Source organism: Eucalyptus grandis, chromosome 4, assembly GCF_016545825.1.
Source record: "Eucalyptus grandis isolate ANBG69807.140 chromosome 4, ASM1654582v1, whole genome shotgun sequence".
NCBI lineage: Eukaryota > Viridiplantae > Streptophyta > Magnoliopsida > Myrtales > Myrtaceae > Eucalyptus > Eucalyptus grandis.
The window spans coordinates 11,483,374-11,627,552 of NC_052615.1; the positions used below are offsets into that span (position 1 = coordinate 11,483,374).

Here is a 144,179-nt window from a genome sequence, read left to right on the forward strand (position 1 = left end):
TTGACTTGAGAAATTATTCCCTCCGACTTATCATTCATGAGGAAATGAAAGGCATGAGGAGAATCAGAAATGCAACGTGGTCATAGCAAAACCAATCGCATAATGACAAGTTAACAGGGAACATGCAAGAGCAATTTAGCATAAATATTGCGGTACTTTCAGCTAGTTTCGGGAAACGAAACACATTACAGAGAACATGAAGCATCCCAGAACGTCTCCTTCTCTTTTGTTCTCTACACTGCATAATTTGAATAATGATAATTTATGGCTTAATTATGAAAATTCCTGCACTTAGATAAATAAAAGTTGTTGCTACCAAATAGAATTAATCCGTCTTGTCGAGTTCTCCCAAGCGTGCATGGAGTGAAAGCCCCTTTTGTTTCTCTCTCTCTCTTTTCTCCGTTTCTTTCCTTCTTTTCTTTTCTTTTTTTTTGTTTTTCTTGGCCAGGCTCCATTTTCTCTCCTTTCTGCTCTTGTAATTTCCCTTGCAATGAAGCAAGACTAAAGAAAGGGCTAAAACGAACCACTTAGGCTTCGGCTTAGGCTTCGGCTTAGGCTTCGGCTTAATGTTTTGCTCTTATTTATTATTTTTTGCAAGCCCATTTCTTGCAACTTCATTCATGAAGATAAATATTTTAGGTTATTATGTACTGATGGATCCTATGCGAAGTGAGGATAAGGTCACTCGAAATTAAAGTTGGACATATCACTTTTTAAAGAAAAATCATAAATCTATTATATTTGCGTCAATTTGAATTAGTGTCAATTCAATCTTTTCGACTAATTTTGATTAGAAATTATTGATATGGACATTAGTTGTCCTACATGGCACATCTAGCCCTAATATGGATAAATTTTTTTATAGTAATTTAATTTAATTAATTTATTATTATTATTTTTCTTTGTTTCTTTATTCTTCCTTGGCCATTGCCGAGTGGGTTGGCCTCACCTAGGTGAGGGTCACCATTGCCCACCACAGGCTAGGCTAGGCCAAGCGAGAGTGATCCTAGGCAAGGCCGCCTTGGCTTGGGCGAGGCCTTACGAGTGTTAGCCTTGCCTAGGCCAGATTTGGTGAGGCCACCTCACTCAGCTATTGCCTATGATTAGCAAAAGGAGGAAGAAAGGAAAAGAAAAAAAAAATAGAGAAAATTAAAAATATATATTAATCAAAATATAAAAATATATATTATTATGAAAAGTTTTCCATGGCCGTCCATATCAATATCTAGTCAAAATTAATCAGAATGATTAAATTGATACAATTATAAGATTTAAAATTAGATTAATATAAATGCGATGGGCTTATGACTTTTTTTCTCTTGTCAAAATAACCGAATAAAAAATAAATCAGAAAGTTTAAGGCCTTCGTCCTCTCTATAGTGTGGTGAGGAGTGAGGCTAGGGACATCATTCGATATTTATTTTTTCATGGAAAGTGGCATGGACATCAATTTAATAATCTTTCTTTTGACATCAATCTAATACTCTTTATTTTTTAAGTCCATTCTAATCAAGGACATCCAAATGCCCTTTTTCCAAGTAAGTTCCCTTTTAAAAATTTTAAGGATGCAACAGGTATCTTCCTTTAAAAAATGTTAAAGATATCCTTAACATTTTTAAGGAAGTCATGATTCAGGGACATCCTTTTCCAACTTTAAATCTTTTCATCTTTGATGTTTACATTTTTTAAGGGAGTCATGATTTGGGGACATCCTTTTCCGATTTTAAATCTTTTCGATCGTCTGTGTTTACGACATGTCCCTTTTCCGATTTTATATCTTTTCGATCGTCTGTGTTTACGAAATCGAAAAGATTTAAAATCGGAAAAGGATGTCCCCAAATCATGACTCCCTTGCACGTAGATGGAAAGTATAAATAATGTCCCCGTCTTTGCCCCTCCTCACGGCGCCATGGATCTCCCCTCCATTGTCACTGTCCTGGTCAACTTCATCCAGGTGCAATACCAGGGGAAGTCAATTTCACCTTTTGAGACCCACCCCGTCGCCACCCGCGTCGCCATCTGCAGCCTCCTCCTGCATTTCTTTTTCGGGCGTGTAGCTAATCGGGCACCACCTTCTCGCGGCCGTGCTCCATCTTGCGATGGAGCAGCACGCCTCCTCTTCCACTTCACCGGTTTGACATCGGTGTTTTCGCTCGCGTGGTTGCTGCTCCACGACTCCTTCCACTCCCTCCTCTGGTTCGTGCTGTTCCTGTTACTTTCCGTGCGTCTGTTATGGGGCCTCATCCAAAAACTTTGGCCGTGGTTTTACCGCAAACTCGTTCTCATGATTATCCGTGCGGCGCGCTCCCGTGTATGGCATGGTGGAAGAGCGCAGCCACATTTGCCATGCTCAGTTGTGGATCTGCGTTTCATGCTGGAAGTCTGAGTGCCGTAGTTGTTCGACTGACTGCTCCCTGCTTGGAAGAAGTAATTTTAATTATGTGATCACTTCAAATCAAATGATTAGTACTTTAGGAAGCTAAGCAAGTTTTGTGTAAGAGGCACTTGGGGCTTTCTTCTCTTTATCTGAAGCCATAGCCATGAGGAATCCCCAAGCCTTCGGCGTCAAATTATCTCCCGATCATAATAAAGGAGAGCAGGGAACAAGTAAAAACCACCTATGTATCTTTCCTGTTCCTAGCCATGAATGGTGATGCACCTTGCAGTGACTAGAAATTGGGATCTGTTGTTATCGAAGAGATTGAAGATGACCTCAACAATTGTTACGACGAGTAGAATGGTCGTTTCTAGCAGCCATATAAGGGGTAGTAATTGTTCTTGAGGTTAAAGCTCCTGACCTCTTTGTTGAGTGTTGCAGATTTCCTTCTTTTTTCTCGTGACTCTCTTTGTAGCTTTCTGTTTGGCCAGTGGATTGGTATGTGTCATTTTACATTCTTTGCTCGTGTACTATGTTCTTGTTCATTTATCCATGGGATAAATTGATGCCTTGGTGACACGAGCACAGCTACAATTTCAAAAGCTTTGATCTAGCACTAACATCATTGAGTGATCCAAATCAAAATGAAAGATGTCAGCTTTTTCCATCTCTCTCGCATATACACCATTAATGCTTACTAGCTATTCCAATGATAATATAGTTGTAGTCTGTCATTGCAGAATGTGGGAGTCGTTACATCATGTAGTCTTCATTTTACCTCTGAGAGGCGACAGCTAGATCTTTGCTGTGGCAAATGCGTTAACTTGCAATCAAAGAATGCTGAGATGTTGATTTTTTTCTGTAGGCTTTAGTTCAAGGTTACTGAATTTTGGCAGACTGGAGATGTTAGAATCGAACTCTTCCCATCTTCATGTGCTGTAGAATTTACAGTTCATGTATGCAAAGCTAGATAGATAGTATGCAGATGCTCGAGAAAATTCTGTACAAACTACACTCATCTGATGTTCATATTTGTGGAAATAATTAGACCAGCTAGCTTCCTGACAAGTTGATTCATAATCAAATTAGGCATCCCAACGTTGATTCTTTGACAAATGACAGAGCACAAAAGCCTTGCACTTCAAAAATATGACATTTGTCTGTTTTTACTGCAGAGAACAACAATCTTGGATGTCGACTGTAGCAGTGAGTCCAATTGACTTGCATAAAAACGTAAGTTGAAACATCAAACAGAAGGGTGTTCTCGTGACTCTCGAATTCTTTCCGTCTTGGTAAGGGCATCCCCAACTCTGCAACTAAATGCACTTCGCTTGCGGCTTTCGGAGACCAGCATTACACGTCTTTTCTTGAGTACCTCCAATTATGTGCCCACTTTTTCCTGCAGAATTTCAACTTTTTCATCTTGTTCAGGCTGTTCAGCAAAAGCAGGTCTTCAGGTACTTGCACTATTCTAGCAACTTGTATTAAACACTGTTTGGTATTAGCGCATTTTCTGCTGATTATTACTTATTGTGGAGATGATTCTATATATCTATGATGTTAAAAAGGAGCATGGCTATTCACCACATCACATGGCAGCATCTTGCATTCATTTTGGCTAAAGGCTGTTAAGCAAGAGAGCACTACTGCGATACAAGCGCACCATGGTAAAATGCATTTGATATGAGTAATCAATGGGCAAGGGCATTCATCAGTCAAAAGCACCCAGATTTGTGTCCCTTATAATATTACAAAGGGCACAATAGTACTGCTCACTGGTATTATCTTCAATGAACAAAGCATAAAGTGTGAGTTGATGGAATTTAATGGCAATCTTTTGCTGTAGTGGAAGGCAATCTGTGATGATTAAGATTGCATTGCACACAACTGCAAAAGCCGAAGCTGCACAATTTACCACAGACACTTCATAGCAGCATGGTTAGGTAGATTTAAAATAAGAAAGAGTATATGCTTGCAGAGGTGATGTTTCGAAGTGGGCCTTTTTAAAGTGCATGGAGTGTTGAAGTTGTCACTTCCATGCAGTGAAAGACGGAGCATCCATGCTCTTCATGAAATATGTAAACAGTGCTCCTGATACGAGAAGAAAAAGGATATGCAGGGTGAGCAGGTCGTTGCATCTGAGGGCAATTCAGCACATAACTTATGGAGCAGAGAAGAGCATCTCTGCTCTGCATGGCAATAGGCTAAACATTTGACACATTCAACACAAGCCTTGCACGCACCATCCTTCATATGGCAGTTCCAGCGGCAGAGAATGATAGTGCAGTGGAGAAAGAAGAGGCAATCAAGACAACCATAGACCTCACCTATATGTTCCATTCACAAGCTTCACACCGGATTTTGCAGTCAAGCTGTGTGTTGAAGACCAGTGGATGCTGATGGTCGAAATGGTAAAAAAACCAAGTCCTTTGTGCCTCCAGAAGGACAACTAGCTATTCTGATGATAATATTGTTTGAGTTTGTCGTTGCAGAATGACAGATTGGTTACATCATATAGTCAGCACTTTACCTTCGAGAGGTGAGAACTAGATCTTTGTTCCGGCGAATGCATCAACTTGCTTCAGCAAATAAGATTTATAAAGACAGCGACTTCTTTTGTGATGTATCCTGTTTGTATCCAGAAGCTCTTGGATCTGAATAATGCAATCTAAGACTATGTTGTCTCATTGGTTGATTGGTTTTTGTCCAGGAGCTAGAATTGTTGCTTCAGTCAGAGATTCAAGTTGCCAGGGCCAAGGTGAGAAAAGAATGCTGAAATATAGATTTCTTTTTTGGGAGGCTTTAGTCCAATGTAACCGAATTTTGGTATACTGCAGATGTTAGAATGGAACTTTTCCCATCTTCATGTGCTGGAAAAGAATTTACAGTTCATGAATGCAAAGCCATATTGATAGTATGCTAAAGCTTGAGTCTAGTCTGTACAAACTACACCTGTCTGATATTCATTTTTCGAGGAAATAATAAGACCGGCAAGCTTCCTGACGAGTTGATTCATAATCAACTTATGCATCCCAATTTTAGTGCCTTAATTCATAACATGAAGCAAAAAAGTCACACTCAAAAATAGGATATTTATCTGCTTTTGATGCAGAGAATAACAATATGGGATGTCGAGTGTTAGCAGTGATTCTGATTGACTTGCTTGAGAACGTAAGTTGAACCATCAAACAGGAAGGTTGTCTCCTGCTGCCCCAATTCTTTTCTTCTGGATAAGTGCCCCCCCAATTCTGCAACTACATGCACTTTGCTTGCATCTTTTGAGACCAGCATTGCCCGTTTTTTTTTTTTTTTTTCAGTACCCTCAGTTGTGTGCTCACTCTCTGCTTTTCCTGCAGAATTGCAATTTTTTCATCTAGTTCAGCAATAGCAAGGTCTTCAGGTACTTCCATTCCTTTAAAAAACATTTGGTATTACCATATTTTCTGTTGATTATAACTTATTGTGGAGAATGAGTCTATAGATGATGTTAAAGAAAGAAAAAAGAACAGGGCTATTCACCACATCACAAGGCAGCATCTTGTATCTCTTTGTTGGCTAGTTGTCAGTTTAGTGAGAAAGCACTTCTGTGATGAAAGCATACCGTAATTAAAATGCATTCGATATGAGTAATCAATGCACGGGCATTCATCGCAGCTGGAAGCACCTAGATTCAGGTCTTTTTTCTCTCAAAGGTCACAATAGTACTCACCGGCATGATCTTTGATGGACGAAGTGTAAAGTGTGAGTTGATGGAGGTGATGGTGATCTTTTATTGTTGGTGGTAATTGTGGAAGGCAATCATGATTGACATTAAGACTGCACTGCACGAGAACGTGAAAGTTGAAAGTGCAAAATTTACCAGACAATGCATAGGAAGCGTGGGTCAGTAGATCTAATATAAGAAAGAGCATATGCTCTTGGAGGTGATGTTTCAAAGTGGGCCTATTAAAAGTGCGTGGAATGTTGAAGTCAAAGTTGCATTTTACGCAGAGAAGGACAGCGTCAATGCTCTTCACGACATGCGTTAGTGAGCGTTCCTTCCTGATATGGGAAGAAGTGGCTGTGCCAGGGCGAACGGGGTGTTGCATAACTGAGGGCAATTCAGCACATGATTTATGGAGCAGATGAGAGCAGAACTGCTCCATCGGCAGTGGATGATCGTGAATTGGAGAAAGAAGAGGCAATCCAGGCAACCATAGACGTCACCTAGTATGCTTTGCACTCGATTCTGGTTTCAAGCTTCACGTGGAGGGACGCCAGTAGATGCTGATGGGCGAAATGGCAAAAAAACTGCACCTTTCTTGCCCTCCAGGTCTTGTGAACCTAGACTATAGCCGCACAGTCCATGTCAAGGCTGAAATTGCACTCGCTGCAGTGGGAAACTATATGGCAGGCATTACATTGGAGGTCTACCAATTGACCGAAAGCAAGAGAGATGGTGATCATGGAGAGACGGGCATTGCATCTCTGGGGGGCGATTTGGCGCAGCTCTCATGGAGAAAGGATACGCACGTGTACCATCGAAAGACCTCCTCGCAGGCTTCGCATTTGATTCTACTTTTCGTCTCTGAGATGATGGGATGTGAGCAGATGCTAATGAGCAGAACGTTGGATGGTCGCATTCGCAGATTCCTCATCAGGCTTAGAGTTGTGACTAGGTAGACGAAGCAATATCGGCCGTGCAGCAACGCTTAACCATCCGAACAGCAAGAAGGAAGCCTGCTCACACGCATGGCAACTCCGACAATCCTCCGCATCATCGCCTACTGGGCGGTCAAGTCGGGGCAGCAGGTGAAACGGGAGTCCTAGGGCGGACAGCATGCCAAATTCAGTGCAACTGGTGAAAGAAAAATTGACACGATTCACGGCAGTGGGCTGAGCTGCTGAGTGAAGACCAGCGCGCGAGACATTCCAAGGAACTACAACTTCCACTTAGGTTCCGGAGACTCGATGCATGATCGTCAAGGCAAACTAGGAGATAAAAAAGCGTTTTGTATGGAGTTATTGAGTGATGTCAACACGAAGTAAATGAGGTGACATGAATTGTACCCTACTCTCGTATTATTTGATGTATTTCAGTGTTCATTTCTACATTTTTATTTTATTTTATTTATGCTTCAACGCAATAGTTAATAAAACTAAAGTGGCCCATGAAAAGTTTTATGTCTTGTTCATTTAAAGTAAGCTGCAATTATATGAGGTCTTAAAAGTGCATTCACCTTGGGCTAGTCTATACATTCATCAGAGTTCTTATCCAACTTACTCTAAAAGTAACTCACGTAAGACAATTTTGTGATAACAGTTTTGTCATAATTGTTTAAAAACCAAATTCACCTATTTTTAATTTTACGAGTTATTTTTTTTTAATTTATTAGTTGATTGCATTTTTTTTTTTTGGTCAATCTTACTATAATCCTATTCTAACACTCACTCTCAGACTTTTGCCCTGCCTCCTTGCAGGTGTGGGAGTCGAAACCCACTCTTAAAATGAAATTGTCCCCACCTCAATCATCTCCTAAGAAGGTGGGGATTTGAACCCCCACTTTCCCTTTTCAAGTAGGAAGGGTGGCGCGAACCCAGTCGTACCAGTAGTATGAGCCGAATTTACTTTTTTCTAGTTGTCAATTTCTCTATAAATGCACATGTTCTGCAACACCCTTGATCTGTAAAGTAATGTGTACATTTGCCATTAAATGCAATTCGTACAAGTAGTATGAGCCGAATCTACTTTTTTCCAGTTGTCAATTTCTTTATAAATGCACATGTTCTGCAACACCCTTGATCCATAAGCTATGTCGATATGGCTCATTGAAGCAGCAATTGTAATTAAACTTGTAATTTTATTTTAAATCTTTGAATAGAACTAGATTTTATTTTCAAAAACTAAATAATTATCTGCATTGGTTATTTTTTTTAAAAAAAAAAATAAAGATTGAAGTTGTTACAGACTCAGTTCACATATACAACCTACAACTTCAACTAATTAAACTGAATTTAGATCCACAAATAAAAAGTTGGCATTTTTATAAACTATGAAGACTAAGACCAAGGAGAACATTTCTAGAAAGAGCAAAACAAAATAGAGAGGTGCTCTTCCGAGTAATTACAAGTAAACCTATCCAAATTATAAAATGAACTACATTTGGATGAAATAAAGATTATGATATGATGCATGCACATTTTCATCTATGGTGATCATCTGCTGCTTTGGCTAAAACTTTGAATTTATTATACTAATCAAAGTAATGGTTGGTCCAACCTTGATTTTAAACCGGGTCACATCCTTTTTCTGAGGCACAAAAAGAAAGAAGACAAGATGCTCTCTTCTTTGTCATATTTGTTGTCTCCTACTGTGGTGTTTACGTTTTCAATCTGCTTTATTGACTCTCTCTCTCTCCTCTCTCAGAGAGTTACCAAACGGTCTTAGGGAAACCTTCGTTGTTCACATTGCAATGGTTGGACAATGCGGCGTTACATGATGATCGTGTGGCCGCTCATGGGTAGAAATGGGGCCTTCATGAAACTTGGGAACTTTTTTAAAACAAAAAACCAATTCGAGTAGAATTGTGATTAAAATTAAAATTTGAGATTTTTTTAGGAAATTAGCAAAATTCATACTTCCATCAACAATCCGAGGTGTCTTAAACCGAAGAAAATGCAATCTTTTGTAAGATAAAAACCTATTTTTGCAATATTTCACCAAGAAAAAATGCCCGCTGCTCCAAAAGTATTTTAGTAGGATTTTGCATATCCAACAATTATAGAATAAGTGAGTTCGTGCATAAAACATCGTGACAAGAGAATGCTCATGTTGTGATATATTATTTGCATAATAATTGGGTAATTATAGAAAGGGAGGAGTGGCCATTATTGGAGTATGGAATTGGTAAGATTATAATAATATAGAGAAACAATAATGATATATTGATACACGTTTTCATTTTGTTGACTTTCTGAATAAGATATGTCATCTATCTATTGTCACACCCCAACTCTATAGAATAAGGAAAACGACACTACCATGGTCTTGCCCAAAGGATGCGGCTTCAAATTATCAAAACATATATTCATCTATATACTTGATAAATAGTGAGTTTGTTACAAAATCAAAAGCTTTGAAATTCATTAAAAAGAAAAAGAAAAGTGTAAGCATATCTCGAAACTCAATTAAACCCCACAAATATCATCCCAAACATATACAAATATATAAACTCACATCCAAATCCAACTGTAAATTTTTTTTCGTTGATAATGCTCACATCCTACTTTAGCTGTCCTGAAAAAGATTTAGAATGAATAGTGTGAGTAACCATAGCTTAGTGACTAATCCAAATCTCTCCTAAGCAAATCAAGCATTTGCTATGATAAAGCAATAACAAAAATTCATTTATCCAAATCCAATATATTATGTACAATAGGATCAAAATATGAGTAATATCACTATAATGCAACTTTATACTAATCAATTATATTCATTCAAATTTCAAATACCAAAAGGGTAGTAAACGCACTATCCAATTTTATGTAACAAATATGTTTTAAACATTACTTTTTTCATTTAAAAAAAAATCATATTGTGCAAAGCTTTTAAGAACATATAATATATCAAATTCCAATCACTTTCAAGACATGAGCCTATAAATTTGTAGAGGATAACAACCACCCGGTTAGTGGAACTTTACGAGACACTTGGGCTTTAACGAGACACTTGGGCTTGGGTTTGGGCTTGGGCTTTGCTCTTATTTATTATTTTTTGCCAGCCCGGTTAGTGAAACTTTACTCGTGCACATGAATCTTACGTATTGATGTAACTATGCGGACACACCGCCGAGAAAAGCGGAAGGAGAATTCAATCAGCACCGAACAAAGTCTTTTTTTTTTTTCTAACACAAGAAAAAATAAATAGGAAAGTTCACAGGCCCTTCCTCCTCTCCAGTGGCGGGGTGAAGGCAGGGACATTGTTTTGGAGAGTGGCATTATTATTTTAAGGTGAAGGCAGGGCCTTCGTTCGTGGTTCTTTTATAGAACCTTCTAGTTTCATTCTAGTTTCATTACAATAACTTCCATAAAAGAACCATGAATGATGTCCGTATCTTCACCCCACCCGGCGCCATGAGTTTTACCTCCATCGTCTCTACCTGATCAACTTCATCTAAGTGAAATTCCAGGGGAAGTTGATTTCGCCCTTCGAAACTCACCCTGTTGCCACCGGTGTTGCCATCTGCAGCCTGCTCCTGCATTTCTTGTTGCTGCGTCTCGCCGATGGAGCATCGCACCTCCTCATCCACTTCACTGGTTCGATATCGGTGGCTTCGCTCGCGTGGTTACTGCTCCACGATTCCTCCCACTCCGTCCCCTTTTTGTTCGTGCTGCTCCTGTTGCTTTCCGTGAGTCTCTTGCGCAGCCTCATTCAAAAACTTTGTATGTGGCTTTACCGCAGACTCGTTCTCAGGATTATCCATGCGGCGCACACCCGTGTATGGCATGGTGGAAGAGTGCAGCCACATTCCCCACGCCCGGGCGTGGATCTGCCTTTATCGCTGGAGTTCCAAGCGCCCTAGTTGTTCGACTGACTGTTCCCTGCTTGGAAACTCTAATTTTAATCGTATGACTACTTTAAATCAAAAATGATTAGTACTTAAGGAACCTAAGCTGGTTTTTATAAGATGCACTTGGGGCTTTCTTCTCTTTATCTGAAGCCAAATCCATAAGGAATCCCCAAGCCTTCGGCGTCAAATTTTCTCCCGATCATAAGAAAGGAGAGTAGGAAACAAGTAAAAACCACCTATGTATCTTTCCTATTCCTAGCCATGAACGGTGATGGACCTTGTAGTGAGTAGATCTATTTAAGATAAGCTAAGTCCTCAAAAGAAATTGGGATCTAATGTTATCAAAGAGATTGAAGATGACCTCAACAATTGTTACGATGAGTAGAATGGTCTTGTAGGCATATGAGGTGTAGTAATTGTTCTTGAGGTTATAGCTTCTGACCTCTTTGAAAGCATTGCTGAATGTTGCAGATTTCCTTCTTTTTTTCTAGTGAATCTCTTTGTAGCTTTCTGTTTGGCCAGTGGATGGATTTGTGTCATTTTACATTCTTTGCTGGTGTGCTATGGTTTTGCTCATTTATCCATATGAACTGGGATAAATTGATGCCTTGGAGACACAAGCACAGCTAAAATTTCAAAAGCTTTGATCTAACACTAACATCATTGAGTGATCCAAATCAAAATGAAAGATGCCAGCTTTTTCCATCTCTCTCCCATATACACCATTACTGCTTACTAGCTATTCAGATGATAATATGATTGTAGTTTGTCATTGCAGAAAGTGGGAGTGGTTACATCATATAATCTTTATTTTATCTCTTGAGATGTGACAACTAGATCTTTGCTGCGGCAAATGCGTTAACTTGCAATTTAAGACTACGCCGTCTCGCTGGCTCATTGATATTCAAGTTGCTGGGACCAAGTTGAGAAAAGAATACTGAAATGTAGATTATTTTTCAGGAGGCTTTATTTCAAGATAATTGAATTTTGGTTGACAACAGATGTTAGAACCGAAATTTTCCCACCCTGCATGTGCTAAGAATTTACAGTTCATGTATGCAAAGCTAGATAGATAGTATGCAGATGCTTGAGACAAGTCTGTACAAATTACACACATCTGACGTTTGTATTTGAGGAAATTAGACCGCCAAGCTTCCTGACTAGTTGATTCATAATCAAATTATGCATCCCAATGTTAATACGTTGATATATGACAGACCACCCAAGTCTTGCACTTCAAAAATATGATATTTATCTGCTTTTTCTGCAGAGAACAATGATCTTGGATGTCGACTGTAGCAGTGAGTCCAATTGACTTGCATAAGAACGTGACTTGAAACATCAAACAGAAAGGTAGGTTCTCCTGACTCATGAATTTTTTTCTTCTTGGTAAGTGCCTCCCCAACACTACAGCTGCATGCACTTCACTTGCAGCTTTTAGAGACCAGCATTGCACATCTTTTCTTGAGTACCTCCAATTTTCAGCAATAGCAGGGTCTTCAGGTACTTCCACTATTCCAGCAATCTGTATTAAACACTGTTTGGTATAAGCGCATTTTCTGTTGATTATTACTTATTGTGGAGATGAGTCTATATATATATGATATTAAAAAGGAACGTGGCAATTCACCACATCACATGGCAGCATCTTGTATTCAATTTTGGCTAAAGTATGTTTAGCAAGAGAGCAGTACTGCAATACAAGCGCACCGTGATAAAATGCATTGGATATGAGTAATCAATGGGTGACGGCATTCATCGCAGTCATAAGCACCCACATTTGTGTCCCTTATCTTCTTGCAAAGGGCACAATAGTACCACTCACTGGTATCATCTTTGATGAACGAAACGTGAAGTGTGAATTGATGGAAGTTAATGACTATCTTTTACTGTAGTGGAAGGCAATCTGTGCACACAACTGCAATAGCCAAAGCTGCAAAATTTACCAGACATTGCATATTAGCATGGTTAGGTAGATTTAAAACAAGAAAGAGTATATGATTGTGAAGGTGATGTTTCAAAGTGGGCCTTTCAAAAGTGCATGGAGTGTTGAAGTCATTGTCACTTCCATGCAGTGAAAGACAGAGCGTCGACACTCTTCATGACATATGTCAACATTGCTCCTCCTGATACCAGAAGAAAAAGGATGTGCAGGGTGAGCAGATCAGAGATTCAAGTTGTTGCTAGAATTGTTGCTTCACTCAGAGATTAAAGTTGCTGGGGCCAAGGTGAGAAAAGAACACTGAAATATAGCTTCCCAATATAACCGAATTTGGTAAACTGCAGATGTTAGAACCGAACTTCTCCCATCTTTATGTGCTGGAAAAGATTTTACAGTTCATGAATGCAAAGTCATATATATAATATGCAAAAGCTTGAGACTAGTCTGTACAAACTACACACATCTGATTCATTTTTTGAGAAATAATAAGACCGGCAAGCTTCCTGGCAAGTTGATTCATAATCAAATTATGCATCCCTATGTTAGTAATCCAACTCATAACATAGGGTAAACAAGTCTTACATTCAAAGTTATGATATTTATCTGCTTTTGCTGCAGAAGATAACAATATCAGATGTCAAGTGTTAGCAGTGATTCCATTGACTTGCATAAGAGCATAAGTTGAAACATCAAACAGAAAGGTGGTCTCCTGCCTCCCCATTTCTTTTCTTCTGGATAAGTGTGCCTCCCCAAATCTGCAAGTACATGCACTTCGTTTGCAGCTTTTTGAGACCAGCACTGCATGTCTGTTTTTTTAGTATTGTTCAATTGTGGGCTCGCTCTGTCCTTTTTTTCCTGCAGAATTGCAATTTTTCCATCTAGTTCAGCAATAGCCGGGGGTATTCAGGTACTTCCATTACTTTAAAAAATTTTGGTATTACCATATTTTCTGTTAATTATAACTTATTGTGGAGGGAGTTTATATATGATGTTAAAAAAAGAAAAAGGAACCGGGCTATTCACCACATCACGTAGCTGCATTGTGTATCTGTTTGTTGGCTAAAGTCAGAGCACTTCTGTGATGAAAGCATACCGTGGGTAAAACACATTCAATATGAGTAATCAATGCACAAGGGCATTCATCACAGATGGAAGCACCCACATTCAGGTCTTTTTCTCTCAAAGGTTACAGTAGTACTTACCGTCATCGTCTTCAATGAACGTAGCGTAGAGTGTGAGTTGACAGAGGTGATGGCGATCTTTCATTGTTGGTGGTAACCGTGGAAAGCAATCATGATAGACATTAAGATTGCAGTGCACAAGAACGTGAAAGTCAAATGTGCAAAATTTGCCAGACACTGCATAGGAAGCACAGGTCAGTAGATTTTTGTGGAGGTGACGTTTCAAAGTGGGCCTTTCAGAAGTGCATGGGATGTTGGAGTCTAACTCACATTCTGCACAGCGAAAGAAAGCTTCAACGCTCTTCACGACATGCATCAGTGAGCTTTCCTTCCTGATATGGGGAGAAGTGGATGTGCAGGGTGAATGGGTTGTTGCATAACCGAGGGCAATTCAGCACATGATTTATGGAGCAGAAAAGAGCAGCACTGCTCGAGGCAGTAATGGGCTAAACCTATTGACATATTCATGACAAGCCTTGAGTGCACCATCCTTCCTATGACCCAGCTCCAGCGGCGGCAGATGATTGTGAATTGGAGAAAGAAAAGGCAATCCAGACAAGCATAGAACTCACCTAGCATGTTCCATCAAGCTTCGCACTAATTTCTGTTTCATCCTTCTTGTGGAAGGACACCAGTAAATGCTGATGGGCGAAATGGTAAAAAAAACAAGCCTTTCTCACCCTTCAGATCTTGTGAACGTGAGTTATAGCTGCGCAGTCCATGTCAAGGCTGAAATTGCATTAGCTTCAGCAGGAAACCATATCGCAGGCATTACATTGGAGGTCTACAGATTGATTGAAAGCAAGAGAGATGGTGATCATTGAAAGACAGGCATTGCTTATTTGGTGTAGATTTGGCACAGCTCTTGTGAATTAAGAATATGCACTGTGTAGCATCCATAGACCTCCTTGCAGGCTTTGCATTCGATTCTACTTTTCATCCCAAGATGCTAATGAGCAAAATGTTGGATGGTCACATACTCAGAATCTTCATCAGGCTTAGTTGTGACTAGGCAGACAGCAATATTGGACCGTGCTGTAATGCTCAACAATCCGAATGGCAAGAAGGAAAGCCTCGTCACATGCATGGCAACCATGACGATCCTCCTTCTCATCTGCCTACTAGGCATTCAAGCGGGGGCAGCAGGTGAAACGGGTGTTCTCGGGTGAAGAGCATGCTAAATTCAGCTTGACTAGTGAAAGAAGATTCGACACGATTCCCAGCAGTAGGGCTGAGCTGCGGATCGGAGACCAGCATGCGAGACATTCCAAGCAAGTGCAGCCTTCTTTGCGATTCAACAATACATGATCAGCAAGGCAATGGAGTTATAGTTGCTGAGTGACATCAACAAGAAGCAAATGGGGTGAAATGAATCGTAACCCAACCACCGTATTATTTGGTGTTGTATTTCAGTGCTAATTTGTACAATTTTTATTTTTATTTTTTATTTTTATTTTTATTAATCTATGCATTAATGCAATGGTTAATAAAACTAAGATGAAATCGCATCAAGAGCTTTGAGCAGATCTAGCCTTCGTTCTTGAGGAAGCTCCCAGGAAATTGTTGCATAACTGAGGGCAACTCAGTCAATAACTTTCGGTCAAAATTAGTCCGAAAGATTGAATTAGCACTAGGTCAAGAGTTTAAGATTAAATTGTTAGAATTATAAGGTTTAAGATTAGATCGACACAAATGTAATAAATTTAAAACTTTTATGACATTTTTCCCATTAAAAAAGTCCTTAATCTGGCCAACTGTTTTTGGGGTCATCCTGGGCACGTTTCTCATATGTTTTGATTGTGTTATTTGATAGTTCGAGTTACGCTATTAGGAATACATTTCTTTCGGTGAGCATTACATTTATCTCCTCTAATTGCTTGAAAGCAAGAGAGAGAGAGGGTGATCATGGAGAGATGGGCGTTGCATCTCTGTGGGGGATTCGGCGCAACTTTTGTGAAGAAAGAATATGCGAGCATGGTCTCCATGGAATTTGGTGTTGTTAAATTTTGGTATCGAGTTAATGACTTTATAAAACGTGTTACAACACGTGATTTATGGAGTCATCTAATCGTACTCAAAGTTTGTAAACACAAAGTCCCGGTGGCCGAAGAATGCAAACCCGATTAATGGGACGATTATCTTGAGAGACTCAATCGTGAGATTGCCCTTATGAATTGCACTTGATCCCCGGCGGGCTCTATACTCTCTCAAGTCGTAATCGGCTTTAAAGCGCTATTAGCCAGTAGAAGGGGGAGGAAGGCCTAGGCAACATCAAGTCGAGTGAGAGAATAATCTTATGAACTTTTTCCTCTTTTCGGTCGTCAAAAGGGCTTTTAATCTTCATTCAAACCATCAAGCCATGTCCTGTGAATCGAGCTACGCATTGTCAAAAGCCTAAAATCTGCTGCACTAATTTCTCTGTTGAAGACTGGAATCCATGGTAGCACCCCCTCCTTGGGAAGCTAATTCCAATCAGTGGTCATTAAATCCGGATCGAAGTGTCAAACGTCCAATCGGGTCCTCTCTTTTCCGCAGATCCTTCCCCGCGTGTGCGTGATCATGGTCGTCTGCTGGCTCTTCCCACCATGTCAAACAGCTTCTGTGTGGTGAGAAACAAGTGAACTTTCCTCGTTGTGGGAGCCTCTCTCTCTCTCTCTCTCTCCCTCTCTTCGTCTTCGGCTTCAAGGCATGGAAAGCGATCGGGTGTTAGAAGGTGGATTCCGTGTTGTTAAAAACTTGACTTCTCCGGCGGTTGAAACGAGTGAGCTTTTCTTTCTCGTTTTGTTCTTCTTGGCCAGACTGTGTTCTCTCTTTCTTTCTGCTCTTGTAATTTCCCTTGCAATGAAGCAAGACTAAAGAAAGGGCTAAAACGAGACAATCGGGCTTGGACTTGGACTTGGGCTTGGGCTTAATGTTTTGCTCTCATTTATTATTTTTTGCTAGCCCTTTTATTGCAACTTTAATCATGGAGATAAATCTTGTAGGCTATTGGTGCTGATGGATACTATGCGGATTGCGGAGCGAGGATAAGGTCGCGGGGAAAAAGTAGGACAAATCAAGGACTTTTTTAATGAGAAAAATGTTGGAAAATTCCTAAATCTATTATATTAGTGTCAATCTAATACTAAACATTTTAATTGTGTAAATTTAGTCTTAAACTTTTTTACCTAATACCAATTTAGTTATTTCAACTAATTTTGACTAGAAATTAACGATATGAATGTTGACTGTCTTACATGGCATTGTCAATGCCGACATGGCAATTTCTAATTATATTTTAATATTTTTCAATTTTATATTATTCTCTCTTTTTTTCTCCTTTCTTCTTCCTTTTACCGGTGATCGACCACCGGCCATAGCCAAATGAGCTAGCATATCCTAGGCAAGGGTTGCCATTTCCCGCCATGAGTGAGGCCTAACCTAGCCGGGCTAGGGAGGGCAAGCCCCAATGAGGCCTTGCAAGGGTCGGCCTAGGCCAAATTTGGGAGGCCAATCCACCTAGCCATCACCTATGGACGATAGTCGGTTATTGACAAAAGTAAGAAGAAAGGAAAAAAAGAGAAAAATGTTAGAAAAATAATAATAATAAATCAAAAATATTAAAATATTATTAAAAATTGTTAATAGCCATCCACATTAGTAATATCATGCCAAAACTAACTAAGAGGACTGAATTGATACAATTATAAAGTTCAAGACTAAATTAGCAATATTGTAATAAAAAATAAGCAATGAAAAAAATAAAATTTAGGAATTTACTTTTTTTCCTTTTATATATAACCAAATACAAAATGAATTGGACATTTCAAGGCTTTCGTCCACTCCATGGCGTGGTGAGGGGTGAAGGTAAGGACATCATTTGATATTTGTTTTTTCATGGAAAGTGGCACAAGACATCACTTTTTTTTTTCTTTTTTGGTTTCTTTGGGTTTGGGCACGGGACATCAATTTGAATACTTTTTCTTTTGGATGCTTTCGGATTCATAGTCATCAGATTTTCACTCATGACCTTCCCCGTTCCTTCCCCTTTACTCACCCTCATCCCCTGCTGTGCTTGCACGTGGCCTTCCCCCATTTCTCTCTCTTCTTTAAAAGTTTTCACAAATATTCCTTCCCTATACCTTGTTTCTTCTATTTTCTCAAAAAGATGATATTTACGATTTAATTTGGATGAAATAAAGATTATGATGCACACCTAATTTTTCATCTGCGATTTATCATCTTCATTCCATTAATTTGTACGTTTCTTTTGCTAAAATTTTGAATTTGGTAAAATTTTAAATTTATTATACAAATCAAAGTCCTATCCTAATTTGAACTGGTTCAAGTCCTTTTTTTCGAGGCAAAAGAATAAGAATTTCTCTTTTTATCATATTTATTCTCTTCTGCTATGCGTGTGCATGGACACATAAGCCACTCTTTAAAAACTTCCTGAGTCCCCATTATTGACTACACCTCTCTCTCTCTCATCAATCTCATTTATTGAATCAGACAAAGCCAAATACTCTCTCTCTCTCTCTCTCTCTCTCTCTCTCAGAGAGTTTCCCAAGGGTCTTAGGGGAGGCTTCAATGCGACCACAACAATGGTTGGACCATGTGGTATCAAAGGATCCTATGTCTAGGTGCGCGCGTATGAGATCTTAATTAAAGTTGCAAATCTTTTTAAAAGAAAATCAAGGCAGAATTATATTGAAATTAAAGTTGGGCATCTTTTCAGGAAATTAGCCCATAAAAAGTCATGCTTCCATCAACAATAGAGGGCGTCTTAAACCTATTTTCGCAATATTTCATCAAAAAGATATCCAGCTACTTCAAAAGTATTTTAGGAGGATTTAATATCTGCAACAATCATAGAAATAGATGATTTCGTGCTTAAAACATGGCAAGAAACAAATGTTCATGTCGCAATATATATTGCGAACTATGCTAGGGGTGAGGATAGGTCGAGGGGGGGATGTTGGCCAGATCAAGGCCTCTTTAATGAGGAAAATGTCGCAATATATATTATAAAAAATAATAATATAATAAAATATTATTAAAAATTTCAATGTCCATCCATATCATTAATATCATGCCAAAACTAATTAAGAGGACTAAATCGATATAATTATAAAGTTCATGACTAAATTAGCATCAATGTAATAAATAAAAAATAAATAAATAAAGTTTAGGACATTACTTTTTTTCCTTTTATATATAACCAAATTAAAAATAAATCAGATATTTCAAGGCTTTCGTCCACTCCATGGCGTGGTGAAGGGGTGAGGGTAAGGACATCATTTGATATTTGATTTTTCATGGAAAGTATCACAGGACATCAGTTTTTTTTTTTTTTTTTTCTTTGGGTTTGGGCACGGGACATCAATTTGAGTACTTTTTTTCTTTTGGATGCTTTCGGATTCAATCTGATTTGAGTACTCATCCTTTTCATTTTGAGTACTCACGTCTGCGTGGTGAGGAATGAAAAGACGGGGACTTCCATTTTATTCTCTTTCTTTTCGGGTCCGACCCTGCTCCAACCTCCCACCACCCAAAATGCAGATCCTCTTTCTTTTCGGGTCCAAACCTGCTTCAACCTCAGGGTCGGGTCCGACCCTGCTTCAACCTCGGACCACCCAAAATGTAGCGTATTCAAATTGACCCAAAAGAAAAGAGTATAAAATGACAGTCCCAGTCTTTCCATCCCTCTCCTCGCCATACGCCATGGATCTTACCTCCATCGTCTCTATCCTTGTCAGCTTCATCCAAGTGGATTACCAGGGGAAGTCGATTTCACCCTTTGCAACCCATCCTGTCGCCACCTGTGTTGCCATAGCCCCCTCCTGCATTTCTCTTTGGGGCATGTCGCTAGTCAGGCACCATCGCCTTGCGGGCGTGCTCCTCCTTGTGATGGAGCAACGCACCTCCTCTTCCACTTCACTGGTTTGACATCGGTGTTTTCGCTCGCATGGTTGCTCCTCCATGACTCCTTTCACTCCCTCCTCTGGTTCGTGCCGTTCCTGTTGCTTTCCGTGCGTTTGTTGCACGGCCCCATTCAAAAACTTTGGCTGTGGTTTTACCGCAAACTTGTTCTCATGATTATCCGTGCGGTGTGCTCCCGTTTCAGTAGAAACAAATCCCTCATTCTGTAGGCCAATTCAGTTTACTCGTCTGATCCTATAAATATGTCACAAAAATTCACAGCAAAATACATCACTTATGATGTTAGATTATGTAAAGGATACCATTGTAGAAACATTCTAGAAATACAATTTAGATTAATTGGAGAAAGCTCTACCAGATACAGGCCTGAGTTGAAAAATTGCTGGGAGCAGGTAGGAAGTTTTCAACTTAACAGAGCCATGTTCACTTTACAATCAATTGAGTTGGCTAAGCGAAATAAAAATTGTTCAACTTTATTTGCGGGAGTACCCGATACATTTTTAAAAACACCATATGACAATATTTACACGTTTTTTAAGGTTTTAAGAAATGAGTAAAGCAAAAAGGGGAGAGAATGTCACCCCAAACACGCCTAAGATTCACATAACGCAGGATGCCCCCAAAAGTCATTTATCTGACCCACAGAATGAAGTGAGAACTAAGTTAAAGCAAAGCTTACTGTGACATAAATTGGTAGATGACTAATGTAGGTATACCAAGAATGTGTCAAAATGGGTACACTAAATTATGTGACATGAATTAAATTGGTGATGACAGGAGTAGATTCAAATCACAAGATGGTGACTTATTCATATATCCAATGTTAACATCATTTAGTATGACGGTAATTGTATAACTTTAGTAATCTAGAATTATTCTTGACGACAATGGAACACCAGTAAATTTTCTAGAAAGGATCGGGCCCTATTTCCTTTCTACTGAAGTTAAGGTACACGATAAAAACAGATCATAGGAATTTAAAAGCTTGTCATAGCTTGTCTAGGCATATAAGAAGCACTGTCCAAAGTAAAGCGCTAAAAAAGTTCGATTCCTTTTACCAAACCCAAGCCGGAAGACATATTAATTGTAAGCGTGCACTGCAAATTCTTCATAGAACTCCATATAAAAAAAGCTTCAACAACAAATGAAATATATCATCTTGCATTGACATAGAAGTAGATTGAATTCGTGCAATCACCAGTTCCTTATACAGCATTATTGGAGTGTCAGCTTTCAGCTTCATGCAATTTTGAGTCAATTTTCCAACATGTATAAAATCAGGGTCCGTTTGCTCCCATGAAAACTTGTTAGTGAAAACTGGAAAGTACTACCAGCAAACACATCAGGTACCATGTTTTGGTTTTTCTTATTCCTAGAAGCTTGTCAATGCGACAGGAAACTGCATTACCTGAACATTACTGGGCTTAAGTATATGTCGTTATGTAATAAAACACTTGCAGCTTTCTTATATGGTACTATAGTTAAGATGGTTTTCAAACTTATCAATTGATGAAGTTGCGTAAAGAGGTGTGATCTGTAATAGCCAAGACAAATAATTTGTTCATACCGCAAGCGGAACAACGTTGATGTAATAGTCAACCAAGGTCGCTGCCATCCACCTGCAATGTAGCGGGCAAAAATTTATCAGTAATCCACGTTTTGCATAGGCATGTTCTAGTTAAGAAAGATTTTGCAAGATCAAGTGATCAATAATTCGAGCTGTGACCAAAATATGCAAGAACTAAATACTAGCCCAGACCAAACATCTAGAAGTCATTCTCTCAAGGATTAAAACCCAAAATATTTGTCTCTCAAGGACCACCTGGGTAGGATCATCTCAAACTACACAAATTCTGGGCAAGGCAAAAAAGGGGAATTTGATCATCTCAGACAATTTGTCAGCTGAAGAGTTTCACATGTTCATTTCTCTCTCCCACGCGCATCAAGGAGAGACGACAGAAAAATAAGGCTCTTCATTCAATATGCTTTTGGGTTTAGTAGAGGAGCAATACAGATGTATCTATAAACTTAAACATTAACATTGCACCGAATTCTACTAAGTGGAATCCAAAAAAAAAAAAAAAAAAACGAACCTTCGGACATACAGGAGTTGCCAATGGGGTGCCTATCAGTGGGGCTTGGGAAGGCGACGGCGAGAGGCGACGGCGTTGGTGGCGTCCGCGTTCAGGAGCAGGGGGCGCTTCGCAGAGGAAAGAGAGAGAGAGAGCGCGAGCAAAGCGACCTTCGTTCGCGGAGAGGGAGGCCAAAACGCGAGTATGGGTTCGTCGGCGTCGGGGTTGGCCAGCAATGGCGCTCCGCAAAGGAAAGAGGGAGAGAGTAGAGCAGAGGTCGCGAGAGGGAGGCGAAAGGGCGTCGGCGACGGCGTAGGGGCGTCGGGTTCGGCGTCGGCGTCAGAGTCAGGGGCGATGGAGGCAACCTGTGGAGGCAGAGGCGGAGGTGGAGGGGCGTCGGCAGCGTCGGCGTCAGGGTGGGGGGAGATGGAAGCAACTAGCTGAGGAGAGAGAGCAGAGGAGGGGAAGAGCAAATGGAAGCACACCTGCCTTTTTTGTTCTCCCCGCACTGGAACGGAGAACGGGGAGAGAGAAAGGAGAGAGAGGACGAATCGACAGGACAGCAGTTCGTGCAGAGGAGAGAGAGAGAGTCAAAGTGGTGGGCCCCAGGTCTACATGAGAGAGAGCAGAGGAGAGCGCGTGCAAATTTTGAACCTCTGACGCCATTTACACGTGGAGCTACGTGTCGACTTCTGAATAGTCTTACCCTTCACTTACGTGGAGTTGAATAGTCTTACCCTTCGCTTGGAGCATAAAACCCAGCCAATATTTTCTCTCCATATACCTTGTTTTTTTCTATTTTCTCGAAAATATGATATTTATGATTCAATTTGGATGAAATAAAGATTACGATGCACATGTATTTTTCATCTATGATTTATCATTTTTATTCCACTAATTTGTATGCTTTTTTTACCAAAATTTTGAATTTGCTAAAATTTTGAATTTATTATACTAATCAAGGACTTACCCTAATTTGAACTGGTTCAAGTCTTTTTTTCGAGGAAAACATATTTATTCTCTTCTACTAGGCTTTTCGTATGCATGGACACATAAACCACTCTTCAAAAACTTCCTGTGTCCCCATTATTGACTACACCCCGCCCCCCTCCTCTCTCTCTCTCTCTCTCTCACTATCTTTTCAATCTCATTTATTGAATTAGACAAAGCCACATAATCAAACTCTCTCTCTCTCTCTCTCTCTGAGAGTTTCCCAAGGGTCTTAGGGGAGGCTTCGATGCGATCGGCGACCGTAACAATGGTTGGACCATGTGACATCAAATGATGATCTTATCCAAGTGCGTGCGTATGAGATCTAAATTAAAGTTGCGAATTTTTTTAAAAGAAAATCAAGGCAGAATGAGATTAAAATTAAAGTTGGGCATCTTTTCCGGAAATTAGCCCATAAAAAAGTCATTCTTCCATTGACAATCCAAGGCATCTTAAACCTATTTTTGCAATATTTCATTGAAAAGATATCCAACGGCTTCGAAAGTATTTTAGGAGGATTTAATATATGCAACAATCATAGATATAGATGAGTTCATGCTTAAAACATGGCAACCAACAAATATCCATGTTGCAATATATATTGCGAACTATGCTAGGGGTGAGGATAGGTCATGGGAGAAAGATGTTGGCCATATCAAGGCCTCTTTAATGGGAAAAAATGTCGGAAATTTTTTAAATAAATTGCATTTGTGTTAATCTAATCTCAAACCTTTGAATAATAACAATTTGATCATAAATTTTTGCTTATTCAATCATTCAAACTAATTTTAACTAAAAATTACTGATATAAATACAGATTATTCAACGTAACTCGGCCGGGCAAGTTGGCCTCACTTGGGTGAGAATCATTGGCCCAACCAAGTGAGAGCGATTCTCGATGATGACGCCTTGGCCTGGGCGAGGAGAGCCCTCGCCCTTGCCTAGGCTTGAATGGCAAAAGGAAGAAGAAAAAAATTGTAAAAAATCAAAAAATTATTAAATTATCATTATAAACTTTTTTGTACAATTGTCCACATAAGCAATATTCAGATAAAATTAATTAGAATTACTAAATTGACACAATTATAAGGTTTAGGCTAAATTTGGATAAATGCAATAGGTTTATGATTTTTTTTTTACTTTTCTTCCTTTTGAATATAACCAAATAAAAAATAAATCGGACAGTTCAAGACCTTCGTTCACTTCACTTTTGGCGCCGTAAGGGGTGAGGGTACGGACATCATTTGATATTTGTTTTTTCATGAAAAGTGGCACAGGACATAATTTCGCAGGACATTGTTTTTATTTTGGGTGCTGCAGGGCGTGGTGAGGGTTGAAAAGACGGGGACTGTCATTTTATTTATACTCTATACTTTGGATGTTGCAAAACATTTATACTCTGATCGACCCAAAAGAAAAAGTAAAAAGTACATTGTTGAACTTTGGATGTTGCGAAACATTTTATACTCTAAATCACCCAAAAGAAAGAGTGGGTGATTTAGAGTATAAAATGTTTGAGAAAGAGATGTCTCTTTCTTTTGGGTGATTTAGATTATAAAATGTACGAGAAAGAGGTGTCTCTTTCTTTTGGCATCTCTTTCTTTTGGGTGATTTAGATTATAAAATGTACGAGAAAGAGATGTCTCTTTCTTTTGAGTGATTTAGAGTATAAAATGTTCGAGAAAGAGATGTCTCTTTCTTTTGGGTGATTTATATTATAAAATGTTTCGCAACATCCAGTATAAAATGACGTCCCCGTCTTTTCATCCCTCACGACGCCATGGACCTTAGCTCCATCGTCTCAATCCTGGTCAACATCATCCAAGTGGAATACCAGGGAGGTCGATTTCACCCTTGGAAACCCACCCCGTCGCCATCTGCAGCCTCCTCCTGCATTTCTCTTTGGGGCGTGTCGCTAATCGGACACCACCGCCTCGCGGCCCTGCTCTTTCTTTTGATGGAGCAGCGCGCCTCCTCTTCCACTTCACCGGTTTGACATCGGTGTTTTCGCTCGCGTGGTTGCTGCTCCACGACTCCTTCTACTCCGTCCTCTGGTTCATGCTGTTCCTGTTGCTTTCCGTGCGTCTGCTGCGGGGCCTCATTCAAAAACTTTGTCTGTGGTTTTACCGCAAACTCATTCTCATGATTATCCATGCGGCGTGGTCTCGTGTATGGCGTGGTGGAAGAGCGCGGCCACATTTTCTGCGCCCAGCCATGGGTCTGCATTTCAATCCGGAAGTCTGAGGGACGTAGTTGTTAGTCTGTTCCCTGCTTGGATTCAGTAAATTTAATTCTATCACCACTTTAAAACAAATTATTAGTACTCTAGGAAGCTAAGCTAGTTTTGTATAAGAGGCAACTCAAGGCTTTGTTCTCTTTATGGGAAGCCTTAAGGAGTCCCCAAGACTTCGGCATCAAATTATCTCCCGGACCATAAGAAAGGAGAGTAGGGGACAAGTAAAGATCACCTACGTATCGTTCCTATTCCTAGCCACGAACGGCGATGGACCTTGTAGCAGCTAGATCCAATTAAGATAGGCTAAGCCCTCAAAAGATATTGGGATCTATTGTTATCGAAGGGATGGAAGATACCTCAACAATTGTTACGAAGAGAAGAATGGCCGTATCTAGTAGCATATAAAGGGTAGATATTGTTCTTGAGGTTAAAGCTTCTGACCTCTTTGAAAACATCATTAGAGTGTTGCAGATTTCCTTCTTTTTTCTCGTGAATCTCTTTGTAGCTTTCTGTTTGGCCAGTGGGTGGATATGTGTCGTTTTACATTCTTTGCTGGTGTACTATGTTCTTGTTCATTTATCCATGGGATAAATTGATGCCTTGGTGACGCGAGCACAGCTACAATTTCAAAAGCTTTGATCTAACACTAACATAATTGAAAGATCCAAATCAAAATGAAAGATGTCAGCTTTTTCCATCTCTCTTGCATATACACCGTTACTGTTTACTAGCTATTCCGATGATAATATAGTTGTAGTTTGTCATTGCAGAACGTGAGAGTCGTTACATCATGTAGTCTTCATTTTACCTCTGAGAGGCGACAGCTAGAACTTTGCTGTGGCAAATGCGTTAACTTGCAATCAAAGACTATGTTGTCTCCCTAGCGATTAACATTCAAGCATTGAGGACAAGGTAAGAAAAGAATGCTGAAATGTCGATTTTTTTTATGTAGGCTTTAGTTCAAGATTACTAAATTTGCAGATCTGTAGATGTTAGAACCGAACTTTTCCCATCTTCATGTGCTGTAGAATTTACAGTTCATGTATGCAAAGCTAGATAGATAGTATGCAGATGCTCGAGACAATTCTGTACAAACTACACTCATCGATGTTCATATTTGCGGAAATAATTAGACCAGCTAGCTTCCTGACAAGTTGATTCATAATCAAATTAGGCATCCCAATGTTAACACTTTGATAAATGGCGGAGCACAAAAGCCTTGCACTTCAAAAATATGATATTTGTCTGTTTTTACTGCAGAGAACAACAATCTTGGATGTCGACTGTTGCATAAAAACGTAAGTTGAAACATCAAACAGAAGGGTGTTCTCCTGATTCCCGAATCCTTTTCATCTTGGTAAGGGCATCCCCAACTCTGCAACTAAATGAACTTTGATTGCGGCTTTCGGAGACCAGCATTACATGTCTTTTCTTGAGTATCTCCAATTATGTGCCCACTTTTTCCTGCAGAATTTCAACTTTTTCATCTAGTTCAGGCTGTTCAGCAATTACAGGGTCTTCAGGTACTTGCACTATTCTAGCAACTTGTATTAAACAATGTTGGTATTAGTGCATTTTCTGCTGATTATTACTTATTGTGGAGATGAGTCTATATATATGATGTTAAAGAGGAGTTCATCACATCACATGGCAGCATCTTGTATCCAGTTTTGGCTAAAGGCTGTTTAGCAAGAGAGCACTACTGTGATACAAGCGCACCACGGTAAAACGCATTTGATATGAGTAATCAATGGGCAAGGGCATTCATCAGTCATAAGTACCCAGATTTGTGTCCCTTATAATATTACAAAGGGCACAATAGTACTGCTCACTGGTATCATCTTCGATGAACAAAGCATAAGGTGTGAGTTGATGGAATTTAATGGCAATCTTTTACTGAAGGCAATCTGTGATGATTAAGATTGCATTGCACACGACTGCAAAAGCCGAAGCTGCACAATTTACCACAGACACTTCATAGTAGCATGGTTAGGTAGATTTAAAATAAGAAAGAGTATATGCTTGCAGAGGTGATGTTTCGAAGTGGGCCTTTTAAAAGTGCATGGAGTGTTGAAGTCGTCACTTCCGTGCAGTGAAAGACAGCACCCATGCTCTTCACGACATATGTCAACAGTGCTCCTGATACAAGAAGAAAAAGGATGTGCAGGGTGAGCAGGTCGTTGCATCTGAGGGCAATTCAGCACATAATTTATGGAGCAGAGAAGAGCATCTCTGCTCTGCATGGCATAGGCTAAACATTTGACACATTCAACACAAGCCTTGCACGCACCATCCTTCATATGCCAGTTCCAGCGGCAGAGAATGATAGTGCAGTGGAGAAAGAAGAGGCAATCAAGACAACCATAGACCTCACCTATATGTTCCATTCACAAGCTTCACACCGATTTTGCAGTCAAGCTGTGTGTGGAAGACCAGTGGATGCTGATGGTTGAAATGTAAAAAATCAAGTCCTTTGTAACTCCAGAAGGACAAGTAGCTATTCTGATGATAACATTGTTTGAGTTTGTCGTTGCAGAATGACAGATTGGTTACATCATATAGTCAGCACTTTACCTTTGAGAGGTGAGAACTAGATCTTTGTTCTGGCGAATGCATCAACTTGCTTCAGCAAATTGGATTTATAAAGACAGTGACTTCTTTTGTGATGTATCCTGTTTGTATCCAGAAGCTCTTGGATCTGAATAATGCAATCTAAGACTATGTTGTCTCACTGGCTGATTGGTTTTCGTCCAGGAGCTAGAATTGTTCCTTCAGTCAGAGATTCAAGTTGCCAGGGCCAAGGCGAGAAAAGAACGCTGAAATATAGATTTCTTTTTTGGGAGGCTTTAGTCCAATAAAACCGAATTTTGGTATACTGCAGATGTTAGAACGGAACTTTTCCCATCTTCATATGCTGGGAAAGAATTTACAGTTCATGAATGCAAAGCCATATTGCTAGTATGCAAAGGCTTGAGTCTAGTCTGTACAAATTACACCTGTCTAAAATTCATTTTTCGAGGAAATAATAAGACCAGCTAGCTTCCTGACGAGTTGATTCATAATCAACTTATGCAATCCAATTTTAGTGCATCAATTCGTAACATGAAGCAAACAAGTCTCACACTCAAAAATATGATATTTATTTGCTTTTGATGCAGAGAATAACAATATCGGATGTCAGTGTTAGCAGTGATTCTTACTGACTTGCTTGAGAACGTAAGTTGAACCATCAAACAGGAAGGCTGTCTCCTGCCTCCCCAGTTCTTTTCTTCTGGATAAGTGCCTCCCCAACTCTGCAACTACATGCACTTTACTTGCACCTTTTTGAGACCAGCATTGCCCGTTATTTTTTTTTTCAGTACCCTCAGTTGTGTGCTCACTCTCTCTGCTTTTCCTGCAGAATTGCAATTTTTTCATCTAGTTCAGAAATAGCAAGGTCTTCAGGTACTTCCATTACTTTAAAAAAACATTTGGTATTACCATATTTTCTGTTGATTATAACTTATTGTGGAGAATGAGTCTATATATGATGTTAAAGAAAGGAAAAAGAACAGGGCTATTCACCACATCACAAGGCAGCATCTTGTATCTCTTTGTTAGCTAATTGTCAGTTTTGTGAGAAAGCACTTCTGTGATGAAAGCATACCGTGGGTAAAACGCATTCGATATGAGTCATCAATGCACAGGGGCATTAATGGCAGCTGGGAGCACCTAGATTCAGGTCTTTTTTCTCTCGAAGGTCACAATAGTACTCACTGGCATGATCTTCCATGGACGAAGTGTAAAGTGTGAGTTGATGGAGGGGATGGTGATCCTTTATTGTTGGTGGTAATTGTGGAAGGCAATCGTGATTGACATTAAGACTGCACTGCACAAGAACGTGAAAGTTGAAAGTGCAAAATTTACCAGGCAATGCATAGGAAGTGCACATCAGTAGATCTAATATAAGAAAGAGCATATGCTCGTGGAGGTGATGTTTGAAAGTGGGCCTCTTAAAAGTGCATGGAATGTTGAAGTCCAAGCCGCATTTTGCACAGAGAAAGACAGCGTCTATGCTCTTCACGACATGCATCAGTGAGCAGTCCTTCCTGATACGGGAAGAAGTGGCTGTGCCAGGGTGAACGGGTTGTTGCATAACTGAGGGCAATTCAGCACATGATTTATGGAGCAGATGAGAGCAGCACTGCTCCAGCGGCAGTGGATGATCGTGAATTTGAGAAAGAAGAGGCAATCCACATAACCATAGACCTCACCTAGTATGCTTTGCACTCGATTCTGGTTTCAAGCTTCACGTTGTGGGACACCAGTAGATTCTGATGGGCGAAATGGCCAAAAAACTGAGCCCTTCTTGCCCTCCAGGTCTTGTTTCTTTAGACTAATAGCCGCACAGTCCATGTCAAGGCTGAAATTGCATTTGCTGCGGCGGGAAACTATATGGCAGGCATCGCATTGGAGGTCTACCAATTGATCGAAAGCAAGAGAGATGGTGATCATGGAGACGGGCATTACATCTCTGGGGAGAGATTTGGCGCAGCTCTCATGGAGAAAGAATACACACGTGTACCATCGATAGACCTCCTCGCAGGCTTCGCATTTGATTCTACTTTTCGTCTCTGAGATGATGGGATGTGAGCAGATGCTAATGAGCAAAATGTTGGATGGTCGCATTCTCAGATTCCTCATCAGGCTTAGAGTTGTGACTAGGTAGACGAAGCAATAGGAAGCCTGCTCACACGCATGGCAACTCCGACAATCCTCCGCATCATCGCCTACTGGGTGGTCAAGTCGGGGCAGCGGCTGAAACGGGGGTCCTAGGGCGGACAGCATGCCAAATTCAGTGCAACTGGTGAAATAAAAATTGACACAGATTCACGGCAGTGGGCTGAGCCGCGGAGCGAAGACCAGCACGCGAGACATTCCAAGCAACTACAACTTCCGCTTAGGTTCCGGAGACTCAATGCATGATCGCCAAGGCAAATTAGGAGATAAAAAAGCGTTTTGAATGGAGTTATAGTTGAGTGATGTCAACACGAAGTAAATGAGGTGACATGAGTTGTACCCTACTCCCGTATTATTTGATGTTGTATTTCAGTGTTCATCTGTACATTTTTATTATTTTATTTATGCTTCAACGCAATAGTTAATAAAACTAAAGTGGCCCATGAAAAGTTTTATATCTTGTTCATTTAAAGTCAGCTGCAATTATCTGAGGTCTTAAAAGTGCAGTCACCTTGGGCTAGTCTATACATTCATCAGAGAGTTCTTATCCAACTTACGCTAAAAGTAATTTACGTAAGACAATTTTGCAATAACAGTTTTGTCGTAATTGTTTAAAAAACCAAATTCACCTATTTTTAATTTTACGAGTTATTTTTTTAATTTATTAGTCAATTGCATTTACATGTAAAAGTAATGTTTACATTTGCCATTAAATACAATTCATACAAATAGTATGAGCCGAATCTACCTTTTTTTAGTTATCAATTTCTCTATAAATGCACATGTCCTGCAGCACCTTTGATTTGTAAGCTATGTCGATTTGGCTCATTAAAGCAGCAATTGTAATTAAACTTGTAATTTTCTTTTAAATCTTTGAATAGAACTTGATTTTATTTTCAAAAACTAAATAATTATCTGTATTGGTTATTTAAAAAAAAATACAGATTGAAGTTGTTACAAACCCAATTCACATAGACAACCTACAACTTCAACTAATTAAATTGAATTTAGATCCACGGATAAAAAGTTGGCATTTGTATAAACTATGAAGACTAAGACCAAGGAGAACATATCTAGAAAGAGCAAAACAAAATAGAGAGGTGCTCTTCCAAGTAATTATAAGTAAACCTATCCAAATGATAAAATGAACTACATTTTGATGAAATAAAGATTATGATGCATATACATTTTTCATCTACGGTGATCATCTGCTCCTTTTGCTAAAACTTTGAATTTATTACACTAATCAAAGTAACGGTTGGTCCTTTTTATGAGGCAAAAAAGAAAGAAGACAAGATGCTCTCTTTTTTGTCATATTTATTCTCTCCTACTAGGGTGTTTACGTGTATAAATAAACCTCTTTCCAATATCTTTTATTGACTCTTGCCACTTTTCAATCTCCTTTATTCTCTCTCTCTCTCTCTCTCTCTCTCTCTCTCTCTCATAGAGAGTTACCAAAGGGTCTTAGGGGAACCTTCAGTGTTCACATTGCAATGGTTGGATTATGCCGTGTTACATGATGATTGTATGGCCACACATGGGTAGAAATGGGGCCTTCATGAAACTTGGGAACTTTTTTCAAACAAAAAACCAGTTCGAGTAGAATCGTGATTAAAGTTAAAATTTGAGATTTTCTTAGGAAATTAGCAAAATTCATACTCCCATCAACAATCCAAGGTGTCTTGAACCGAAGAAAATGCAATCTTTTGTAAGATAAAAACCTATTTTTGCAATATTTCACCACAAAAAAGTCCTTGCTGCTTTAAAAGTATTTTAGTAGGATTTCATATATCCAACAATTATAGAAATAGGTGAGTTCGTGCATAAAACATGGCAACATGAGGATGCTCATGTGTGTAATTATAGAAAGGGAGGGGGCGCTATTATTTCAGTATAGAAAAAAAATAATGATATATTGATGTATGTTTTCTTTTTATTGACTTTGTGAATAAGATTTCCTTTATCTATTGTCACACCCCGATCTATAAAATAAGGAAAAACGACACCACCATGGTCTTGCCCAAATGATGCAACTTGATAAATAGTGAGTTGGTTACGAAATCAAGAGTTTTGAAATTTAATTTTTTTGGGAGAAGTATACTATCAGTGTCATAAGTTGTGTACGGCGCTCACTTTGGTGCCAAAAGTTTCCGTTAGATCACTTAAGTGCCAAATCGGAAGAAAAATGATCACTTTGGTGCCATCGGCAAAAGATTCTGGCCAAAATGATTACGTTGCTTTTTTTAAAAAAATAAAAATCTACAAGGCCTTTAAATGACGTTGTTTTCGGTCCTCCTTAAGAAAACGATGTCGTTTTGCTGTCCTACATGGAGGGCCTCACAAAACGACGTCGTTTAACTCATTTGGAGATTTTTTTTTATTATTTGGGATTGAAATTAGGGTTTTCCAACCTTGCTCGCTTGGCCGTCGTCGCTCAGCCTCCGCCGTCGCTGGGCCGTCGTCGCTCGCTCAGCTGCCATTGCTCTGTGCTGTTGGACGCCTTCAATGTCACACGAGGGAGCACCAGCCCCAGTCGCCGGAGCCTAGGTACTGGAAGACGCAGGCCAGGCACTCGTCGAGGAGATTGGAGATGGAGAGGGAGACATCAATGGGGCGCACTCGTCGGCGGCCTCCCGAGCATCGACTAGATCACGGCCTTCGACTTGGCCGCCGAGTGCCTGTCGTCGGGGTTAGGGTTGGGATCCAAGTTAGAGCCGCGGCTGCCAAGTGGCCATCGTCGGGGTCGGGGTCGAAGCCACGGCCGCCGAGTGGCCATCGTCAGGGTTGAGGTCAGGGTCGGAGATGCGGCCACCGAGTGGCCATTGTTGTGGTCGGGGTCGGAGTTGCGGCCGCCGAGTGGCCATCGTTGAGGTCGGGGTCGGGGTTGGAGCTGCGGCCGCCGAGCGCGAGGGCCATCGAGGACGGCGACTAGCTGGAGATTTAGGGTTTTTAATTGGGGGAGACACCAAACGGCGTCGTTTTGGTGTTGGATGCTGACTGTACTCTTCGGTGAGCCACATCAGCTTAAAAAATTAATAAAAAAGTGCCACGTCGGATTTCCGGCTAACTGGATTGGAGTTGGCACCAAAGTGAGCGTTTTTCAAATTTTTTGGCACTTAAGTGATCCGACAAAAACTTTTGGCATCAAAGTGAGCGTTGTACACAACTTATGGCACTAATAGTGTACTTATTCCATTTTTGTTTTTAAAAAAGTGTGAGTGTATCTCCAAACTCAATTAAACTCCACAAATATCATCCTAGACATATACGAGTATCTAAACTCACGTCCAAATCCAAATGCAAAAAATTTCTCGCCAATAATGCTCACGTCCTATTTTAGCTTACCTGAAAAAGATTTGGAATGAATAGTGTGAGTAACCACAGCTTAGTGACTAATCTAAATCTCTTCTAAGTAGATCAAGCATGTGCTGTGATAAAACAATAACAAAGATTCATCTATCCAAATACAATATATAATGTACAATAAAATAAAAATATGAGGAATATCACCTTAACGCAACTTTATACTAATCAATTATATTCATTCAAAATTCAAATACCAAAAGGGTGGTACAGGCTCCATTCGCTTTTATGCAACAAATATGTCTTAAACATTACTTTTTCATTTAAAAAAAATCATATGGTGCAATGCTTTTCACAACTTATAATATATCAATTCCCAATCACTTTCAAGACACGAGCTTACAAACTTGTAGAGGATAACAACCACCCCTAAATAAAATCCAAATTGAAATTTGTCCTGCTTAAAATGTTTCAAAGTCATATCAAAGATTAACTAAATGTCAAACTTATATGTGAGCTAACCTCAACTAAAACTTTAGTAGGCGATACCATATTCTTGAGTCAAATCGTCAAAAGATCTTCGAACAATTACTTTGCAAAGAGAGTCGACCTCATCTTAAAACTCCAATTCAAGCGAGCTTACTTTTAGTAGAAAATTCTTTTGAATTACTAGGAGACCATAAAGCCAAAAGATGATTGGAGAAGGGCAAAATCCATTGCCAATACAGTAATTCGAAAACTATTTTAGCAGCATGCAAAATTTTAAAAATTTATCCCAATCAAATCGCAAACCTAAATTGACTTTTCTGAAGTCCTAGTTTGCACTACCCTAAAATTTCTTTACAACATAATTTCATAGCTTTAAAACCTCTAAAATCAACCTAGCAACATAGAATCCATACCAAACCTAATTTATAGTTTAATTACGAAAGCTCCTTCAATTAGATAAATAAAAGTTTCAAATCCTTACCAATTGCTAAGAAACAGAATTAATCCGGTGCATAAAGCAAGAGCTCCCTTTGTCTCCTCTGTCTTTTCTCGGTTTCTCCAGACTCTGCTTTCCTTCTCTTTTTTTTTTTTTTCCTTCGTATTCTTCTTGGCTAGACTGTTTTGAATTTTTTTCTCTTTTTGCTCCAGTAATTCCCTTACCACCGCATCAACTGAAGCAAGACCAAAGAAAGGGCTTTAAGGAGACACTTGGGCTTGGGCTTCGTGTTTTGCTCTTGCTTATTATTTTTGCCAGCCCGGTTACTGGAACTTTATCCTTGCCCATGAATGATGAATCTTCCAGCTTATTACGTATTGATATCAGTATGCGGACACACCGCCGAGAAAAGAGAAAGGAGAATTCAATCAGCACCGAACAAAGTCTTTTTCTAACACAAGATAAAGTAAGGAAAAATGTCATAAATAGCCCTGAACTTTCATCTAATGTTCAATTTCATCCATGAGATTTCAATTTGCTCAATTTGGTTCCTAAACTTTCATCTAATGTTCAATTTCATCCATGCTTTCGATTTGCTTCATTTGGTTGTTGAACTTTCATCTAATGTTCTATCTATTCCCTAACTATTTGAAAATTGACCAATTTCTTTTTTAAATATTAAACTGTTTTTTTATAAATAAAAAAAATTTCCAAACTGGGTTTTTTTTTTGGTAAAAAAAAATACCACATTTATGCAAATTAATAAATGTCAATATTTCTTTCATTTCTCCATATTAAAAACAAATGGAAAAGGGGATAGTATTAATAAACAAGGTAAATCTTGCATTTGATTTTTTTTTTTGTATATGCAAATTACTTGAATAATGTACAAAAGCCCATCAATTGATTTTTCCCTTTTTAGTGAAGTCTAAAAAAAAATCGATTTGATGGGTTTTTGTACATTATTCAAGTAATTTGCATATACAAAAAAAAATCAAAATGCAAGATTCACCTTTGTTTATTATTACTATTCCGTTTTTCATTTGTTTTTAATATGGAGAAAGGAAAAAAATATTGACCTTTATTACTTTACATAAATGTGATATTTTTCAATAAAAAAAAAACCCAATTTGGTATTTTTTATTTATTAAAAAAATAATTTGGTATTAAAAAAAGGGAAATTGGTTAATTTTCAAATAATTAGAGACTAGATGGAACATTAGATGAGATTCGACCAAATGAAGCGAATCGAGTTCTCAATGATTTAAATTGAATATTAAATGAAAGTTCAGAATTTAATGAGCAAATCAAAACTCGAAATGAAATTGAACATTAGATGAAAGTTCAGAAATCATTTGTGACATTTTCCCATAAAGTAAATAGGAAAGTTCGAAATCCTTTGTTACCAAAAAATAATTTCGTTACCAAAAAAAGTTCGAAGTCCTCCAATCCAGTGGTGGGGGTGAAGGTGCGCAGGTGTAAGGGGACAATTGGAGAGGGGGTGAAGAGGGTGGGGACAAAGGACAAAGGTTTCGTCCCCTTTTTGCTTCACATTTTTTCCTTTGTCCTTCGTCCCCTTTTTGCTACAAATTTTTTCCTGGAAAAAATTTGTAGCAAAAGGAGACAACCTCGTCCCCTTTTTTGCTACACATTTTTTCCTGGAAAAAATTTGTAGCAAAAAGGAGACGAAACCTTTGTCCTTTGTCCCCACCCCTTCTCTTCCATCGCCTTACACCTGCGCATTGACCTTCATACTATAAAAGAGGCATGAAAGAACGGCGATGTCGCTACCTTCAGCTCACCGGTCGCCATGGATTTTTTCTCCATCATCTCTATCCTGATCAACTTCATCCAAGTGAAATTCCAGGGGAAGTTGATCTCGCCCTTCGAAACTCACTCCCTTGCCACCGGCGTTGCCATCTGCAGCCTGCTCCTGCATTTCTTGTTGCTGCGTCTCGCCGATGGAGCATCACACCTCCTCATCGACTTCACTGGTTTGATATCGGTGGCTTCACTTGCGTGGTTGCTGCTCCACGACTTCTTCCACTCTGTCTTGTTGGTGCTGCTCCTGTTGCTTTCCGTGACTTTGTTGCGCGACCTCTTTCAAAAACTTTGGCTGTGGCTTTACAGCGACCTCATTCAAAACCTTAGGCTGTGGCTATACGGCGAATTCGTCCTCATGATCAACTGTGCGGCGCGGTCTCCTGTATGGCGTGTTGGAAGAGTGCAGCCACATTCGCAGCCCCCTTTCCGGCCGCAAGTCTGAGTGCCATAGTTGTTCTGTTCCCTGCTTGGATAAAGTAATCTAACCACTTTAAAACGAATGAATAAGTACTTTAGGAAAGCTAGCTAGTTTTGTTTAGGAGGCACTTGGGGCAACTAAATCAGATTAAGATAGGCTAAGCCCTCAAAGGAAATTGTGATCTATTTTTATTGAAGAGATCGAAGACGACCTCAACAATTGTTACCAAGAGAAGAATAGTCGTTTCTATAGGCATATAAGGGGTAGTAATTGTTCTTGAGGTTAAAGCTCTGACCTCTTTCAAAGCATTGCTGAGTGTTGCAGATTTCCTTCTTTTTTTGGTGAATCTCTTTGTACCTTTCTGCTTGGCCAGTGGATCCATGTGTCATTTTACATTCTTTGCTGGTGTACTATGGTTTTGCTCATTTATCCATATGAACTGGGACAAATAGATGCCTTGGCAACGTGGGCACAGCTACAATTTCAAAAGCTTTGATCTAACACTAACATCATTGAGTGATCCAAACCAAAATGAAAGATGTCAGCTTATTCCTCTCTGTTCCATATACACCATTACTGCTTACTAGCTATTCCGATGATAATATAGTTGTAGTTTGTCATTGCAGAATGTGGGAATCGTTACATCATAGTCTCTATTTGACCTCCAAGAGGTGACAACTAGATCTTTGCTGTGGCAAATGCGTTAACTTGCAATCTAAGACTACGTTGTCTCGCTGGCAGATTGGTTTTTGGCCAGGAGCTTGAATTGTTGCTTCAGTTGGACATTCAAGTTTCTGGGGCCAAGGTGAGAAAAGAATGCTGAAATGTAGATTTTTTTTTTGGCTGGCTTTCGCTCAAGATTACTGAATTCTGGTTGACTGTAGATGTTAGAACCGAACTTTTCCCAATCTTCATGTGCTAAAGAATTTACACTTCATGTATGCAAAGCTAGATAGGTAGTATGCAGATGCACGAGACAAGTCTCGTATAAACTACACCCATCTGATGTTGGTATCTCGAGGAAATAATTAGACCGGCAAGCTTCCTGCCAAGTTGATTCACAATCAAATTATGCATTCCAGTGTCAACACTTCATTTCATTACATAGAGCACTCAAGTCCGGCACTTAAATAATATGATATTCGTCTGTTTTTACTGCAGAGAGCTACAACCTTGGATGTCGGCGTGGCAGTGAGTCCAATTGACTTGCATGGGAGCGTAAGTTGAAACGTCAAACAGAAAGGAAATTCTTTTTGTCTTGGTAAGTGCCTCCCAAACTCTGCAACTAAATGTACTTACATTTGCGGCTTTTGGAGACCAACATTGCTTGTCTTTTCTTGAGTACCTCCAATTGTGTGCTCATTCTTTCCACTTTTTCCTACAGAAATGCAATATTTTCATGGAGTTCAGAGTAGCAGGTCTTCAGGTACTTACACTATTCCAGCAACCTGTATTAAGAAAATGTTTGGTATTGGAGCATTTTCTCTTGATTAATTCTTATTGTGGAGGTTGAGTCTATATATATGATGTTAAAAGCGAACATGGCTATTCACCACCTCACATGGTATTGTATCCATTTGTTGCCTAAAGTCTGTTTAGTAAGATAGCACTTGTGATGAAAGACCAGTTAATGCTGATGGTCAAAATTGTAAAAAGCGAAGTCCTTCTTGCCCTCCAGGTATTCCGAATATGTTAAAGCTGTGCAGTCCATGTTGAGGCTGAATTTGCATTCATTGCAGTAGGAAACCATGGCAGACGTTACATTTAGCTCCTCCAATTGATCGAAAGCGAGAGGGTGATCATGGGGAGACGGGTGTTGCATCTCTGGGGGAGATTCAGTGCAGCTTTTGTGGAGAAAGAATATGCATGCATAGCATCCATAGACCTCACCCAAGATTGCTTGCTCGCAGGCTTTGCATTTGATTCTATTTTTCATCCCGAGATGATGGGATGTGAGCGGATGCTCATCAGCATTTGTTGGATGGCCACATTCTGAGAATCCTCATTGGGAGGACAAGCAATATTGGGCCGTGCAGTAAGAATTGACGGATCCGACTGGCAAGAGAAGGTTTTCATATATAAATGCAAAATATTGATTGAAATATATATATATATATATATATATCACTAGACTGGTGAGGTCACGTATTTCCTTGTGACCAAGTTTGTTAGGAATATGGACGAGCCTTGATAAGCCATTCCCTCTTGTGTCCATCCATCGATCACAACTTACTTCTACCATATTAGGCTTAGTGTTCCAGACAATGAGTGACTAAGTTTGTTAGGAAATAAAATGATAGTGCAGCTTCAAGATGAGTATCTGTAGATACCTTTTATTGATTTAGAGTGCATAAAATGAGCAATTTCTCAAGAACAGATCAGAGAAAGCATATAACCTTGGAGCATAATCATGTCATTACTTGACGAGCTAAACAGAAATGTGGGATGTGATTTGAGCACTAAACCGATGATTTAGATGCAGATGGTAATAAATTATTTTCTCTGGACTCTGAAGGTTAGCCATTTTGTATGAGATGTGCAGGATCGCAGTTATCATAAAGCAAATCAAATTATGTTGGCAAAAAATTTGGTACCATCATCTCCAATGAAAGCAAAATGTGTGATAAATGTTGTGGGCCATGGATAATGGAAAGAGCAATAGATGATTTATCTTCAGTGAAAGCATATGTCACAGACAATGGTATCTTTCTCTTCTCGGTTAACCATTCTTCCTTCTCAGGCAATTGTTTCTATCTACTTCATCAATTATGTATGCTACCCTTTAATCCATAGGAACTTCTCATCAGTTGCTTGGCTTCACCAAAACTCCTCTTCTCTAGAAGCCTGGCTGGCAAGGCGTCCCACTGGCAGTATGTTGCTCAACCTCGCCTTGCTTTTGTGACATGCTGTCTGGCCCCTCTGCATTACATAGTCAAGGGTGAGTTCCATGTGTCAGTTTGTGGATCGCGGTCTCACACACAAATCCCTACAGATTCCTGTAGGAGGTCCAAATTATATCTATTTTAATTTTCATGTGGGTTCATTCATCATTTGATTTGACCTTGGAAGTTGATTTTCTTCTTATTTATTTACAAGCCTAAATGCTTACTGTGAAAAGCGATTCCCAGGAGAGTATCATGATGCTAAGTCAAATAATGAAGCTAAGTAGGTGATCGACTGGATAACTTAAGATGGCAGGACTGTCGAATGCTTCTGCTAATTTGGTGGCAGATACTTAAAATTGTTACCTTCAATGAAAGGGCAAATGCTATTGAAAAGACCAAAAATACGTCAACAATTATTGCGATGAGAAGAATGGGGAGATGTTTCATCGTTTGTTTCAAGGTTACTTAAGATCCTGCTAGACCAAAAGATTTGGAAGTTTTTTCTTTACTGAAGAGAGAAAAAGAGGGATATTCATGAAAAATGGCACTTTTACTAGCATTTTCAGATACCAGCACCTTATTATCACATTGCCACATGTCAAACGTTGTCATATGGTCGTTACTAGTTGCCAAAATAAAGTCAAAATTGTTCTTGGGGTTAAAGCTTCTGAATTCTTTGAAAATATTGCGTGCGTCACAGTTTTGCTTTTTCTGGCAAATCTCTTGGTGACTTTCTGTTTGGCCAGTGGATCTATATGTGTTATTTTACAGACTCTTTGCTGTTATACAATGGTTTTGCTTATTTATCCATAAGAACTAGGATAAATAGATGCCTTGGAGATGGGAGCACCGCTGCAATACCAGAGCTTTCTTCTATCATCGTAGAGTTAGCAGAATCAAAATGAACAATGTCAGTTTTTTCATCTCTGTCTTGTATGCACAGGTAATGCTTACTAACTGTTCTGATGATAACAATTTTTAAGTACGTCATTGCAGAACGACACGGTGATTGCATCATATAGTCAGCATTTTACCTCCAAGAGGTGACAACTAGATCCTTCTCGCGGCAAATGCAACAACTTGCTTCAGCAAATAAGATTTATAAAGACAAACTTCTTCTGTGGTGTATCCTGCATGTATCCAGAAGCTCTTGGATCTGAATAATGCAATGACTATGTTCTCTCCCTGGCTAATTTGGTTTTCAGGCAGGAGCATGAATTGTTGCTTCAGTTGGAGATTCAAGTTGCTGGGGCCAAGGTGAGAAAAGAACGCTTGATTTCTTTTGTGGGAAGCTTTAGTTCAATATAACTGAATTTTGGTAGACTGCAGATGTTAGAACAGAACTTTTCCTATCTTCTTGTGCTAGAAAAGAATTTAAAGTTCATGAATGCAAAGTTAGATAGTATGCAAAAGCTCGAGGCTAGTGTGAACAAACTACACAATCCTGATATTCTTTTTCAAGGAATTAATAAGACCGGTAAGCTTCCTAACAAGTTTATTCATAATCAAATTATGCATCACAATGTTAATACTCCTATTCATAACACAGAGCACACAACTCTTACACTCAAAAATATGATATTTATCTGCTTTTGCTGCAGAAGATAACAATATCAGATGTCAAGTGTTGGCAGTGATTCCAATTGACTTGCATAAGAGCGTTAGTTGAAACATCAAACAAAAAGGTGGTCTCCTGCCTCCCTAATTCTTGCCTTCCCCAACTCTTTAACTTCATGCACTTCGCTTGCAGCTTTTGAGACTAGCATTGCAAGTGTTTTTTTGAGTACCTCCAATTGTGTGCTCGATCTATCGACCTTTTCCTGCAGAAATGCATCTAGTTCAGCAAAATCAGGGCTTCAGGTGCTTCCATTACTTTAATTTTTTTTTGTTATTGCCATATTTTCTGTTGATTATAACTTATTGTGGAGATTGAGTCTGTATATGATATAACAAAAGAAAAAAGAACAGGGTTATTCACCACATCACATGGCAGTATCTTGTGGCCGTTTGTTGGCTAAAGTCAGTTTAGTGAGAGAACATTTCTGTGATGAAAGCATACTGTGGGTAAGACGCATTTGATATGTGTAATCAATGGGCAAGGGCATTCATCACAGACGGAAGCACCCAGTTTCAGGTCCGTTTCTCTCAAAGGCTACAATAGTACTCACTGGCATCATCTTCAATTAACGTAGGTAGAGTGTGAGTTGATGGAGGTGATGGCGATCTTTATTGTTGGTGTTAACCGTGGAAGGCAATCATGGTTGACATAAAGATTGCACTACACAAGAACGTGAAAGTCGAATGTGCAAAATTTACCAGACACTGCATAGGAAGCACGGGTCGGCAGATCTAATATAAGAAAGAGTGTATGCTCAAGAAGCTGATGCTTCAAAGTGGGCCTTTCAAAAGTGCATGGAATGTTGAAGTCGAAGTCGCATTCTGCATAGTGAAAGACGGCATCAACGCTCTTCAGGACATGTGTCAGTGAGCCTCCCTTCCTGATACGGGAAGAAGTGGATGTGCCAGGGTGAACGGTGTGTTGCATAAATGAGGGCAATTCAGCACATGATTTACGGAGCAGAAAAGAGCACCTCTGCTCCAGGCAGGCATGGGCTAAACCTTTAACATACTAATCACGGGCCTTGCTCACACCATCCTTCATTCGACCCAGCTCCAGCGGCGGCGGATGATCGTGAATTGGAGATAGAAGAGGCAATCCCGAGAAGCATAGACCCCACCTAGTATGCTGCTCTATTCTCAGCTTTACACCCAGATTCTGGTTTCAAGCTTCACGTGGAAATACACCAGTAGATGCTGATGGACAAAATGAAAAAAAAAAAAAAAAAAAAAACTGAGCCTTTCTCGCCCTCCAGATCTTGTGAACATAGAGTTATAGCCAGGCAGTCCACGTCAAGGCTGAAATTGCATTCGCTGCAGGGGGAAACCAGAAGGCAGACATTACATTGGAGGTTTACCGATTGATCGAAAACAAGAAAAAGGGTTGATTATGGAGAGGGGTGTCGCTTCTCTGGGGTAGATTCGGTGCAGCTCTCATGAACTAAGAATATGCGCCGTGTAGCATCCATAGACCTCCTCGCAGGCTTTGCATTTGATTCTACTTTTCGTCCCAAATTGCAGGGATGTGAGCAGATGCTAATGAGCAAAATGCAGGATGGATTCTCAGAATCCTCATCAGGCTTAGCTGTGACTAAGCAGACGAAGCAATATCCGGCCGTGCACTAACACTCAATCGCGTCCGAATGGCAAGAAGGAAGCCTGCTCACACATGGCAACTCCGATGATCCTCATCGTTGGCAGCTAGGCAGTCGAGTCGGGGCAGCAGGTGAGACGGGTGTCCTAGTGCGGACAGCATGCTAAATTCGGCATGACTCGTAAAAGAAGAAACGACACGACACAGTGGTGAGCTGAGCTGCGGATTGGAGATCAGCACGCATGACATTCCAAGCAAGTACAGGCTTCTTCGCTCAGGTTTTGGAGATATCAATACATGATCACCAAGGCAAATTAGGAAATAAAAATGAGTTTTGTATGGAGTTATAGTTGTTAAGAGTGTTATCAACACGAAGTATATGTGGTGAAATTAATTTTACCCTACTCCCGCATCATTTGATGTTGCGTTTCAGTGCTAATTTGTACAATTCTTTTTTATTTTTTTATGCTATAATGCAATGGTTAATGAAACTAAAGTAGCCCATGAAAAAGTTTCATATCTTGTTCATTTAAAGTCAGCTGCAGTCCGACCAAAAAATAAAAATAAGCTGCAACTATAATTTAATTTTCCATAAATTAACCAATAAATAAAACTCCAAACATTGGTTAAGGTCATAAAGGTGCATCACCTTGGGCTAGTCCATACATATATTAGAAATTCTTATCCAACTTACTATGAATGCTACTTACTTAAGACAATAGTGCGATGACTTTTTATAAATTACTAAAGTAGAAGTACATAACTTAATAGCTTATAAAACTAAATTCACCTTATATGTAAAAGTAACGCTTACATTGCCTATTAAAATGCAATTCGTACAACTAGTATGAGCCATATCTACTCTTTTTTTTTTTTTTATAGTTACCAATTTATCTATAAATGCACATGTTCTGCACCAATCTTGAATTCCACATTATTAAAAAAAGAGTTACGTATACCATGATGCTTCGTCAGCAATGATGATAAGGTTCACCAAAGCAATAATTGTAATTAAACCTGTAATTTTCTGTTAAAATCTTTGAATAGAACTCAATTGTCCGCATTGGTTATCCTTGAAAAACAAAATATAGATTGAAGTGGTTACAAACCCATTTCATATTATACAACCTAGGACTTCAACTAGCTAAACTGAATTTAGATCCACACGGAAAAAGTTAGCCTTCGTATAAACTCTGAAAACCAAGACCCAGGAGAACAGTTCTAGAAAGAACAAACAAAAGAGAGAGGTACCATTCCAAGTAATTCTAAGTAAACCTGTCCAAACGGTAGTACTACATTTGCAAAAAGGAAAATCAGAGCTGTGTAGGGCTTATATCGATAGGTTCTTGGAAGCCGTTCTATTCCAACCTAACTAGAACATTTCTAGAAAGAACAAACAAAACAGAGGTACTCTTCCAAGTAATTATAAGTAAATCTGTCCAAATGGTCGAATGAATTATATTTGAAAAAGGAAAACCAGAGCTGTGTAGGGCTTATATCTTAGGTTCTTGGAAGCCGTTCTATTCTAACTTAACTTAAATAGGAACTAGAACGGTCAGATTGTGAACCAAATTCAACTAGTACTATTCGTTTTGCTGCAACTGTCGCCTAAGTCATCCAAAATGCACAACCATCTGAATAAGGTACAGCAACAAAGTAATTCTTCAGGTTGGTAACAACTGGAAAGCAGGCAAAATCAGACAACCGGAAAATATTCTAAGGTCTAAACCAACAACATAATTAAAGGGTTCAAATGAAATAGGTCACACAGTCTGTTGATCATGCAATCAGACTAGTCTGTATTCAAGCTTAAATCAAACAATGTCACTCTACAAGCGAGGCAAATGTCCCCCAAGTTACATGAGCACCCATCTACTTCGTTTGACTAATGGGAGGTGAATGTAGAACTGAAGGCTGCAGGTAGCTCAAACCAAACTATGTCGACTAGCTTTGAATAAATTACAATCAGTAATGTGCGTCCAGGTCAAAGCTACCAGCTAAATATTTTGGCGCACATCCAAAACTTTGTTCTCACCAGTAACAATTTCTCTTACTGACCTCATATCTAATACAAAGTTCCGCATCTGTCGCATCAGGCATGGCCGCAATCTATCGATAATTTCTTCCTCTTCCACGTCCACCCCAACCCCTTCCTCTTCCTCTCCCACCGCCACGCCCACCCTGGGACAAACCTTCAAATGCTCTATTAACAAGCTGGTTTTGCATACCGCCAGCTCCACGTCCCTTTTTTGATGCTGCATTACCAGAACCATTCACAGCACTAGCGGGTCGTTTTCCTCTGCATAAATGATGATATCAATAAGATGATATGCAAGAAGAGACCCCATTGATCATCACAACAGAAGATAAAGCTAAGATATGCAAGTCATTCTCAACAATCTTTCTGCTCCTCCTGGACTTGTCACCAATGCTGTTAGTTGGAACAATCAGTCAAATTTTGATAACAAAAATATGAAGACATCCACATCAATTTTCCATGAACAGATTTGACAGTGACCAACATAATTACAGTGATTTCCTAGTGTAGATGTAGACCTGTCACTAACGAGGGAAGGAGCTAAAGTATCAGCAACTAGAATCGATATATAACCCACCACAAACAAATCCAATAACAAACTCACTGAGGAATAAAAAAAACATAAGGATCAGTATTTCTCCTACCCAGTCCCCGTATTTGTTGCAGGTGCAGAAGCTTTGACTGCCTCTTTCCAGGAGAGGCTGATGCTCTTGTCTCCAATAAATGAAGGTGTCTTTGAATGCAATGGCTAAATCAATAAACCACAATGAGTTAGTCCTCACATGTTAGTCCTCACATGCCATGAAGACAAAAACAGTCAGTAATAAGTTGACTTATTCACCTTAGTCATGGCAAGGATATTATTGCAGGTTCGCAGTCCAGATGTAGTGTTCTGCTTCTGAGTTTTCTGCATAAAGTACGTGGTGTCAGTTGCATGGAGCAGAACCATTTAACAATAAAAGATGCAAGCATTATGATGACAAACGGACAATGGTATTCTTCTCCTCATCGGTCTTGGCAGCTGACATTGCTTTATTGTGCCCAGCCATTCCCTGAGTTAGCTTTTTCATGGTGGCCCTAGTTAACTCCTCAACAGTAGTTAATCTGCAGCAAAAAAGCAATGGAAAGATCAGGAGGCAAATTACACACTTCATAACACCAACTTACCCAAAACAAGTAAATTGCAATGAATATCAGAACTCCTGGATCAAATTATTCCCTCCGACTTATCATTCATGAGGAAATGAAAGGCAAGAGGAGAATCAAAAATGCCATGTGGCCATAGCAAAACTAATTGCAAGATAACAAGCTAACAAGGAACATGCAAGAGCAACTTGGCATAAATGTTGCAGTACTTTCAGCTAGTTTCAGGGAAAAGTCAATCCTTCAACTAATATAGAAGCTATCATAGAAGCTGTATAGCATCGCAATCTACCAAACATTGTTGAAAACATAAAATCAATTAACCATACCCAATGCATGCGTGACATCCATTGGACAGGAAAGGAAAAACAGCCTGTCATTAGAAGAAACCTAAAACTAAATTAAACTGGAGATGATAAGGAATCATTACCTCTCAGTGAAGTCTTTATAATGTTCTGAGAAGTCCTCCCCAAGCCTGTCAGATGGTTGGCCAGTCACTATCTTGTAACCACACAGACTATTGGTTGCATTTGGTGCCTATAATGCGACATTATCAGAATAAAACCTGCATATACTTTGGCTGTAAGTTGGCAAAGCAGGATGGGAAAGTCCAACTAACCTTGTGTGCCAAATGGTGAAATGCATACAACAAGCATTCCACATAAGTAAAATTCATTTCTTCTCCTGTCTTTCTTCGAGGCATGTACTTCTGAAAGAAAAACATGAAAAGTAAGATCCAAGATATACACATAAAACCTATGTTACAAACAAAATGCCAGTGTTCTGTCTAGTCTATATTGCATCAAGATAACTAACGTATCCAATGCATTTTCAACATAAACTGGAAATTACAAAGACGGGAAGAAATACATATTTCCACTGGAGCCTATGATGTTACATGTCTCTGATACCAAATGTCTGACACATCGTTCGAAGACCTAGGGAACGGGTGTTTAAATGAGAATTAATGATTAGACAGTGACTGGAGATGTTTTCTCTATTCAAGTAAGAGTTTAGTATTCATTTCCCCACAGTGACTGGTGTTAAGCTTAGGAATCTTTATTATATGAAGCCTAAAGAAAATATGATCGTTTGAAGACATTGTTCTCCATCAGTTCTCTTCAAGTTCTCAATCAAATTAGGCTCACTACTTTGAAACTCATCGACCTACATCAGTTTCTTAAAGCATAATATAAGTACCTTTAGAAGCTGAACAATTGAAGGAAGAGTTTGGCGTGAATCCTGTGGCATCGTGTAAGGTGAAATCTCAGCAAGAGCTTTGAGCAGATCTAGCTTTCGTTCCTCAGGAAGCTGCCAGGAAAAGCTCTGTCAAATGTTACCTTCCAAATGGTTCCTTATTGTTACAAAGAGAAAACTAGGTCCAAGAGGCCCACACTTATGGGGGCCAATGATGTACTGTGTGTTTGTTTGGAGAAGGCTCATGCCTATTAGTTAGAAACATTGTTTTTTTTTTCAGAAATATTAAACATTTGAATGACTTAGTCGATCATGAAATGCCAAGATTTCAAAAATTTGAGTTGTACAATATAAGAATCCACACTGAGCCATAGTCGATCATGAAATATATGACCTCCAAGCCAAAAAAACTAAGGCTGATGTTAAACATTTAGGAAAAAAAAAAAAAAAAACCAAAAGGTTAACAAAATAAGGATGTGAAATCAAGTGCAAAGGAAAAGAACAAAACATGTTACAAGACTAGGTACACAAGTAAATCATGTGCAGCCGATCATCTTTATTTTCAAAGCCATGCAGGCAAGATCAACCAGATGTTAGTTAACCAATACCTCATCAAAAAGAGGCAGGACCTCCTTATTAAGATAATTGAAGAACTTGCTACTTGACGCACCCCTCTGTCATTGAAGTTCATTATAAGTTGACATAATCTGATTAAATATGGACAGTACTCAAAAAAACAACCAAAAGTACAAAGCTTACCACAAAAAAAGGAATGGCCATGAACAAACATGATATCAATCTGTCTATGTGGTCTGTATCTGAGACCTGCATTTTGAACATTGTAGATCATGCCATGAAATCACAATAAGAACAAACAGAGCCTTATCCTACTAAGCAAGATAAGGTTGTTATAAAGCATTAAAATTTAATGCATGAGAATAAACAATTTTGTCAGAAATTCAAAAATGTTAGGGATGGGTAGATAGCCATCAGGGTAGAGAATGAATAACCTCTTAATTTAACCTAATTCCATTAGTCAGAAACTTCGGAGATCAGCCTTCAGCTATTTCTCATAATTAACACCCAAAAACAATATCTTTTACTTCCCTCAAATGAAATTTCATGAGTGCTCTCTTAGCCCACAACCAACTCCTCCAAGGGACGCTGGTGAGATGGACAAACCCCAATCTGCCACTCTTTTGCTGTACTATGATTTTTTCTATACACTCCAAATGGCTACTGATTCTCCAGTGTCTATAGAGAAGAAATTCTCTTTGAAGTGATTCGGCAACCTCTTCCACCCCAACCTTTCTCTACTCATCCATAAATATGAGAATGTTAGGACACAATCATTTCTGAACACCCCCCCCAAAAAAAAAAAAAAAAAAAAAAAAAAAGGACACAATCATGGACTTTACTAGTATAGTGAAAAATCTCGACTTTTTGTTCTTATTGAGGAATGGATATAGATCAAAATAAAAAGCAAAATGGGCTCTAAAATCCATGCAGTCAACACCACAGAGTAAGGGCTTAGTAGTTATCTTTGTCACCTCTCTTACCACGACTGCCATGGTCTTTTTTAGTTGTTATCTAGAACAAATACGCATGTCCTTAACAAGAGGTCACGTAGCTACTAGAAAATAAAAGAATGGAAAAGAACTATCTCATTAAATATTCAGAAACAGATAAATTCACGAAATAAAGGTCTTAGGAACACAGAAAACAGCCGGATTAGACTGCTACAGAAGGTTATACATTCTGTTTCTTTTCCATTAAAAAAATATCACCACATGGGTACTAGTCCTTTGCAGGCCCTTGTATCACCCCTAATATTTCCACTAGTGCACCCTTCCAACTAGCCACCCACCCCCCCTTTTTTTTCTTTCTTTTTTCTCCCAACCCTTTCTTCCCAATCCTTGGAAAAGGAGGGAAATTCCCTGGGTTTTTCTATTGATGTGAAATTGCATTATTCGGGCAGTTATTTATATCTATAAGCAATGTTTGAATGCTCAACCACATACACTTACTTTTTCGGCTCCTTAACAACTCAATATAATCTGACACTTAGACTTCATCAATTCTAAGAGGACAATAATAAGTCACCAATCTATTCAATGAATGCACATTCGGATTATTACTGATACCGATCTGAGATAGGGCACTTAGCAACATTTTACTTGATAGAAGTGACCTAAATAGTGGATACATGGTCACCAGCGAGAAGCCATATCTCTAACCAAGAGTTTAGCTCATAAGGCATATTATAATCCTCCCATACGCAGCCATAGGCCACTAAATTGTGTGCAAAGCATATCAGACTGATATGGCTAATCAGAATTTACTGATTGTAGCAGTTTTCATTCTGGAGTTTTTTCTCCCTTTTTAAGTCAATAGCAACCATCATAAGATGGATGAGTTGTTGCTCTCAAAGAAGGATTCAAGTACATGGAAAAACAACAAATGGAAAAACAAAAAAGCTATAATTGATGATAAAGAAGCAGACCATCTCCACTAAAGTTGCCAGTAACAGAACCATTAATAGAGAGTTATCTTTCTAACAAAGATACCACTCAAGAATTTGTTCGTAATCAGGCACATACCGTGAATTGTGCATCTAAATCTGCCTGTGCTTCGATAAGCCCCACAAGTTCTTTCATGCGCTCCGGAGGTGCTTTGTCCCCAAATATAGTTAGACTTTTCAGAAAGTCCATAAACATTCTAAATTCTGCTCCAGTTACATCTTCCAAACACTGAAATATGAGTCAGCCACATCAAATGAGACATGGCAATAAGAAAAGTCTGGGCTAATTCTATTAAGGCACATTCACTCAATTAAGAAATAAACATCAGTGAAGGGACTATAAAAATAAAAAAGAGCAGAAAAGCATACTTTTTTAATTAAATCCGTTATATGTCTTTCCATCTCCTCCTGAGGTTTCAAAAGTTCTGCCTTTATTGGGAACACCTGCAAATCCAGTCCATTAGTCCTAAATAACCTTTCGATAACACGAGAATGTCCCAATGTATGGTGGAAGTGGACATCAAAAACTGTCAAATTTTATCTTTTTCAACAAGCCTTCCAACCTTATCTTTCATGTAGTTTAATATCTTCTCCCGAATCAAGTCATCTGCACTTGGTTCATCGACATTCGCAATGCGGCCAAACAAGGCTGACAAGGAGGCTGCACCAAGCAAAAAGTTTGACAAAAAGCACTGCATGTCAAGCATTAGATTATCTCCGCTAATCAATCAGATTCAAAATGTTCTCAAATAAACAAGTCAAAACAGGTTCATGCTGCTCATCCTGCGAGAATGATCTTCATGAAAGAGAAAAGAAAACAAACAAGTACACGAGTTTAAAATATAGCATTTCCAATTGCTATCTATAAAAAAACACAAACATTTAATTCAATGTCAGAATGGCCCAAGTAAATTATAAGAAAACAGAAGCAAGGTCTATGCATATGATTACAAGCCTGACCACTAGTCTGAGATGCTACCGAAGATCTCAATTCTCATGCACCAAAATTTTGCACTTGAAACTGATAAGAATCAGCAGAAGACATGCAAGTACTGATTGAAACTATAAGGGAAAGGTAGATCAGAATTTGATCCATTTTGTTTGTTCTTCATAACATGAGATGCTCACTCCTATTCTTTCTTAAATGCAGGGTAGCAGGACACAAAATTATGGACTAACTATATACTTGGCTTGAGGTTCAAAAGGCACCTTCGTGTTTGCAAAATCGAGGTTGACATAATCTATGACCATTTTTATTTACATCCTGAAATGAAACATATGTTCAATATATATAATTCAAACTCCCACTGTCATTAACTTTGATTATACACTGTATAAAATTCCAAATGGATGAACACTTATCTTTTGGGAAAAGGAATATGCTAATTATGATATTCTATAGTTTCTCCTACTTTAATAATAATACACTCCTTGACAACTAAGCAACATTCCTATTAACATTAGATGGTTGAGTTTAACTAAAGTTCTCAAGTGACACACAACAATGATTCGAGCAAGAAAAGCATCCTAATAGACAACAACCATGCACAACTTAATCCTGGCAAATCATTATCCACTAAAAAACTAGCAAAATTTATATATAAGAAGTCAAACATCACTATGCCCTTCTAATACATTCATTAACCTCAGACAACACGTGAAACTATGGAAAAACACCAACATCCTGAGCTCAAGAGCATGAAATAGGAGACTTCAACATTGAGTTCAGGTATGTGGATTATCACCTTTCACATCCTGTCTCAACAATGACATGAGAGCCTTGTGCACCGCATCACGCTCGACAAAATCCTCTACAATATAAAACCAGAGACTTCAGCTTAGTTCGAGGTTTATCTATAAAAAACAGATCTATCGTAAACCATTGAGATCACTCAACATACAAATAAGCAAATCAGAAAGAAATCTAGATTTACCAGCGGCAAGGAGTTGCACAAGAAGGTAAACAATCTTAGGAATGTACTCGGGTGTATCCTTGCAAAAAAGTGGAAGCCCCCGAATGGCTTGCACTCGGACCTGCATAACATGCAGTCATCAAACCTCACATCATCCCCAATACAAGAAAGGGCAGTCAATGTCCACACTATACAACAGAATCATATTCCAGTCAGTTTAGCGCAAATGTAAAAGCACGACTTTGGCAACACAAAACTAGAAAATCGAAAAATTCGAGACTCCTCATAACAAAGCTGGACATTTATTTTCCGTCTGACTTAACTAACTGGAGGAAATAATCCCATTCGATACCAACATCTTCCTCGTTCTAACTCCCCTACACCCACCCCCACATCTAAGCAGCCGAATGCCGCTCCACAACAGACTTCAGCAAAACATAAGCACCTCAACAATCGAGTCAACGCTTAAGTAGTCAAACCACCCACCGCGAGATCTTCTTCCTCGAGCAAATCCACGAGGCACTCGACGGCCGCGTCCCGCAGGTCGGGGAAGAACTTGAAGAACCTCGGAATCAGCTGCGCCGCCAGCTGCTTCGCCTTGATGCTCGACTTCGCGGCGTCAATGATCCCCTGATAGTCCTCCACATTCTGCAAGAACCGACACACCCACACCAGACACCAAAAAAAAAAAAAAAAGCAAACCAGCTCAAACGACGCCGCAACACACATCAAACCGCCCACCTCAAAACCCCCAATCAAAGCGGCGACGGAATAAGAGGAATCGACCTGCGACTTGTCCTTGGACTCGTTGAGGCGCTCGCCGAACTCGTAGAGCTTCTCGATGCGCTTGGCGTCGTCGGCAGCGGGGTCGGACATGGCTGAGAGCGAAACCGAAAGAAAAACGAGAGCGTGAGTACTTCATCCCGACTTCAGATTGGAGAAGGAGGGAGCCGGTGGCGGGACGGGGGAGCCGTCTTCCCGTCTGCAGCTCAAAAAAATCGAACGCGATCGGAGCGTTAAGGAAGGAAGGAAGGAAGGGAGAAGAAGGTACGTACTTGCTAGGGTTTTGGGAGGGGATTGGGGGGCCGGAGGGAGGGAGGGAGGTCGGAGCGGCGGAGGAGCGGCGGCGGGCGGCCAGCGGCGGAGGAGGAGTGAGAGGGTTTTTGTAACGGAAATGTCCAGAAGGAAAAGGAGGAGGATTTTCCCGAGTCACTCGCCTCGAGCCGAATCGCGGAACGGGAGGAGCAGGTGGGGCGTCGAAACGACGAGGCGCGAGGGGCGAAACGACAGAGTAATCGCCGTGCTCCTCGGGTCGGATCTCTCGCGTTTTGCTTCTTTCCGTGCGATCGTCATTCGAGATTTAGGTTTTTCGCTTTTAACTTTTTCTGTGTTGCGGTTTGGAATGACTGTGCGGGGCCCACGTGATCGACGGTTGAGATGAATCCGATCAATAATTATATGAATGGATAATGGCATCATTCACTTTTTCACAGACAAAAATGTTTTGAGTGATGAATGCGTTATCCGTGTAGACTTATCCAATTCAAAATTTAAAGGTATGCAAAGTAGGTTTTGAGTTTCAAAATTAAAAACATATTTTAATGGATAAGTTCTAGATTCTAGAATAGTGAAAGCTGGAACTTGATCTTAGTATATATTTTCATATGATCCTATATTATTTCATAGCGTTCGATGATGAGTATATAATATAGAATCACTAATTTAAGTTTATAGTTTATGATTGGGACTTTTACTTTATTAAAAGTTATGGTCGGTTAATTATAATAACAAGAAGTGATCATTAAAGACAATAATTCATTGCAATCATTTAATTAATAATACAAGTGAAACATGGGTAAACTCTAGAATTTATAATAAGATAGGTTCTAGTTTTAAAAAATGAAGAATATGTTCCAACAAATAAGACTTCATGTGAAATTTGCAGGAGTCTTAAAATCACTCACCCCTACTAACAGGAAATGTCCTACACATAGGTACTACACAAAAGTCAATTATGCCCCATCATGGCCATCACCTAGTTTATCCATCCTATAAATAACTTTTTCATATTTCAAACTCTAAAAAGATTATGATTCTGATCATTAGTATTTTTTTTTTTTTATGCAAAAGGAAAGAAGAGTTGCTACATGGAAGAGCTCAAACACCTAGTTAGAGATTCCTCTGTATTACATGTCTACTCAAAACTCAACAATAGTGGTCGTCAATTGGACAGCCTTAACTCGAGAACCCAATCGACGACTTCTGAAGTCACTTCGGAGCTCTTGTGCTTTGATTGACACACGATTACAACCAACAAAGAAGTGCAAGAACTCGAAATAAATTACAAGAAAGTAAATTGATCGAAAGCAAAGGAAGTAATAAATCTTGTGCCTTGCTACGTTCTATGTGTCCTCTCCCTCTTCTATGTGCTCCTAATAGGTCCATGTATGGCTAGCCTCTCCCAATAACGATTCCCACTCATTTGTAATCAAAATTCGACTCCAGATTTGATGGTAATAACTGTTTCTGCCTAAGGAGCTCAACTGCCATAACTTCTTCATTGGACTACACAAACGTTCGACTAGAATAACCATTACAACGGTTAGTCGACATCTTTAGCGAACAGTCCTGAGACTTTCGCTCCATTAATTTCTCCAGCCCTTTTATCCTTCCCATCGATCTGATTTCGGTCAAATTTCATGAGCCGATTCTAATGCTTCTCGACTGATATTCATACGACCCATCCATCCATCACTTGGAGACAAAAATCGTTGCCATATGACCTTGACTTGATTCTATTGGCCTTTTAATTGATGCTTGACCGTCGAGGTAGCATTTACTCCTTTCCTAATTGACATGCGACATGTTGCATTACGCAGTCAATACTCAGGGTTGGCCTTAACTTTGCTCTGTCACTAGGGCCCGCTTTAAGAGACTTCGCTTTGCCTCTATTGTAAAGCTAATGCGGAAATTTACAAGGTCTTGCCATCCAAATCAATGCAAAATCATCAATGAAATAATAAAAGACACATGATATTTACATGATTCGATATGAATGTCAATATCTAAACCACGAGAAGAACCAACGATTATTATAAATAAATGAGACAAGTACAGCAAGAGTGGCCATACCTCGATGCCCACTTGTATGTCATAACACTTTTTCACTTACTTAAGTATCATAAATTTGAAAAATCGATTGCTTAAGTACCATTGATGATTTGCCTCGTTGGAAAAATTGATGTGAACACCAATCATCCTACGTGGTACCACTTAAGCGCCATCAATAATTTGCCTCATCAAAAAATCCCGTCAACCTTGCTTAGATCTAGCAAGGGCTTTCATGGCCCCACCGGCCGCGGGCGAGACAGCCTTGCCTAGCTCTAGCCAAGGCCTTAGCACCCTCACAAGCGACCTCATCACAAAGGCCCTCACTCGTAGCCAGCGAAGGCCTCACCCTCCCTAAGGCCTTTGCAGATTATGGCTGGTTCATAGAAAAAAAAACAAAAACAAAAGGAAAATAAAAGATAAAAACTAAAAAAAAATAATAAAAATAATAAAAATGCAAAAATTTCAAGTGGGATAATTTATCGAAAGTGGCACTCAAACGATCGATTTTACTCTAATATGATATTTGAGTGACAAAAAAATGTTATGATCTTCAAACGAGAGCCGTACAAAAATTATCGCTCTTATATTATACTTATCCCTAAATAAACAATTTAATTGGATTTAAAATTCACTGACAAAAAATCCCTGTGTTCAGAGCTCCTGTTGGGCGACTTGAAAAGGAGTAACGACACTCACGGTAATCCTCCGCCCAGCAACAAGAAGCTTCCAAGACACTTTGAAAACAGAAAATAAAAATGCTCACCTTTTTTCGAGCTCTTATTGACCACGACAAAGAAAGGAACGCCCACAATAAGGTGTCCCAAGTCTTTGTCAAACACTGCATGATTACCAAAAAAATCAACCACCCAAAAGAAATTCACCTACAGATTGATGAAAAGAGGGCACAAGTCTTTTGGATTTTATTTCCTAAAAGGTTCAGTATTGATGTAGTCAAAGCCCTATCATCAATGTGCTATCATTGTGTATATTCTTTCATAATAAGTCTCGTCTTATACCTCAACGCCTTAAGACCAAAATGCCCTTCTTTTGTTTGTTGATCCATTTGTTTTCAATAGTCTTTTGGCAATGAGGAGGGAGGTTGGAGCAGAGACTGGAGGCGTTGGGTGACTTGAAAGGGGCCAACAGAAGAAAAAAGGGCTTTTCCTGGTGGCCTCAGCTGAATCATAGAGCAATGGGGGCTCGTAGGACAAACATCGAAATGTCAAAGTAATGACACCCATGCTCCTTGGGTCGAATCTTGCTTTTTTTTTTCTTTTCGTATGATCATTATCGAGGACTAGATTTTTCTTTTTTACCTTTTATATACTACAATTTGAAATAACTATGCAAGGCTCGCATAATCGACGGTTGAGGTGAGTTTGATATATTATTATTGTCGAATATAAACAGATAATGGTATTATTCTCCTTTTCACGAGGAAATATTTTAATTGGCGAATTCATTTATCCAAAAGTAGTGGGTTGTATCTTACACGTGTAAGACACAGATGACGCTTTGGATGAGACTCTTAGCAATGCTGTCAACCTGTCAATAATGTGGTCAATTATGCAATGTCGTCATTATCATCTAGTTTTTTCTTTTTTTTTCTTTTTTTAAGATGAGCCGTCATCTAGTTTAATCGTCCGACAAGATGCTTTTTCATGAACCACACTCTAAGACGTTCGTGGTGTTCTAATCATTAGTTGCTTTCATCCTAAAGGAAGAGTTACTACATTGAAAAGCTTGATCGCTCGTTAGAGGTCCCCTCATGTCCTATGTTTGCTCAAGATTCATCAACAGCGATTGCCAATCCAACAGCATTAACTCGTGAAACCAATTGACGACTTTTGAAGTCACATCGCAGCCTTTCACACTTTGGTTGACAAATGATTATAACTGAGAAAAGAGCAAGAACTAGATTTACGATTTAAGTTACAGGAAAGTAAATTTATCGAAAGTGAAAGGAGGAGTCAATCAAAAAAAAAAAAAAAAAAATCTTGTGCTTTGCGGCGTTCGTGTGTCCCCTTCTTCTTCGATGTGCTCCTGATGCGTCCATGGATGGCTAGCCTCTTTCAATAACCACTTCAACTCATTTGTAATCAAATTTGGACTCCATATTTGATGTTAATGATTGTTCCTGCCATAGGAGCTCGACTGCGAGGACTTTTTCATTGGACCATTATAATGTTTGAATAGAACAACCAGTTACAGCGGTCAATCGACATTTTTAGTGAGTGTTCCCTTGTGAGAGTTTCACTCCATTAAGTGCTCGTGCTCCTTTGTTCTTTCCACTAATTTGACTGGGGATAAGTATTTTGAAAGTTCTAAAACTTATTAATAAAGTGTAATTTAGTCATGAATTTCAAAAATGTAATTAAGTCTAAAACTTGTTATAGAAGTGTAATCAAGTCATAAAACATTTTGATCAAATTTTTAAAACTTATCAGATTGATCAAATTAAGTTTTTCCATTAATAATACATTTTGAAAGTTTTAAAACTCGATTGCACTTTCATTATAAATTTTAAGATTTAATTACATTTTTTTAAAGTTTTAAGACTCGATTACACTTTCGTGACAAATTTAAAACTTAATTACACATTTTGAAAGTTTTAAATTTAATTGCACTTTTGCGACAAGTTCTAAGACTTCTAATGCACTTATCTCATTTGATTTTAGTAAATTTTCACGAGCCGATTCCAATGCTTCTCAACTTGACCGGCATTGACTCGACCCATTGCCTCGCCAACACTCAGAGACAAATGCTTTCGCCATCCGACCTTGACTTAATTCTAGTTACTTTTTAACTAATGTTTAACCATCAATGTAGCATTTATTCTTTCCCTTGTTGACTAAGTCAATACTCAATCAACCTCAACTTTGTTTAGTCGATAACTTTGCTTTGTCATTAGGGTCTGCTTTAAGAGATTTCGTTTTGCCTCTATTGTAAAATTAATGCGGATACTGAGAGGATCCTGTAATTTAAATCAATATAAAATCATCATGAAAATAAACGAAGAATAATAAAGGACATCTAAAATTTATATAATTCGATTTAAACATTGGTACTTACTCCAATTGTGCAACTTGAAAAGGAGTGACAGAACACACGATAATCCTCTGCCCACGACAAGAAGCGTCCCCACCTCCATACCGTGCGGCCAAATATTCTTTTATACAACACGTCCACTTTAGGGTTTTATTGAAGAAGTCCCAAATTTGCACTCTCCTATTGAGTACCGACCACGTTAAGGAGTCCAAGTCTTGGTCAAACACTGGATGATTACGAAAAGATGACCGCCCAGAAGAAATCCACCTGTAGATTGAAAATACGAAGGGCACACTCTTTTGGAATTTTGTTTCTCAAAAGATTCGGTATCTATGTAGTCAATGCCCTCTCTTTGTATATATCCTTTCATAATAAGTTTCATCTTACACCTCGTTAATGTTAAGTTAACGCTGGAATGCCCTCCTTTTGTTTTTAGATACTCAAGAATCAACTCTCATATCTAGTTCCAAATGGAGTGGTTCCATCTCTTGCTTGTAACCCCTAGCCACTATGAGGATTTGGAGCTAGCCATCAACTTTGAGTAAGATAGAGGCTCACTAGTTTCCACCTCATTACTGGTGGTTTAATTCATATATTGTACTACTGGTGGTTTGATTCACTTTCTCTGTATGCTTGTGGTTGTAGTATCGACTTTGCTAGTTGTTCAATATCATTGACTTCAAGAATTGCCGCCTCCTCTACAATTTTAATCTCTATTATCTCTAAAGTCTTCTGAGTTTCCACTTAAAGCTGCATCTCACTACCAACACCATGATCTATCTACTATGCTAGTTGTTTCTTAAGAATCATTATCAAAGCATAATAGTCTTGTCGAAATTCACATCTCTACTTTTTAGAAAATTGGGTGATTTGTGATTGGTGCACCACAATGGATAGCCTTTCACCCATATGTATAACTTAGAAAGATGCATTTCTTAGCGCTTAACTCAGGCTTATCATTACTCACATGAGTATTGCACTAATTCTAAATATTGGTAATTCGGAGCAATTAACAGGTTTCTGACAATACTTCCTCAAAAGTCTTCCATTCTTTCGCAAATGATGGATCGATTAAACAAGTAGTATGCAATGTTTATTGCTTCAACATAAAATTTCCCACCCAACCCTACATGAGAAAGCATGCATTGAGCTCACTCAAATAAAGTTTTACACTTACATTTTGCAATGCCATTTTGCTGTGGTGTTTCGAGCACTATGTGGCATCTCACAATCCATTCTTTCTCACAACGATTGTTGAAATATTTACCACATAACTCTATGTTGTTATTGATTCTCAAACGCTCGATTTATTTGCTTGACTTTTTCTCAATCAATGCCTTAAGCTTCTTGAACCAATCAAATAGTATCAAATTTGATGGTTGATTGGTAGCCTGCTCCCATACAAATCAATATTTGATAAATATCTCAATCACGGGATTTCGTGACCAATGTGGTTTTAGGCAACCTTTATAGCTTGATATGGAGAAAGAGACCCGAGGTGAAAGTTCGCGTTGTAGTGCAACAACACCTTCCTGATAGCAACCCTGAAGTTTTGATATGGCGAAAGAGATATGGAGGTAAAGATGGCCATTAATGGAGATTCAAGTTGAGATATGTTGGTGAAAAAGAAAAAATTAAATTAAGACAAAATTGACCCAATGCTAAGCTCAAATGTAAATAGGAGAATGTTAAAATACACATGAGTTGTGTTAAAAAAAGTCTCAAGTTGGAGAATTTGTGTGATGTAAAGTAGTTAATATATATTTTAATCGACTCATAACTTATTGGTTTAAGCTTTTGAAGATAAATGTGGTTGAATATGTTGATAGGCTTAGAAGTTAAAGAGCTCAAACTTGATAAAGACGCCAATGCCCAAGCAAAGCTCAATCTTCACCAAAGGAACGGGCTTAATCATCATATCTACTTGAGTCCTCCACCATCGCGATCTTCTTCACTATAGCCTCACTCTTTCCTAAGACATACCAAAATCTTCTCAGTATATTTCTTGTCGGTTTAATACCTTCGTATGGGTAGATCGTCGTACCAAAACAGAGCTGAATCCAAAACTGTCAACATATTCAATTAAATTCACCTTCACTCAAAAACTTAAGTTAATATTTATAAATCAACTAAGATAAAATACACTAACAACTCCACACCATACAAATTCTTTGACGTGGGACTTTTCTAATTTGCATGGCTGATTGTCTTCCCTCACAGATTTCAAATTATCAAAAGGCAAAGATAAATTCCACTCCCCATAATCTTGTGTGAGACAGAGAGAGATACCAAGACCACTTATAGATTAGCGATACAAATTATTAAGAAGAACAAGCCCCGCCATTCCAAAAGACCAGAAAATTCATGAGGAGAAAATTTGCATCTACTCTCCATTAATCAGTATGGCATTCGTTGGTGTCAGCGACCCAGCTCCACTCTTATTTCCCTGTTAGTAACTCGTCCGGAAAGAATGAGAGATTACAGAATGGGCATGTCCAATGCTTGTAAAACATCCTTGAATTCAAAATCCCGCGTCTGTTTGTTGAACCGCTCGACCAGCTTGTACCTTGTATCGTTCAAATAGAAGGACTGGGTTGTCTCCAGAAGCCATTTTGCCTCTGCATCGCTCAGCTTGCTGGTGAACACAACATCTCCACGAATAAGAACCAAGTCCTTGCTTTCTGCGAACTCCGTGTAGAAAGTTACGGTCATATAAGGAGATGCTTGAGTTCCGCTTGCCTTGTAATCTTCAAGACCGGTCAAAAGCATGTGCGGCATTTGTACTGTAAAATAAAAATGTTGAAACAAAGTCTAGATTAGTAATTTAGAAGAGATAGTTCTGTCTTCTGAGCTTTCTAGAGGTCTTCAAATATCAGAGAAAAATCAAACATGAACACTGATTTCAAAATGACAGCCATTCACAGCATCCATAATACTTAACATATTTCCTTACTACTTTTTTCAGCTAGGGCTGGCTAAGTAAATGATTGCATCATGACCGTTCCATCTTTAACACAAAACGTTTTAATCTGAAGCCAGTGCCACTTATCAGAAAGATGGCTAACAATCATTTGAAGTCAGAGTCCTTTAAGATAGTCTTCCAACAAACGCATTGAAGCAGAACAAGCACAGCAAGATGCTTCCCTAAGCACTAGTAATTTTACATTTTTGGACATATTGTAAACTCACACAAGGCCATGACAAGCAAATTCCAAAGAAGTGTTGATGCTTCTTCATCAGCAACTGTCGTGTAGGCAATATAATCAGAAAGATAATAATGGAAAATTAGCAGTGGTAGTTCTATTAAAACAGAGGATGACCTAGTGGACAGGATTTCAACAGCTGAAGCTCATATTAAGGGGTTATGATACAGAAGAAGTTGGAAATATTGTAAATTCTAGTTCCATGATTCTCAAGATTTTTTACTCCAATCATTGTACAAAACTGGTTGCTGAGAAATGAAAGACATCCTATCTTCAAAAGTATAGAAGCGCCAAAGTTATTAGGTGGACACGAGATTCATAGAGGCTTGAAGGTCCAATTTAGTGATTGACGCCAGACCAAATACCATTCCATCACTCTACTTATTTGTAAACAGTAGTTTGTATGATCAGTTATTTGAAAAGGAAGCAAATTACTTGTAAGAACAACAAATTAAATAAGCAGCTATGCTGCTGAAATAATAGCATCCCAGGGGAAAAAGAAGCGAGCTTTAACAGAGAATAGCATAGGTGCTCTTGATGCTCAGATATTCATATCATGCTTAAGACTAAATAACCTACCCTAAGTCGTTCATCTGGATGAGAATTATAATCATGCATTCTATGCAAGTAAAAGCAATTGATGTACTGGTATATATGCTCGGTGATTAAAGAGAGTACCTTGAGCAAACATTGTTACATAGCCACTTCCTCTCCATAAAGGAATGACAAAATATCGGCTGTACATAAACAGAAGAATCACATATCTGACATGTCTAGGGAAAGAGAACATAATTTAGATAGACAGTGAAAGCATTACCAATCAACTGATCTTTGCTCAAGCAGATGATAAAGTTTTGCCTTCATAGAGGTGCCAACATGACCTCGCCCAAGGTGATACTGAGAAAGTACAACCAATTACAAATTCAAATTCACAGAGCCAAACTTCACCGAAAACTTGATTTTAACTAAAGTTTACTGAAATATCACAACGGTATAAGCAAAGCCTAAAGTGAATTAAACAGACAACATTGAACTCCGAAAGAATTCCCACAATGATTCACCAATACAACGGCATGATATTGAGGACAAGAGGTACTCAAAGCACAAGAACAGCTTTAAGACAATAAGTGCCATGAGATATCATAATGAACTCATGCAACGTTCACTATATTATTCTGGCGCCTTCCATAAAACATACTTTTTGGCCAGTCAATTATTTAATACAAGATGTGGCCAGCTAGGAACATAGTGTCAACCTTTTTTGAAAGCCAAAACTATGAGAAAGACGAATATGGAGAATACAACTACAAGCAACACATCAACCTTCAGTCAATTTCATGTCTTATATTCATGAAATGCCAAACTTCATCATGCCTTAATTTTCCTGATGACACAAAAGTTTCAGGTTTAGGATGTCACAAGATTCTTACCACAATAGAAAAACATTGAGAAACATTTCAGTTTCACCAGTCACCAAAATTTCCTTAAGACCTTCTTCGCCCCTGGATGAACCCAGAAAATAAAAATATTTCCTTGAGAACCAAAAGTAAAATTTTAAGCATTGTGCTTTATAAAGCTTTGTTTGAGGCCCAGAAGAATTTTACTCCCAACATTTGATTTTTATCATGTAATTAGAGAAAGAGGGAAATTTTAATCAGTAGTAATACACAGGATTTGGCAACCATTACTCATCTGCTCAGGCCTTCTGAGCCAACATATTTTTCTCAAAATATTATCTAACAAAATTTTACAAGTTCACTTGTAGCATAATTCCATATATTTGGTGTTTTTAGTATATTCACCCACAGAAAATAACACGATAAATTGAAAGCAGTATTAATGCATACAACTTATATTGAATAAAAAAATGTCTAATCCACACCAAAGGATTGTCAACATGAAGCAAGCCCTTAAATGCCGCTAATGGCTGCCACTGCAGGAGAGGAAGTGCATGAATAGCTTCTGGATTGATAACTTCATTAGCCATTTTGGTCTTTTAACAGCGGCAAACATGAGATTTTATTAGAATGTGAGGGCAGGAAACCTAGAATTGTCACTGCTTGTTCCGCATTGCTCCATATCCAACAACAAGCCATGTAATATCACAGCATATGACTACCAATTTACAAAAGTTTGCAACGATTTACTGGTACTAGAATTGATTTTTTGAACAACCAAAAGAATCAATCACAATTCATAAGCAGAAGGGCCAACACCTGAAACCATACAACTAAGATTGATGAGCAACTTATGCAAGGACAAGTATTTTTAGTGCAATGGCACCTACATCTCCACCACTTTACGCAGAGCTACACTATATCATTTGCCGCTAGACTGCAAACATTCTTGGCATACAAAACTAAGGCACCCCAGTACTAACCTAGTGCCTATACTTAACTGGGGAATATCATCAAACAGATAGGCGTCCATCTAACGAGCTTCCAAATTAACTTGTTCTAGCAATTCCTAGCCCCCCAGAACAAATACAATATCTATAATGCATCATAAAAATTACGAAAGCACGCATTTTGGACACATCAACAACAACAGTACAGAAGCAATGGACTTGAAATGCTAACATCATCCCAAGCCGAGGCTATCTCCTCGGCCGAACGATCCTTCACTCTCCCCACGTCCATGATCGAATCCAACGGCTTGCGCTCCAGCGGCGCGAACCCAGTGGCGAATCTCGACGTTCGGCAGCAACCGAGCGAAACCCATCTCGAGAAATCGCCCGGGATCGCTCGCTGCCGCGTCTTTCGGAGGTTTAGAGCCGACACAGCGAAGCCGCATCTGGGCACGAAAGAAGAAGGAGAAGAAGGGGAAGCGGGAGATGTGGGTGACGGCGCACGGCGGAGGAGCTTCAGCGAAGAACCAATGTTTCGCGATGTCCGCGACGACAAGCGCTGCATTGCAAAGTGCTGGACCGGGGCGAGGAAGGCGCTTGTAATTTGTACGAATGCCGTCGTTCGTGTTTGGACCGAACGTTGTTCGGACCAAGTGTCGCTCTGATATCGAGCTATCAAGGCGAGGTGTCGGGCGATCAGCTCGTCGAGGTAGTCCCAGGGAATTTCGTCGAACGGGTTTGCACGGTCTAGGCGAGCAAGTACCAGGTAGCAAGCACTGTAGGGGTGTTAAACGGGTCGGGCCGGGCCGGGTCTTCATGATGTTAGACCCGACCCGATACCATATAGGGACGCGATTGACCCGATCCAACCAACCCAAGGTCAGAATATCATGTGATATAAGAGAACGGGACGGTAATATCATGAAATTGTTCCAGGGGTAAAATTGAAAATTCGTTTGAAGCTATTCTATATAAAAGTGTCAGAAAAGCTCATGCCAACCCGACTCGACTCGACTCCAGTCCATTAATATCGATATCTAAAAATTCTTATCCGAAGAAGACTAAGGCCCGTCCTTGAAATAGCTGATATTTTCGGGCTGGGCTGAGTTGGTTTGGGCACTTTTTTGACACCCCTAGGCAATAGCGTAGTTGATATTGGGGTAAATTCGTGATTTTACAAAAAGAAGGCCCAAAAATGGGATTTTAGGAGAAATTTGGGTACAAGACGTACTTTTTTTTTTTTCAAGATCTGCAATTCTAGAGGCTTTGAAATTAACTAATATAAAGACAATTGTAAAAGGTAAAGTACGAAGAATGTCGTCGAAGGTTTGGGACATGCCCTGCGTGTCCGATGTTCTGAACAATCCTATGTGTTTTGGGAAAATGGTATAAATAATTCTTGAAATTTAGTCTAATATGCATATGATCTATCAACTTTTAATTTATTCAAAGTGATCCGTAAACTTTTAGTATATGCCCAACCTAGCTCAATGGGTAACGTAGTCTTTTAAGTTTTTTAATTGTTCAATATAGTCCATAGGCCAAAGTTCATAAACAACATTGAATAAATTAAAAATTCATGAATATATACATTTTCATATAATTAAGAAAATATGTTGAACATGTATCAAAAGTCTAAATAACACATTAAACAAATTAAAAATTCATTAATTATATTTCAGATTGAGCTAAAATTCATAGACAAACAAATTAAAATTCAAGAACCACAGTACATATTTGGCCAAAATTCAAAGACCACTTGTGTCTTTATCATATGTGTTTTTGAACGTATTCATATTCGTTCAGACACATGCCATTTCAATCAAGATAAAAGTGTTGGTAAGAATAGCCCTTCCTCTAAAATGTAATAATTACCATAATTTTCGAAGTCACACGTCAAAATGGAGAGAATGTATAAAGTAATTCATAAATAAAGCTTACCCTCAAGTGATAACCACTTTAAATATTTTTTATGAGACTCAATCCATGTAGATCAGCAATTGTTACAATTTTATCACGACAAACCCCCCTTAGCAGATATACAATTCAACATGTACCAAGCCTACTGGACTCTCAGTCAATTTAACAAGGATAGTGATCATGTGACAAGACAGATCAAACAAGACATAGGTTTCGGTGGGCACATTAAATCTTAACTAAATAACACAATAGATTGTGGGGGAGTATCATTGGACGATGCTATCTCAACTTCAGACCCTGCAACTGATACGAAGTTCCTATGGAGTAAAGGGAAGTGTGTACGTTGTCACACTCCCTGCCTTCCAAAGGTGCCTAGAGGACGGGCCAAACGCTGCAGAGCGATGACCCGGGAGCAAATTCCCCACCGGCAAGGGGACAGGAGACGGCCATCTCGAGGCACATCACGACCTACGGGCAAGACCATTAATGCACTAAACTAGGGGAAATCCTGTGATACCCGGGTCAAGTACTGAAAGGTATAGACAATGAGAGACTATTCATAAATAAGACCCACTCCAAAACGGTCATGGATGCCCTCTGTGTTCTACACATAGGGAAGTGTATATTGTCTTCTGTTTTATTCACTTAGCTTCTTCGTGAATAGTATCGGTCTTGGTGTTCTCAATTATTGAGAACGCCCCCTTCAATTTCAGCATCGAGTAATGACCTTTTTTGCACGTGATTGACGAGACAGATGAGGTGAGCAGTGGGGTTCGGATGATTGAATTGGGAGAGTGTTTATTGTACAAGATCAGTTGATTTTTACTTATTTAGGTGGTTGGTGGTTGTGGCTCTTCAATGTGGAACTCCATTTTCGGTGCTTAATCCGTCTTCTCACCACATTTAGCAAGATCGTATCTGTGAGTTGACATCTTGGTCCGGGTAAATTTGCTACGGAAAATCTATTCATTATTAATAACAATTAACGCTAAACATTTTCGTTGATAAGAAAAAAAGTTCGTAACCCATTTGCTGTGTAGTATGCATGATCAAAATTAGATAATTTTTATCCAATTTATTAATTTTAGAGAGCATTTCTTCCACTATTAAAAGCAATCTTTCTAATTTGAAGGTTGCTGTACTTATGTTTTTTTTTTCCTCCCAGGTGCTTCTAATAGAAACCTCAAATGTGATCACAAATAGTCCGATATCTTTTTCCTTTATTTTTTTGTCTTGCTCTTTGGGAGATAATCCTAAAAAAACAGGTTTAGAAACCATAATTGTAAAGCACGATCAAATTTATAGAAGTATTGGATTATACATTCCTCTTATCTCAACTCTAGGGATAATTTTTTTTGCTATATTTTTTCAAAAACCACCTAAAATTCCAACTAAAAAGGTGTAATGATTTTTTATTATATTAATTGAATTGAAGTTATAAGCCACCCAAAGTTGGGAGACTCATTAATTCAACTAGTCCCCATGTTCTTCAAATGGATTTCTTAATTGTTGGGAGGATTGTCCAAAAATAATATATAAAGCATACCCAATAAAACTTACAAATAAACCATTAAGGGTATATGACTATGCAAACCATTGAGGTAATCTAGATCTGGCCCAAGACGAACTATTGTGGGGGATTTATTGAAACCATCGAATTTACATGTATAAATCAATGCTGCCATAAATACGATCATGCTTTACAAGTATAGCTTCCATACTTATTATGTTTATTTGGGATTATCACCCAAAGAGCAAGACCCAAAAAATAGGGGAAAAATATATGGGATGGAACTCCAGATTTTGGAATGCTCTAAATTCCAGTCAAGCGTCCAAATTCGGGTCAATACTAGCAATCACATCTTTGAACAAGGTTTTAGTACCATGTTAAATGTGTCCAAAAAAGAATAGAGTAAACGAAGCATGTCCAATAGTAAACTAACTCCCTTGGACTACTACGAAAAACACCATCGGATTTAAAAGTTATGCCTATTTGTTCAAATCGATACTTCAATTCTACCCTTCAAAAAGGAACATCAGCTTCAACAATTTTGTCTCCATCTACCAAAACAACCGTACAAAAGGTTCACACCCTTCTTTATCTTGAAAGATAGGATGTCCTAACCACTCAACAATTATTCCATCCCCGTTGTCCATTGAACCTGCTTTGAAAAACCCCCCTTTGTCAAATTATTACCGATATAATCATAAAAAGCTACTTTTTTAGGAATTTTTTACCAAGCTTCTAATAAACTTTGACGGGTATCCTAGCACCAACTCTTCGATATATTTCTTGCTGGAGGTATCCCTTGTCCCATTAATAACGAGTGGGGCCGAATAATTCAATAGGGGTAGTTGCTAAACCTTACCACGTAGTTCTAGCAACAATAAAACCTGCAAAAAAGACAGCAACAGTACTATGGGAAAGGACGGTTTCAATATTGCCCATAACCAATCCTTTATATAGAGGGACCCGAAGGAAGTTTATTCTTTTTCATTTTTCATTTTTTGTTTTCTCCATTTTCACTTTTTAAAAGCAATTTGAAAGAGATATCCCAGTGAAAGTACCATAGAGATGGAGCGTCAGGCTGTGAGCGCACGCATGTCCATGGTTGCTTATCCATTGAAGGGAAGCTTTGCAGTATTTCTGAAAATTGATTACATTACCTCCAACATTAGCCAAGTTTAATGAGAAGAGAGCCAATGTCATATAGCATTTTGACACTTAGCGAAAGCGAATCACGAGATTCTTTTAATCATCAGAAAATGCCTTAATGCTGAATAATGAACCAAAGATGAACCTTGAACTCATGGACGTGATCAACACTGATTCGAGTCATATACATCGACGTGATAAACGGTGAAGATGACAATGAGAAGCAAGAAAGAAGTATGGATGTGAAAATTGCTACCTCGAATTTTTCCTAACTTTTCATCTGACAACTCTTGAATATTCTCGTCCGCCATCTCTCTTGACATATGTGAACGCGGCCCTTCTGGGTTTGCAATATCCTAGGTGCTCCAACTCGTCTGTCCCCACTCCATGTTAATAATCAACCTGCTTGTGTGCCCATCATTATTATATATACTGTGCATTACACCTACCTGTGGATCATCTCATCAAAGATGCATACATTGTCAAAAGGGTAGGTCAGAAAATTCAATTCCTCGAACAGAAAACTCTACTCTTCTAGCTAGTTCCAATTGGGCAGCTGCTCTGGATAGGAGAATTATTGTAATCAATCCAAATTTCAGGGGACAGCTCAATTTTGGCATAGAAAAAAGCACAGAAAATGTAAAAAAATTAGATGGTCTTGTATACCTAAAGGGAAAGAAGGAAAAAAAATAGCATGCACATGGTGGTTTCAAGAAAAAATTTACACGTCGTTATATTTATCATTGATTTGAGCGTTTTAATCACTGACTCTCTTTCTAGTCATCAAATAAAACTACTCGTGAATGTCATAATTACCAAAAAAAAATGAAGAGAGACTTAGATTTTATTGCCATTTGCATGTGGAATTTATATACGCGTCGAAAGGAAATTCTACTCAGCAAAAGAGTTAGCTGGCCGACTTGTGGCGCCGCAATAAATGCTACCGACAGATGAAAAGGCCAACTCAGTCGATCCAACTAATGACTAATTCTGGCTATCCCGAACGGTGAGAGCACAAAACAGAAGTAGCTGTTGGGGCCTTTGTCCAACGATATAAAGCTCCTCTCTTGCTAATGTGGTTTGCAGGGTGGAAACAGCTAAAAATTGATTAGGCGCATGCCATTTTCCATTGCCTTCTCTTGCGGCATAAAGATATGCAGATATCGTATCTATTTCATCTTTCTCAATCCAAAAATTTGAATTGGACAGGCAATGATTTGAAGAGTTATTGGTACAGCAAAACGTATCCACATAATGAGGATGCTCAGGCTATGTTGGGCGTTGGCTCGTTTTCCTTATTCAATGCACGCCCAGATCGCAGCATTACGCCCAGATCGCAGCATTGGCATTAATTCTTTTCCTTGGAGCAACTGTTATCATCAATGACACAATTTCAGTCCAACGATCACGCAGCTGTGTATCAAAACAGATGGATTGCATCTCACCCTCGTGAGGATTAGTTTGGTACTTGAACACTGATAGATCGATATTAATATTTAATTTCGGATGAAGAGAAGAAAAGGTCTAATTGCTCTTTTTGTTCATGTAATTCTAATTTTAAAAAAAATGGAAGTCAAAGTTTAGTGATTTTTTTCGACTTCCTTCACCCTTCTTCACGACGCAATTTTATAGCTCATAATGATCAGTGTTATCTTCCTAACAATGCTCAATAAAGCAGTTTACTTATGAGAGAATAATTATAAAAAAAAATCATAAACTTATTGCATGAATGTCAATTAAATCATAAACTTTTTAATTTGACTAATTTAATTTTAAAACTTCAAAGATTTGCCAACATTATCCTTTTGGCCAATTTTGGCCAAAAATCTTTGATGTGAACGTCAGTGGTCTTACAAAAAATGGCCGATACTAACACGAACAAAAAACGTTATGAATTTTAATTTTTTTTTCCTTTTCCTTTTTATTCTCATTTTTAAACTGAAGCCTGACAAGGGCTCTAGAGGAGGATTATGACCCTCATTCATGGTTGGCAAGGACACTCACCACATCTAGGTGAAGGATGCAACCCTTGCTCACAGTCGATACACTAGCCCACACTAAAAAAAAGGGAAGAAAAGAAATTAAGAAATTTATAGAGAAAAATTCAGAAAATTCAAAAATGCATAAATTGTTTATGTCAATGCCGGCTGTGACCATGTTGCGTTGGACAACCAGTCTCCACGTTAGTAATTACCAATCAAAATCGGCTAAATGATTATATATTAACAAATTGTTAAAAAGTTTAAATCTAAATTGGTTATATTAAAAATTGTAGGATTAAATTAACATTCAATAATAGGTTTAGAATTTTTTTTTTTTTGTAAGTTTTCCTATTTTTGAGCAATGAGTACGATACTCTCAACTTTCCAGAAATGGTTTTTAGGTGGAAGTTTCACTGCAGGCGTATAAAATAAAATCTTCTCACTCAAACGCGAATTGTCCCAATCAAAGACAATAATGGCCAACCTCGTAAAATCTTTCCTTAACATTAAAAAAAGAAAAATCCAAACTTGTCCTAAGTCAATCACAATCAAGAAACCGGTGGGGATCTGACGTGCCAGTTATTATGGGGCTTTGGTTCGAAAAATAACTTGTAAAAATCGTAAGAGGGTGCTTGAATCATTGCGTATTTCCATGAGCTGGTCCTATACAGACATTTAAAAAGAATCTGCCGCATTAATTCGAATTTTAGTAAATCATCTTTTGAATTTAACATACAGAGACCAACTTCACATAAGGGTTCCCCGACAACCCAACCCAAGCGCAGAAATCTCCTGTTGACACATGTTAAATGCCCAACCAACATCACCGATATCACCTACATCCCTATTTATTAGCAAGAGGGAGTGCATCTGACTCTGCCCGCCCATTACTCCCAAACGCACAGGCACCCTCCTCCCTCCCTGTCCACAGCCACCCGCTGTCTCTCAAGCTCCTCAGCGTTTTTCGCTCGAGTGGCGGTCGCAGCAATGGCCGCGAAGATGAGGTCAGCAGGGGCGGGGACGGCGGCGGCGGCAGTTGCGGTTGCGGCACTGTTGGCATTGATGCCACTGCTTGCACAGGCCATTGCCATAGAGAAAGTGAGGCAATTGGCAGCTAAAAACAATGTGACCTGCGTACTGGTCTTTGGGGACTCGAGTGTTGACCCTGGGAACAACAATGTGCTTCAGACCACCTTTAAGGGCAACTTCCCTCCTTATGGAAGAGACTTCTTCAAAGGCCGCCCAACCGGAAGGTTCTGCAATGGCAGGCTTGCCACTGATTTCATTGGTAAAAATCAATTTATGCCCCTTTTCTCTGCTACTTACCCTTCATGATTCTTCTTTTCATGCGACAGAATTGGACCAAAGTGCCCTCTCTCTACTAGCTTTTGCATAGATACCTCTAGGACAACCATTCTAAGTTGCCCAACATGATTTCTTGGAATATTTAGATTAAATGCAAACGATGATGTTTTTGCGTGGTGCATTCCTCCGAGAGCCAAAGTACACCTCAGAACCCAATGAAAAGGATAGGAGACTTAGAAAAGGTATGGGGCCCTGATTGGTACACTGAACTTAGAAAAAGTATTTTCTTGAATCTGTTTGATGTTATGCCAAAAATGGTGAAAGTGATGGTCTTGATAAAGGTGCCAATTGTAATGTTACCTGTAGAGGTGATCAATTTCAAAATGAGTAATTCCAAACAGAAAGCCATAGAGCTTATCTCGTTAGAATTAGTTAAATCGGAAAGGAACCAGTTTCAGGGTTGACTTGGAAATAGGACCTATCTTATTTTTCTTTTTTCTTTTTTTTTTTGACATTTTAGACAAATTTTTAATAAGTAATATAACTATTATTTTAGAGAGAAAAAATACCATGCGAACAATATGTGGGAAGGTAGTTAAGGCATTGATGGATTTCCATACCTTCTCATTTTTGAATCCATCTCTAATATATCTTTTTCACGCACCCAATTCTTAGTACAAAATTGGGACTTGAATAGGTCTAGTAAGGCTGATTTGGTTCAATTCCCATATTCAATCGACTCGATTGCTCATCCCTAATTACTGAAATAGATCCTTGGATTATTTTAGCATATAGGAAGAAGCTAACCCTTTTTCCATATAATGCTGGATGGAAAATGGGGAATTCCTCCATGTATTTAAGCAACAGGAGAGGAGCAATGACTTTTCTCGTTTTTCTGCCCTAGTATGAAAAACAGTAAGTGCAGACACTGAAGAAGTTAAGGAAGCAACTTTCATTTTTACTTTTGAATCCGCACTGTCATTTACTTACGCCTTTCTGGGAATTAGTAAAAAGTTCATGAGAGTTTGAGAACATGCACGAGCAATTTTGGCCTCCGCACTTTATGACATTTCAAAAAACCAAGTCACCTCTGTGACAAATGGGACAAGGAGAGAAGTTGATGTATCAAGAGATGCAGAGAAAACCGCATAAGTTTCAGTTCTCTCTCTCTCTCTCTCTCTCTCTCTCTCTCTCTCTCTCTTTGTATCTCTTTTTTTTGTAGGAAAAGAAATTTCAGAAATTTATGCTAAGTTAAAGATTTTCTCAGCCAATCAATGGGAAAGGACAGCAATGCCCATCTTGAGTGCTGAAGATTTCAGTGGACCAGACTGCAGCTTTAACCATATCTTATTTTACATGCTTGAATTTTCTTCTAACTTCCATTTAAGAACAAACTAAATTACTAAGCCACGAAATATCTCACTAATCTTTTATATGTAAAGTAATGCACAAGTCAACACTAAGGTAATGTCCCTGCGCGAAGCCAGGAAGAGAGAGTTTATGTGAAAACCCCAACTTTGACACGACATGAACATGGTTAACTCAAACAGCCAGCCTCCGTCTTTTATTTGATTTACACATAAGCCATCGCTTTCTAGGTTGTGCATACGGTATTAGTTCTTCAAATGGTCCATCACTATATTTAAAGTACAAATTTAAAGTCAACTATGTCCAGATCTATTTTGTTTCACATTAAAAGTTGGTAATTGAGTCTATTTCTCCCTTGTTATTTCAGCCGAGGCGCTTGGGTATACCAAGGCAATCCCAGCATTTCTTGACCCGAAGCTGACCAAATCAGATCTGCTTTACGGGGTCAGTTTTGCATCCGCTGCTTCCGGGTATGACGATCTCACTGCCAATATGTCGGTAAGCCTTGTAAATTTAATTTCTTTTATACAACTTATAGGACGTTCTTAATTATTTCTTAATTATTTATTGATGAATTGGTTTGATTTGTGGATAGAGTGTGCTCTCGGTGTCGCAGCAGCTGGAGTATTTTCTGCATTACAAGATCCACCTAAGGAAGTTAGTGGGCGTAAAGAAGGCAGAAGAAATCATCAACAATGCTGTGTTCGTCATGAGCATGGGAACTAATGACTTCCTCCAGAATTTCTTCCTGGACCCAACTCGCCCCAGGCAGTACTCCTTGCGAGCCTACATAAACTTCTTGATCTCTTGCATGTCTCGTGACGTTCAGGTTCCTCTCTCTCTCTCTCTCTCTCTCTCTCTCTCTCTCTCTCTACACGAGTAACGTCAAATTCTTGTCTAGACTGAGTCCATGTAAACTGGATGAATCGCAACCGATTGTTATGGACTCGTGTTATGATCAATGACCGAGCTTCACCCGATCCAGCACTGATCAGATCTGGTTAATTACTTTGCCCATACGTGTGCTTGTGCACACATGTATGGGACATTAACACTTTAGTACATTATGCATAACAAAACTAACTAAATATCAGAATATGTGAGACTTAATAATAATGAGACTATCTAAAAAACACATCTTCGTACCCTTTTGTTTAGTACATCTATATTGTCAATAAATGGACAACAAGCAAGCACAAAGAGAATCAGCATTCTTTTGAGTCGCAAGATCTACGGACCGCTAACTTAGACAAGTTGGCGCAAGGTCATTTGATAGTAATGCTGGTCCTATTTTACGGGCCATGGGAAAGCTAAAAGGGTTCCATGGATGACCATGATCTTCTCCCCCGCTCCCTGTGTGTTGTACGAGAGAAGGCAGTGAGCAGACAGAAGCATAAAGGCTGCAGTCAATGGGAGACCCGTAAAATGTAATGTATATATGAGGATGATTTGTTTTTTGTCCATCTCGTGTTGCAGGAAATGCACAGAATGGGGGCTAGGAGAGTGGTTGTTGTTGGAATCCCGCCTTTGGGATGCATGCCGCTTGTCAAAACCCTAAAGGACACAACCACCTGCTACCAAGCCTTCAACAACTTAAGCTTCTCGTTCAATTCTCTGATCAGGAGAAAACTGCACTCTCTGGGGAAAAGCCTGGGACTGAAGACTGCCTTCGTGGACGTTTATGCCATCGTGCTCGATGCTATCAAACGCCCCCACAGATACGGTCAGTGTGCGCCATACATCAAGGGCCGTGATCCCAACCTAGATATTCAATCTGTTCATGTCAAGCATACAAAGAGACTAAGTTTGTCGTGAAATATAACAGGTTTGACGGAGACGAGCAAAGGGTGTTGCGGGACAGGAACGATAGAGTACGGGGACACATGCAGAGGGCTGACCACATGTTCTGAGCCGGAGAAGTACGTCTTCTGGGACGCTGTTCATCCTACTGAGAAGATGTACAAGATCGTTGCTCTTGAGGCCCTTGCATTGATCGGTGAAAACGTTCTTTCCTAGAACAGCTCTCCCATGTCTTTTGTGATTTTCGATTTGCATCTTTGAATTTGTCTTCCTCCTAGGACGTGATTCTACACTAGGTGGGCATGTGATTTCAGTGTTCTAGCCAGTATGTTTGATGTATATTATCCCCACCGAATAATATATATCGCCGGAAGTTCACTTCTAGGATCGTAGGACGATCAGTCGTTCCTCAATGATTCGGTTCAGTTGCCAATGAGAATAGTCTATCTGTTCCCAACTTTTTATCCATCGACTACTGACCGATTCAAATAAAATTCTTACATTCAGAAACGCGAATTTCAGAAATTGCGCTAGGGTTTCACGTATTAGATCCATCTTTTTGTGGATTTCGGGCCCACCAAATTTTGAAATTGGCAACTTGACCACGTTGATACTTAGAAGGCCCGAATGAGAACGAAAAAAGCCCAAGATCTAGAAATCTCATTCAATTAAAAAAACAAAAAACTAATAATAAGTTGACAAAATTTAACGCTTGCATTTTTATAGCATTTTCTGGGCACGCTTAACACTAGAAGCACAAAAAATGCTTTCGAACTAGCACAGGCTATGTAATATTAAAAAACTAGAATCAAAGTGTGAAAGGAAATTTTTTTTAAAAAAAGAAAAGAGATGTTAACCCTAAACTTTCAAAAATAACCTTTGTGAAAGCATGGGTTCACTAGACATTAAGGGTAATTGGCCCCATGGTGGATTGGTTATGAGATCCGAACTTGGAATCTATCCTATAGGCTTTGATTCTCAAAAATTGAAACTTATAATCGAACCGATTATACTCGGCATAGATTAGGTATATAGGGTGCATTTGGGAGAAGCTTTTAGGAAAAGCCTTTAAGGAAATGCAAAGGCCTTTAGTCCGAATGCCTTTGGTGAAATGTAAAAACTGTTTGGTAAACTATAATTGAAAAGCGCATTGGGAAGCAACTTTGGGGAAATACTGTTTGGTAAACACATATTTGGGAAGTCCTTTAGCGCGATTAATTTAAGATTTTATTTTTTTATTTTTTAAAATTGAAAACAAAAATAATGATTTTTTTAATATATTTTTGCACTAAGATGTATATATAAAAGAGATATATTAACAAATTCAATGACTATTTTTTATATATATATTTTTGCACTGAGATGTATATATAAAATAGATATATTAACAAATTCAATGACTTTTTTTTTTTAATATATTTGCACTGAGATGTATATATAAAATAAATATATTAACAAATTCAATGACTTTTTTTTTAAAATATATTTTTGCACTGAGATGTATATATAAAAGAGATATATTAACAAAAAGAAAGAGTAATTTCATTATAATAAACATGATTACATATGCATCAAAGAAAGAAATAGGTTTTCATTGAAAATTACAAACATCCTCCTCAAGTATTTACTAAACTCATTGCTATTTAATCATATAAATACGTCATGTCAAAAAATAAATTGTCATTTGAAGTACTTGCCCCCTCGTTCATATTATGAAGGTCAACTGAATATCCATAATTGGGATCCAAATCTGCTCTTGCAAAATGTCTATCATTGGTGGTATTTTGTCGTATGTAATTATGCAAAGTCATTGCTGCTATAACAATTTTTACTTGCTTTTCAAAGGGGAAATTTGGCATATGCTTTAAGATCTTCCACTTCTTCTTCAACACACCAAAAGCTCACTCAATTTCCGATCGCAGTGAGGAAAGAGCACGATTGAATACCTCTTGATAGCCTGTAGGGATGGGACCTTGTTGAAATTCTAGCAAATGATATCTAACTTCTTTGTATGGTTTTAAATAACTCGTCGAATTTGGATATTCAGCATCTACTAAATAATATTTACTTGCATAAATATAATATAAATTTGATCAACATATACCATATTTATACATATTAATGTACAAAAACCATTAATTAACAAACCTGGAAGAGGATAAGGAAATTGCATATCATGTCTCCCTAAAGCTTTATAGAAAATATGAGTATCATGGGCTTGGCCCTCCCAACTAGCCTAAACATAAGTGAATTCCATATTGAAATTACACACCGCTAAGACATTTTGAGTTGGTGTACATTTTCGACCAATAAAACGAATCTAATCTTTTACAGGTATCACCGCTAAGATATGAGTGCCATCAATAGCTCCAATTCAATCCTAAAACAAAAACGCAAATATTATTATATAATCAAAATTTGCATTTAGTTCTTTCTTTCTATTGAATAATCAAAACATACCTTAAAATATAGATAAAATCTTCGATTATTTTTTATCTTCTCCGGAAAATCCTTAAATTGCCAATCAGCTGGTTTAATCAAATCTTTTCTCATTTTACATACTTTGTCTAATACTAAGCTAAAGTACCTGCTTATAGTTTCCCTAAAGTGTTGAAAACGCTCTTGTGTTAACCTGTTACTTATACCTGTCCTAAAATATGAAGAAATATTCCAAGCATTTTTCTAATATCAATATTCCTAGTTCCTTCAAGACCATAGCATGTTACTAAATCATGCATTAAATTATTAAACACAATATTATCCATCCTAAACATTTGATAATACCTTATCGGATTAGCATCTTCGCCCATCAACTCTTCTAACCATGCATATTCTGTATATGATGATATCCTACAAGGTTTTTTCTGACTATATATTGCTTGATAAGCGATTGTGCCTTGAGTAATTTCCACAAGTTAATTGAATTCTTCATCCTCTTTCTCATGGATTTCTCTTTTAGGAGAATCGTTCATATCTGTTTAAAGGAATAAAACAGTAAGACAAGTGATGAATAATCATCCATCAATGGAACAATTATTTTCCATAATATATATGCAAATTCCACCAAATCGAAATAACATAAACTGAAAACACATATCTCACATTAAAACATAATCAGAAGAAGAGTTCACAAGTAGTACAAATTAGCAACCGAAAATAAATCTCTCATTACAACATAGATTAATATGAAAGAGCTTAAAGAAGTAACTATTATCCTAATGGCGACTATCATGCTCTTCTAACTTATACTTCAGCCACTCAACTTTTTCTTCATCTTCATCCAAGTTCATAAAAATCTGTCTATTGTCTTTCTTTTCAACAAAATGAGAGAATGCAAAAAAGAACAATTATTTTGTATTGCTTAATCTTAGGTATGACTTTCAATGTTTGCACAATTTCTTTGTAAGGATCAAACTCTCCTGTAACCGATGTTGCATTGCTCCTACTCTCAACTGTTAAACAAAGTATGTCGATTTGTGATGCTAACTTATCAAGTCCGGTCAATTTTTTTCCTCTTTTTCCTCGAGCTTGCTTCGTTGAACTTTCTACCGTCCTTTTATTGCTCTTACTTTGACTTGGTCGGGCATTTGTTTCACCTACATCACCCTCTAAAGTATCATCAGTAAATTCTGCACAATCAGCAATATCAGCTTATGTGGTCTCAACATTCTTATTATTGCATAAACCTTGTGCAAGATTCCAGGTAACATTTCTAGTAGCAACTGTACCTTGGAACATTTTTTTTTTTTTGGTAAAATACTGTACCCTGGAACATTTGATCCATCAAAGCTTCAATATCTGGATGTATGCCTTTCATTCGAAAATGCTCTAAGCTTAGGATTGGCCTGTTATAATAAAATATTTTTAGGAATTATATTATAAAAGATGAATTTACAAAACAAAAGGTAACAAAAGATTAGATAAACATCTGAATTTTTCTCTCCCACCATTTGTCACTCGCGTCAATGGTTTTCTTCCTTGGATCCCATCCTAGTCATGTTTCCTTTTGAACCAATTGCTTCCATTTTTTCCATTTTTCCTTTAAATTATCCCACTTACTCTTCATTTTATTTTTATCATACTTTTTTCCCCTCAGCTCCTCAAACTTGTTAATTATATCATTTTGTTGCTCGCAAGACGATTGCCTTTTTCAATTTGTTCAATACATAATTGACAAAAAGTTTCTATATCTTTAAGGCTCCAATATGTTTTTTCCTTTGATGAACTTGCCATCTTTCAATAAAGTGAATACAAACATATTTGAAAAATAAAAAGAGATGATGTTAATTATGAACACAAAACAAGGGACACTACAAATAAATTAAAATATAATTCATATGAACCCATGAAAAAGCACACCAAGCTGGATATGTAAGTGGGGAAAAAGAACAAAAACATAAGAAATAGAAATGAAAGAACCTCGGTTCGAAGTGGGACAATCGACACCTTTTGAGCGAAGAGAGAAGGGAGCACTTTGGTGAAAGAATATGAACTAGGAGTATATATCCTATTGTGGAAAGTGAAGCGCACAAAAACAATTAGAATAAAACGTGTTTCTAACTCAGTAGCTGAAACAGTTAACATCAATCATGTTCACCCATTTCACTAAAATAAACCCGGCCCATACTAAAACCCCTTTTCTTTCAAAACTGTTCCTAGCCCAGCTTAGAAAATACCTAAAATAAATCAAACCTAGCTCAACTTCAACACTCAAGCCTACTTGCATTAAACCTACGGTTTATTAAGCCCATAACTCACCACTCTAGCTATCTCAACATGGTCTTTCACACCCCAACGCACGCCCGCAGCCTCCTTCCCCGATAAACTGAGAACCTCCAGAAACTTGCACACTTAACACATTCAAGCTTCAAATTAAAAGTAACCCGTGCATAACCACAAGCTATATGCGGCCACCATGCACCACCATCCATAGACAATGCCATGAACCATCTCTTCCGAGCACCGCTATGAGCCATCAAACATTTTTTTTTTAAACAAAAACCAGGCAGAACAAATACACACAAGAGCTACAAAAACCGGAATGCTCCTTGGTTGAGACATTTGATTAAACAGTTTAACTGCAAGCCCTTGGTTCAGGGCATTGTTTCCAAAATGCCACAACAATCGACAATAAAGAGTAACGGAGATGCAAATTGAAGGTTCTAAGTGCCAAGATTGTTTCCTCCACCTAAACATCAAAGTAGATGAACAAGGTCTCTTAAGTTCCAATGCTACAGAGCAAAGGTTCATAAATGAGATCCATCAGTCCTGTCATGCGAAAACCTTACAAAGAGTTTATGTCGGAAGAAAAATGACACATCGAAGTAGGACTCACTCGACCAATTTGAACCTCGAAAACCCAAAGAAACTCAAAGAAAAATGACACATCGAAGTAGGACTCACAACCCAAAAAAACCTAAAGAAAACTCCTCCGCAAAACAAGTGAAACGAAACCCTTAGGGAAAGATCCGGTCAAAACTTACACTAGCGCAGCTCATCAGCTCCCGTCCCACCAAAAACAGCTCGTTCGCACATCAAATCGCACACAAATCTAATCATGAGCACCGAACACGCACACAACACTTCGAAGAAAGAAGAAAGAAAATGGGTAATCCTTCAACTGCAACGTGAAGAAATCGAAGGAATGGCCCAAAACGCAAAACAATCAAGGACCCGACGGCTCTGTCCAATCGAGCGAGGAATTGATTGCTCCTAGATCGAAAGGCAGAGGGGGAAGTAACAAAGAAACAGAGCGAGAATCGCGAAAGGAGGGAGATGCCTACCATTCTCTCAGACTCGCTGCGACAACGGAGGAGGAGTAGGATGGCGGCGGCGGCGGTGAAATGGAACGCTCAAAGAAATCTCTCCGCCACTCTCTCTTGCACTCGGAGAATGACACGAGAAAAGTAAGACTGTAGAGGCAAGCAACAACGACAATCAAGGTTTTCAAAAGGGTCAAAATTGGAATTTAATAAATTTGTGAGGGCAACAAAGGCAAAATAAAATTGTCCTTTAAATGACCCCCAGCATGCCGAAAATGCTAAAAAACCCAAGGCAGCCCCCAACCTGCCTTGGGCTTTTAGCCTTAGAAATGCTAGCTTTGCCATTAAGCCATTTCCAAAGTTTTTTCCCAAACACCTTTATTTTTGCCTAAAGATCCTTAGCCCCCCAAAATCCCTTGGAAAGCAGTTCCCAAACACACCCATAATGGGTTTGTTTCCGTAGAAATCATAACTATATATAACTCATGATTAGTAAAGTCTTGTTGGTTGAATATACTTGTGTATGGAATGGGTTTGTTTTCTTATTATGAGTTTCATTCTCCCTGGTTGCATCTCATATTTTCTTAATGCAAATATGATGTATAAGATCGACTCATCCTAAAATTGGCCTGCTTGGTTGGTTTCCGATTGGAACGAACCCGCACTAATTCTTTTTTGAACGGATCAAGGTAAAAGGCCAGTTTGGTCTAGTTCATGAATTGGATCGGCCCAATTGATTTGCCTTACTAAATATTGTGAGCTACTACTCACCACAACACTGGTCTAATGTAGGACTTTTTCGCCACACTCTCACACATGTACCTCATTATCCTCAAAATCTACGGGGAGAAAAAAAGAAAAGAACATATCCATACTGAACTTCTATTTGTGCAATGAATCCTTACGATACATAGCTCATCATGTACGTTATACGAATATACTCTTCTCCAAGGAGCGCTTAACATCCAGAGAATTAGCACATTCTTCGCAGCGAGCCAACAAAGATTTGTGGGAAAAACAATGTAGTGATAATGAGTCGAGGTCGAAGATTGAGCTAGTCTTGAATGAGAGCATTAACGATGGGGCGAAGCAACTGAAAGATCAGGTAATAAGCCTTCTCTGTGGGGTGTATTGAATCCCAGAACACGTATTTGGATGCATCTGGGCACACATACGAATTGGGGTTGCATAGGAACGCTGCTTCCAGCAGCCCAGTCCCGCAGCATCCGCTCAGAGCTTCATCGAATCCTGCATGGTTTTGGATCCGGAGTTCAGAAAAAGGGAGATCTGATCAAATGAGAAAGAGGGTAAGATCGAGGGACTCGCCATAACTTGGGAACCTCAGAATCATGTCGCTTATGGGCTTGTATATATCTGCATAATAGATTCTGGAGCCTTGATTTGCCAAGCTGCTTTGCATGGAAGCCAACTCCGTCTGGAGGAGCGCGTTGTAGTCTCTTGCCACCGATGAGTACTGGTCCATGCAACCTCTCTGCAGGACGGCGCTGTTTGAGTTGAGTGAGATCATTATTGGCAAGCAACCCATTGGGGGCAGTCCCGCCACTGCAATCCTTCTCGCTCCTTCCTCCCATAAACCCTGAATTAAGGAAATTAAAAAGCGGGAAAAGGAAAAAAAAATAGAGGCAAGTCGAAAATAATTGCACTAATCGACCTTCAAAACTAGAACTATCTAAACTAAATCGATCATGTCTGAAACCTTTAGATCGGTACAATCTATATAAATCCTTTAAACTTTTTTTAAAAATTGCAATTATGCTCTTTACGTTTTGTACATGACAGTCTTAGTAGTTGCACTTTCAATATCGGTTTGGGACTTCGAGCTGCACTTCTTGGTGAAGGTTTAGGACTTCACTTACATTATTTGAAATTTTTATAACGTAATTACCATTTTTTTGTGACTTAAGATTTCATTGCACCGATTGAAAAGGTTTATGACTTAACATGTCTTTTAAGTTAGGTTTAGGACGTTCTTTCTGTGGATTAGTAAATTCTTAGGCTGATGGGACCGAGATCTCGTTGACTAGTGACGACTAGTCTCAACTGTACTACCAATTTGAGACCCACCATTCAATTGCGGATAATCTTTCCCAACCACCTCCTCCGCAACCACAAATTGAAGATGGAGAGTTCAGATGTACTTTCTATGAGAAAGCCAACAATTTAGGCCTTCAAATTCCAAAATATTCGAGTTCGCTTTCGATCCCATCATTCGGATGATTGACCAATCACAATCTCGATCGCCAGCTTATGTGGATGCGAAAAAAGGCTGCGGTAGACCCAAGGGTGACTTTGGTACGGATTTAACATAGGTCCCTCAATTTCAGATTACTTTCATTTTATGGTCACTTAACTTTTAATTACTTACTTGCCTGTTCAATATAGGTCACTTAACCTTAAGTTTTGCTTTCAAGCATTATCTACATGTTGTCGTATATGAAATGGAAGGGGGGTAATTTGATGTCGCATTGTTGGGGACAAAGCAGGGTATATACCTTAATGAGGTCTTTCACGTGCTGTAACAAGAATTGCTGGTACGTGGCGATGGTGAAGCTCCGCTGCCGGATGGGGATGGTGAAGTAATTGACAACGAAATCGTTAGTGCCGGCGCTCACAAGGAAGACAGCCTTGTTGATGTGTTGGATCGTGCTTTGGTTCCCCATAGTCGACATGAGCCGCTTCTTGTACTCTTTGAAATACTCCAGTTGCTGTGGCAATGACACCACATTCTGCAAATTGTTCAAACACAGACGTAATACATAATTGCAATAATGAAAAGAAAAAACTTTAGGAGCGCATTTTGCAGTATATGGCTCGTGCATTTTTTGGTGCATGGGCGCCGGTGACAGCTATTCTTCTCATCTACGAGCCACTCAGCGGCGGAGGGTTGGCCTAGTGCCGACACCAGCAGCAACCTTGCGGAATAATGCCATAGCTGAAGCCAACTCCGGTTGATGCCTCGACAGCGACATTTATTGCTTATGATTAAGGATTTTGTTCTCTATGCATAAGTTTAAGGATCTTGTTCTCTATGGCAAAAAAAGAAGGAAACTTAGAGAGAGAGAGAGAGAGAGAGAGAGAGAGAGAGATACGCTAAGCGTTGGTGTCATAGGGTCGTATCCAGAACCAGCAGAAGCAAAGCTCACACCACTCTTCATATCCTCGAAGCTAAGACTCGGTTCCAAATACGCTGGCACATAGTCTTTAATCCCGATATACGATACTGCATAAATTCAGAAAATCATTACGATGAATACAGCGCTCTTTTAAAGATTCATGCTGCTTAGCTATATGTGCTTCCTGATATCTTGCAGTTTGCGTGCGTGAGATAATTATAGATACACGGTCAACACCATCATTCACCTAAAAAAAAAAAAACTCTTTTAGCTCACCAATGTAATCGGTGGCAAGCCGGCCGTTCGTGAACCTCCCGGTTGGCACCCGGTTGGCGAAATCCCTGCCATATGGCAGGAAATCGCTCTTGAACATCGTCCTCAAGTTGTTGTTGTTCCCGGGATCAACCGTGGAGTCCCCAAAGACGATAAAAGCCGAGACTGTGTTGTTCAAGGCCCGGGCGCTCTTCGAGGAGAGAGCTTGATGGGCAGGTAGGGATAGAAAGAGAACGAGGGCTCTCCAGAAGAAGCGTTGGGCATTGCATGAACGATCCATCTTCATCTTTGGTCGTGGGAGTGATCGAGAGAACAAGGGGTGCCGCGAGCGGGGACTCCATCTTTATAGCTGCATTCGGAGGGTGAGCTCCTGCATGAGTTTGGACACGACGTGGCAAGGATTGAAGAAGTGGGTCAGCTTACAAGAGGAAACTTGTGGTGACTCAGGCATTATTGGTTGTCTCTTTCTCTGCGTTGTGGTGGGTCGGTAATGGTTTGGAAATTATTCGTCTCCATTCTGCCTTGTCGAGTCTTTATGTCTCTCTCAACTACCTGAGTACTAGAGCGAAGGCATATTCATCGCTAGGTAAAGAAGATGTGCTGTTTCAAGAAGCATAAGTTCTTCAAGTTATCGTAGCTAGGGTTTATCGTTTGACATTTCTTGTCTTGCAGAGCATGTCTTCGTAAAATGAGTGTGGAAGTAGCATATTAAAAAATAGAAGACACTTAGATTAATCGAATTTGATTTTGCCGAGCTTTAATATATATAATATCTACTAAAGAAAGTTTAAGCTAATCGATGATAATAGTGGATGCATGTACTCGGACATGTGTACACCAAGTTCGCTTTAAATTTCTCACATTGTAGCCAAGACCCTCAATTTCTATCCCCAAACACCTCCAAGAAATTTCTTTAACTCAAGCATATCATCGATAACATTTATTGATTTGAATCACCAATCCAACACACAAGAATGCAAGCATCGCAGTGCATGAATTTAAATGTTTGCACCTTGTATACCTAAGGCGCTTCAATCATTCCGCGACTTAGCCATTGATTCACTTATATCAACCATTGGATTGACTTTGTTATAGAATTGACCACTCGATGATATCGTCGACGGTATCATAGGAATTCCAGATACACCTAATCCAAGTCTTTGCACGCTCGTTCATTCCTCCGTTTCGGATCATCACAAGTCTCTCTAAATGTCTTCTTCGGACAAATCGCAATTCCCAACATTTCTTTGGACTCTTTCTTCTCTCGTGAATAGAGCCTCTCGTCTTCTTCGCCTGTCTGCGGTTAACCTTCTGTTTCCACGTACCCCCCCCGCCGAAACTCTTTGCAGCTTGCATGAACGATCCATCATCTTCATCTTTGATCACAGACTTGACTTAGCAGAAAGAAGCAGCCAACTCTCTCTTTTGTCTCCAGCCTTCTACGCCTCCAATTCAGCATCATACACATAACGTTAACCCTACCTCTGAAGAAGAAGGTCAGATTCCACATTGCTTGTCGTATCAACTCGCCTCCAAAGTCCTCCGTCACAGCTTCACATGTAGACGTTAATTCACATTCATCCGACAATTGTAGGTCAGAATGGCTTCGCTAGACTACATTCTACAGATAGTTAATTTAATTTTGTATTTTATAGTTTGGTTTAATTCCATGTGAGAATTTATATGCATATAAAATATGATCCTGACAAGCTGCAACTTGCAGTTCAAACCTACTAAAATTCATATATAATTGAGTTTTGCTGCTCTAAATTTTTAAAAACCTATCATTCAAGTTTTACCTGACACATGTATGACACCAGCTCACTAAATACAAATTAAAAAACGGGTCTTTGATCCATTTTGACACCTCTAAAGCAAGCATACATGCAGTTTGTGTTTCCAATGACGTAATTACGGACTCCTAAATACATCTATCCCATTGGATTGGTAGCTCCAATGGGAGATTTAACCAGGTTTAAACATATAATTTACCAAATTTAGTAGTTCAAATAGATCTAGAGCACATGGAACTGGTCGACGTGATTGCTTTTCGTGCACATAACCCCTGAGATTTCATCTTTTGAAATTGATGCGTGAAGCTACGCGTGATGCCTTCTTAAGGGTATGATTGTAAGAATTGAGGAGGATTGAATGAAATTGCGATTTCGGTCTCTTTTTTTCTTGTCTTGTTTGGCTATAGTACGGCGACAAATACGGCATCTACTTTGATTTATTGCCTTTGGCAGACCCAATTTTGAATGGACATGTAGGACGGATCATTAATTGTCATCGTCCTCAAAGTTTCAGGAAAAAATAAATGCTGTGAATCTTCTAAACTTTTTACACGTTTAAATGGTAGGGGTAGCCCTAGCGACCAACCTCCCCACATGAAAGTCGGGAGGTAGGGAGTTCGATTTCCCACCTTTTAAGAGAATGGAGATGTTTAGTTACAAATGTTGGGTTCGACTCTCATGCTTTGTAAAGAGACAAGGCAAAAAGTTTGAAATTGAGTTAAGAGTTAGAATAAAACAAAAAAAAAAAATCCTAATAATTTCATTTCATAAAAGGTATCATCAATGTAAAATATTATCAACACAAGCAATTATAAGAATGAAAACATCATATTATATAGCAATCAATAGTACAAACTTAGTCCTAAACATTTTGATGATTTGTTGCCATCATACTCAACTTTTGTTTGTGCGATGAATCTTAACGGTACACAGCTCATCATGTACAATATATGAATATACTACAAGAGTTTTCTTAATGTTGGTTAAATTAATTGATATTGTAATTTACTATTATACGGGATTGATATAATAAGGTAAGATATAAAGATTCTTAATAGGTCTAATATGGGACTAGTTAATATGGGCTAAACAAAGCCTAGTTTGTGACGAGAGGGTTCATGGCTGAAAGCTCTATAAATATTATTCAAATCTCTCCTCCAAACCAAAAGGTACACAAAACCTTACTTAAGGAGAGAGTAAAGGGTAGTCTCATTGAAGTTAGGTTTAAGTGGGGCAATAAAAGAGAAGGCTTGAGACTAAAGTGGACCTTCGCTATTTCGCTTAAAAATGATCAAAACAGGTGTGCTAATCACTTCTTTACCGTTAATATGTTCTAAAATCCTGGCTATGGTGATTTTAGGGTGCCGATTTCGAGGCTTACATGTGGTATTAGAACTGCCACAGTCTAGGGCTAGAACATATTGTTTTTGTTTGTTCTCAAAATTTTTATTCGATGAATTTTGATTAAATAAACTGAAAGGACTCATTAAGACAAGCATTTTGACTGGTGGCATGTCTCTGAGGGATGCTTCACGCATTGCTATGGTAGCCCATGCGCAAGGTCCCCATGCATGGATTAGGGCAATCCATTAACCGACCCGACCAAAAGTCCAACCCATGGATCACCGTTGGCCGGACCAAATCAATCGGTTGGGATGTTAACCAGTCGGACCGGTCAAACCCAGTTGGATCGGCTATGCACTCTAACGACCCATGAGAGCGCATCCGAACTCCATTTGGGGCATTCTTGGTACCGACGTGCTCATGTCAAGATGCTCTACACTATGATGTATTTATTTTACATGTTTTATGCTTTTAAAGATGTGAAAGTACATACAAAACCCTATATACATGTATTTTTAGGGTATATATGCATATTTTCTTGCATTTTTCTATGGTTTCAAAAACACAGATGCAAGATCACATGTAAATCATCACATACATAATGTGTAGATGTAATCCGTTGATAACATTTATAAGGTTTAATATGTATCAATGAATGAAACAATATAATCATCATGGATGTTATTTTAGAAATAAATTGGCCATGTCATTGAGTCTAAATTACATGTATATTGTGAATGTGAAACCTAAAGTTTATATCCCTAATATAAGGGAGTTACAAGGATTTAATTGGTTGTGACTGCCAAAGTGGCACACTTAATTGAGTTTAAGAAAATCGATCTCATATTGTGGTGGAATTTCTCATGTTCTAATATGTGACTATACTCTTAAATGAGGTAATTGTGTATTTATTTATGGAGGGTCACGTGTACAGCATATGAGAAGTGACCGATCCTATTAGTTTTTTTTTTTTTTGTGACCCAGGGGAACCCCGCACAGCCGACAGCTGGGAGTAAACCCCTGGGGAGGCACGTAGGAAACCACCACCCACACACCCCGGGTAAGTCGCCAAGTGTCTCCACCTGCCTCCCTGCAACTTGCGTCGCAGGGGCTTCGAACTCCGGCCTCCAGTGTGGAAGTCCTGGAGCATACCAGCGGAGCCACCCTCGTGGGTAGTTGACCGATCCTATTAGTTTATATACTTAAATATGATAAATTCACGAAGACTTTAGCATATTCTCATGATCGCTATCATGTAGAAACTATACAACTGCATGTCATGTATTCTACCTAAATGTGATTATATAATGATGTTTATAACTCTCATGATGTGTACTTATACAGTTTTAAGTTTCAGGTACTCACATAACACTGACTACATACATTGTTTATTGTCCAATCACCTTCTCTATAAATAACAACTCCATTACAATTGGGATTTTCACTAGTTCAAACTTTAAGAATTGGTAAAAGGATTTTTACGAAATAAAGCCGGCAGATGATCATATTACTCTTATTGAGGATAAGTTAAGAGATTTTACTAACACCAGCTTGGAAACCCAAATAGAACACTTTTCCACCTAGGAAAAGAGCAATAGGATTTGCTTGTTGATTATGAAATGATCCATTTTGGAGCACTTGAAAAGCGGCTTGTTAGCTGACTGCACTATTAAGCAAATGATGAAAGCCTTGTTGGCTAGAAATCGTGTAAGGACCTTAACTCCAGCTCCAAGGTCACAAGCGATGAGGGTTATTTTTCACAACATTCTAGGCATGTCGCCAACCCATATTTCTTTCTTTTATGGATCTTCGAGTTATATACATGCAGAAGCAATCAACATCCAATCACAAAACGTCACAACAAGTCAGTAGGAAAACACACTCATAGCCATATATTTACACATACATGGCAATTACTGGTAATTTTATATACATGCTTTATTTATCTTACAAACACATTTACTTGAGCCAGGTTTCATACTAACTAATACATATATGCCATCTTCGGGGTATCCTAATTGCCTCTAATGAGATTCTACCAAAATTGGTATCCCTAAAGACCGATTACCAAAGTACTCTTCTAAAGTACCATCGGGTAGAGTATCACTCTCAGGCCTTGGTGGTCAAAGCCTCGAAGAGGACCAATAAAACCACCTTCGACCCACTCATACTAGGCACGGTATTTGTGAGGGACGAATTCGTCCAATCATTCATCTACCCAAATCGTTGTAATACTGGATCTTATTAATACTCGCAAAATAAATAGCAATTTATGACATTGTCCTAATCACAGGAACGTTGAACCTTTCAGGAGGTACAGTCATCCTACAAGTCTGAAGAAAACAACGAGTAAGTATAACTCAGTAAGTACACCTACTAAAATCCGGGTAAGATGATGCCTCACCCTTCAACAAGTAAATAACTTTATCCAAGTAATGGTAGATTAATAGCTAAAATAAAAGCTATGACTTAGTAAAAATAAGAGAGATCTCAAAACAACTAAATGTGAGCATACATCAAGGATCCATTACACATATGAGGAACTCATACACACAACATTCATTTATTAATAATTGAAATCCATCAACTCCTCTAGAATCCACCGAGCATTCAAAATCCATCAAGCATCCGAAATCCATTGGGTATTGTCGCCAAAATCCATCGGTCAACAGCATACTTTAGTTCCTCGTGTGTCCAGGTATCAAGTGTCACAAGCCATTTTTTATCTTTATTTTTAGTTTAAAACTCAAAGGCGTGCCACGCATAAGTGTGTGGAATGTCTTGTTGGTTTCAAATCATTAAATATGCCAAGCTCAAATGGAGGTTTGTGGCTTGGTCTGATCCACACAATACACCGATTTAGTACCAAACTTGGCTTGAGAAAACGATACACCTTAATATAGCCCCAAAACCAAGAAATGACCAATATGTCGTGATCTTATGTTCATCCAAGGCCAATAAAGCCTCTATTTGAAACTCGGGACGTGAATTCACACTTTCAAAAGTGGACTAAAATAGTTCATAGAACAACATCAAGTTTTTTTTTTTTTTTTAAATATTTTTTCAAAACTGTTGGAATCAAAGTAAAATGAGGGCAACCCACCCGTACGCAGCGCAGTTGGTTAAGTTCAATCCTTCCAATGCATGGATGTTGAGGGTTTGAAACCCTGCGTTGCTAGTGATTTAAGTGGTGGGCTTTGGTGGTGGGTTGCTAGGTTAGCTCTCCCCGAGGTATAGGCGTTGTAGGTCCTCTTCTGCGGGGGCCGTGAGACCTTGAATCAGCGTAAGCCGACAAAGGCATGCTCCAGCGAATCCTTGGTCACAAAAAAAAAAAAAAAAGTAAGTAAAATGTGGGCATGATAAAACAGGCATGGAACCTAACTACTTCAAAGTTTAAGCTAAAACACAACAATCAAGCATCCAAACTAGGTCACTTCAATTTCAAAGGTCAAATGTCAAACTAAGGCCCAACACCAATCCAAAACCAACTCAAGCAAGCATACATAAGCCATAATAAAAAAAACAACAAATCAAACATGGACTTGTTACAAGCTTGAACTAGCGTAACACAATGTCCTAACCAAACGATAGTAAGTCTACTTACTACTTTCTAAGCCGATGGTTTTGAATTAATGACAACAAGAAAGGTGGCAAGGGCGATGGCAAGAAGAGAGGGCTGAACTATGAGAGGAAGATAAAGTGATGGTCGGTGATAGAGAGAAAGAGAGGAGGATGGCTTTGGTGAAATGTGTGGTGGGGTGAATGGGTTCTACATCTATTTATAGAAATCTTTCCTCAAGAATAGTCCAAATAATCATAAATGAAGGTGGCTTAGTTGGAAAGTGAGTGATTGATGTGGCTACTTTCCAATTGGTCCACCTAGTCTCGTAATTAATAAACTGTCACACTTGTTTATCGTCCCCTTAATAGGTGTTGTAGGTCTCCCATAGACTTGCATTACTATCCTCAAACAAACCAATCAAGAGGCAATTTATAAGGAGTATTACTTAGTCATTAAGCCTTGAGATACGTAGGACTATAGCTTGGTAAGTTGAGACACCTCAAGGAGGAAATTAAGGCTTAGAATCCAAGTTGGGTGTGATTCACATCTCCTAAGCAAGAAAAATAATTTTGACTGGTTTTCGAAGTTAATGTCATTGCCTTACCAAATGAAATCGAAATGTATGAAATTTTAGTATGTTATAGAGAAGATCTTAGTTAATATTTTTCATGAAAGAAGCTAAGTCCAATTCATGTTGTAGAAAGACCAACAAATCACTAAATATTCCCCGAAAACCTATCCATCCGGCAGATCCAATATCCGCAAAGCAAAACCCATTTCGAAATCCAATTCTTTTCAAAACTATTTGAAATTTTTATATGTTATAGACATATATGCCATTTTAAACTTTCATGAAGGAAGCATATTCAAATTTGAAATAAATTTTTTTATAAAATTTGAGAAAGTAATTTGATCATCGTTTTAACCATACGGAGCAAGTTCTAGACAGTGAATGATTGGACCTTCATCCCTATCATTTCACCTTAAAAAAATATGAAATGATATTTGGAACAACTTGCATGAAAGAAGTTTTTTCAAATTTTTACCAAAAAAAGTTCTGTAAAATTAGCAAACAACAAAGGTTTAGAAATTTTGAAAATCGAAGGTGGTAAATTATGGTAAGAAAGATGAAGTTTATTCAAATTCTTAATACGAAAGACTCTGTAAAATTGGCAAATAACAAAGGTCTAGAGATTTTGAAAATCAAAAGTGGTAAATTCTATTTAGAAAGAGGAGTGCTCCCACTTGGTCTTGAGTCAAGGGTCATCAATGGCTGTACAATCTTATCTCTCAAGATTCTAATTAGGCCCTAAACCAGCTTGGATACCTCATCTCAATTATTAATTAGCTAAAGTCCAAAAGAGATAAGATAGACTTATCCAAAGTTGGACTGGTCCTGGTTTTCCCCCCTCTCTCTCTAGGCATGTAGCACCTTTCTTGTGGATTCCAAAGTGCACCTTCCACACTTAGGTTCTAGTATAGTAAGAGGCCTAGGCTCTAGAGTCTTCCTTTTTCCACAATTCTCTTAAGGTGTTCACACTTGTTCACACTAATTCTTCCGAGAAACTTTGATTAGCCAAGACTTAAGTGTTGTTTTCCTTAATTATTTCAAGTCCAAGTCTAGATCCTTTACAGTAAAGCTTCCTTGCACCAAGTGTCCGTGCCTCTTAATTTACTCCGTGACACATGTTTTAAATGTAACTTTGAAAAATATCTAAGTTTATGAAAGCCTTGTCATTGGTTGGGATCCAATCAAGTTCAATCGTGATCAACTACGTTATTTAGCCCGAGGTTTGTGCCTAAGCCATGCTCTTATGAAGCCTAATGCAATTTGGTTCAATCAGCCAAACCAAGTTCAAGCTCCCCTTTATAGAGAAAAAAAAGGGGCTCACGATTGGGTCTTAGGGCCATACCTTGGCCCAGTTGATCAGTCCTCTAACCGATTCATGGGCCAGTCCTCTTGGCCATGCTTGTGGCTAATCCTTGGGCCAATCAACCGGTTCTATGGCTTGTCTTATGGCCAATCCAAGTCCCACATCACAAGTCACAGTCAATCTGACATTGAACACTATTGAGTTCGTCCGATCCATGGTTGATTATCAATCGTCATATGATCACGTCAAATCGATAGATTAGTCCCAGCTCACGATCGCCTGGAATCAACTCATGGTCATCCATGGTCTGTACAACAGCCGAGCGGGATCACCTGCAGCTAGTGCATTAACCTGGTGGAATCGATCCATGATGGTATGTGATCATCCCACAATCAATCCTTAAGGCCGAATAATCATTCCATAGTCGAATACTCTATAACTGGACCTTGAGTTATCAATCCCTAAATGACCACTTGACTTATGACCAACCCTCAAGCCAACTCATGGCCAAGTCTCGCCATTGGCATACTGGACTTTTGGCCTAGTGGTCAGGCTAAAATGGGGGTTGAAATTGGGGACAGTACAAACCGTATCTCATCTAATGTTAAGATTGAGACAATTCTACAAAGACTCTTCAATATGAGGTATGATAACTTTGATAGGGTTAAAGATTACGTGCTTAGAATGGTAGCCCTACAGACAAAACTCCAAACCCTTCGAGTCACAATTCTTGATACTCGCATTGTCCATCAAGTCTCAAACACCCTTCCACCTAATTTTGGTATTATCATGACCAATTACAACTCCAAAGATGAGAACTAGTCAATTAATGATCTGATATTTAGGGTGGTGGCAGAGGAATAGAATTCGAAGAAAGAAAGAGGGCACCTTGCCCTTCATGCCTTTAATTCTAGCAATAAGAGGAGTAAGGGGTTTAAAAATCGTACTCATAAGGGAATTTCTCAAACCACCGGTCATTTTGACAATTTAAGTCCTTGAAAAACATCCTTCAAGAAGGATATCTGACAACTGCTTCTTTTGTAAGAAGAAAAATCACATGAAGAAAAACGATAACAAAAACAAAACTTGGTTGTCTAAGCTTAAGCATACAAGTTATGATTCTTTGATATTTATTTGTGAATCCAATATATCAAAGCCCCATCCAGTCATGGTAGATAGATAGTGGTACAACTAATCATGTTGCATTTACGAAACAGTGATTCATAAATCAAAGGAATCCAAATTAAGATGAATCAAAGCTCATTGTAGGAAACAACAACAAAATTAATGTTGAGTTCATAGGAGATGTTAATTTAATTCTAGATTTTGGTTTTAATTTGATGTTGAGAAATACTTTTTTATATACCTTCATTTAGATGGAACTTAGTTTCCGTATTGTGCCTGGATATATGTGGCTACTCTTTTGAAATAAATAATAATGTAGTTTCTATGTTCTTTTAATTTGAAGAAGATTGGTTGCTGCAATATATCTAATGGATTGCTCAAATTGTGTTTAACTCCCAATGATATATATGTTACTTACATAGCTAAAATAGTTATTTCCAAGAAACCTCTACCCAAGAAAGAGTCTTATGCATTGTGACATAAACATGACTTGGTCACATATTTAAGGAAATAGTGGAAAGGCTGACATCCTACTTGCTCTTATAAGTGACGTAGAGATTTGCATAAACTATTATAAGGGTAAAATGACTAAAATAAAATTAAAAAAAACTACAGTGTGCAATTTTGATCTCCACATAGATATTAGTGGACCCTATACAATAACCTTGTGTAGAAATTTTTATTTCATCACATTTATTAATGATTACTCTCAATATAGTTATTTGTTCTTGATTAAGGAGAAGTTTGAATCTCTTAATAAGTTCAAGATTTTTTGGATTGAAGTATGGAAACAATTGGGAAATGTCATATAGGTTATCAAATCTGACCACAATGATAAGTATTTTAATAGATATGGCGATGTTGGACAACTTGAAGGGACATTTATCAAATACTTAGAGGATTCTTAAATAATAACTTAGTTTACTATATCTAGGAGTTCTAAACAAAATGATGTGGCCGAAAGGTGCAACCGCACTCTTATAGAAATCATGAGGAGTATGATGGTAGGACCAACTTACTTGTTTTTTATAGGGTGAACCTTTGAAAATAGTTCTCTATATACTAAAACAGGTTCCTATTAAAGTTGTTTCATCAACTTCTTTTAAGTTATGAACTGTACCTACAGAAATAAGGTCATATAATACAACATTAAGTAAGATAGACTCCAAAATCAATCGATGTTACTTCATATCTTGCCCAAATCATTCGAAAAAAATATTAATTTTACAATCCTAATGGAGGCACAAAAATTGCGAAATCACAAACAGCAAAATTTTTGGAATTTGATGAGGCTAAATAAGGTAGCTGCTTAAAAACTATTGCGGATAATAGTATGGCCAGGACTATTGTGTCTTTTTCTCTACCTATGCATACAGTTATGGAGCCTCATATGCCATAGACTGAACCTATTGAGATCCAAGATCCTATTGTTGAAGCAACTCCTCATAAAATTCCTCAAGTCTCTCACATGTAGGACAAGGCTATGGCATCAATCCATCAAGGAGAGATGACCAACTATACCACCAAAATATATAGCCAATTTGGAAGAACGTGACTACGATATCGACTATATGGTTGATCCAATGACTTATCAAGATGCTAGTTCTTGTTCTTGGTTGCATTTGTGGTTGGATGTGATGAAAGACGAGATACAATCTATGAAACATAATGATGTTTGGGAGCTTATTAAATTGCCCAAATGTCACAAGCCCATTGACTATAAATGAGTGTATAAAACTAAAAGGGACTCCAAATGAAAGATTGAGAAGTTTGAAGCCAGACTAATAGTCAAAGATTTCATTTAGAGAGAGAAAGCAGACTATGAAGCAACTTTTTCCTTAGTCTCTTCTAAAAATTCTTTTAGAGTGATCATGATATTGATAGCTTATTTTGATATGGATTTACACTAGATAGATGTTAAAACTACCATTCTAAGTGGAAACCTTGATGAAGAGGTCTATACGGTGCAACCTAAAGAGTTTGCAATAGATCATTCAAGTAAACTTATGTCTTGACTGAAAATCAAATTATGGCCTCAAACAACCTTATAGACAATGGCAATTAAAGTTTCATAGTATTGTCACTTCATTCGATTTTGTTAAGAACACAATTGATCAATGTATATACTATAAGGTCAATAGGCGGAAATGTATTTTTCTCATACTCTATGTAGTTGATATCTTACTTATGAGAAGTGATCATGGGTTACTACATGAGACAAAGCAAATGTCGTCAAAGAATTTTGACATGAAAGACTTTAGTGAAGCATATCCATATGAATCAATCTCAAAGTACATACGTTGATAATTTCTTAAAAAGATTTAGCATGCAGTATTACAAGCTAAGAATTGTTCCTGTTGTCAAGGGTGACAAACTAAGCCTGTTATGGTATCCTCATTCTGATATTGACAAAGCCCAAATGAAGAATATGCCTTATGCTAGTGTACTTCGAAGCATCATATACGCTCAAGTTTACATTAGAACGAACATCGCTTTTGCAATAGGATTTCTAGGCAAATATCAATCAAATCTAAGACACGATCACTAGGTTGCAACCAAAAAGATTTTGAGGTACTTAAAGAGAACAAGAGACCATATGTCGATTTACATATATGTTCAAGTTCTGTAGCTAGTAAGATATTCAAATACAAACTTTGCCGACTCTCAAGATGACAAGAAGTCGACGACGAGATACATTTTTATATTAGCATGAAGTGCATTATCATGGAAACGCAAGAAACAGAATTCTATATCATCGTAATTGGAGTTTGTAGCATACTTTACGACCCCTTACTCAAGCTATTTGGCTTCGAAATCTCATTAAAGAGTTAGGTGTATTTGATTTTGTAGATGGACTTGTACAATTGTGTTGTGACAAGAACTCTGTAGTGTTGACAATAGATATCTCAAATAGTCTAAGCATATGGAGGTCAAGTTTTTTACTATAAAGAAAACAATTTAAATTGTTGAGATTGTAGGATAACATAATTTCATAGATTATATTATTACAATTCACTAACTAAAAGCCATCGTCCTTATGTATTTGAGCATGAGCCTAAGAGCATCATTAGATGTTGTTGTTTAGTGGAAACTATTTCGCTTTTGCTCTAATGAAGTTTACATTTGTGTTTTGTTATGTATCAACTCTTTTACATTCAATAAAGTGTTTATGAATGTATTGTTGCCGTGTTAAGTACATATATCTAATGAAAATCTAAAGTTATTTTGTAAACATTAAGCAAAAGCTAGAGGCATTCAGTTATTAGCCTTAAGGATATGTCCTGTTATACACTTAAAAAAAAGGTTAACCATAAAGATAAGACATATATAAGTTCATTGAAACCATAAAGATATTATTTAGTGACACATCAGATTTTGTGACACTTGAGGAAAGAGAACGTTGATTAACAAACGGGATAATACAAAATGTATTACTCTCAATGAGATGTTATATTTACCACATTACCATATTGAATCCATATCAGTAAGTTAAAAACAATCGTGATCATGGAAGATTCTATATATATACATACAGTTGCCATCATGATTCGATATTTGAAATTTTATAAGATCGAATTGACTATTAAGAATAATCTTTAGATCAACATAAAGGTGCGCACACACAATAGAGTATCAATAATTATAGCCCAAATGAGAGAATGTACGAGTTTTTCTAATGTGAGATAAATTAATTGATATTATAATTTATCATCATACGAGGTTGATCTAATAAGGTAAGATATAAAGATTCTTAATAAGTCTAATTTTGGACTAGTTTACTTGGCTAGTGATGAGATGATCCATGACTGAAAACTCTATAAATAGTGTTCAAGTGTCTTCTTTAACATAAATGGCACACACAACCTAGCATAAGGAGAGAGTGAGGGTAGTCTCATTGAAGCTAGTGTTAAGGGGGGCAATAGAGGAGAAGGCTTGAGACTAGAGAGGACCATAGGTGCGCAAATCACTTCATCTCCTTTATTATGCTCTAAAATCGTAGCCATGGTTGGGTTTTGATATCAAGGCTTACATATACTCTTCTCTAAGGAGCGCTTTACATCCAGAGAATTAGCACATTCTTCGCAGAGAGCCACCAAAGATTTGTGGGAAAAACAATAAATAATAACGAGGCGAGGTCGAAGATTGAGCTAGTCTTGAATGAGAGCATCAAGGACAGGGCGAAGCGACTGAAAGGCCAGATAATAAGTCTTCTCTGTGGGGTGTATTGAATCCCAGAACACGTATTTGGATGCATCTGGGCACACATACGAATCGGGGTTGCACAGGAACGATGTTTCCAGTAGCCCACTCCCACAGCATCCTTTGTGAGCTTCATCATATCCTGCATGGTTTTAAATCCAAAATTCAAGAAAAGAGAGATCTGATCAAATGAGAAAGAGGGTAAGATCAAGGGACTCACCATAAATCGGGAATCTCTGAATCATGTCGTTCGGAAGGTTATATGTATCTGCATAATAGATTCTGGAACCTTGACTTGCCAAGCTGCTTTGCATGGAGGCCAACTCCATCTGGAGGAGTACGTTGTAGTCTCTTGCCACCGATGAGAATCGGTCCATGCAACCTCTCTGCAGGAGGGCGTTGTTCGAGTTGAGGGTGATCATGATTGGCAAGCAACCCATTGGAGCCAATCCCGCCACTAATATCCTTCTCGCTCCTTCCTCCCACAAACCCTGAATTAAGGAAATTAAAAAGCTATAAAAAGCAAAAAAAAAAAAAAAAATAGAGGCACGTCAAAAATAATTGCACAATCGACCTTCAAAACTTGAACTATCTAAACTAAATCGATTATGGCTGAAACCTTTCGGCTGGTACAATCGATTTAAATCCTGAACTTTTTTTCATAAAATGCAATTAAGCTCTGTCCATTATGTACATGACGGCCTTAGTAGTTGCGCTTTCAATATGGATTTGGGACTTCTAGCTGCTCTTCTGGTAAAGGTTGAGGACTTCGCTTACACTATTTGAAACACTTTAGAATATAATTATCATTGTTTTGTGACTTAAGATTACATTGCACGCGATTGAAAAGGTCTATGAGTTTAACAACATTTCTTTTAAGTTAGGTTTAGGACCTTCCCTCTGTGGGTCAGTGAATTCTTAGGCTGATGGGACCCAGAGCACGTTGACTAGTGACGACTAGTCTCAACCATACTACCAACTAATAGACGCACCTATCCAATTGCGGATAATCTTTCCCAACCACCTCCCTTCAGTGCCCCAACCACAAATTGAAGATGGAGAGTTTACATGAGCTTTCTAAGAGAAAACCAACAATTTATACCATCAAATTCCAAAATATTCGAATAGGCTTTCAATCCAGTCATTTTGATGTCTGGCCAATCCCAATCTCAATCGCCAGCTTATGTGGACACTAAAAAACATTGTGGTAGACATAAGGGCGACTGTGGTACATATTTAATATAGATCACTCAATTTCAAATAACTTTAATTTCTGGTCACTTAACATTTAATACTTACTCACCTATTCAATATAAGTCACTTAACTTTAAGTTTTGCTTTCAAGCATTATCTATATTATGTCATATAGGATCGTCTTTGACTGACTGAAATTAATGAAGTTGAAATGGAAGCAGGGTAATTAGATGCAGGTTCAAAGAGAACGATATACCTTAATGAGGTCTTTCAAATGTTGCAACACGAATTGCTGGTACGCGGCGATGGTGAAGCTCCGCCGCCGGATGGGGAGGGTGAAGTAATTGACGACGAAATCGTTGGTGCCAGCGCTCAAGAGGAAGACGGCATTGTTGATGTGGTCCGTTGTGCTTTGCTTCCCCATCCTCGACATGAGCCGCTTCTTGTACTCCTTAAAATACTCCAGTTGCTTTGGTAATGACAACACATTCTGCAAATTTTTCAAACAAAAACGTAGTCTTTAATACACAATTGCGCTAATGAAATATGAAAAGAAAAAAATTTAGGTGCCCATTTGCAGTCTATGGCTCGTGCATTTTCTGATGCGCACGAGCCAGGGACAGCTTTTCTTCTCATTTACAAGCCACTCGCCAGGGGAGGGTCGGCCTCGTGCCGACACCGACAACCTTGCGCAATAAAGTCATCGTTGAAACCAACTATGGTCGATGCCTCGACAGCGACATTTATTGCTTATGATTGAGAATTTTGCTCTCTATGGATATGTTTAAAGATCTTGTTCTCTTAAGGCAAAAATAGAAGGAAACTTAGAGAGACAGAGAGAGATACACTAATCTTCGGTGTCAGAGGGTCGTATCCAGAACCAGCAGAGGCAAAGCTCACACCAGTCTTCAAATCCTCAAAGCTAAGGTTTGGTGCAAAATACGCTGGCACGTCGTCCTTAACTCCGACATACGATGCTGCATAAATTCAGAAAATCATTACAATGAATAAAGCGCTCTTTTAAAGATTCATGCAGCTTAGCTAAATGTGATTCCTGATATCTTGCAGTTTGCGTGCGTGAGAGAGGCAGAGCGACATGGGCAACACCATCATTCGCACAAAAGAAAAAAAAAAAAAATCTATTGCTCACCCATGAAATCGCTCACAAGCCGGCCGTTCGAGAATCTCCCAGTCGGCACCCGGTTGGTAAAATCCCTGCCATAAGGCGGGAAATTGCTCTTGAACACCGTATTCAAGTGATTGTTGTTCCCCGGGTCGACCGTGGAGTCCCCGAAGACAAGAAAAGCCGAGGCCCTGTTGTTCAAGGCCTGAGTGCTCTTCGAGGAGAGAGCTTGATGGGCAGGTAGGGATAGAAAGAGAACGAGGGCTCTCCAGAAGAAGCGTTGGGCATTGCATGAACGATCCATCTTCATCTTTGGTCGTGGAAGTAATCGAGAGAACAAGGGGTTGCCGCGAGCTGGGACTCCGTCTTTATAGCTGCACTCGGGAGGGTGGGTTCCTGCATGAGTTTGGACACGACGTGGCAAGGATTGAAGAAGTGGGTCAGCTTACAAGAGGAAATTTGCGGTGACTGGTGAGCTCACAAAAGGAAATTTGCGGTGACTTAGGCATGGTTGGTTGTCTCTTTCTTTGCGTTGTGGTGGGTTCGCTATGGTTTGGAAATTACTACGTTTCTATTTTTGCCTTGTTAAGTCTTTATATGTCTCCCAACTACCTTAGTACTGTAGCGGAGGCATACTCATCGCTAGGTAAAGAAGATGTGCTGTTTCAAGAAGCATGAGTTGTGCTAGTTATTGGAGCAAGGGTTTGCCGTTTTAACATTTCTCGTCTCACGCGCGGAGAATGTCTTCGTAAAATGAGTGTGGTAGTCGTATATTAAAGATTCAAAATAGAAGACATTAAATAAATAGAATTTGATTTAGCTGGGCTTTGATATAAAGAATTTCTACTAAAGAAAGCTCAAGCTAATCGATGATGATAGTAGGTGCATGGACATTAGACCCTTATAAACTCCATGTTTAAGTTTATCTAAATGATACCTGCATGTGTACACTTAGTTTGGTTTCAACTAAATTTCTCATACTCTAGCCAAGACCCTCGATTTTTATCTCTAAACGCCTTCAAGAAAGTTGTTTAACTCAAGCAGATCTTTGGTAAAATTTGTCGAATTGGGGTCACCAATACAACGCACGAGAATGCAAGCTTCACAGTCAACAATGTGGGTGAATTTAAATGTTCGCACCTTGTATACCTAAGGAGCTTCCATCATTTCGCAACTTAACCATTCATTCTTTTACATCAACCAATTGTATCTAGCCTCGTTATAAAAACGACGACTCAATGATATTGCGGATGGTATCATAGATATTCCATGTATACCTGATCCTAGTCCTTGCACACACATTCATTCCTCCGTTTCGGATCATCACAGGTCTCTCTAAATGTTCTTCTTCGGACAAATCGCAATTCCCAACATTTCTTTGGACTGTTTCCTTCTCTCGTGAAAAGAGCCTCTCGTCTTCTTCGCCCGTCTGCGTGTTTACCTTCTATTTCCACGTAACCCCTGAAACTCTTGGCAGCTTGCATGAACGGTCCATCGTCTTCATCTTTGATTACAGACTGGACTTACCAGAAAGAAGAAGCCAACTCTCTCTGTCTCCAGCCTTCTACGCCTCCAATTCAGCATCGTATAATATAACGTTAACTCTACCTCTGAAGAAGAAGGTCCAATTTCATATTCCCTGTCGTATCAACTCGCCTCCAGAATCCCTACGTCGCAGCTTCACACGTAGATGTAAGTTCACATTCATCCGACACGTGAACGTCAGAATGGCTTCCCTAGACTACAGATAGTTAATTTAATTTTGTATTTTATACTTTGGTTTTATTCCATGTGAGAATATATACGTGTATAATATATGGTCCTTACAAACTGCGACTGGCAGGTGAGCGTAGTCCAAACCTGTTAAAATTCATATTTAGGTGCGTCTTGCTACTCTAAATCAATAATAACCCATTATTCCAACTTTACCTAAAATATGTACAACCTAACCCACTAAATGTGAATTAAAAAACGGGTCTTTGACCCCTTTTGACACCTCTTAGGCAAGCATACATGCAGTCTGTATTTACAATGATATAATTATGGACACCTAAATGCATCCCATTGAATTGGTAGCTCTAACATGAGATTTAACCAAGTTTTAACATATAATTTACCAAATTTTCAATTAGATCTAGAGCACATGGAACCAGCCAATGTGATTGCTTTTCGTGCACATAACCCCCGAGATTTCATCTTGTGAATTTGATACGTGAAGCAATGCGCGATGCCTTCTTAAGGTTACGTTTGTAAGAATTGAGGAGGCTTGAATGAGATTGCGATTTCGGTCTCTTTGTTCATGTCTTGTTTGGCAACAGTACGGTGGCAAAAACGAATCCCCTCCCAGATACTGCCTTCGGGGGACCCAATATTGAATGGACATGTAGGGACAATCATTAATTGTCATCCTCCTCCAAGTTTTGGGAAAAAATAAATACATTGAATTTCCTAAACCTTTTACATGATTAAATCCTAGTAATTTCATTCTATAGAAGTACAATCGATGTAAAATATTTTTCATACAAGCAATCATAAAAATCGAAAACATCTATATATATTATAAAGTCTTGTTAAGGTGGCAGTCGCCATCATTCCTGTTGGCGACAACACTACTGTAAACATTAATTTTGGGGGAAGTACAAAAAAAAATCATAAACCTATTGCACTTCTACCACTTCAGTTTTAAACTTTACAATTATATTAATTGAGTCATAAATATTTTGATAATGTGACAATTCAGTTTTAAACATTTTTTTTCAATTTAATTCTTTCAACTAGTTTTGGTAGGAAATTGTTGAAATGAATGTTGACTATCCGACATGACACAACTAACGTTGACATAAATAATTTTATTAATAATTTTTCTTTTCTTTTTTTTATTTTTCCTTTTTCCTCCAACAATTGCTGAGGTCAAAGGACTGGCCATAAGTGAAGGCCCACCTCGCTGACTTCGAGCAAGGCTCACCCTTGTTGGGATCTAGCGAGGTGAAGCCTCACTAGCCTCAACTTGGAGCAAGGCTCATTCTTGCCGAACTTGGCAAGATGGAGCCTTGCTTGAGGCCAGCAAAGTCATCCTCATCAACCCTCTCCCATGGCCTATTGTTAAAGCATGCCAACAAGGAAGAAGAAAATATAAAAGAAAAAAATTATATATAAATATTTAAACATTGATTTTTTTTATTAAAAAAAATTGTCTATGCCAATGTTAGTGGTATCATATAGAATAACCGATGTCCATATAAATAATTTCAAGTCTAAATTGGCTAAAATGACTAAATTGGTGAATTATCAAAAGGCTTAAAACTTAATTGGCATAGTTATAAGGTTTAAGATCAAATTGACATAAGTGTAATGGGTTTAAAACTTTTTTAATAATTTTCCCCTAATTTTGCTGTAGCTTCTTGATAAGTGATTTTCATTTTTCCCTGGAGCACAATTGTTATTCTTGACAATAAAGTAGAAAACCCTATACTCAAAGAAAGCACTTTTCTGAGTTATTAATCTATCAAAATCGGTTTATAGAAAGAAAAAAAAAATCCTTAGGCTTGGCCAATGAGAGTTTAGTAAGTTACTGTTTGTTGAATAGATCCCGTGAATGTCAACTCGAATAGTCATTGAATTAATTGTCGTAAAATTATAGTTTTAACAATGAAAAGAGGCGTCTACGAAAAGAGGAGAAAAAACCATTTATATAACATTTAACATAATGATAGATTTTTTTCTTTCACGTGAAAGAAAAACAAGATAAGAAAGGGATGAAAGACATGTGGGTGCCTTTCGGATGGCATTGTCATTATCATTTTGCTGGAAACCATGTGTGCCTTTTGGGATGGCATTGTCACTATCATTTTGCTATAAATAGTTGCAGACAGGGTACGGATTCTTTAATTTTGATGCATATTTCAATGGCAAATTTTGGTAAATATATTTGACGATAAAAGTCGTTTTCTTTTCTGCATACAAGATATAGGGGTAAGGGTCGTCTTGTCTCGCTTATAAAGGACTTGAATTTTGATTGACATATATATAAGTTGGAGTGTGCATGAAGAGAGATCTTCTATGTGTTGTGATCTCAAAGGATGCAATTTTTGGGATATCAAACAATGTAATAAATCATGAAGGGCAGAATTGGAAGAAGAAAAGTTCGGAAACACTCCCTTGAGATTCAAGAAAATTACCAAAAAAGGTCATAAGCATATTACACTTGTACCAATCTAATCATAAACTCTTCAATTTGGACAATTTATCTTGATAATTTGCCAATTTAATCTATCCGATCAATTTTGGCCAAAAATTGATGATGTAAACGTTAGTCATCATACGTGATACAACCGGTGCTAACATAAAAAAAAAAATTATTTTTTGAATTTTTCTAAGTATTTCATTACTTTTTTCCTTTTTTTTTCCTATTTTTTATTGTGAAGAGCCGGCAAGAAACTAGCACCACTAGAAGATGCCCAACAACCCCACAAAGTGAGGGTATCCGAGGCCTTACTAGCAGCGTGCGAGGGTAACAAGCCCTCATCGATCATTGGATGAGAACAATGACCCTCACTATGGCTAGCGACAACTCACAACGCTCACATGTGGGTAAGGGCCACCCTCGCCCAGTTTGAGGGTCACAACCCTTGCCTAGTTCTAAATGAGGACCACAACCCCTCACTCAATGGTTAGTGGGGGTCACTAGGCCTTGGCCAATGGCCTACGGCCCTTACCAACCCTTAATAATGAAAAGAAAAGAGAAATTCCAAAAAATCAAAATTTAAAAATTTAAAAATTTTCATGTCATCACAACCATGCCACATAGGATTTTTAGCATTCACATCACCAATTCCCGCCTAAAATTGGTCAAATGGAATAAATTAGTAATTTATTAAAAGATTTAAAACTAAATTTGCCAATTTTAAAGTTTGAAAACTTATCGGTGCATATGCAATAAATTTTTAAAAAAATTATACTTTGTTTCAATAGAATGTCGCGATGAATTGGATGCTAAGCCTCATCATATGTCACTTAACAGTTTGGCCAAATAATAATTACAAAACTGCCACATTAATTGAAGATTCATTATAGTGCTTCGAGACTGAAAATTTAGGCTTCGTTTATTTTGTAAAAGATCAATTATTTGAAAAATATTTTCTTTAGATAATTGCTTATATCGCTTAAAATAATTAGATAATAAAGATATATTCATTCTCGACAACAATTTAAACCTAAATATTTTTATGGACGGTGAAATTATATTTTGGTCATTCATTTTTGTAAGTAATATAAGTAATTATTTTTTAAAAATTAAAGATCAAATTTCCTCAAATTCATTTGTTTAATGAAAAATGAACTATTTGGAAATTTTCCTTAAAAGATGATTAATTATATCATTTGAAATAATAAGCCAACAAAAAATGTTATATTATCAACAGCAATTTATATTTAAACATTTTTCAAATAATGAAATCATTTTTTATTCATTTATTTTTTAAATGATTTAAATAATTTTTTTAGGAAAATATTTTTCAATACATAAATTTTCTGTAAAATAAATGAATCCTTAATATTAAAATATATATTTGTGTGTTCTCTCACACTATGACTGACAGAATCTATAAAAGGTCATTCATGAGCAAACTCTAGAGTGCCACCTCCTTCAAAAAAAAAAGGAAAGAACCATCACACAAAATAAGGATGAGGCCATTATACCTAAGGGTGAGTTGTTCCAAGTTCCACTTGGAACCTGGAACCGGCCCTCATATACAAATTTCTCATTTTTTAAAATTTAAAATCTATCTGTCGAAATCTAGAACCTAAAATCTGCCCCGTCACACAAGTTCCAAGGTTGATTCCAAGGTCAAATAGATTCTTTTTTTTTTTCCTTTTTTTTTTTTTTTTTGTTTCACTTTTAGTTAAACAAAACAAAAATGAATGCAACAATAATGAACATGCTTAGACATGTTTGGCTTCTTAAAAATGATGGAAAAGCAGCAAAAGAACTTAAAAGAAACATAGAGAAACCCTATTGACTGTCAACTTCAAATTTTTCTAGCATTTGGATAATTATTCATCTATGAGTTCTCCATTATTATTCCATTCATCCCACATTCTTTTAAGAGAAACCATAAGTAGGCTACAGCCACAATCATTAAAAAAATAAAAATAAATAAAAAATAAAGCAAAGGAAAGAGAGCAAAGATGAATCTAGGTCCTTGTAGACGATCCAAATATCTTATTTAGAAAATACTTGTTCGGGGAAGAATGATAAAGAAACGGGAAGACAAAACAAATTTTACTCCTTAACCCAACGGGTATCTCACTAAATTACATAACAAATTATGGGAAATGAACTTGAATTCATATATTATTTGTTTTTGCAAAGAGCTCACTAAATTGACCCACAAATGTGCATGATTCAATTAAACAAATGGATGGAGTCCATTAGTGTTATGTTCCATGAATTCGATGATGGAAATCCCATAAGAACGCATTGGCAAAAAGGCAAAAGAAAAGGAAAAGGCAAAAACAAAAGCAAAAGGCATAAACAATTTTAGGCTTAGGAATCTCGGTTTGATTCCGATCTGGTTCCGGTTCTAGTTCTCGATTTCGATTCTAATTTCTACAGGAACCAAGAACCGCCGGTTCCAAAAAAAGGAGGAAACGGGAACCAGAACCTTTCTCCCTAGAACTAAGAACTGTGTTCACCCCTAAATTATACCATTTAAAAAGGAAATAAAATAAATATTAAAAAAATCTGTGCTGGCTTGTTTTACCAGACTGAAAATGGAAGAGGTTGCTCTATAAGCAACCCTAATCTAAGTGAAAATTGAGTCAATGCTATTTTGTCCAGACTATAATAGAAGAGACCTAATCGAAGAAAAAATTGAGTCGTTCATGTATTTAGGATCACATTACAACTTGCCAAAATGCAAAGATACTTAACATTCTTTAAGTGAATCATACCATGTAAATTATCTTCGGATTGGGCTCGAGAGAATACACAACTACAGTGATTCTAGTCTTGAGCGAGGAAATGACTGTATATTTATCCACTAAGCAACCTGGTGTTTGCATTAACGTTGTTTATATGTTCACGTATCGAACCCAAATGAATAATAATTTAGTTTTCCCGAATCTTGTGACACGAAATTGATCATGCATCTATTTTCGCGCTAGTGAAGTTAATCACATCTTCTTTTTTTCCAGAAGAGTCAGCTTTTCATCATCCCTAGTTAAAAGGAAATTTCCTCCTACCATTCATCTAATAGGTGAGTTACATATATAAACATCACCAACATTTATAATTAATTAAATTTGTATATACAAATTAAAGATCTGGTTTGTCCATTGGTAACCACGGTTCTCGACAAACGAAACTAGGGGTGAGTTAGTACTATAGAGTAACGATGATGTGCCAGCATTAGGGTGAAGGAGGGCCCGTCTTGGCATGCGACGGACCTTCTTCTCTATACGAAATGAGCTACTAATCTTCCTCATCATCAAGTAAGGTAGAGATGATCGACCGACTCGCGTCCCCCCATCGACAACCCTTATGAGCATGGATAGACCCCAAGGTCCCGAGGGATGCCAGCGGCGGTCGCCCCGACCCCAGCCACATGATCCTCGATACAAGTCTTGCCAATCATATATTCGCAATTTCCAAAAGGAAACGGCATTGCCCTAATTTCAGTTTCTTCGTCTGCCAACTGTTATAGGAAACAATAAATGTCCACAAGAAAGGACAGCTTTATGTTCACAATAGACGGATCATGTATGACCACGTCGACCGTACAATATGTGGCCTACTGTAAGGTTACCTGTCATGTTATTTTTGGGGCCACTTTTATAAGGTTCTCTGTGTGACAGCCTACGGAATGGGCCATCGTATCATTACTCTTACTGGTCCTCCCAACCGACAAAAATTATTGCTCGATTTTATATCTGTTGTGTGAATACCAATTCAATTTTGAATTTTACCAATTTAATTGTAAGTTTTTACGTAAATTCCAATATAGTACTGCTGGTCAATTTTTATCGAAGATCGTTTATGCAATTTTACATAAAATAGCAAGCTAAGAAGCACCGATACTCTTCGGAAACTTTCATATCGTGTTGGACATTTCGATATGTATCCAACACTCTCCAACACTCTCAAACACTTTCTGATGCTCGATCAACACGTGTCGGAAAATCGACATTTAGTCAATTTTTCGACACTCAAGTCAGAATTCCGATCTACGAGTTTTCGATATATAATTCCGATATACGATGTCAATTTTAAAAAATTTCAATAAATGAAGTATCAAAATATATATGTTAAAAAAAATCAATAAAGCCTAATATTTTCTTCTTTTCTCTTTTGACTCTCACTTTCCATGATACATAATCTACTCTCAAGTTTTTTTTTTCTTTCAACACGTCAGACACACAAGTTTAGAATGTGAATTACCTTTTTTTCTTTCCAAGTTTTATGGATTTATTGAAATGGAGTTAAATTTATCAAATTGAAAAAATGAAGGATATTAATAAATGATGAATTAATATTTTTAATGTAAATTTATTATAGGATTTTTTATTATTTATTTATTTGTGAATTTGAATAAAATTGATTTGATTGAACTAATCATAAAAATAATAGGGTTAATACCTTGAAAAACCCCAAACCTGGGTATACACCGTGACAAATTTACCCTGCAGACTATTTTTTTGACAATAAAAAACCTCAAACTAGTATACATTTGACAAATTTACCCTAAACCGGTACGCTTATGACAAATTTACCCTCTGTTAATTTTAGTTAAATTTTCTTGTTAAATTATAAAGTTAAATAACACGTGACAATTGACCGGTATATCAATTTGGGATTTTACACACTGTTTGTCATAGTTTATAATTTTTGTGATTTTTTGTGGTATTAATCTAATTTTTCGAATGGTATATTAGTCACAAATTTACTAGTTTGGGGTTTTTTGTGGTCGAATAAATTAATTTGGGGTAAATTTGTCATAAATGTACCGGTTTAAGGTTTTTTATAATTAGTCGGGGTAAATTTGTCATAGGTGTATCAGTTTGGGGTTTTTCATGGTCAAAAAAAATAATTTTGGGTAAATTTGTCACAAGTATACCAGTTTAGGGTTTTTTAAGGTATTAACCCAAAATAAAAAATTTTAACTTATCCCAATATGTCGAAATTTTCTATTTTTTTAGAAACGATGTGTCTCCGTGTCGTGTCGTGTCGTATCGCTTGTTAAGTGTCAGTGTCGATGTTAGTGCTACTTAGACAGCAAGTGATAACTAAATTGTTATGTCAGTGACTTCTAACTAAAATTAAACATCAAAACTCAATTATTGACAGGTGAGTTATTGGGCATGCTCAAATGATTTAATAACGTAGTTATGTCGTTCACCAATTCTATGTAGTGGACCTTTCAGGTCATTTAATTACAGGATCACGATAGACCGTAGTGTCAGCGTGCTTTCTGCAGAAGGGCTGTAGTTATTGAATTTAATTCGAAGCATGTAAAAAAAATTTCTAGAGAAGAGCTGTCTTCGGAAGTTCAATCCCCAGCAACGACAAATCGACAGCGGAAAGAATTTAATTTGAAGAATGTAAAGATTATTTTTGTCGCCAAATGTGTCAAATCATGCAAACAAAGACGTAGAGATATTTTTTATGATGTGATGGGGGGACCGAGACGTATCAAATTGAAGTCTGTTCACCATAGGTCTTACCTAAAGAGATGACAAGTCAAGGTCGTTGAGTAAAGAGGAACAGTTGTTTACTTGTTGATAACCTACTAATTAACTTATAACTCGATCTAGGACTCAATCCCTGAAAGGTCTCTTTCCTATATCATCTTGTATTTTCACTAAATTTTTGTAAAATCATCTCAAGCCATCCATGCCCAGCCACCACCGTCACCATAGCAAGTTGCCCCTCCACATAGAAAAGGTGGAGGGGCAACTCCCCATTCTACATGAAAAGAAGAGACGTTGATTAAAGATGGGACTATTCCTACCGTATTTTGACTAGCACACTCTTTATTTTGAAAAAAAAATTAAAAAAATTCTAAACTTATTACATTGATACCAATACAATCATAAACTTTTTAATTAGACTAATTTAATTCTAAATCTTTTTGTATTTATATCAATTCAGTTCATTTGACCAATTTATACTAAAAATTGTTGAAATGGACATTGGTTGTTTTACATGACACGGCAAACATTGACATGAACAAATTTTAATAATTATTTAATAATTTTTTTTGGTATTTTTTATTTTTCAATAAAATTTTCTTTTAGTTTATCTTATTCCTTTTTTTGTTTTCCTTTAACCTGTGGCTAGTCACCAATATGGCTAAGTACCGACTACAGGCCAAAGGAAAGAGAATGAAAAAAAAAAAAAGGAAAAAGAGAAAATTAATTTAAAAATCCGAAAATTTTATTAAAAAATTTACGTTAACACCAGCCACGCCATGTAAGACAAGTCAGCGTTCACCTCAACAATTTCCAACGTAAATTGATCGGATAGACTCAATTGGTACCAATATAAATATATTTATGACTAAAAATAAATTAATTTAGTCAAAAGCTGTAGGACTGAATTTGTTTTAAAACTTTTTGGTACTTTTCGGTACTCTTCCAATAGCCATAATAGACCAATCTGTTTGATATTATTTCTTTTGGGGGAAAATTGCACCAAGAGTTATAAATGTTGGGTGCAAATGCGAGTTGTGACTCTCGAAGGGAAATATTTAGGTGCCTTTACTTCAAGGTGGTTAACAGATTATCAAGAAGACAAGGACCGTCAACCTCCGAAAGTAGCACCCCTGGGCCCTCCAGCACCGTTGTTGGCACCTTAACTTTCGCCAACAATCTTTTTCAAAATTCATTGATTTGATTCCTTTTTTAGGGCATTCAATTCAAGGACTATAATAATGCAAGATTTCAAGCCAATTTCAGAATTTTGAGCTCAATGAGTCGGCCAACATTCGAACTCGAATTTAGGGCTACAGTAAAATTTTCTCAATATAGTCAATGGACACATCCAAAATCTCATTAAGCCAAATGAATTCAATTTCAACATCAATTTGGGCACAAATTAAATTAATGAGTTGCACGCGGACCGTATCTGGCCAGTTTTTTTTCCACAGGCGAGGAGCGTATGTGGCTCATTAATACGCATTTATCAAGTACAAGGGGGTCCTTCGACCCAAAAAAAAAGTACAAGGGGGTCATTTCACATAAAGTAATGTGCACGGGAGTGTTTCCCGATAATAAATTTTCCTTGCAACAAATAAAACCTTAGTGAGTTGAATTACTGATCGTTCCAGCTCGATGTGTGGGAGAAAATTTCACGATGGTGCATCTCCTGCCTTAAAATCATCCCCATAGGAACTATATTGTCTTAATACTCGTCATTTCTGCAACTCTACAACGAAGAAAACCCTTTCGACCACCTTTACCATTACGAACCGGTTCGATTGATACAATCCTCCCCGCCAACCTCTGTTAGTTTCAAGTTTTGCTGATTCGATAAATTAGGCTAGAAGTAGAATAGCAAGATGTTCCCTTTTTCTTTTCCCTTTGAGCTTATCTATCGTTAATGTGGAGATATGATATTAAAGATAAGCACGTCTAAAGCTTGACCATGATCCTTTCAAAATTATTTTGATCATGCGTTTTTCTCTTTAGAGGAAAAATACGAGTTTACCTTTTACCATACAAAGAAGAAGCGGAAATAGAAATGTTCGCTCATAAATTAGGAATGAGAGGAAAATAGTATATTCTTGTCAAACATGATGTTACAAGGGTGTATTAGTCAATTACCTCAAAAAGGTTTTTTTTTTTTTAATCAAAAGGGTGTGGAAATAGCACCGTCCTTTAAATGACATTTTTCAAATTAAATGCTTACCTAAAAATCGTTACTTCCTACATCGAAAGAATACAAGTATTTAAAAGATTTTGTACAACGGAATGGTCGTCTTCACTGTTCGCTTCTTTCGTTGCTGGGTCTTCGTACTTTGAGCGTAGCAAAAGGTGAGACAAGTAGCAGTCACTATCACCAGTCGCCACCGTGGCCCGAATCAGTCTACTATTCATTTCGAAGAGCTTTGTTCGAACGTCATTTCTGGAGTCTCTCTGTAGTTTTGCTTAATCAGGTTCTGTTCTGGGAGTGGCTTCCTTTTCATGAACTGGGCGTTCGCTTCCATTGTTGCCTAATGGCTGCTAGGCCCTTGTAGGGGATTTGAATTTCGTGTTGTATAGGGAGTGCAACAAGGATGACGCTCATAATCGACATCGTCGGGAGCTTATGGCCGATCCTGTAGGAGCCATATTTGGGCGAAACTGATGTGCGCCTCGTTCATCATACTTTGTCTGGCTGTATGGAGCCCGGCTATGATGAATTGATTATGCAAGAAAAACACTTCACAATTAGGTGGTAAATACCTTGGCCAGATTGATGTGAGTTGGATCGGCTTCTCGCGGTAGCCAGTTCCAGAAGTTGGCTACGTATTGCATCAAGTTAATATGGGTGTTCCTTTCCTTCATACAAGATAGTTACGCGCTATCGGGGCACTGATGGGGTTAGGGTAAATTAAATGATTGTAGCTCAAAAGGATTATTTCAAGGCAAGTGTGGAGCTTCCGAAAGTATTTAGGGATAGTGCAGAACGCCTGTCTCAAGTCTTCTCACTTACCGAAAAGAAAATTTGTCTAACTCCAGTTATTACTTGCAACTTGAAAGTTACTAAGGGTGTGTTTGTTTTGCGAAAAACAATTTCCGGAAAACATTTTCCTCATTTTCCAACATTTGGTTCATTTAGGAAAATGAGTCAATGAAAAATGTTTCCTTCCAAAACTTAAATTTAGGAAAACAATTTCCTTTGAAAAAATCGGAAAATGTTTTTCAAAATGTTTTAAGGTCCTTGCTTAATGAAAAATTATTATTAAAAAATATCTAATTAAAAATGTTGAATTTGTTATTATTATATATTTTCTTTTCTTTCTTCTTTTTTTTTTTTTTCTTTGTTTTCTCTTTTTTTCTTTGCCTATGAACGTAAACCCTAACTCTCCTCCCCTCTCTCCTTCTCCTTTGCCCCTTCCCTTCCGTCACTGCCGCCTCCTCCAACCTTAGCCCCTCTTGCACTCCCATTGACTTCACTCCCTCCTCTTCCTGTTGGTTGGCATCTTCTACACCTTCAATCATTTTTCAAATGCAATCTAAACATCATAAAATATTTTCAGTCATGTATCACCAAACAAAGGAAAACTTCCTAGAAAATGGTTTCCCGGAAAACATTTTCCAAAAACTTTATGTTTTTCATGAAACAAACACACCTTAAAAGTCCATTAGAAAGTTACCGTCGGTTTTTATAATGAGAATAATGTAAGAGAAGTTGTTTATCATGATGAAGTAGTTACTTGATATGAGTATGAACACAGTCATTGTTATTTACTCGTTATGAAGAATTTTGGACCATCAACGTAGTAGTTACATGGAGTACTCATAGAAGTACGAGGGATGGTCGTCACTCTTGAGCTATTTTCGGCATGACATAAGTGGCAAAAAAAAAAAAAATTATTTAAAATAGTTAAGTAATTGTCGATATCTTGTTGATGAAATCCACAATGAATTTCATTGCAACCCAAGCAAACTAAGCAGCACATTAGTGCGCTCGAGGTCGAAAGAGGTTTAGGCATGCCTTCTCTTGTTTTTCGGCTGACTACCAACTTGCTTTCGCTTCTAAAATAGATTAGAATGCATGAAAATAGTTCAACACGCTCCCGCACTAGTACCATTATGCAGACATCGACGATTTTAGAAGCGACGCCTCTCAACAGTTGACTACGGCAATCTCCATCCGATCATCTAAAGGCTCAGATGCATGATACAAGTGGGATTCCATAAAATTTCTGTCCTTTCCCGCCCCACCACGCAACACACATTTCTATAATCAAAACCGAAAGTTCTCTTGTAATGTTCAACATAATCATAACAATTCTCTAGAAAAATTTACAATTCAAAGATAATTATGATAATTCTATTGTTTTGAATTGCTCAAGATTGCGCATATATCTCTAGACTCATTTGATTGTACATATCTCGGTTGATATATTATCCTAAATAGTCATCTTCAATATCATACATGAAATATACGAAAAATTCCATCTATCTTCTTTGGACATATTATTATTCTTAACTTAAGAAACCTCCAATCAGCCATGGGAGGCAACCGCTCTTCCTCCTACTAGGTCAACTCTTGGTCAAAGTTTTGAGGAGGCGTCATTAAAAGAGTCAAGAATCTCGAATAGACCGTGCTTGTCGAATTCGCTGGAGGTGTTGCGTCCTCATGACAACGCTATCTCTGTAGGCAGCGGCTGCAATACGTTCAACAATCTAGTCATGCAAATCATGAATCACCTCCCAAATTGTTAGCATCGGGAATACTCATGAGGCAGACATATTAGGATTAATAGGCTCCTAGTTCATTGGCGAGAACGAGCTCCTCAATGTCAAGACCTCGAGGCCTTTAGGAGAGTCATGAATGAGGACGTGCAGGTCCAACCGGCACACTTTTTGGATCGTGTGGTGGAGACCAAGGGATTGAGAGGATCGTGGCTGATGCGCTACTCCTCATGGAATTGGGCTACGATGGTCCATTTATGGCCCCAAAGATCTTTGATAGAAACGGGAACTAATCACATCGGGAAAAAGGATCGCGAAAATGAGTTGCATAACATGACCTAATAGCAAATCTTAGTGCTAATAAAGATGAAAAGTTTCTGTAGGAAATGAATTGGGACCTAATAGCAAATCTTGGTGCTAGTAAAGATGAAAAGTTTCTGTAGGAAATGAATTTGGTCCTCATTCTTGAACGCCAAAAATCACTAAGTTGTTTAGAATCCATTTGATTCAACATTTTTTTTATTAGGGCTCGTTCTCAGGAATTTCTTCCTAAGTCATAGTTTTTAAAAGAAGCTTTGGATTTCTATTAGTTATAGGTTATGCAAACAAAGAGAGGACTCTATATATAGAGTACTCTTTTGATTATAAGAGAACATAGCCGTACATCTCTCCTAATCTACCGTGGAGGTTCTATCTCCCATCTACCAATTACCGCATTAATCACAAGGGCACTCTAGAATAGTATAGAATTCTCATATTGTCCCTAGAGTTATTCTAGATTACATAAGAAAAAAGGGATTTTGGCCCATGAACAGAGCTTAACTAAATATTGAGCAAACCATTCCTAATCAAATTTTTAGAGGTAGGATTGAATTTTAGCTGAACTTGAATGAGTTTCGGTCTTGATGGAAGTAATGGCATGAAAAGTGTAGGAATATTTAAATTTCAAATCAAACACATCATGTAACATTTTAAATGTTTAGAACAGTTAATTATAATCTCATCAAATTTCATGTCTATATTACAACATCAATTATTGAGTTCAAATCTTCCCAAACTCATTATTTGCATCCCTATGTATATATATGTTTATATTTAAGTCTCAGACCAAAATTCAACATAGGCTCAAGAAAGAGCATAAGGATTTTTCTATATAAAATGACGCATTCATTTAACAATGAAGTCCTTCTTTTCAAGCTTCGTTTTGTGTTTATTCTTTTTTTATTACTCCTTGTTATCCATTTTTTTTCTATACCTATTTAGTTGTTTGATTGATTTGGCTACATCAAAATTTCTATACAAGAAAAAAATTAGAGAAAATTTCAAATAAAGACTTGAAGCATATTCATTTTCTCAAATAAAGACCTAGAGTAAACCTTATTTCAAACAATAGCCTGAAATGTCATTGTTTTCTCAAATAAGAGCCAGAAGTGGATTTTGTTTTAGACAAGGGTCTGAGTAACTATATCTGTTTCAAATAATGATTTGACTTTCGACTGGTCAAAGGCATTTTAGTCATTTAACTTCTTTTTTTAAATTCCTTTTTTCTTTCTTTTTTTTCCTTTTTCTAGTTTTTCTTCTTCATCGCTGTCAGTGGCCTGTCGACCATCGATGATGTCAAAATGGCTGGGTGAGGGTCGCCCTCACTTGATCTAGTAAGGGCCACCCTCGCCAACTACTAGTAAGTGTTGGCAAAGGCCTACTAGCCCTTGCCAGCCTTGGGCGAGGCCACCCTTGCCAGATCTGACGAGAGTCAACCTTGCTTGGGACCAACAAGGGCTTAGTGACCCTCATCGGCCATTGCCAAGCCCTCATCAGCTGCTAGCAAGGGATGGCCTCACTTGGACAAGGGTCGTCTTGCCTTAAGGGAGGCCACCTCGCAGCCATTACCAAGGTCGGCCCTCACAAGATATGGGCGAGGATCACCTTGCCAGTGGTCGAAAAGGATCATCGAGCCCTTGTCAACCCCAGTCGAGGCCAACCCTCACCAAATCTAGCAAGGGAGGCCTTGCCTACGACCGATGAGAGTGGTCAAGCACTCACCAACAACCATTGGTCCTTGCAAAAAAAAAAAGGAAAGAAAAGAAAAAATAAAAATAATTTAAAATTTAAATTGCAATTTGATGAAAATGCCCTTCACTAATCAAAATGTTTAGCTAGCCAGCCGAACCGACGAGATTAGGGCTCTATATGAAACAACCATGGTCATTTCAAGTCATTATTTAACATAAGGCTCACTTTAAACCCTTATTTTAGAAAATGAAGGCATTTTGGGATCTTATTTAGAATTTTCCTAAAAAATTGGGCTGCTTTCTCACATTAGCCAAATCCAATAGAATAAATTTTCTTAGGAAAAAGTATGATACCACGCAATATTTCTAGGCAAATCATGAGGCTGAATTTTTTTTTCTTTTTCGCTATTTTTTTAGCCTCCTTAGATTTAGGCCATCGATGTACTTGCTCGAGTATGAATGCAATCTTTATTTAGCTAGGAATATTGTGCTTGTGGAGACAAAACTCCGTAGACAATTATTAAAAGTAAAATACTCGTACTTTTACGTTTAATCCACAAAAGCACGCGATCTACAATAAATTAAGCGTATGTTGAAAAAAGAAGTTGATTTATTTGTGTGGCAATACTAAACACATGATTATACTCATTCATAAGTAATTTATTTTCTAATTTTAAACCATTAAGCTGCATATATAATCATACCATAGATGCATTTGGATTTATATATTAAAAATGAGATGGTGTCACGTTAAATTCTTAGGATAATACTTTCAAATAACCTTATACTCGTAACTACTCTTGATCTCTAATTAGCTAGCAAAAGTAATAACCAATTTCTAGATACCAAAATTTATGACAATTTTGGTTAACTTATAAGGACTTGATTTAACATGTGCATTTTTTTCCCTCAATTCAAACTCACTTGACATAAACTCATAAGGGAACATCATTTTTAGAACTCATCACGGGTAACACATTTTTTTTCATAGAATTTTTTTTTTTTTTTTTTTGAATTAGAGATCACGTGATATCCGGCCAAGTTTCATGCAACTCAACTAATCAATCACTCTTTGTGAGATCTTAAGAGCACATTCCCCACATCGACCTATTACATTCAGGTATTACTCCAAAAGTAATGCCGACAAAACCTAAACCTAATGATAAAGATCCGTCCGTATAAATTGGTAGTACTATTTTTGTCCCCTAGATGAGATATGTATGATTTAAAGCTTAGCATTTGGCACAATGTCCTTATCTAATGGTGTCGAGTGCTGGGCTCAAAAGGGTATACCTGGGCCCCATCCCAAATTTGGGCTCGAAACAGGCTGGGCCTGTTTTAGGTAGTTTAAGATTTCGACTCTGGCCTTTTGGCTTTTCTCTGGCTTTCGTTAAGCTAAGTAATCACTATATTTGGAAACATCCATATTTTGCTTTAAAAAATGCTAAAAAAAAAAAGTTTTGAGCATTTTCAAATTGTTCCTCATTGCTTACATAATTACCTTTTACTCTTTCTAAAAAAATTATCACTAGATATGACCAAAGTTAGACAGACGCTTTAGCGTATAATTAGATACTCTACTCTTGTTCCATGTGGGCAATGTTGTATTTTACCGTGTAAAACTAAATTCCTAATAATGCTTATCGGTATCGAGAGAAATAGTGCTATAAAATATTCATAGAATTGAATGCAAGGTGAAAATGTAAAACCTAAAATAGCAAAAGTAAATTTCTAACAAAATTTCTTTTGTATGTAGTATCTGACTAAGGTAAGATTCAAACTATATGACCTGAACCATATGGCTGGCTTTAGTTTTTCCTAAATAAACTGTAACCTATATCATTTGTGAATAAATATATCTGAATTTATATATGAAAAATATAACTAAATATATCTCACCAGAGATCTATAAACTTTCACTTGATCCACCATTTAAAGATAAAACTAGAGATAATATTAAAGACATCATCATCTTCTTCTTCTTCTTCTTCTTCTTTTAATATTTAGACTCAAGACATAATAGAATCGTGGGATGGCAGATAAATAATCATTATACTCATTGGGTCATGTGGCGAGCAAAGAGGCACGGTGTAGTGCCACGTGAAGAGCACAAAAGCAAATATCATCCCAACGCAGGCTTTAACTATGTATGATAGAACGAAATAAGCCTAAGAATTAGGCATCAAAGTGAACATTTCTTTATCGTGATATGTAGTTTACATTGTATGTCATGTAGTCCTTGAATCGACCCACGAGCCAACTGTTCGACGGCCTTTCCTCCCAAAGTCCCTACACCAAGGATTCTTTTAAGATCGAGGCATCGATAGGAGCAGCTATAACTCAAGTCAAATATTCTCCAGTAGGTGTGGAACTCCTATGTTACCACTTAAAAACAGTTCTTCTGACCGTTTACCTCTTCCTACATGACGTCATATGTCGTGTGGTTGGGACATGCATGTGCATTCGTAAAATACAACATAAATACTACATAATTTTATTTGTGACTAATCCGATTACTTTGGATGTAAGGTAAGGCATTTTAATCTGTCTTATATTATGTATGCTCTTATTGCTTTTACCTACCTTTAAACTAGAGGTGCCAATTTCTGAGCAAACATGATATACTTCGCAAAATCCGCATGAGACGGAACATGAGCATATGACTAACTTGAAACTAACGAGATTGACAACATTCTATTCCTTTTATTAAAATGAATATGACATCGTTGTCTCAAAGTATCCTATCTTATAGATTACATGAAATGACATGGATACGAATTGTCATCCATATTCAAACAGGTCCAATTAACAAGGCTAGTGACAATTAAGAATCACCAATTTTCCCCCGTCATCTTCGCGATAAGTTCATAACTATAAGTTCTGTAATGAGGATTCAGTCAAAGAGTCTTATTAATTTTCATGCAACCAAATAAATAAATATGAATTTTATTGTTTTGATTTTCTCATGACATGATGCTTTCCGTGTCAAACTTTTACTAATCAAATGTGCCTGTTAATTTCTCTACTTCAAACATCAATTTCATCGCTTATCTTGGTGATACCCTCATTTCTCAAATTGGAAGTACACTTAAATCGGTCAATATTTTTCATTATTTTAAAGAGTGAAATGCATGTGCAGATTGGCTAGCAAATTGGTTATCCAACCCAACAATACAAGTGATAATGCTGTAATAGATGGGCCACCAATAGGTTTGCTTTCTTTGTTGCTAGTAGATCAAATTGGATCGTGTTTTATTAGGAGAGTAACAATGTAATTTTCGAGTCGTACCCATTTTCTTACCCGAAAAAAATATGCCTATTAACATGAGTATAATTCATCATCAAAGTGTTTAGTCTAGTTGATTAGGTCTTATAGCCAAGACGTCTTCTCTTCTTCGGCATTCACAATTATGCACCTGCTTATAATAGTATTGTCCCTAATTCAATCTCCTTGCGCAAAAGCCTCACAGGATTAGAATTTCAGTGGTGCTACGATGATAGGCTTCTCCATCCGGCAACTTAGCCTCGGCTCACCTCGGTTTACTATCATCATCTAGGGCTCAAACAGATCATGTGGAATATTATACAAAAGTCTCAGCTGGTTGCCGATCGCTCCTTCTAACTTTCGCCCTATTATTTATCAAAGACAAACGAGACATGATTCCGCAATATTTGACTGACATTTCACTAATCACTGCAAACGTCTAGCTCTCGAAGGACTTCTGATATTTCCCCGATTACCTCAAAATCATAAAATCCAATATGACAGTCCTCGATGCAAGAACTTCTCTTTGAGTCTAATTAATCGGCTCTTCCCATTTGACAAATGGTCAACAATTTCACTTTATAAAAAGCTGAAAAACAATAGTCAACTCCATTCACTAGGTAATCCAATATCCAACGACCAGAATTAATTTGCCTTTTCCTTTTCTTTTTCAGTTTATTGACTTTAAAACAAGCTGCAATTCCCGAGGAGTATGTATCCGTGGATCACGGGACTAACATTTAAACCATTGTAGTGGTGCTGTCTCCAACTATCCAAACATCAAAATTGAATTGCGAAATTAATATCATCTCATCGTGCCACGTTAAGCTCATAACCTAAATTTGTTTTATTATGACTATTTTTGGAGTCTTCTAAGTGATCCAACGCTTCCTTCGAATCCCCAAGTCGTGATCCATTTATGATCGTTAGTTCTCAGTGAAGGGGAAAACGGTTCAAAGCAAAAATTTGGACATGATTACACAAGTAGAAAAATTCGTCAAATCAATCATAAAATTTTCAATTATGCAAAAAAGTCCTAAATTTACGTAAAATTTCAATATAATTGCTTTACTCAATCATCACCGGAAATCGCCAATGTGGCAATGTGCCACATAAAATGGCCAACTATGACTGGATCATAATATTGTTGATTTTGAGCAATAATCAATTAGAAGAATTCACACTAGAATTTCACGCAAAAGTTTAAGACTAAACTAATATAATTAGAAAGTTTAAAATTGAATTGACATATGTATAATTAAACTGATTAGGTAATTTTCGCTTACACAATCAATCGATTTAATTCAAGTTGTTCATGTCACACCATAGGAAAATTGAGTTTGAAACTTGTAATGGATGTTTTCTTTAACAAAATCATTGATGGCCAATCCGAATCTAAAATACTAATCTTGCTCTTCTCCTGTAAAATTTCAAAGAGATTTCAGCAAATTGTCCGCCTATTTTACTCTGGTGCTATATCTTGTTTTATGAAAAAAATCTCAAGTAAATGCCCAAAATGGGGTTGTTTTCTTAAAAAGAATTTTCATAATGAATCTTATCTCAAATAAAACTTTCAAATGAATAAGATCTTAAACTCGTCATTCAGTCGAATCTTGGCTGACCGGCTTGCACGTACTAACTCCAGCGTTCGAGTTCCTTCAAACCGGATAAAAATTGGAACATTTGGAACGGAATTGCCTCTGATGTTGGGGGGTTTGGGTTTTAATTATGTAGGTAGGACTGGAGGTGGAGAGACCTATGAAGTGAAAGCTGACAAGAGAAGACACAGTCGCAAGAACTGCCACTAGTTCTTTCCTTCTGTCCGTATGTGGCCGACGCCGGAAGAGAAAGAACAAGAACCGCAGATTTCTCTCTCCCCCCACCTTCTTGATTTCACCATTGACTTACACGCTCGACATATCTCGTTAATGTTTTTTTCTTTTTCTCCTCCTTATCCTCCTCATCATCATCATCCATCATTCATGCGTGCAAAACGTCTGAGCAAAGGCCAGACCAACAACGTCGCCATCGCTCCACTGTTTGCAGACCTAATTCCTCCGCCCCTCTCCCCCTCGTGGTCGGGAGAGGGCTAGTGATAATACGCAAAAGCGCTCGCCCGCAAATTGCCGTTAGCCACGTGTCTCCCCCGTGTCAGATGAAAGCCATTTTGACCTTCGAAGGAAGTCATCTTTGATGGGGGAGGTGCCATCGTCACTCATCTTGATGATTCTTGATTCTGATGATGGCGATGGCGATGTTACGAGAGAGATATGCCTAATTTCTTTTGAATTGATCGACGGGGAGCGGTTCCTTCGAATTCCAACATTTCCCTATAAATGTCCAAATTCAAAAGGTTCAATGTCCGCAAGAGTTAAAGTTAATCTAATGGATACATTGAAATTAGACAACATAACACGAGTCATTCAAATAATAATTCAAAACACTAATTGAATTTATTGTCTAATGGAAAAACGATCGCCCTTCTCCCCAATATTGGGCCAATTATCTCATTGATCTTTCAAAATATTTTAGTTACATTATCGTACCTTATTGAATACTTGATATTAGTGTATATCTTTTTATTATTCATCTTATATTATGTATTTTTCTCTTCTTCTTTTTTTCGAAACCTCCGAAGCAGGGTTAGCTGTCCGTTATATCTCAATCACTCAATCAGACTCAAGACTGTTGGAACCAGTTCGCACGTAAAAAATCTGCACCAGTCCCACACAACAACGATCGTCAACCAACCACTCCCGTCTCTTCTATTTTTCCGCCGAACCCTTTTTGCACAGTGCTACTGATTTCCCCATACTCAAGCTCATTATACAACACAGATGCCGAAACTTTCAGACAGAGAGAGAGAGACAGAGAGACAGAGAGAAATTAATACTTCTTTTTGCGTTTGACGGTCAGACCCTTCAAAAACGTGCAAGGAAGATAAGGATTGGAAAAAAGGGCAGTTCGAAAGCGGACTGCTTTCAGGGATTCAATCAGTCTTTTTTATCACTCCAACGTGTGCTGAGATTGGCCAATCTCAGTCTCTGTGGCCCCTTTTCCCTCGTTCTGACTCCAGCTACTGTGTAATACCGGTGGTACTCTATCGTGTGCACTCGTCTTACTGGAGTTCTATGTATACCAGGAAGACAGAAGGTTCATTGATTCTCTCTCGCGGTCCTCGATTGAAATGCATTTCGGCACATTTTGCATAACCGGATCCATGAGATTGATCAGATGCATCAATGACTTTTCAGTAACTAAGGGTGACAACTCAAATGAAGTTATTCGGTTTTACGTTGACATGAGAACATATTTCATGGTTCTATCGTCATGTTAGGTTGACAATGGATTGATCTGGCGTGCCACGAATAATGTTATTTCATTCTCGATGTGATGGAACACGTTCAAGACAGGTTCGTGCAACGTGCAATGAGCAGTGCGTAGCCGATTACATGCGGTGCGACGATTATTTAATTGTTTGTCACAAATAGCAAAGATGCCTCACTATTTTTCTTGACCTTTCTTTATGATGAATGCGGAATTTCTTTGTGAAAAGCATATAGAATACTTCCTTTATCATATGATTAATCTGATAGAACTTCTCCTTACTTTGGTTTTCCTTGCGCGCGCCCCCGCAAAGTGCATCGGCTAGGTAAACATCCCCAGAAAAACTAGAGTTCGAGATCCAACTCCGCCTCCCACATGCCTCTCCCTAGCTAGCCCATGACCAGTAGCCTAATTACATTTATCAGTTTAATTGCGTAAACAAGTGATCTGGAAATTACATGCATTAATAAGGAATAGAATCTTAATTTTTTAGATCATTGCACTCCAGATTCGTCAACAATCTAATCAGTGCCGAAATTCATGTCGGCTACTTCATTCCCACTTCTCTGTCACTGATTAGCTTTGCTTACTCGAATGGGTTTTGAAAAAAAAAATTAGCAAGAAAAATTAGGAGATGCCAAGTTAAGAAACATTTCCATGAGCATACATATATATAATCACTCCTGCTCGACTTCTGGGCAATAAATGGCATAGCCATGTAACATTGCTATCACACGATGATCGCCTAGGGTTTCTGACGTTCATCACAATTACAAGATTCGACAAAGCAAGCGCGCTTTGTGGACTAAAAGAAAATGAGAAAAAAGGAGAAAAAAAATGGGATACCAAAGACAGACGCAAAGGAGCATTTAACCATTTTGATCTTAATGAGGTACTACATAGTTCGTCAAACTTCAAGTTTTCCAAGACCAACCACAAACCCGATTCATACGGAAACTTAACTTGGACTCACGGCAATGTAAACCGTAATAGATAAAGATAGAGAGAGAGAGAGAGAGAGAGAGATGTGAAGGCAGCACAGTGACCACAGCTAAGACAGCTTCTGCTTTACCTCCTTAGCCTCCACGCGTGCTCATATCTGCAACCCGAGAAAGACGCGAGTGAGTCGAAATCGAAAGACAGTAAATGCTGATTAACGAGCAAAGTTCAGCTCAAACAGAAACTAACAAATCAATCAGTTCTCACTGCCCAACACATCTTTTCGATTCACCAGTCAAAAGTTTCTCGACCGCGAAAGATCTTGTACAGAAAACAGACTCTTACGTCAAGAGCAGCAGGGATTCAAGATATTATAATGATAGTCACCAGATAGTAAGAGGCGCCGTGCTGGAGTGACTGAAGAGTGAGACCCCACTCGTTGGTGAGAACGAGCTGACCCGAGGCGTTGATGAGCACTGCGTCATCCCCGAAGGCCTCCCTCACGTTGAACGGCCCGGATGCCACCTGGAACGCCACGTCATTGATGAACACCGTGGATTTCGCCTCGTTGCTGGCCTCCGGGACACCTGCAGGCACGCGATCAGCTCTCTCCTCCTCTCAGAGTCTCGACTCTAACGCACGCATGCATTTGCCAATTTATACGCACGCATACGCACATCAGTCCAACGCAGTGGTCAAATACATCAAATTCAAAGACTCAGTTTCCGTTTTCCTCTGCTTTTTTTTCTTTTTCTTTCTTTCTTTCTTGTTGCTGCTGTTTCATCACCCATGCACACGTTCATCCAGGCAGATCGCAAAACCCGGATTCAAAATCTAATTCCCACTCTTCACGATTAATTGGAATAGTGACAGATATTCAATTTTTTTTTCTTTGTTTTATAGTTTTGATACATCAGTGACTTCCATGAGACCAGACCTAGACTGACGTGTATGTATCACACATGATCTTTAAACAAATTTAGGGAGACAAACATATATTCTTATGCCCTTGCTTATCCTCCTTTTGACCTACATTCTTTGTTTTTATCTTATGTTTCCAAAAACAAACCTTGCGCTAATGGAGCTGCACACCCACAGGAGGCAGACATTGTCTGCTTACACCCTTTAAATAGTATTTTTAAATATAATTAGCGCAGAAATTTTTGCAAGAAGAAAGCCCATCAAGGAGCTAGGCCTACTTTTCTCTATATGTGGTAATAATTTAATCTCCAGTCATATCTAAGTGAAGAGCTTTCTTACCCTGAACATTGTCGATGTTGGTGCTTGGAAGAGGAAGGCTAGTAGTGACAGTTGCAGGAACAGCAGAGTGAGTCGTCCCTAAAGGGTTGATCACAGAATAGTTATTACCCAGAGAGCTTGTTGGCAATTGCATCATCTTCATTTTGTGATGATCACCTTGCCCAAGTTTCTCAGAACCAGCTGCATTATTGTTGTTGTTGTTGTTGTTGTTGTTGTTGTTCATGATCTCACTAAGTAAAAGGCTTGTGCAAGGGCCAATATTAGGGCTTTGCTCATGAGGAACTTGAACCACACTTGTCAGTGGAGAGAAGCAAAACCCTTGACCAGATTGAGGGAAACCACAAGTGCTTACGCCCTGATGACTTGGTTGTGGGAAAAGCAAGGACGGCTGGGTGAAAAAGTCCCCATGATGAGTCTGAGAGAAATAGGCCTGGTTCATGGAGATAACCGGATTTGGGACATCAAGAACGTCCGTAGAACACGAACCTAGGGACAGGTTTGTCTTCCTGGACCCGGTTGGAGAGGTCCTGTCAGACGAGGAGGACGACGAAGATGAATTTGGAGCTGTGACGGTGGGCGACATTGAAGATGTGATTGGATTGAAATTTTGGTTGTTGCTGCTGGTGTTGGTGTTTTGGTTTTGTTGTTGCTTCTGTTGTTTGGAGGTCTGGAGGTGACGGAGCTTGTGCTTGCTTCTAGATTTCCGGTTCTGGAACCAGTAGAACACATTGGCGTCGCCCACTTGTCCGTACTCTTGCAATTGAGCCCTGATCTTCCGAATCTCCTCCCTGGGGGGGTTGACCATCCCGGAGTCGAAGATCGCCTCCAGTATGCGGATTTGCTCCGGCTTCGGGTTCCACCTCGGCTTTGGCTCCGGGGTTCGCTCCTCACAACCTTGAAAGAAACATAAATGAGCCCTTAATTACACATCTTCACCATCAAGCAAGCTCTACATAAATAAGCCATGGAAAAGGTTGGCCGGCACACTCAAGTTGAGTTGGATATGTTTCAGTTATGTGACTTTTATGTGTATCCAAGAATGTTCAGTTATGTTGGGTCTTGAGAATTGATTTTGAGGACCATATTACTGTGTCAAAATCAAGCTGAAAATGAAGAAAGGGTAATAGCAAAGCCATGATTGGCAATATCATGGGTTGTTTTTGCATGGTGGGCTAGAGAGATAGACTGACGAGTTGAGGATCAGAAGGGGGTTCAGAAAACGATGAGAGAAAATCATAATTCGCATTGTATACCTCAGAAAAAGGGTAAAAACCCTATATATTGCACGCATAAAAGAAAAGGAAGTTCACATCCTCGCAAGTGTCAGATTAATTAATATCGTTATTACCTGATGAGTACGGCGAAGTTTTGTGGCATCCACTTGATGACAGGAGAGAAGGGTTGAGATCATGTTGCCATTGATGATGCTGAGTGTTGCAGGGCTTGGACTTGAACATGCTAGGCCAGTGTCTATTTGATGAAGCCATCGATAATCTCTTGCAAAGATAACAAGCAGCAATAGGAATATGAAGAAGATGATCTCTCTGAACAGTCAGCCAAAGAGAGAGAGAGAGAACGAGACTGCAAAGAACTCTTTTGTCGCTCTCTTTTTTTTAGGTTCACTGCAACTTCAATAGCTAAAAGCGCCTCCTCTCTTCTTATAGCCTCTTCACTTTCACCTACCCTCTGCAAATTCAGTCCATTTTTTTTCAATTAAGTACGCAGTCCTTAACCCATCCCCCCAAGAATTTTGTTTTTCAAAAAGAAAGAGAAGGAAAGAAAGAAACCCTAACTGATTATACATATCAAAAATAAAAATAAAAATAAAAACCCCATAATGAGAAGTCAAAATTTATCAAGTTGATTAAAATAGGCAAGACCAACAACAAGAATCATCTGTGGAAACATAAACAAGAAGGGAAATGGAATTAAATGAAAAGTTTGGGATGAGTACGATAACACCCATACCTTTGCTTTGCCTTACGTATATATTTCCGCAATAGGACTGAAATTATTATCATTACTTGTGTGCATACTCAAAGTACAACAACTTTTCCCAATTCATTCCCCTCAGGAAGAGAAGCAGAGTGAACATGGAAAGCAACGCATGTTGGGATTTTTATTGGGAATTTTTCAGGCCGTGAGAGAGAGAGAGAGAGAGAGAGAGATGTTAATGCAAAAGCTATGTGGATTGAACAAAGAGGAGAGAGAACGTGTGCAACTCTTGAGTCTTGATCTGATCAGTTTGTCTCTTTCTTTCCATTGTTTGTTGCAATTATTACTAGCTTTTCTATTCTCTCTCTCCCTTTACATGGTGTCGCTTGGGTTTGCTTGCAGGGAGTATTTATGGGTGAGTGAGAAGGAGAAGAAGAAGTGAGATTATTCTAATGGAAGCGGTTGTTGCAGAAATAAATACGGGGGTGGTGGTGATGAATATGAGTTAGTCTTAGTGTTTGAAAGTCAACGAGAGAGAGAGAGAGAGAGAGCTTTTTAGGGTTTTTGTTGTTTTGATTGATAAAGCGGTGGGAAATTAATTGCAAAGAAAAAAAGGGAAATTGGTTATTTCGAGCATAGCAAGAGAGGGCCTCTTTTCTGCTTGGGTTGGATTGACTCGAGGTTAATTAAGTTTTGGGTACTTAATTAACCCTTTGTTCTAAATGATGCTTTCCCATTGGTCGAATTTCCGAATTTTATCTCAAAGAATGTGTCCGTTAAAGCTCTCCTTCTTTCTTTCTTTTAAGTAGGTTTCGAGCTCCACATTTTGAATTGATCAAATACCTTTTTGTGGCAATGGCGTACCCTAGTCACGAGTCTTGATCTTCTTCATCCATGTAGGTAATTCTAAGATAAGCTGGACAGAGTTCATAACTTTGAGCAAGTTTAATTTAATTCTTCGGCTCAATTTTCATTAGTTGAAAGTCACATATGTTATTTCGCAAAGTCAAAGTAATTCTTTCATCAATGAAAAGTTTATTGGGACTCATTCTTTTACTAGAATAATAACATATCATGATATTCTCAAGTTTGAAATATATCATATAAGGCCACGATATTTGAATTATAACATTTCAGCTCCATTTTCAACCCTTGCCGGCCAAAATGAAGGAAACAAAAAGAAAGGAAAAAGAAAAAAAATTAAAAGAAAATAAATTAAAAAAAATCAAAATATTATTTTAAAATGTCTACGTTAGTATCGACCTTACCACTTAGGACAATCAACGTCCATGTCAACAATTTCTAATCTAAATTGATTGAATGGACTAAATCGGTTTTAATATGATGAGTCAATACAATTAAAAAATTTAAGACTAAATTAGTAATTATGCAATAGTTTAAGACTTTTTGGATACTTTTCCCAAATACATATGATGAACTAATGATATCTAGCTTACGGTATTCCTTACGACACAAAAAGAAGACCCAGAGCAAAACATTTTCTTTGTATTTTTCTATATTACATAGGATATCCGAATCTTTCGACTCAACTAACCTTACAGATATAGGCAAACCACTTCGTTTTCATGGAGGTCATCGCAAAAGCTCAAACTAATAACACATGTGGAGTGTTTGGGGAGCCTCACACGGGAAATTGGCTCTGCAGGCATCTTAGAAAATCAAAGCCAAAAGCCTAAACTAACATGTGGAGGAACACTACATGAGTATAAAGCCCATTGAAACTCCATAAGCAAGCAATGCGGGATAATTTAGTAGTCAAAACACTAAACTGCCGAACCAGTTGTTTTAAAAAAATTTGAATTTATTACAGATATGCTTGCCAAAAGATTAAATGATTTTTATCATCCTCTTTATGTACATTATATTAAAAATTTGAACCTTAATAAGAGATACTAAGTTATAACCATATTTATTAAGAGTGAGCACCAGTTTAGGATAGACCTTGAACCAAACCAGACCAAACAATGCAATTCAATTCCCACAAGAAACAATCCAATCCTCAGTCCCAAAAATTGGGCACTAGTAATGTGCGATCTGGTTCCAAGTTCAGGGTGCTTAACCAAACCAGCAAACTAACCTTGGATCTAATCCACTTAAACTACGTTTGTTGTTTGTTTAACTTTCAAGTAATTTAAAGTTGGAGCAATCTTTTATAGATAAATGGGAAATTAAGTTCTACAATTCATGTTTCATCTTACGTGTTTCAAACTTTTTTATGTTTATTTCATTTTAAGTGTTCATCTTTTATGGATTGTTACTTTTGGAAAGTGGAGATTTCTATTATTGTTTTTGCTTTCATTTTGCTTGACTAAGGAATGAGTTGGAAAAATCCTTGTTGCTTGAGATTTTTGTTTGGCTTTTATTGGTATTTTACTTCTAGCCGTTTGTTGTTAAATATCAAAATATTGCGTGTTGATGGATATATAAATTGAAATAATAAGTTTGTCCTTTGTTGAAATAAAAGAGAAAAAAAAAAATCGGACAATTCCATGGACCGACTTAGAACCAAACTAGACCAACAGGTTTGCCTTTAGAGTGTACATGATTGGTTTCCAGTTTTAAAATATGAGAAGCAATCATGTGTGGGTAGGTTTTAAATTCCAAAATTAACCTAGCCTAATCTTAAAACCGCTCATTCCTAATATTTACCAAACTTACATGACAGTTTTATGAATAATTAGTCCTACTCACTATCTCAGGTTCAAAGAATGTGAATTGTCTCCTAGCTGGTTTGCTCATTTGTCGAATTATCTTTTCCTCTCTTTTCAAATTGAGAAAGACATCATTGGTGTCAAGACGAAAATTACATACTTCTATTCTTGTGACTAATTCGAGTATATTGTAAAAAAAAAGTCATATATAAAATACTTAAGTTATTAGATGAAAAATGGTAGCCACTTATATAGGTTTGGATGAAAGATATCATTGGTGTCGAGACAAAAGTTACATAATTCTATTCTCGCAACTTAATTCAAGTATATTGTAAAAAAAAAAATCATATATAAAATACTTAAGTTATTAGATGAAAAATGGTAACCACTTATATAGGTTTGGACGTCAAGAGAGCCGACAAGATACCTTTTCCCCATGGATGCACAAAAACTACATAGCATGTTCGTTGTATTTCAATATAAACATTTTTCCTCACTCACCACCCTAAATTGAGAATTGCAAAGTTCTTATCTTGCTCCATGACATTTTTGCGCCAGCCAAATTTGATGTACTTTGTCGATATTGCAAGAGGTTAAGCAATATATACTTAATTAATGAAGCTTCGGATGTCCCCTGAATAGAGCAATTTCTTATTTTAACTTTCCGAAATTCTCAAAACCCTAATTCACCCAAAAAAAAAAAAAAACCTAATCGAATGGGCGAGCGAACAGGGAGTCAGAAAGAGAAAGAGAGAGACAAAGGAGGCAGAGGTGCTGAGGGAGGGAGGGCATGTGGAGGAAAGGATGGTGATGGAGCTGTTTAGGGTTTCCTTTTTTGTGTTTATGAATACGTTCAGTGTTTAATAAACATTATTTAATCTAATTGTTTTGATTTCGAAATTAGATCAGTAATGTGTTTCAGGATTTATAACTTAAAGTTAAACCGAACCATTGTTTTCTTACTAATGAAAAGAAATCCAACTCGAAAAGACCCGGAATTTTTTTTTCGAAGCAGCAGTTCTTTTTTCACGTCTCTAATATTTATCATGCACATGAAATAGATGAACAAAGAATAATGCGGATGAAATCATAGGCACTTAAAAAGGAATGGCCCATGAATTTATATATCAAAAAGACGGGATATGATCACCCAAATCTTCAAATGAATTGTCAATTTGTCTCGTACAGCTGAACACTAGTGTTAATTACCCGAGCAGGGCATACTATGTTGTTGGATTCTCCCCGCTTCTCACCGCACAAAATTACTTTTGAAACCACGTTTTTGGCCTAAGTTCGATGTCATCCTTGAATTTCAGCGTTAGAATGCCTAACTTGTAAACCCAACGACACTTCGATCCATCAAGTTAACCCCCGAGTTCGAATCGCATTACAGGCTCGACGCTTTTCGAGGCACGAAAACTCGAAAATAACCACGTCGCCTCGACTAATCCCCTCTTCAATAGATATCTGTCCTTGTTTGCACAATAAATTATTTTGGAGGGGGGCACATGATTGCATTGAATGAGGAGGGGAGAGAGGTGGGGGGTAAATGTCTAAAAATGCCGAATGAGATGGGTATGTGTGTCGAAGCTGGAAATGCGCTGAACGAACTGGAGCTCTTGTTGCAAACGTGCAAGCAGTAAATACGCACTCTCCCACGACACCAACATGCGACCATTAATTGCGCTCAATCCGCTCGCTCGCTCTCGCCCATGCGTCGGCATACGTGGACCTGTCCTCGCTCCATCTCCTCTTCTTTGGGCACTGAAAATCGTGCGACCGGAGGTCGTCAGGATTCCTTTTTCGCTGGTCCTTCGTTCTTCGTACGCATCCAACATCCCCATCTTACAGTGACCTTAGCGTAATGCGAATGATGCAAATTGTGCTTATTGAGTGAGGCTATAGCCGATCGAGCGAACCTTGGTTCAAATTGGTCGGCGCTACTCGAATGTCGTGGCCACATCAAATGTGGTCCGCCCGCAGAGGTCTAAATCTTAGCTTGAGACAAGGAATACAAAAAAGATCGCACGTGAGAGGTCGGCACCATGGTAGTTCTGGCTGGTTAAGAAAACCACATGTTTGTAGAGGCATTGCCATGTACTTCCTCCGCATTAGGATTGGTCTCGCTTTGCAGGCTCTCCGGATCTCGTTTTCTTTCAATCGCCTTTTCCGGGTGCATGTAGATTTCTATACTTAAAAGCCAATGCATTAGGTGCCTCTCATCCGTGAATGTATCGACTCTGCTATGTATATTCCTTCTTCCTTCGCTTAAAACGGAAGAAAGGTAAAGAGCTACTTCATCACTCTGTTGGTCGGCCAATTGCATAGTCTACCGCATTTACAAATATATATCCATGAAGGTCGTGTTTGGCTCCGACAGAACATTCTGATTGATTGGATGCGTGTGCGGGCATCACCCAACATCGTGGATGATGTCCACGTTTATACCCACTAAATCAGAGACCTCGTATGTAGAAAAACACAGGACATCCGTAAAAATATGCATGCAACATATGAGCAGATAAGAAGATTTTGCGAGATATTTAAGAATGACATCCAATCTGAGTACCAGACCAGCCCCAACACGATACAGCCACAATCAAATTAATGGTCTCGAGAAAAACTTTGGAACAAAGAAATGCCTTATGGGGTTGTTCTGGGCTTATTCGAAATTTAAGACCTCATCCACAATATCCTTACTCTCCCTAGTTCTAGTATAAACTGGGTTATTTTAGATAATTATATGGTCTGTTTCTATATTAACATATCTATTAGGCACGTTTCAAGTTCCGTTGTCGATTGGAACAGATTTTCAGGTGCATTTAGCAGGCAATCTCGAGAATGGGACAAAGTTTGAGGTTCTACTTAGGGGCTAATTTGCCATCCCCAGTTGATGGATCCGAACGGACCTCCTCGATGACACCCACATTCTTTTAGTAGCAAATAAGGGACAGCATTACAAATCAAAAAAGAAGGGACGGGCTGTAATTCTGCTTTTCAAATCTCTGGGAATAAACGAACAACGAACTGAACCGGAATGAACAGTATTCAAACAAAAACAAAACTGGTCATGGTTTATACTCACCGGAGGAAAGTGCCACTCATTTACATTGGACCTTTTATTAGGGACTTGAGGGGGCTCTGGATTTACATTAGAGTGATGTTGATCGAAATGGACATTCATTTCACGAGAGAAAACTTGCAAAGAAACACTGCGCATTAAATTACCATATACAGTCTTCTGTTTCATTCAGATCCATGGAACAGAGATCCTGCTACCGCAATCCAGTCTCGTGCAACGAAAAAGAGTTGAGACATCTCTTCTGGGTGCAAAATCTTATCGCCTAAGACTGGAAATATCTGCAACAGAAGAATGGTCAGCAACCAATCATAAGTTCCATAACAAAAACATGTAATAACACAATGCCGCCACACAGACCAGGTTCATACATTGTGAGGGGTCTCATATTTCTCCTCCTCATTAAATTATAACCATGTATCTTGATCAATATTGGACCAGGAGGAGAAAAATGTAACAGACTGGATGGCAAACTGGGAGAAACATGTCAGGGATTAATGAGCACCAAGGCGAGGACTTGAGGCCTATGCAAAGAACGGACTGCACAAGATACTATTCTAACCTTGTAAAAGAACAGCATCACACTGAGAACAGCTTTCCAGCTAAACATTAGAACGACAAGAGGAACGAAATATAAAGCCTGATTCCAGGAAAGAAAGAGAAGTATATGCCTGATGTCAGATTAGTAGGTCTGGTGCAGATGTCACAGGTCACAATGGAAAGCTAGAAAGAAAGTATAAAACTGGAATTACTCTCCATAGTCCGTTCTATAACACATTCCCTTCTTCTTTTTTGTGAGACTAGTAATATCTAGGCACGAGGTAATAGTCTACAACTAGCCAGAAAAGCTCAGCAGGATCTTCACAGCATACAATAGTAATGGCTGAGAAAAAGACCATGAAACTTGCAATCAGAGAGAATAATAATGAGGAAATATCAAAGAAAGAAAAACCTTATCTGAAGGAAGAGAATGATCATAAGAGCCATATAAAATTAAAGAACCAAAGCTAAGGCCATTACCAAATAAACAGCAGTTTGATTACCTTTCCAATAAAATCCACAACATGTTCTGGATTGCATGATACGCATACAGCAACCTCTCTAACATAAATGATGTTAAAGAAGAAACAGGTCCTACAATCATTGATATGCAGGCAAGACAATTCCGGAAAAGAAAACAAAAAAAGAAGGAAGAAAAAAGAATCTTTGTACAAGATAAAAGGTCCATTCATACTATCTTCAAAGAAAGTCCTTTATTTTTGTTTTGGTCCACTTGGAAGAAACCAAGTTTATGGGTGCAAGGTGGCATCTGAATAAGATAGACTCAGCGAGATGCCAATCTTGGTCAGACCATGGCAAAATCTTGTCTATGTAGAGACCATCAACTTTTTTCTTTTTCATAGTTAATATGAATCCAATAAGCAAAGTCTGACAAAATACAAAAAGGACGGCCCATCACTCTACGGGCATGACCATGACCAAAGACAAGAAAAGTCTATGGACCAAAGAATATTCAACATCACCAGGAAGTTTCCACATTTCAGTAACTCTGGTGAGCGATGCTGCATCAATAATCAAGAACTATATGACCAATCAACTGACAATAGTATTAAGATCTCACTCCCTCCTAACTTTGTACCTCTAGTCCCAGGAATGTTTCCTCGAATACAGCAAGAAACCTCAATATTGTCAATGGGAGCTTTCGATATCTGAAGATTGTTCCCCCCATTTCAGATTCAATGTTCCAACAGATCTGCTCGTGTGGTAAAAGCAGAGAACCTCCCCCCAACTTAGTCGGCAAGCCTACTTCTAAAGAAAATGGCAGCTTGAGCTTGTTCAAGATCAATTTTGAAGCTACCACATCATTGTAGAGCACCCAGCTCGAATCAAATCTTCCAACCATCTAAGCACAGCACCTCGTCAGCACCATTTCGTGGGGGCGTACAATTAGCATTCAATTCTCTAATTACCCTCATTCGTGACACAACATCGACATCAATTCACCAAATGCAAATGCTCATAAACAAAGCCATAATCTCCCCCATTAACCTATCGCTCTTCACAAGATCATAGAGCTGTAACAACTGAGGAAAGCAAACCCGAATTACCAGTCTTTAGTATAATCGCACTCATAATACCATCCATCTTCTACAAGTTAAGCCACTGCGAAACCGATAATTATAGCACCAGTCATCACTACAGCATCAACACTACCAACAAAGTCTCACCATTCACCACGGAAAAGGAAAGCAAGGAAAGGACCATGGTACCTACAACGCCAACCGCAACGCCACTCCGTCTACCCGCTCGCTTTCTCCGGCACGTCCTTCTTCGGCGAATCGGCGCCGCCCGGACGCGTCGGCGGCGCGCGAGAATCGTCCCCGAGCGACGGCAGCGGGTTACCGCCCTTGATGAGCCAGCCCAGGGCAAAGAACGCGGCCCCGGCGAGGATCGCCGTGCCCCAGGCGTGGGAGTACCACCGGCTGTACTGCCGGATCGCGTACCGCCACTGCTCCCGCATCGCGACCGGGTCGGGGTTCGCCGCGTCGGGGGGTTCGGGTACTTGAACCGGTGGCCGGAGAACTCCTGGGAGTGGGGACCGCCGCTCGGGAGCTCCGCCGCGGGCGGCGGAGGAGGGCGGGGGGGCGGCGGCGGGGTCCTGGCGATCGGTCATGGCGATTTCGAGCGTGCGGATTTGAGGCCGAAATGAGCGTCGAAAGCTGCGCATGAAAGCGTGGCTCGGGCGAGAATCGCTCGACGTTGATCACGGCCGTTGATCGCTGTAGACTTGATGTAATCGACGGCGACGGTACCTGTGATCGGTGGATGCGGGTTCAGACGAGCCTGCACTGCGCGACACGGCGTCTGTCTGTTTGAGGAGGCGAAGGACACGTAGCACCGGCTGCACGACACGTGCGTATCCCACGTGCGGAAAACAAAAAAAGGATGATACAGAGAAATTCATTTTTACTCTATCTGACGCCTGCAATTTTTATCTCTGATCGATACACATTGGATTTGCCGAATTACACAAAATATATTACTTGAATATAGATGAACAATTTGGTTTTAATAAAAATCATAACACCGAAACATATATTGAAGAAATTAATTATCGTGTATAACGTCACTTAAGAATATATTTAAAGGTACTTTCAAACTACTCATCTTTTAAAATTCAATTCTAATAAGAAATAGAATTTTCCAAGGATGAAAAGCCAATTTAAATAAACGCAATATTGAACAAGGATGTCATGTCTCTTGCATCGTGACAATCGCAATGTGTGAAGATCACAATGCGTAAGTTGAAGCACCACTGTAAGATGTTTGACTTTTTATGATTTGGTGGTCCATTTGATTTCAAGTTCAAATATTTGCATAAACCTCGGAATCCCAAACCCTGTTTGTCTATGCTATCCTTGGCCATTTGGGACACTAAACCCTGTTTAGCCGATACCGTTGCAATCCGCCGCCGGCACCGGCCATTCAGGATCTACTCAACCCAACTTCGCTGGAGGCACGAGAAAACCTAGCTCATTCTTGTTTGTGCTGTGCCCGATGACACCAGCCGAAGAATGTTATAAGCTCAATTCTGCCTAAACTAGCGATGCAGCACAGCACTAGCAGCAGCTCAGAACATAATCAGCAGCCGAATAAACATCATGCTTTCTAGTAGAAAGTACAGGAGAAAGCACCAACCACGCAAGATGCCAACCATGGCATATACAACTGAAGGAGCATCACATTCGTGGCAACAGCATTATAGTAATAACAGCATAATAGTGTATTACCATATGATTTTCATAAAGTACAACAAGCCAACATGCACACTAGGTGATTCCGTCGCCTCACCTTACAAATTATTCTTTAGGTCACCCCTGTGCCGACGCTCACACTCAAGCGCTTACAGCCCCCGGAAACCACACGTGATTGGTAATTACATGCTTTAGAAACTCATGCACCAAGCTTATCTATTCAACAGAGTAGCTTCTGCATGCATCTTGTTCCGTCCTAAGCGGCTTCCTCTTCAAGGGTGTTAACCCGTTCGCATTCATCAATCCATTCGCTGTATCTGCAAAAATTTTAAATTCTTTTGAGAGTGAGAGGGAGAAAGAGAGGTATAAGCAGAAATGAAGAGGAAGCTATGGCCACAATTAACTTACATGTCTATCGCCTCAGTTAAAGCTGCAGAAATTACAAAGAAAAGTGGGTCAGGACGAATACACAAAACAATCTTTTCTGGAGAGGAGCAAAAACGAAAGAAACAGATTCAACCACATATAGTTTAAGGAACTACACATTCTCAGCATCTAAATCACCCGAAACATTGAGGCAGTCAAGTGCAGAGAGCTCTTATCAAACGAATTGCACTCGCTGCTTTCACATTGCACAAAAATAGAGGAAGAGTACCAAACAAACATTATTTAGCTCCAGTCATGACTTTTGGCAAAGATGATAGTCTAAACCAGAATTCCAGTGTCAGCAGATTATGGTCTTCTCTGCTTCCTTATGACAAACCAAATCTATACAGCTAAAACGATACTGATGGCTCTTGATCTCTTTTGATCAAGATATACGTTAAATAGGGCATTCTAGACGTCTTGCTTGCAGAAAGTATTTGTATTGCCCACAAATCATCCTATCAAAAAGCACATAGATGTCGCCAGAACTTCATTGAGTCATTATGAAAACATAAGTAGTTTTTACCAGTATCATCATAAACATATACTACAAGTTGCAATCAGCAGAAAGTATGGGGGGAAGTATACCTGTGATGCTAGTGCTAAAGCTTTCCTGGCAGATTCCGCAGATGGCTTCACCAATGAGGTTCTTCATATCACTGAAATCAAAAACTGAAGATGAGAGTGCAATATCTCTAAATCAACAACATCAGGAGGGCAATACTTTGAACTTAAATTTTCTGGCTACAATGGCATTCCCTCTCAATCATCCATTTTCCCTCCCCTCTATGTTGCCATGTTAATTCCCTTCTAATTTCAATTCAACGCTTCCAAAGAGCAGAATTATCAGTGACATTGCAACTCTGGCGACAAAATATTTCTAAACCTCGAGTTAAAGCAACTAGAGTTTCTTGGCAAGCACATGATATTACAATTTCCAGACATGCCAGGCTCCAACAGAAACTGTCCAGAAATAAGGTAAAAAGGGAGAAGACGAATTCAAGAGATACTTGCATTCGACATTCAACACTTGTGCCATGGTTGCAGAATGGACAGCTGAAGACTGTATCTAGCTTGTCCATTCGCTTCTTAGGAGGTGGCTTCGCCCTTGACTTCCTCTTTCCCATGGCTTAAGTTCCTTCTGCATACATATTTTACCAAAAGAGTCAGTAGCTAAGAGCAAAATATAGTAGCATACAAAATTCCACAAAATGCAAAACTCAAGACCTTAACCAAAAAGACTAAGGAACAACCCCATAAGCTTTAGTTCTAGACCAGGAAAAAGGCCATACAATCCCTCCCAGAAGGACTAAACGTGCCATGCGTTAAAAAGACATCGAGTGTGCTCTCGGAACAAGAACTACTTTCCTCAGGAAGCTGGATTCTATAATGACAATTTTCTATCCAAGCAGAGATTCCAGCATGATAACACTCGGTATCCCAGGTTTCCAATAAAAATCGCGGGATATCCATATCGTACGGAAAACACACGCTAGAAAGGACTCCTACTGATCTTCACAAAGATCACAGCGTGCTACAGAAGGAAAAGCTGCAAATCTAGCCATAAACAACTTGACAAATATCTGACTCACAAATTAATACCCACAAATTCCACACAGAAGCCTCGAAGCCAGCTGAAACTCAGCCCTCAAGAACTCCACAAATTTAGAAACTTTAAACGATCTAGCGACTACCCAGTTCCCCTCTTTCAGCTTCTATCAAACCCAAGCATCTCTCCTATTCAGTCGGCAACCAAGCACCTAACTCGATCATACTTCCCCAATCCACACCGCCCACATACGAGATTTCTCCTATCGCACCATGCCCTCTAACGTCTAAGCCGATCTAATCCACGCCCCTTCAAGCACAGGGCAAGGGCAACCGATGACGTCGAAGTCGGTTCCGACATCACCCAGAGAGTCCCCCAAGAACTCAATCGGATCAACCGGGACAAACCCCGGAACTCGATCGCGGCCGCCCGCAAAAACCGAACCTCAATTTCGGGTATTTCCCTCAGGAACCGCCGCCGCACTCGGTAAAGCAATAACCCCCCCACGCGCGGCTGACTACGGCCGATCGGTATCCGCAGAGCGGTCGAAAGCAGAGCAGAGAGCGAAGGGGAAGAGTACCGAGATCGCGCGTCGATGGAAACCCTAGAGATGGCGAGCTCTGTCGAGGAGGGACGGAGGAAGCGGATGAAGAAGTGGTGGAATTTGGAGAAGACTAGAGAGGAGAAGAAAGAAGAGGCCGAAGGAGGGTGGGAAGTTTCAACTGCAGATAAAACGTCGTTTCTACTCTCAAACTTTTTGTCATTTTGTGCCGTCCATTGCCAACTCTAATCAAATACGTAATATCAATACAATCCCTAACTTTAATCTAATATACAATATTATCTCTTAATTTTTAGTTTATATAATGTGATTCTTCAACTTTAATTAAATACTTAATGTGACTCGTGAATTTTTAAATATTTTTATATATTTAAAGATTATGTTAAATGTTTGTTGATAATTTAAAATTTATGAATAATATTGCACGTCAAAATTCAGGAATTATGTTATATAAATTAAAAGTTTGACGGCCGCATTGCACATTAAACTTGAGTACCTAAGATACTTTAAGAAATTGGGAGGATACTTTCATATGTTTTAAAATAATACCTTTAAAATGACCTCTTGAAATTTTTATTAGTGATTAAGGTCAAATAATCTTAAAACACCGTGAGTAACATGTTTACTTTTGAATGCTCCCTCAACTTGCATCCTTTCTTACATAGTCATACATATATACATACATACATGCATACATAATATATATTATTTACATCATCACAAAAATTATGGTCCCTTGTGAGTATCGTGACTCCATAGATTTTCTCGGTAGGATCGAAAAGCAAAAAGATCATAGTCGTTTAGTAGACTAAGATTTCGATCATGAAATAAAGAATGCTTTTACGTCCCAAGGTTATTTGAGAGAAAAGTTTTAACAAATGGGGCAATCTGAAATTTCATGGACATCGTGTGGGCCGAAAAAGAAATTCTCGCAGGTCAATCTAGAAATCAATGTTTTACAAATCAGTCCATTTTCATTAGAGGTATGCAAAAAAATCGAGACCTGCGCAGACCGCCCGAAACCAAATCGAAACTGCCCGGAACCAATGATTATTAATAAAACTAGTTCGATTCCCAGTTCCAATTTATAGAAACAGGTGGGTACCAATACCAATCCACCCAGCCCATGGCGAATCCGCCCACCTATCCACCCGGACCAGACCGGTGTTACAGTGTAAAGAGGGTTCCTTCCATATTTGTCACGGGTGTAGCACATATTCACATTTACGTTCGACAATTAACCTTTTGTTGTTGCGAGCTGTAGGGGTGAAAGTTTCCGAGAATCCAACTCTCCAGCAAGCTCAAGTTTCTAATTTGGAATCTCATCAATGAATTTTTCATGTCGAAGCATTGCTACTACATGTAATGTCTCATCGAGCAGAGAAGCCACATCTCCTTCAGCTGCTGCTTTGTAAAGCATCCACTCCATTTTCGCTCCTCAAGCTCGGAAACAAATCTGGGCTTCACAATTGCGTTTGGCTCATAGCATTTTGCTATATAAATGGCCAAGAAAGTCAACTCTGGAAGACGGCGGAAGCGATGGCGAAAATGATGGCGGTGGTTGGGACGGAAGCAGCACGAGGGTTGCGACCGCTCTGCCGCAGCGCTATTACTTATGAAAAATAAAGTTACCATAGTCGGGAGAACTAAAATAAGTAAATATGGGAAGGGCAAAAAGGGGAAGGTGCAAAGGTTGAACTGTTCTATGGATCCACCAAGAACCGATTGGATCGATGGTCCGATTTCCGAGTGAATCCATACAACCAGTGGTGGGTAGTTCTTGGTTTTAAAATTTTTTGGAATCGATTCTTAGCGATCGGTTTCGTCCACCCGGACCGTGTACACCCCTAATTTTCGTACTTCCGCGTTTGCAAAACGACCCCCGCCCCTTGGCCTCCGCTCTTCTTCTTCTCCGTCTCCTTTTCCTTCTTCACCACCGAGGAAATGTCGCTCCTTCACTCTCTCTCGCACTCATCCTCTCTCTTCAGTCTTCACCACCGCCACCGTCACCGGCGTCGCTCCACCGCCCGCCTCGACCGCCTCCTCCTGCCGCCCTCCGCCGCCGCCGCCTCCTGCCGCGGCGGCCACCCGCGAGCCCTCCCGTCGTCGGAGCAGGAGTTCCTGGAGTCCATCGCCGACTCCGACGAGAGGCTGCTGCCCTGCGTCAGGACGTACGAGAACGACGCCGCTCGGCTCGGCCTCGTCGGAGCCGTCGACTTCGGGCAGGCCCTGACCGCGGCCGCGGCCGACGGCGGCGAGGCCGCCCGGGAGCACGTCGAGTCCGGCGCGCGCGCGATGGTGGTCGAGACCGTGTATCCTGGAGGCGCTGATGGCCGGAGCACCGTCTCGACGCGATTGGTGAGCTTTGATTGCTGAAGCCGCGAGTCTTCTTATTTTTTCTTGTTGTAATCTCTGGCTTTTTCTTGCTGTTTGAGGCATGATATGGGCGGAAATAGCGAAGGAAATGTGGATTTGACTAGACATGATTGCGATTGACTAGATAGGGACGTGTTTAGAGGCGTTTTGAATTTGATTGTTTTGATGAATGATGCGGAATGGCGTGAATGTATCGTGGTAGAAATCATTTTCTGATGATGTTAATTAGGTTTTTCGAGTAAGATTAATAATGAACTGAGCCAATAGGAGTTACGGCCATCTGCAATGAGGCAACATGAATCAGCATTATTTCCTGAAATTGATGTTCTTCTGATAGGTGGTAATATCAGTTGAGGAACTCATGGTTTGAGAATGACACGTGATGGATACATGCGCTAGGAAATTAGGAAGCATAAGTTTTGAATTCCTTAAACATGTTTCACTGTGGTTGGTTTGCATTTTGGTTGTCATTCCTGATTTGTGTTTTGCTATTGTGGGTATCGTTAAATCCAAAGTACTGGCTACGGAGACCGAAAGTTTCCATGGAATTTGACATTCCATGAACCTGATCAATCAATATCTTTTCTAGCCGATTCACAGATTCTTGACTAGTGAATGATGTTGTTTGAGAAGTATTTCCACTTTCCTTCATCCTATTGCAGCACCTTTTTGGAACATAAGTTGCAGACTGTCTTTTGTGACAGTAAACTTCAATTGTGCATCAAGTTATTTTCTGCATGTTATGTCCCTCTGTGATTTAGATACAAAGATGATGTATGTCCCCAGTCAGGTTGGACTATTTCACCTGAATGAAAGAAAGTATTACTTCTAAAATAATGCTCTATTATGCTTCAGTGTAGGCAATGCATTTTTTCTAGCTGTCCAACTACCAGTTGCGAAAAAATGGCTTGAGATATTACAGGTGTAAGGACAGCTATACTGATACCACAATCATGAATGTTTTTGAAAAATTAATTTGCAAATGTGATATACATCTCTTTTTCCTCCCAGTATTTGAAATTTTTCTGTAAGCACTTGCTTGTAATACGGTGCTCTTCAACAGGCCCTCAGGTTATAACAACTGTCACCTTCTGATGGATTGATTTGATAATTTTGGTTTTACGGCTTTTACTTAACTGCTTCAAATCTCAAAAATAGGTTTATCTGAAATAGTATTTCGATAATCATATAATGAACTATAATGAACTACCATCTTACTCAAATGTACTTATTCATACCATCTTTTCTTTAGTTTCTGCCGGCCAGGAAAGTTAAAGAGAAGGCACGCAAACTTAAAATTACCAAAGACATGCTGGGCAGCCCAACATCAAGCAACATACTTGCCATGACATTTAGACAAGTAGTTGTGCAGCAGCTTTGGAATTTTCAACTAGTATTGTTTCATCCTGGAGCTGAGCGAAATATGGAAGATCTTGAAAGCCACAGAGAGGTGAAACTTCTTTCTATTGATAGCCTTTTAGCGTTTATAAATTTACCATTTATATCAGTCTGATATGACTTTATGCTAGCATGTCTGTCCTGCAGGTGCAACATGATACTGATGGCTTCAGTTCTCTTATGCATTAGGTCCCTGTGTCCTTTGCCCTCAGCTCATCGGATGAACAAGTCATTTCTATGCTTGCTGAAGTTGTTTGTACATCTGCTCTTCAAAGTACTGAACAACTTGTACTTGATAATGCACATGGTGAAATTTTTAGTGCTGTCTCGCGATGGTTTAGGAAACCCAGAAGGTTTTCTTCAAAGGATTCTTCAGTTATTTTGTGGAAGTTATTTGAAAATGAGATGGTTGAAAATGCCACAATTTTGTTGGAACAATTTAGCGCGAGCAAGGGAAAGATTCGGCTTCGTAAACCAGGATCAAAGTTCTTTGGGTGGACACGGGCCATGCAGTCTAAACTGGAGAAGATTGGTGGTCCTGACTTCTGTGCTTGGTTAAGTGAATATGTACCTGCCTACCGGCTTCAAGTTGATACTCAAAAGCTGCAGGATCTGAAATTAGATGGCTGGAGACAACTCGACGAGAGTATGCAAGAGGTTCTTTTGACCCAGTCCCAGATGGTACCTTTCTTCTTGTTTTTAGGCTTATGCCTCAACTGTGTTTTGATTATTTTTAGCAGATGCCTTTTGTCAGCACTCCAGTATGAATATTAGTTTGATCTTTGAAGTCTAAAAGTGATTATTTGGAAACTAAATGTTGATTTCCTTTTCAAACTAATTGCCCTTATTCAGTATCATACTTTGAAATTATTTAAGCGTTAGGTTGTTGCATCTAAATTTCAGCAGTAAATGATGCGCATCATGCATGTTGACTCTTGATGGAATTTGCAGGCTGGATTGGCTGACATACTAGATTTGTTCTATGAAGACGTTTATACACTGCCCACGAAAGAGCTTTCATGTGACATGGTCGTGAATCCTACCATCTTGTCCAATGAAAAGGTTAGCTGAAGCATATTCTAGGTTTTCTTTACTACTAGAACTAGAGTAAATCATTGATGACTTTATATAACCATGCTTCATGATTGTTACTTTATATGAATTCTGTATCCAATAGAGTGCTTCCAGATTGGTTATACGAATGGAGTGGAGACAGCAAACTATTTAAGTAGTCTATGTACTCCTTATTGGACAAGGGAACACGGCTTTTGCCCATGTCCATGAGATACCATTGTTAAGTTGCAGAATCTTGGTCGTTATCATTGGTCTTAATGAGAGAATTTTTTTTATGAGATTGGATCTCGGATGCCATCAAAACTTGTCAGAAATTTTTAGTCTAAGCTAGGATGACTAATGTGGACATTATCACCTTTAGGTGTGGTTTTTGTTGATTAACAAAGTGATTTATTGACTTTTGCCCACCTTGCACCTTTGATATTTGCTTTGTTTTGTTCACTGCTCATGTGGTTTTCCATTATCTTTTTAAGCATGAAATGAATGATCCTTCATTTCTCTTCTTTGACTAGATAATGAGTTTTTTTATTCTCTCCCTTACATAGAAAAGTTTACTCTCCCATTGAGATTGCATGCCGTGTTATTTCATTTATGTTCCATAGTCTTTATTTTGTCAATTTCTCTGATACCATACATGCACAAGTATTTTTACGTATTTAA

At 38.6% G+C, this 144,179-nt stretch overlaps 8 protein-coding genes and 4 long non-coding RNA genes across 14 annotated transcripts in view; 5 read left to right on the forward strand and 7 right to left on the reverse strand.

Annotated features, from left to right (window-relative positions):
• The first annotated feature begins 4,489 nt into the window (after window positions 1-4,489).
• LOC108958940 lies at window positions 4,490-28,071 on the forward strand. Its single transcript, XR_005550412.1, has 3 exons — window positions 4,490-4,788; window positions 27,806-27,852; window positions 28,024-28,071. It is a non-coding gene; the product is annotated as an uncharacterized LOC108958940 (long non-coding RNA).
• Window positions 12,143-13,272, forward strand: LOC120292802. Its single transcript, XR_005550410.1, has 3 exons — window positions 12,143-12,279; window positions 12,361-12,429; window positions 13,002-13,272. It is a non-coding gene; the product is annotated as an uncharacterized LOC120292802 (long non-coding RNA).
• On the reverse strand, window positions 19,704-22,533 carry LOC120292803. The gene is made up of 3 exons (XR_005550411.1): window positions 22,065-22,533; window positions 21,539-21,590; window positions 19,704-20,205 (listed from the first exon to the last, which is right to left on the reverse strand). It is a non-coding gene; the product is annotated as an uncharacterized LOC120292803 (long non-coding RNA).
• An 11,192-nt stretch (window positions 28,072-39,263) lies between the features above and the next one.
• LOC120292821 lies at window positions 39,264-41,529 on the forward strand. Its single transcript, XR_005550429.1, has 4 exons — window positions 39,264-39,396; window positions 40,340-40,386; window positions 40,549-40,600; window positions 40,945-41,529. It is a non-coding gene; the product is annotated as an uncharacterized LOC120292821 (long non-coding RNA).
• A 2,767-nt stretch (window positions 41,530-44,296) lies between these two features.
• On the reverse strand, window positions 44,297-52,631 carry LOC104440959 (apoptosis inhibitor 5-like protein API5). The gene is made up of 17 exons (XM_010053937.3): window positions 52,422-52,631; window positions 52,153-52,244; window positions 51,853-52,014; window positions 51,388-51,487; window positions 51,199-51,264; window positions 50,017-50,114; window positions 49,823-49,897; window positions 49,533-49,682; window positions 47,692-47,757; window positions 47,541-47,606; window positions 46,936-47,046; window positions 46,355-46,444; window positions 46,166-46,272; window positions 45,582-45,696; window positions 45,434-45,499; window positions 45,237-45,340; window positions 44,297-44,853 (listed from the first exon to the last, which is right to left on the reverse strand). Exons 2-17 carry the CDS (start codon window positions 52,240-52,242, stop codon window positions 44,664-44,666), a joined length of 1,656 nt encoding a protein of 551 aa, XP_010052239.2. The 5' UTR covers window positions 52,243-52,244; window positions 52,422-52,631; the 3' UTR covers window positions 44,297-44,663.
• A 7,061-nt stretch (window positions 52,632-59,692) lies between these two features.
• On the reverse strand, window positions 59,693-63,849 carry LOC104440962 (ATP synthase mitochondrial F1 complex assembly factor 1). The gene is made up of 4 exons (XM_010053939.3): window positions 63,308-63,849; window positions 61,546-61,625; window positions 61,407-61,465; window positions 59,693-60,308 (listed from the first exon to the last, which is right to left on the reverse strand). Exons 1-4 carry the CDS (start codon window positions 63,638-63,640, stop codon window positions 60,004-60,006), a joined length of 777 nt encoding a protein of 258 aa, XP_010052241.2. The 5' UTR covers window positions 63,641-63,849; the 3' UTR covers window positions 59,693-60,003.
• Window positions 63,850-70,497: 6,648 nt separating this feature from the next.
• LOC104440963 (GDSL esterase/lipase At5g45950) lies at window positions 70,498-74,570 on the forward strand. The gene is made up of 5 exons (XM_010053940.3): window positions 70,498-70,921; window positions 72,674-72,804; window positions 72,902-73,135; window positions 73,783-74,029; window positions 74,132-74,570. Exons 1-5 carry the CDS (start codon window positions 70,621-70,623, stop codon window positions 74,320-74,322), a joined length of 1,104 nt encoding a protein of 367 aa, XP_010052242.2. The 5' UTR covers window positions 70,498-70,620; the 3' UTR covers window positions 74,323-74,570.
• A 6,146-nt stretch (window positions 74,571-80,716) lies between these two features.
• LOC104440965 (GDSL esterase/lipase At5g45960) lies at window positions 80,717-83,581 on the reverse strand. Of its 2 annotated transcripts, none has more exons than XM_010053942.2 (5): window positions 83,279-83,581; window positions 82,979-83,109; window positions 82,382-82,594; window positions 81,195-81,465; window positions 80,717-81,116 (listed from the first exon to the last, which is right to left on the reverse strand). In XM_010053942.2, the coding sequence occupies exons 1-5, from the start codon at window positions 83,559-83,561 to the stop codon at window positions 80,923-80,925; spliced, it is 1,092 nt and encodes a 363-aa protein (XP_010052244.1). In that variant the 5' UTR covers window positions 83,562-83,581; the 3' UTR covers window positions 80,717-80,922. The 2 variants fall into 2 exon arrangements, with proteins under 2 accessions (XP_010052244.1, XP_010052243.1); XM_010053941.2 differs by having other exon boundaries at window positions 82,382-82,615.
• A 13,195-nt stretch (window positions 83,582-96,776) lies between these two features.
• Window positions 96,777-99,955, reverse strand: LOC104440967 (GDSL esterase/lipase At5g45960). 2 transcript variants are annotated; one of them, XM_039311196.1, is made up of 5 exons: window positions 99,518-99,955; window positions 99,214-99,344; window positions 98,624-98,857; window positions 97,394-97,686; window positions 96,777-97,315 (listed from the first exon to the last, which is right to left on the reverse strand). In XM_039311196.1, exons 1-4 carry the CDS (start codon window positions 99,798-99,800, stop codon window positions 97,432-97,434), a joined length of 903 nt encoding a protein of 300 aa, XP_039167130.1. In that variant the 5' UTR covers window positions 99,801-99,955; the 3' UTR covers window positions 96,777-97,315; window positions 97,394-97,431. The 2 variants fall into 2 exon arrangements, with proteins under 2 accessions (XP_039167130.1, XP_010052245.2); XM_010053943.3 differs by having other exon boundaries at window positions 97,394-97,664; window positions 99,518-99,945.
• A 23,841-nt stretch (window positions 99,956-123,796) lies between these two features.
• On the reverse strand, window positions 123,797-126,180 carry LOC104442635 (WUSCHEL-related homeobox 9). The gene is made up of 4 exons (XM_018872778.2): window positions 126,042-126,180; window positions 125,206-125,587; window positions 124,694-125,055; window positions 123,797-124,020 (listed from the first exon to the last, which is right to left on the reverse strand). The coding sequence occupies exons 1-4, from the start codon at window positions 126,178-126,180 to the stop codon at window positions 123,797-123,799; spliced, it is 1,107 nt and encodes a 368-aa protein (XP_018728323.2).
• Window positions 126,181-136,103: 9,923 nt separating this feature from the next.
• LOC104440971 (transcription elongation factor 1 homolog) lies at window positions 136,104-138,863 on the reverse strand. The gene is made up of 5 exons (XM_010053948.3): window positions 138,690-138,863; window positions 137,575-137,701; window positions 137,149-137,219; window positions 136,543-136,564; window positions 136,104-136,451 (listed from the first exon to the last, which is right to left on the reverse strand). The coding sequence occupies exons 2-5, from the start codon at window positions 137,685-137,687 to the stop codon at window positions 136,391-136,393; spliced, it is 267 nt and encodes an 88-aa protein (XP_010052250.1). The 5' UTR covers window positions 137,688-137,701; window positions 138,690-138,863; the 3' UTR covers window positions 136,104-136,390.
• Window positions 138,864-140,547: 1,684 nt separating this feature from the next.
• The window catches only part of LOC104440972, a 5,111-nt gene continuing 1,479 nt past the window's right edge, over window positions 140,548-144,179 (forward strand). Inside the window, exons 1-4 of the mRNA XM_010053949.3 lie at window positions 140,548-141,029; window positions 142,300-142,497; window positions 142,635-143,126; window positions 143,397-143,507. Of these exons, the coding sequence (XP_010052251.2) occupies window positions 140,616-141,029; window positions 142,300-142,497; window positions 142,635-143,126; window positions 143,397-143,507 (1,215 nt within the window). The 5' untranslated portion in view covers window positions 140,548-140,615. The remainder of the gene's footprint in view (window positions 141,030-142,299; window positions 142,498-142,634; window positions 143,127-143,396; window positions 143,508-144,179) is intronic.

Excerpts from the sequence above, each read along its gene's own strand:
- LOC104440959 (XM_010053937.3), bottom strand. The coding sequence starts at position 52,242 with ATGTCCGACCCCGCTGCCGACGACGCCAAGCGCATCGAGAAGCTCTAC. Across the intron at positions 50,115-51,198 it reads GTTGAGACAGGATGTGAAAG|CCTCCTTGTCAGCCTTGTTT; the intron begins GTGATAATCCAC and ends TGCTTGGTGCAG. Across the intron at positions 47,607-47,691 it reads TGGCCATTCCTTTTTTTGTG|AGGGGTGCGTCAAGTAGCAA; the intron begins GTAAGCTTTGTA and ends CTTCAATGACAG.
- LOC104440962 (XM_010053939.3), bottom strand. The coding sequence starts at position 63,640 with ATGCAGCGCTTGTCGTCGCGGACATCGCGAAACATTGGTTCTTCGCTG. Across the intron at positions 61,626-63,307 it reads TAGCCTCGGCTTGGGATGAT|TATCACCTTGGGCGAGGTCA; the intron begins GTTAGCATTTCA and ends GTACTTTCTCAG. Across the intron at positions 61,466-61,545 it reads GAGCAAAGATCAGTTGATTG|CCGATATTTTGTCATTCCTT; the intron begins GTAATGCTTTCA and ends GTTTATGTACAG.
- LOC104440963 (XM_010053940.3), top strand. The coding sequence starts at position 70,621 with ATGGCCGCGAAGATGAGGTCAGCAGGGGCGGGGACGGCGGCGGCGGCA. Across the intron at positions 72,805-72,901 it reads ATCTCACTGCCAATATGTCG|AGTGTGCTCTCGGTGTCGCA; the intron begins GTAAGCCTTGTA and ends ATTTGTGGATAG. Across the intron at positions 74,030-74,131 it reads CAAACGCCCCCACAGATACG|GTTTGACGGAGACGAGCAAA; the intron begins GTCAGTGTGCGC and ends GAAATATAACAG.
- LOC104440965 (XM_010053941.2), bottom strand. The coding sequence starts at position 83,561 with ATGAAGATGGATCGTTCATGCAATGCCCAACGCTTCTTCTGGAGAGCC. Across the intron at positions 81,466-82,381 it reads ACGTGAAAGACCTCATTAAG|GGTTTATGGGAGGAAGGAGC; the intron begins GTATATACCCTG and ends TCCTTAATTCAG. Across the intron at positions 81,117-81,194 it reads TCTGAGGTTCCCAAGTTATG|GATTCGATGAAGCTCTGAGC; the intron begins GCGAGTCCCTCG and ends AAAACCATGCAG.
- LOC104440967 (XM_010053943.3), bottom strand. The coding sequence starts at position 99,800 with ATGAAGATGGATCGTTCATGCAATGCCCAACGCTTCTTCTGGAGAGCC. Across the intron at positions 97,665-98,623 it reads ATTTGAAAGACCTCATTAAG|GGTTTGTGGGAGGAAGGAGC; the intron begins GTATATCGTTCT and ends TCCTTAATTCAG. Across the intron at positions 97,316-97,393 it reads TCAGAGATTCCCGATTTATG|GATATGATGAAGCTCACAAA; the intron begins GTGAGTCCCTTG and ends AAAACCATGCAG.
- LOC104442635 (XM_018872778.2), bottom strand. The coding sequence starts at position 126,180 with ATGGCTTCATCAAATAGACACTGGCCTAGCATGTTCAAGTCCAAGCCC. Across the intron at positions 125,056-125,205 it reads GACAGGACCTCTCCAACCGG|TCATCAGGGCGTAAGCACTT; the intron begins GTCCAGGAAGAC and ends CCCACAACCAAG. Across the intron at positions 124,021-124,693 it reads CAACATCGACAATGTTCAGG|GTGTCCCGGAGGCCAGCAAC; the intron begins GTAAGAAAGCTC and ends GCGTGCCTGCAG.
- LOC104440971 (XM_010053948.3), bottom strand. The coding sequence starts at position 137,687 with ATGGGAAAGAGGAAGTCAAGGGCGAAGCCACCTCCTAAGAAGCGAATG. Across the intron at positions 137,220-137,574 it reads ACAAGTGTTGAATGTCGAAT|TGATATGAAGAACCTCATTG; the intron begins GCAAGTATCTCT and ends TTTTGATTTCAG. Across the intron at positions 136,565-137,148 it reads CTTTAGCACTAGCATCACAG|CTTTAACTGAGGCGATAGAC; the intron begins GTATACTTCCCC and ends TAATTTCTGCAG.